At 37.7% G+C, this 126762-nt stretch overlaps 3 protein-coding genes and 1 long non-coding RNA gene across 8 annotated transcripts in view; 1 reads left to right on the forward strand and 3 right to left on the reverse strand.

Moving 5' to 3' along the window:
• chn1 (chimerin 1) overlaps positions 1-17284 on the reverse strand; it is a 56395-nt gene extending 39111 nt beyond the window's left edge. Inside the window, exons 1-6 of the mRNA XM_055215397.2 lie at positions 16859-17284; positions 12176-12214; positions 11959-12014; positions 4936-4967; positions 4423-4536; positions 3373-3661 (exon numbers count right to left, since the gene is read on the reverse strand). Of these exons, the coding sequence (XP_055071372.2) occupies positions 3373-3661; positions 4423-4536; positions 4936-4967; positions 11959-12014; positions 12176-12214; positions 16859-16877 (549 nt within the window). The 5' untranslated portion in view covers positions 16878-17284. The remainder of the gene's footprint in view (positions 1-3372; positions 3662-4422; positions 4537-4935; positions 4968-11958; positions 12015-12175; positions 12215-16858) is intronic.
• An 8419-nt stretch (positions 17285-25703) lies between these two features.
• On the reverse strand, positions 25704-53050 carry atf2 (activating transcription factor 2). Of its 4 annotated transcripts, none has more exons than XM_055215111.2 (12): positions 52962-53049; positions 52215-52284; positions 51547-51643; positions 51324-51442; positions 49338-49463; positions 46427-46605; positions 45567-45681; positions 44213-44299; positions 37770-37937; positions 36226-36432; positions 32326-32431; positions 25704-27586 (listed from the first exon to the last, which is right to left on the reverse strand). In XM_055215111.2, exons 2-12 carry the CDS (start codon positions 52260-52262, stop codon positions 27369-27371), a joined length of 1470 nt encoding a protein of 489 aa, XP_055071086.2. In that variant the 5' UTR covers positions 52263-52284; positions 52962-53049; the 3' UTR covers positions 25704-27368. The 4 variants fall into 4 exon arrangements, with proteins under 4 accessions (XP_055071086.2, XP_055071087.2, XP_055071088.2 ...); XM_055215112.2 differs by lacking the exon at positions 52962-53049 and adding an exon at positions 52854-52919; XM_055215113.2 differs by lacking the exon at positions 32326-32431 and having other exon boundaries at positions 52962-53050.
• Positions 53051-54094: 1044 nt separating this feature from the next.
• Positions 54095-57672, reverse strand: atp5mc3a (ATP synthase membrane subunit c locus 3a). Of its 2 annotated transcripts, none has more exons than XM_055215115.2 (5): positions 57596-57672; positions 57337-57411; positions 56509-56583; positions 56029-56219; positions 54095-54617 (listed from the first exon to the last, which is right to left on the reverse strand). In XM_055215115.2, the coding sequence occupies exons 2-5, from the start codon at positions 57373-57375 to the stop codon at positions 54503-54505; spliced, it is 420 nt and encodes a 139-aa protein (XP_055071090.2). In that variant the 5' UTR covers positions 57376-57411; positions 57596-57672; the 3' UTR covers positions 54095-54502. The 2 variants fall into 2 exon arrangements, with proteins under 2 accessions (XP_055071090.2, XP_055071091.2); XM_055215116.2 differs by having other exon boundaries at positions 57535-57606.
• A 2751-nt stretch (positions 57673-60423) lies between these two features.
• LOC141350184 (uncharacterized) lies at positions 60424-98981 on the forward strand. The gene is made up of 3 exons (XR_012358162.1): positions 60424-60485; positions 97951-98020; positions 98087-98981. It is a non-coding gene; the product is annotated as an uncharacterized lncRNA (long non-coding RNA).
• Positions 98982-126762: the final 27781 nt, after the last annotated feature.

Consider the following 126762-nt stretch of genomic DNA (forward strand, 5'->3'; position numbering starts at 1 on the left):
ATAAAAAACCCTCCTACAGCTCCTGAGGGGTTGCTCTCACTATTCACATGTAAATAAAATGGTTAGAAACCGGTTTTTCTGGTTCTCATTGCAGGACTGTGCGGGGGGAGGGCATTCCGTTTTCATGTGGAGACACTTAACAAACACATTTGAAATACACCAAGTTCCAGATTACAACAAACACCAAAACACATCACGTTTGGGAGCAGTGCATGTAGGCCCTACTTATTTGAGTATAATGGTAGAGTATTGTGTTGGACACTATTACAAATTGTCCTTTTATCCACACAAATAAAACACTGATGTGCATGTCTATAGATCTTAGAGTCATTGCTATCATTTTCACTTTTGTGTTGGGTTAATTCCCTGACCGGACCTCGGTCATTTTCTTGCGCTCGTCTTATAATTTGGCTCAACGCTCAGCGCTCGTGTGGCTTCTTCCTGCGCCGCGCGGACCGATCGGCATGTGACGTCTTAGCAGAGGTGGGACAAAGTCATTGTTATGCAAGTCACAAGTTTGCTCTAAGCAGAGACCTCTTGGTGATGTCAAAGTACCGCGAGAGCGATTCAAAGCGGATTTCTCCACGTGATAACTGGAATCGCTCTCGCGGTACTTTGCTGTCACTCGCCTGTGGGTTTTTGTAGCGCCACACCAGTCTGCTCCCCAGTCACTTTCCACCGCTATAGTAATTTCATATGCCGATCAGATCGCGCAGTTCGGCAGAAAGTCAGACACACCAAATATAGCCTAATATGTATATGCATTTCAACCCGCTAAAGTAGCAAGTGTAGCATGCTAATGGAGCGGCGCGGCCGTGTGAATTTTTTGTGAAATGGGTCAGTTGCTGCTGATTCTTGCCATAGCTCCGTTGCCCAAATGCGCACGCATACGGTGCCATGTCATCATTGTGTACAAACAGTTCAAGGGTCTATTAAGTTTTAAGATAAAGTCAAAATGAAACCGAGATGACCAATAAAATCAAACCAGTCAGACAGAGGTGCAACACAGAGGTCAGATGCGCAGTTAGTGGTAGTGCAAGAAAGATGTAGCCTAAGTAATCAAACGCTGACTATTATATACAGCAGTTTAATGACGAGAAATGTGAAACCGCAGTGACTGTCAAGGTGACAGGACAAGAAACATTACTGCAGCTGAGCACATATGGGTGTCCAGATTTAATGCGCTGCTTTCACTCCCTCCAGTAATTCACTTTCCGTTATTCAGCGTGTTTATTAACAAAATTCAACGCCACCCTTTAATTCTTGAAGATATGTTTTTTTACTGTATAATGATTAGATTCACTGTGTTGTACTGGACTGCTGCTAAGCTTGAACTTGAAAACGATGCATCACGTGCGCGGTACAACGCTTCATCCACCCGTAGTGCGCGTGCACAGAGTTTAAATGTTCATATTTTGGCTTGAACATTTTATTGCATTTAGTCCTAAGGCCTACCTGTTAAAGTCATTAAAGTTAATTAAATAACAAAAGAAGAGAAAGTGTGCAGCAGTGTGCCCAGGATGGTAAAATAATGTATTCCTAATGACCAACAAAAGTTTTCTGCATACTAATATGGTTTGAAATCTATAGGTATTTGATTCTTTGGTTTTCTGATTTATTAAAATTCATATATGTAGAGCAGGGAAATAAGAAGTTTTTTTCCTGGGGTGCATGCCCTAGAAAATACTTATATGGACCTCGGTATTTATAAAATCATGCAACGCGGCGTGTTTGTCTTTATACACATGTTATGAAATTTATTATTTTAAACACACATTACACAAAGTATATATTGTAAGTGTAAATATTCATAAACTCAACACTTCCGAGGCGTTTTTCTAAAAAATAATGTTTAAACTTTATTGGTGGTGGTTGAGAATAATTTCTCTTTCCATATGTAACGCATTTTAGCGCAATATAAATGTATCATGTTTTTATTCTTAATATATAAGAATACTAATATATTTTTTACAACATTTATAACATATATATATAGAGATGCTTAGTACAATAGCTTTGCTTCATAGAAGTTGCTGTAATAAATCATTAAATCAATCACAAAACGTGTTGACAGTGGCAAATAAAATGCTTGTTAATTTAAACAAGGCAGAAAGGTGTATAAAACCGCTTTAATTAACAATATCTGAACTGTGCTCTTTTGCACACTTCTAATTTTCTCATGTCACAATTTATAATTATTCATTAGATTTAATATAAATACGTTTTGAAAAGTGTTGAATGCGAACGTGTAAGATATCTGAAAGGCGACGCAGCGTGTTTGTCTCTACAGCCACATGTTATAAAATTGATCATTTTACACACACATTTCACAAAGTACATATTGTAAGTGTAAATATTAATAAACTCAATATTTCGGAGGTGTTTTTCGTCCCCAAAAGGCACAGTTTCTCTGTCGATATTTTATTAGATGTAGCCTACGTCTTAATAATAACATAAAAATATCTGTTCTGAGAAGAATTCCTCTTTCCATATGTAAAGCATTTTAGCGGAGTATAAATGTATCATATTGTTATTCTTAAAATATAAGAATACTACTATATTTTTTACAACGTTTTAAACTTTAAAACATGTCTTTTTTATACCACATTAATCTCTTAAAAATATTGATACTTTTTGAAAAACTGACAATTATAAATATTATGAACAAACAATGAAACGGTGTCAAAATTCGACAACACAAATAATTAAGATATTCATTGTAAATAGAGTCGCGTTTATTAGGCTCACACTAAATTATCTGTTGCACTTACTATAAATGCGCATTGCACGTACAGTCATCTTAATATTTGTATGCGCTGTTATGCTGGCAAGAAGGCGTTGACATATCACTTTGCTGTTTTCAATGTAAAATATTCAGCAATGCCCTTATTAACTTCTGGAAACAACGGCAATGACAATGTTTTTATGCGCCACCTGGTGGATATTCTTTGAAGCGAAACACATTAAGGGAAAGGGAAAAGCAGCCCCCCCCCGAAAGCACTTGCAGAATGCTGCGGGACTCTGCGAGACGAATTGGCGAATGCCGCGGGAGAAAACGCGCGTTTTTAAAGGCCACATCTGTAACTTTAGTTTGCCTAAAAATGACATGACAATTATCAAAATGTTTCAACAACGCAACAAAGCGACACGCGTTTATATTGAAGATTGTATCCTGCTACGCACTATAAACGACAAGCTAAATGACAAATTCAGATTAAATTCGGAGGAAGTGTGGTGCACAAGACCATGATGGGAATGAGAATTCATATTTCAGACTAGAAATCACATTCATGAGCTAAAGTTAATCTCATTGGTTTATTACATACTGTAGTCTGAGGAAAAGCAGACATACACACACACACACACACTCACCCTCTCCTCCAGGTCCGTCTCTTCACCGGGTACGTCTTTGCCATCGGGCGTATCTATGCTGACGGGCGGAGCTTTCTTTAGTGCTGGCTCACGGTTCAGGGTCGTGTAGCCCACGTGCTCGTAGATGGGGTTGATGGTCATCTTCGATATGTATTCGGCCGCTTTGGTCTCGATGTACAGCGTGATCAGACCGTCTGTAACCAGGTCGTGGATGGACTCGAAACGTTTCTCCCCGACGAAATGCTTCCCATCGTAAAAGAGACGAAAGTTTCGGGTCTGATTCCCAAAGCTGAGAGACAGAAAAAGAAGCAAAACTGCTTCAGACGCAAGCTCAATAACAGACAGCTGTAAGAAGATCCAGGGAGAAAAGAAGAACACACACATACACACAACATCTTGAGATGTGTCACTTTAATGTGCTTGAGCTTTTAGTACTAGAGAAAGAGAGAGTAAAAGATGAAGAGCTCAAATCCTGATCAATACAATGACCGGATACACTTCCTCTAATACGCACACACACAGAGAGAGACTTTATTCTGCACTCCTGATCAATATGGATGCTCTCTTTATGGGTTCAGGTTACAAAGCATCTTTGTGTTAGTGTATATATTATCTTGATATCCCTTATGACTCTCCCTGAATGTAAATTAATATCATGATTTTTTTGATTATGAAACAATTCAATATTTGCATCAAACTGTATGTGTTATAACTTGAGCAGACGTGGTAATGTTGTGAGTAAACTACATGTCAACTGAGCAGAGATGATATTTTATAATGCTGCTGCATCCTGTTTGAGTTTCATTTACGATCCCAGAGAGACACACACACGAGACCAGATGGACGCACATACACACCCAAAATCAGATGCTTTAAACACTGACAAATCTGAAAATGCTTACACACACACACAGATATGCACAAAAGAGTTTATATCAGATGACACACATTGTCTTACAGGTGCACAACACAGGATTATCAGCAGTCACCTGACCACTCCTCTCAGACAAAACACTGCCAGAAACACGTATAAAATATACAGTTATGTACCGTAGAGCTAAGGTGTACGTGCCCGCCTGTCTCTGACTCTCCCGGATCAGATAACTTCCCTCGGCCACGCTGAGCAGCTGGTCTGCATCCTCTCTGGAGATCATGCCGTGATACCTTCACAGGGAACCAATCAGAGACAGAGCATTTCAAACAGGATTCATACCAGTTTGCACGCTTTGAGCTGGCATAATTGAAGTTTTTTTGAAAAATGAGAAATAGAAAAAATGAGACCGCTCTAAATCTTGACCTCGGGTCGGCCGAAGCACTACAGTGCCATACGTCTGAGGGATGATCATCAGGCTATGGCTCTGATCTGGCGTACTTTTATGTATGCAATGTCATGATAACTAAGCTAATCCATTTGTGAACTTGCTTACTGGGGAGGCTAAAAAGCACACATGTATTCTTTACCAGAAAAATTCCAGTTTATAAACATATATTTGATGATTTGGTACAGTGTATTACTAGTATTCAATACACACAAATTGGGATTTAGCTTATGTTTGGACTTACTCTCGTCCATAGTATTTGGGCCGATTTTCCACCTGAGCAGAAAAAAGAAAAATGTCATGTTAAAGAAATAAACTGCCATAAAATACAAACACTTATCTAAGGAAACATGTTTACATTAGCAAAGAGTTGAATGTGATGTTTGTGTATGTGGGTACTGTTATACAAGACTGCTACCACACGTTTTCAACAGCTCACAGTTTTTATAAAGCCTACTACAGTGCTAACGCACCCTTTTCTCACAAGATCAGGACTGTATGTATCATGTTTAATACTGTGAAATATGTTAAGATCCACTCACAAACTAGAGATGAAACAGTATGAACATTTTACATTACAGTTAAAGGAATATTCCATTTTCTTAAAAGAAAAATCCAGATAATTTACTCAGCACCATGTCATCCAAAATGTTGATGTCTTTCTTTGTTCAGTCGAGAAGAAATTATGTTTTTTGAGGAAAACATTGCAGGATTTTTCTCATTATAATGGACTTTAATAGAGCCCAACATTTAATACTTAACTCAACACTTTACTATAAACGATCACTCCCAAACGAGGCATAAGGGTCTTATCTAGCGAAACGATTGTCATTTTTGACAAGAAAAATAACAAATATACACTTTTAAAGCACAACTTCTCGTTTAGATCCAGTCGTGATGCGCCAGCGTGACCCCACGCAATACGTCATGACGTCAAGAGGTCACAGAGGACGAATGCGAAACTCCGCAACAGTGTTTACAAATGTGTTGAAAGAGGACCGTTCCGACGTTGTTGTATGTCAACTGATACTAATTAATGTCTTTGTGTCAGTTTATTGTTTACAATGGTCCGCAAATGTGCGTTTTATATATGTAACACGTGACCTCCCTACGTCACTACGCAATTACATGAGGTCACGCTGGACCGGATCTAGACGAGAAGTTGTGGTTTAAAAGTGTATATTTGTAATTTTTATTGTCAAAAATGACAATCGTTTCACTAGATAAGACCCTTATGCCTCGTTTGGGATCGTTTATAGTCCTTTGAAACTCCGTTGAAAAAAACTGTTAAGTGTTGAGTTAAGTATTAAATGTTGGGCTCTATTAAAGTCCATTAAAATGAGAAAAATCCTGCAATGTTTTCCTCAAAAAACATAATTTCTTCTCGACTGAACAAAGAAAGACATTAACATTTTGGATGACATGGTGGTGAGTAAATTATCTGGATTTTTCTTTTAAGAAAATGGACTATTCCTTTAAATTGACCAAAATCACCATGACTATCAATATTATTATTATGTTTTGTGAACAATTTCTAGAAATGTAAAAAAGTACTGATGCAAACCAAATTTACATTTAATTTTACATGTAAATGTTAATTAAAAAAAATATATGCTGTAATACTAACCGTTGGGACATTTCTATCACGGTTAACCGTTAGTTAATATGTAGTGATAGTGGTGTTTTGGTGGAATTGTCATCAGATTGACCTGGAACTACTTCATAGATGTGTGTTGACTGAAAAATAATGCACCCCCGTATAAAGTTTCTCAACCAATGAGAATGAAGCATTTAACAGTATTGAGATTATTAATAGATTACTAAAAGGACTTTATTTATGCATCTGGCGGTTGCTTTTATTCAAAATGACTTACAGTGGATATTAGCTTTATATTTTATCAGCACTCGGGAATCAAACCCTTAACCTTTGTGCTGCGAACACAATGCTCCACAAACTGAGCTACAGGAACACGCATGTTTAAACTAAACAATTGAAGAAAAAAAACATCAACATCTTTTTTCTAAAAGTCCGTTGGTGACATTTAACCGACGTTTCAACAACAGCAGCAGAGCAAATTCACTGAGGCATTAACATAACAAACACTACAATACCCTCCCATACTGATTAACCTTGAGCGAGAGAGAGAGAGAGAGAGAGAGAGAGAGAGAGAGAGAGAGAGAGAGAGAGAGAGAGAGAGAGAGAAACGGCAAACTGATGTAGATTAAAAAGGCATTCAATTATAAAGCATCTAGCAGCTTTGCATTCACAAAACTCTCTCTCTCTCTCTCTCTCTCTCTCTCTCTCTCTCTCTCTCTCTCTCTCTCTCTTTCTCCTTATGCATTTTCAACAGGGACAAACAAAAGGTCTTGCACAATAGAGAATTCAGATTATCAGAAATAACCAATAACAACTACTGTATAACAACTACTGTATAACCCCTGTAAATAAATCCAGGAAAATAAAACAATGAGGTTTCCAACATAATGAAAGGCACAATCCAGACAATAAGAAGTGTCAGTCGGTAAGTGACAGAGTGCTTCTGGGTAAATAGGATGAAATAACAAACAGCTTCCTGATGAGAACAAAAGTGTGCTGTGTGTGTGTGTGTGTGTGTGTTTGTTTGTGTGTGCTGAGAGTGTGTATGTGTGTGTGTGTGTGGGTTGATATCACTGATCTATATAAATGACTGGATTGTGCAGAGAATGCTTAACGTATCAGCGTGAGGTGAAGCCATAGCAGAGTTTGTGCGGTCATTGGTATGCCAAATCGGCAGAGGGCGTCATTGAGTTCAAAAATTCAAAATCATGATGTAAATTTGCCCGCTTTACAGCATATCAGTCACACAAGATTACATTTTACATGTGTAAGTAAATTTCTGATGTTATTTGCAATGTTTATGTTTTAATCGGGCAGGATAAGTGATTTATAGAAAACGTTAAGGTGAGTGTGTCTGCTGCATTCATAGACTGTAAAAAAGATGGCCGACGCCCGTTCGCTCTCTTCCATTGGTGAAAAGTCAAGCCGTCAGTGTCCCGTTACGGCGCTGACATCTTGGGTCTGCGCAGTAGCGATTTCGGGACCAGTCCTGCGCAGTAGTGAGCAGGAAGTAAAGCCGCAAAATCAAGGCCCTGCCCTCGCAGAATGCGCATTTCACAGCTGTCAATCATGATGTGACACTACCATTTATATATCATTAAATAACTAACTAAAACAAACTTATTTTAAAAACAAACACTTGAATTTACATCAGCATAATAAAAACTACAGTAAATGACAGAAACCAGCTTCAGAAAAAAGATTATTGAAGTGTAATTAAATAGTTAAGTTGGTCTTGAGTCCCGTTGAATAACATGGGGGAGGCGGGGTTTATGACCTATAGAGACAGAGCGCAGTTATGCAAATTTGAAAAACACGCCCACCGGGGGGGAGTTCAGTCCAGCCGTCTCCATTGACTTTGTATTGCGAGAGGCCGCCTCCTTGTCATTTCTGGCTTGTGGCAGGGAACTGAATAATGCCTAGAAGCTGCTGTGTGGCGATGTGTGCAGCTAGCAAGCCAGAGAGCCCAGAAATACATTTTTATAAACTGTCGAGCCGTAAAACCCAGCCTTTGAGGAGAAAAAAGTGGATCGCCGACTACGTTTCCCACTAGTGGACGCAGTTCTACTAATATGAGTACTATGAAAAGTTGCCTGTTTCCACTTTTCTGTCTGTAAACGCTCGTTTTTTGAGCTCGACAGCTTATAAAAACGTCTGTCTGGGTTCTTTTGCTTGTTAGCTGTACATATTGTCACACAGCAGCTTTTAGGCATTATTCAGTTTTTTGTTATAAGCCAGAAACGACAAGGAGGCGGCCCCTCGCAACACAAACTCAATGGAGACAGCTGGACCGCCCCCCCCCCGGTGGGCGTGGCCCCCAGGTTATGACACGCTGCGCTCTGTCTCTATACTGGGACCAGTCATTGGGGTGCAATTGAGATGTTTTGGCTTCACTTTTCAGGGCTTGTGCGGCACGCTTGGCTGCATTCTGTTAATGACAGGTGTAAATAAAGTTTTTTGACATTAAGCTACACGGTCAGTGTTATTTCTCTAAATAAGTTTAAGTAACTTGTAAAGTAAAGAAAAATTATATTCTATTGCTTTTTATAAGCACAGCGGCATCGAAATTGGGTGTTGTTGTTATATTTCCAAATCAAATGTAAGTTTAAACATGTTTCAAAACGCATTTTACCATACAAACAATAACAATGCAATATAACATAATTACAAACCCAGCAAATTATTGCATGCACATACGGTTCAAAGCATGATTATTTATTTAGATTTCAGAATGAGCACGTTTGTCATTAAAGCAACACTATGTCGTTTTATTACCTTTAAATAATGTCTCTAAAATTATTTCAGTGATAGAACAACTTTTAACTAGACAATTTGTACTGTTGCTGCAACCTGAGCAGCCTCCTAGCTGCTACATGCACACTCTGAAAGTGGCGGTGGAGGGTAGAGCACACAGCCCCCCCCCCCCCCCGCCTGCAGAAGAGTGTCTGATACCAGGCACTGTTGTGCTTTTCAACCACACGGGGGAGCTGTAAGTCATTTTTACATGGAAACTACATAGTGTTGCTTTAATAATAAATATGCTGCGGTCTGTCTGCTGATCTGATACTGTAGTGAAGATGAATGTATAATTACTGTTTAAAAGTAAAATGTATAACTTTCAGTAAATAACTATGTACATGCTTAAGACGTTTGTATTGTAATAACGCACAGGGAGACTTTGGATATAAAAGCGGAGATTGGTAAAGTAGTGTTTTATCATTCAAATCTGATAACAGAATAGAATGTTTTGGCATACGGCGCTGCAGTGGCTTCATAATTGTGACTTCATGCGCAATTCAGTCATTTATATAGATCAGTGGTTGGTATATGTGGTTTACGGGGACATGAATAGTGTATAATGACATGTTTATTGTGCTATAAAGTATAAACTTGTTTTACAGGGACACAGGAAGTGGCTTAATAAATATACTAAATGGTAGCTTTTTATAGATTAAAGACTACCAACAGGTTTTTGTGATGTTTGGGACTGAGGTAGGTTAGAGAAATAAAATATACAATTTGTACAGTATAAAATGCATTGCGTCTATGAAATTTTACACCGCAAGTCATTTCAGTGTGTTCCAATCAAAACACTGTGTGCTAGGTGAAAATTATTAATCCTATTATGTTTAACTTTATCAGTAACACTTGAATCCTTTAAAAACGATTGATTGATTACTGATAAGTTAATTATTAACTATAAATCTATTCGTAGATTAAAGGCTCTTAATCTCTCTTCTGTGTTGACATGGATTTACGATTAAACTGAAATTTCCTTACGAAATTTGTGTGTGTGAATATGATGTATTGTTCAGGTCTGAAGACAGCATGGTATTGAGGGGTTTGGGTGATCTGCATGTTCTGAATAAGATGAAAAATATGGGGGCTGTTTAAAGGGGATTATAAAGGGTTAAACCTCTCTATTGAACACAAGGGTGATGGGCTTTACAGGAGCAGATAAGTGGCCAACAGCCCAGAGCATGAAAACAGCCCAGAACGAATCCTTAAGAAGCCCTGGAGATAAACATAAAGAGCAACGTGCATCTGTTTAATGTTAATCCATCATTAATTAAGAAGAGGGTCAAGTCAGATAAGGAGGGGGACGGGGGGGACGCATCTAAGGAAGAAACACCTACTGAACAGCAGGAGACATAACCCAAAGTCAGCAGATCCTTCTTATTACAATTCCCTTCACAGACACGAGCGTCTGCATCTTCATCGTTACTGGAGCACGTGTGTTAATAACAGACATACGGTTTATTCCTTATTATTCATAGAGAACAATGTGTTACTGTTACACAAAGACTGTGTGCTATTATAATGGGGCGCATTGATAAACATTGACATTGTTGTAGACATTGATAGCTAACATGCTATTATGTTATTATATGCTATTTATGTTATGGCTTATAATCCATACGATGACTAAATAATAAATATTGTTTTGCAAACAATCCCACAACAACAAACATATATATTAGAAATAAAATCTTTATTATTATTATTAGAATCAAATCTTAACTATCCTTAAAAAAAGCTTAGTGTTTGGTATAAAAATAAAATATATTAATATACCATATTAATATGGATACACAGTGTACAGTGATCATTAGACTATTCATCAGTTAAGCTACCTTTCAGAAAATGGCAGACAGGGCAACCAGTTTAAATGTTTCGTCCCAGAGGGGGTCATTTTGCCCCCATGCCTAAAAGCAGAGCTGGACCAGAGGCATTTTCCTCCTCCACAAAAATACGACTATCATGAGACTGATGAATAATTCAAAACAGTATCTCACTCCTTAATTACAGCCGCTATCTCTCCGGTTAATCGAGCAGTGTGTAGATTCCCTATTGAGACTCTGAAGACTACTGTCAGTCTAGACCATACTGCAATTAAACATGCATTTGTTATTCAGTGAAGATTATTGACCTAAATAATGATATGGTTCATCTTAACACATTTACTGTATCAACAATATCAACAAACTACAGGAGCTATAACTGAATGACTACCATAGCACATAAATGTGTCAACAAAATGAATGACTGAACTGGAATATCTCAAGACAATGTTTATTACGTATGATAATATAATAGGTTTAATATTTGTTGAAGAGCTAAAGTTCAATGCCACCCTCTGATGAATCAGACTTCTCAAAAATCTTAAACACAGAAAACCTATTAGATATAAAGGTGTGCTTCACATTTGACAATCTTTAAAAAAGACCCTTTTACTGTTAGTACACAATGATGACGTGGGAGCGTATGTGCACGCATTTAGGCAACGGAAGTATGGCAAGAATCAGCAGTGAAGCAACACAGACAGAGAAAGTTATTTTAAAAAAGTTGACTTCATCAACTTTTTCAACACAGCTACCAGATTCGTGTACTATACTGGAGTGGATAGAAGACGTTAACAGATGCCCAAATATAAAGTGGCCAGATACATATATTCATATATTAGTATATTATATTAGTCCAACCAAACGCAACAACCAGACATTTTGATGCTGGGAAACCGTTTTAATAAACTTCTGAGTTGCTAAGACGTTAGAACCAATGGGGAATAAAACCACTTCTGTTGCCAAAATGCTCTTAATCAACATTAGTCTAGTCTTTACTTTATATTATCATTTTAACCCCGACTCTGGCTCTATGATTTCCACTCACCTCAGATATGCAGGTGACTCTGCGTGGATGTGGCGCCTCCTGCTGGAGCTGATACACTATTACAAAAACACAGAGCGATCGGTTCAGAAAGAGTACAAAAAATATGAAGATCTTACATGATGTCCAAGCACATATTTATTGTTGCATATAATAGCAAGTGATATGTTTGCAACTTAAAAATACAGTATAATATCAAATCAAATAAAAATATACTTACAGTAGGACTTCCAAACAGGAGGTCTGTACTCATCATTGTCTGAAAGAAATAAAACACAGAAATATAAGCATGCTATTTTTTTTAAAGGCCATTTGTTTGCTTATGCTTGTAACGCCATTTAAGCATCCATTAAAAACATTTAATAAACAATGTCATCATATTAATATTTGAGCAGCTTATACAAGAGTAGACTTATCAAAGGCATTTATGTTTATTTACTGTTAAAGCAACACTATGTAGTTTTTTTACCTTTAAATAATGTCTCAAAAATTATTTCAGTGATAGAACAACTTTTAACTGGACAAAATGTCCTGTTGCTGCAACCTGAGCAGCCTCCTAGCTGCTACAAGCACACTCTGAAAGTGGCGGTGGAAGGTAGGAAACACAGCCCTGCCCCTCCCCCTGCCTGCAGAAGAGTGTCTGATACCAGGCACTGTTGCGCTTTTCAACCACATGGGGGAGCTGTAAGTCATTTTTACATGGAAACTACACAGTGTTGCTTTAACGTGCAGTTGTATAGAAGGACTAAAAATAAGTATCAAATGACGCTTTTCCATTGTATTGTACCCCACGGTTTGGTTTGTGTCAGGTCGGGTCAGCTCACCTCACTTTGGCGTGGTTAACTTTTCCATCGAGTTTAGAAACACTTCGCAGCGGGAGGAATTATAGGCGTGTTGTTATATTTGCGCTGCCTACTGCTGTGACATCATACAAGTGAGAGTGTCGTTGTACAATCCCATACATTCATTTATTTCTCAGTCCGCCAGAAAATTCAAATTGACCACCACAAATAGATGTTTGCACATTGCGTTTATAACTAACGTTACCTCTGTCTCACATGTCAGTTTCTGTATAACCACCGGGGGAGTCAGTCGATGCGCTCCGCCAAGCATCTTTTAAGTTGCATTTAAGCATATATGCGGACGTGCGCATTGCGAATGTGTCGCCACAAACTGCAAGTCTGGAAAAAACTGTTATGGTGTTCCTGATTCTTAACCTGTGGATGTTTTTTATCACTAAAAGTGAGTTTGGGCACTTACAGCAAAGCACAGATGACAAAAGGTTTACTCGAGACAGCGCAAGCTAGCATGAAGGTAAAGCTAATCTTTTACATTATAGCGATGACGCTGGTAGTGATGTTTCTCTCAGACCAATCAGTGATCTACAGTGTTTTCGCATCACATTTTGGTATCAGCTCGGGTCACTTAGAACCCCGACCGAGGTGGTACTAAAAAAGTATCGGGTACTACGTACTGCACCCAGTGGAAAAGCCCTCAAAAGTAAGCTGACCCGACCCAAACCAAACCGTGTGGTACTATGCAATGGAAAAGCGCCATAAGCCAAAGAAAACAGCATCAGTATAGCTCACATGAACTTTGTGACACTGCCCTCTGCTGAACAACATTGATAATGCAGTAAGGCTCACTGCTGTCACTTTAGAAATTAAACCTTGACCTCCTTAAAACCATTTTTCTTTGTTAACTTCCAAAAAGGACATAATTAATTTGACACTGAAAACATTAGGAAAAAAATAAGCAAATAGGACAGTGGATTATAGCTAATAAAGGGTTGAACATCCATATAAACATCCATCCTCTCGTGCCGCAGGCTGGGAATCACCTGCAACAGGTGTTCACATTAATATGCATTTATCATTTCTGATCATGCATGTATAAATATAGATGCTGCATAAACACAAATACAAGTTTTATAAACTGACCATCTTAACATGATTCTAAGATCCGACAATCAGCATTATTCATCTATGTGCTGAGCAATATCTCAATCTGTCAAAGCCACTAGAGGACTCTAATATAACTCAAGATGATTTAAACCATCAGTGTTTCCCATACATTGGTTTATCTGTGGCGGGCCGCCACAGAATCAACACTGGCCGCCACAAATAGATTTTTCATGATTCCCATTTACATTTTAATTGTACTATTTAAAACGTCTTAATTCATTGTAGCGAGCGCTCAGCGCGCCTCCCTCCTCCCTCTCTCTCTCGTTGCTTGCAGTGTCTCAACAGCGCGTGCCTCCTCCCCTCTCTCACGTGACGTGCGGCGCCAGCGCGCCTCTCTCAAATAACAGTGAAAAGTATTTTAACTCCGCGTACTTTGTTTTGCGCGTAAACGTCAACGGTCACGGATGTTACTGGCAGATAGGACAGCTGATCGAGTTCATCATGAGTGACTTAACAAAAGGTTAGCATTAGTGTTTACCACACATACCCGTTCTGGTGTGAGTCTGCGTCCGAGCTCTCTCCCTACCTATGATGCGGTATGCCCATGCACGTGTTCTGTAGTAACAGCAACCGTGTATTTTGTCATATTTCTGAATTTGCAACAAATTGTCTGCACTATACGGGATATACAACAAAACTACCACTAGTATTTAAAATAAAAAAGCGCTCATAACGCAACAACATTGATGAAAAGAGCAACATCAGTATAGCCTCAATTTAAATGTATGAAGATTTTGTCAGATGAGGGTGCGTTTTTAGCAGCAGTTAAAGAAAGAGCTGATTGGATTAAACAAGGAGTTACTGGGTCATTACTGGGTTGTGTTTAGTCACTATTTTATAGACAACAGGACAAAGTATATGTAAAAATAGCATTCAGTTGTGTTAAAATGTAACAGATATAATGTGACAGATCAAAGAGTAAAACACGACGCAATGACGTCACATATATGCTAATCGGCGTGTGACGTCATCACCGCCACAGTCTCTCAAAATCCTTTGGGAAACACTGATTTAAACCATAGTGACAAATATTCTTTGTTGTTTGGGATTATAGTTTAGAAAAAAATAACGAAACAACATAACAATAACTTTTAACCATAACTAAACAATTTAAACCGTATGGTGAATATGTTGCAGTATATGTAGCATAAACTGATAGTCAGATGCAGATGGCACAGGGTGTTCATTATAGGATTGATGAATGAGAGCAGGAAACCCCTGCTGTAAGCACTTCATGAACAATAGAGCACACGTAGAGGGAGAGGCCCTTCACATCACTACAGTCTTAAAAAACACCCTGGCCCCGCTCCACTTACTGCAGACCCGCTCATCAGCATCACACATTACATTACTAACTCACTCTCACTCTCTGAGGAGCGCTTCCTCTTCCTCTCACAGAAACATACAACAAATAAAAAAAAAACAATCAAATCTTTTGTTTGTTCCTTACAGAAGGTATTTTCATGTTTAGTGCATTTTAAAATGCATTGTTGAAACAAAACAAACCTGATGTACGAGTCTATAAAGACCTCTAGCTGAACAATTTTGTCTCTAAAATATATCCTTGTCTTAGAGTCACACACACATCTCATAAGACATTATCATCCCTGATTCAGTGTTAAATATTCATAGAAAAATGTCTGCTTCCTTATCAACAGATAAAAAGTTTCAGGACACACATATTTCACTCTCACTCTTCACCAAGTGTCTGAGACAGTGTGCTTCCAATTTCCAAATCAATTTATTTAAGCCATTTTAATGTGTATGTATGTATAATATATTTGATGATATGTAAAGCAGTCTGGTTAAATGATCATGGGCACCTCTGATGTTTATAATCCACCAGGAGGAACAATATGCATTATTACACAGCAAAAAATGACTTTCTTACTTAGTATTTTTGTCTTGTTTTCAGTAAAAATATTTTTTGAAATCTTGAATTAAAATGCATTTTTTAGGAGCAAAAAGAATTTGAAAATAAGTCTAAATATCAAATTTAAGTGAATTTGTGTTTAAAACAAGCAAATAAATTTTACCAATGGGGGTAATAAATTTTTTGTTCTTAATTAAGTGTTTAAGAAAAAGTTAAAGATTTTTTTCTTACCCCATTGCCAGATTTTATTTGCTTGTTTTAAGTACAAATTCAGTTAAATGTGATATTTTTGGTATAAACACTTAACTTATCTAAACACTGCATCTCATTTTAAGAATTGTTTAGATATTTACACTGAAAACAAGACAAGAATACTAAGTAAAAAAAGTCGTTTTTTTGCAGTGTATAGCAGTGGTTCTCAAACTGGGGGCTGTGGCCCTCTGGGGGGCCCTGAGATGGGGCCAGGGGGCCCCAGTTAAATTATATTTTATAAATACATTAATTTATCATAAATTCTTTGTAATTAAACTTCAGAAAAATAAACCAACTAACCAACAGCACCACATTGTATTATTGAATATGTTTTGTTTAATTAAAATTTACATTTTTGGAATGTTTTATGTCATACATTTTCTTTTGGGGGCCATAAAGGTATGCACCGTGCACAAGGGGGTGCCGCAAGTTTGAGAACCACTGGTGTATAGTATGACTACAGTCTACAACAACACAAATACTAAGGATACAAAGCTAGAAAATAATAATATAGGTTAATATTTTGTTTCCAGTGCCTTTATAATTTTACAATAATGACTGCATTATTAAGTCAAAGTTATTTCGGACATGTGATATTTATTATGCATCAGATACATTACACACGTGACGCCATGCTCATACACAAAGCACACAATCATGTATGTATCACGTTAACTCACTGATAAAACTATTGTAACATTCAGTAAATAAAAATATAATGTAATGTAAGCGCAGTGTTATAATGTGTTTACAGCCCCGCTGCGTATATATACGTGTCGGTCTATTTAGCAGCAAACAAATGAGATGGACTCACCAAACACAAGGATGGCCATTGCAGTGATCTCACCCGACAAAGACACAAAAGCTACAGACACAATATTCCTCAATTCACGGTTATTCCTCCATGAGGATCGACACCTATTGACGACTTATATGACTGAATTACACGCGTGCTCTGAATGCAACTGGTTTTCATCAACAATGCTGCATAAGCGCGAGGAATGAGCTTCTGTTACGAGCTAAACTTTCATCGCGACCGAGTCCAACGGCAGCAACGTAACGACATGCGCGGGAAATTTCCTCAGCATTCACGCGCGGATCTGAAACGAGTGCAGTTGTGAGTTTATTCAGCACTTTATTTTGCCTGTAGCTCTGATTCACTCCTCATATCCCAGCACTGACGTCGCCATCTTGTGAGACCACATGACCTGATCCACACACGCGCTCGTCAACGGGCCCCGCAGCCTCCTCATGGTTGTTGCTATGGAGACGCAGTCAGTCTGTGATGCTTTACATGTGTACGTATGACATCAGCAGACGATGAATTAGAAACATCATACTTCTGTATTTAAGGTTTAAGTGTAGCCTACACTGTGCCTGTTTATTGTTAAAATAATATATGTATTAAATAAATCACAAATGTTATTGTTTTAATATAGATAATAAAACAAATTTAAATAGCCTACAGATTATTGTAACAAATAAATATCAATTGTAAATGCACATTTTGTCCATCTCATAATTTGTAATAGAAAAACAGAGTAGCCTACTGCAGGTGAACGGCGTGTTAAAAATATTTTAACGCGTGTATTGCTTAAATCAATGCATAGGTTTATTTAAAGGTATAGTTCACCCAAAAATAAAAAATCTGTAATCATTCTCCTTTTCATGTTGTTGTAAACCTGTATGGATTTCTTTTTTCTGATGAACACAAAAGAAGATATTTTGATAAATGATGGTAAACACACAGCTGATTGTAACCATTAACTTCCATAGTAGGAAAAACAAATATGATGTTATTCAATGGTTACAATCAGCTGTGTGCTTATCATCATTTATCAAAATATCTTCCTTATCATTTATCACAATATTTCTATAATATTTGTTTTCCTACTATGGAAGTCAATGGCTACAATCAACTGTGTGCTTACCATCATTTATTAAAATATCTTTTGTGTTTATCAGAAAAAAGAAATTCATACAACATGAGGATGAGAAAATGATGAGAGAAGTTTCTTTTTTGGGTGAACTATCCCTTTAAGTTTAGTTTTGTGCTTTGATGGTGAATCTGTTCCTGTGATTTGTAGTGTTTATTGATATTTTGTCTCATGTATTTGGGAGTGTTGTCTTCATGACATTACCTGATGTCGACTGCCTAGATTTTAGTGCAAAATGAATAAAATCATGCTAAAACACTGCATACAACGTTTTTATGCAACCGCTTAAAAAACACACAATTTTTGGAAAAAGTTTTAAAATTTCTGAATGTGAAGCATAAAATGCACTTGGAAAGAAGATGAGTTATATGTGAGTAAATGGTTTTACTGAGTCTGCCTCAAGTACCACTTTCAATTTTTAAATACCGTAAATGTTTTTGCAAGAAAAGTGTGAAATTTTGCATGTTTTGTTTGTAAGGTTTAGAGAAAATGAGTGAGGAAAATAAGTATTTAAACACCCTGCTATTTTGCAAGTTCTCCCACATAGAAATCATGGAGGGGTCTGAAATCACAATATATGATTTTTTTAATGATTTATTTGTATGATACATCTGCAAATAAGTATTTCAACACCTGTCTATCAGCTAGAATTCTGACCCTCAAAGACCTGTTAGTCTGCCTTTAAAATGTCCACCTCAACTCCATTTATTATCCTAAATTAGATGCACCTGTTTGAGGTCATTAGCTGCATAAAGACACCTGTCCACCCCATACAATCAGTAAGAATCCAACTACTAACATGGCCAAGACCAAAGAGCTGTCCAAAGACACTACAGACAAAACTGTACATCTCCACAAGGCGGAAAAGGGCTACGAGGAAATTGCCAAGCAGTTTGGTGATAAAAGGTCCACTGTTGTAGCAATCATTAGAAAATGGAAGAAGCTAAACATGACTGTCAATCTCCCTCGGACTGGGGCTCCATGCAAGATCTCACCTCGTAGGGTCTCAATGATCCTAAGAAAGGTGAGAAATCAGCCCAGAATTACACGGGAGGAGCTGGTCAATGACCTGAAAAGAGCTGGGACCACCGTTTCCAAGGTTACTGTTTGTAATACACCAAGACATCATGGTTTGAAATCATGCATGGCACGGAAGGTTCCCCTGCTTAAACCAGCACATGTCCAGGCCCGTCTTAAGTTTGCCAATGACAATTTGGATGATCCAGAGGAGTCATGGGAGAAAGTCATGTGGTCAGATGAGACCAAAATAGAACTTTTGGTGATTTCTGGATTTTTTTTTAGATTATATCTGTCACAGTGGACATGCACCTAAGATGACAATTTCAGACCCGTCCATGATTTTTAAGTGGGAGAACTTGCAAAATAGCAGGGTGTTTAAATACTTATTTTCCTGACTGGTTTAAAAACCAACTCTGTGCTAGCAACTCAAACTTTAAAGTGTTCCTATAGCTCAACTGGTAGAGCATTGTGTTAGCTGGGCAAATGTTATGAGATCGATCCACATGGAGCACACATACACTGTCACTGGGCCGCTACCCTTTCAAAAAGTATACCTAAATGGTGCAAAGACCAAAGTACACCTATGGGTGCATACTGCTAGGTTACTGGTAAAAGTAGGCTACATATCTGTACCTAAATGGTAGATATTAGGACTTTTTTAAAAGGTAGGCTACCATCCCAGCGAGAGCATTTGTTCAATTTCTTCTGACAGCATACTGATATAACAATGAATGGTTTAATGGTTTGCAAATCACTTTCCATAAAGTGTCTGCCAAATTCATCAGTGTTAATGTAAAAAACAAACTGTAAATCACTGCACATTTAATTATTTACAGTTTCATGTGCAAAAATACATCAGTGCAGTTTTAGAGAGTGCAGTCATTGTATTTATATTGTAATACCCAAGATAGGTTAAATCACAAACAAAATCTCCAATAGATTTCCCGGATTTGCCCTGGCTTTGTTCTGTTGTCCTGAGCTAACAGGAAGTTCAGACAATAGACACCAGCAGAGGACATGAACCTCTGACAGCACATTTATTCTTCAGCCCTCATTTCCTTCTGTTGAATAGAAAGTAAATATATAACAGACTCTGCTGATGATGACAAGATGAAATCTATGTGTCCTGTATAGAGTCTGAGGCCATGCATGTTATTTTTACATACATGACATCATCTAATCCAAGTCACCTACACTTGTAGCTTGGGCAAATTACTGCGAAATTTGTACACTGTGTCTGTGGCCAATAATTTGTGTGCTGCTCTTAATTCTCTTTTAAAGGTGCAGTGTGTAGATTTTAGCGGCATCTAGCAGTGAGATTGTGAATTGCAACTAACGGCTCAGTCCACCGCTCACCGAAATGTATAGAGAAGCTATGGTAGCTGCCACAGGACAAACATGTTGTTGTGTAAGACAAAATACAGTAGTGACAAAACGCACTCTAAAGAGCAGTTTGTCTGTTTAGGGCAAAATGGTGACTTCCATGTAAAGGGACCCATGGTGTATGTAGATAAAAACAGCTCATTCTTAGGTAAAAAACACATAACACTTCATTGTGTAAGGTCTTACACCACTGATAATATAGTTATGTATATTAAATTGCATTTCTGTCAAGAGATCCTTTAAAATTTTACACACTGCACCTTTAAGTGAAGATATCAAAGCAGAAGAGCATGCTGGATTACACTGAACTATATATGCTCTAGTCTTAAATGGCAACTATTATGCAAAATAACATAAACATGTTGACAATGTGTGAACACAACAACCCTACAATGAAAAAACGAATTCTCCCTTTTTTAATCCTGATTAAACCATTAGACATGCTGTTTAGATTCTTTCGTTAATGTGATGTCACACTGATAAAGCCCCACCCACGACCACGGCTGACTGGTTCATTTTACCCAAAAGCTTTTCTACATGTGTTTGTTAGCCCATCTAATGCAGCTAAATATATTATCGTCTCAGACTGTATTCACATGAATCAGATCTATTGTTAACTGAACGTAGTAGCTCATTTGCTATAATAATAAATGATCTGTTGGGTATTTTGAGCTGAAAGGCACATTTTGGGCACAACTGAGACTTGTATTACATATTGTAAAAATGGGCATAATATGGGCCCTTTAATACCACTGAATTTAAACTGGATGACATTGTTATTGTGGAAATCTTTTTCGGATGGACAAGAAACCTCCTTATGAGGTTCATTTGCTTAAATTATAATCGTATCTACAAGTGCAATAAATGAATGTGAATCGCATTCTAAAGGTTAAGAAAACGTACCCATTATCTCATTGTGCCATAACAGATACGGTTCTTAAAACCACTGCTACTTGAACAGCCCTTCTGCTGAGTTAATCTGTAAAATCTGTAGTTGAATGAACAAATTAACCCAATACATACAAATATAAATAAACAAATGATTTGAAACACATCCTGTATCAGTGACTGGAATACTGACAGATTCATAACAGATGAAAGGTCACTGGTGTCCTCACATATGATTAGTGATCCACAGCAGTTCTCAGTCCAGTCAGGATAAAGATCATGGTTGACCAAACAACATGATGAGTGACCAATAACACACACACAGGTGCAAAGTGAATTTTTTTTTACTATAGTGATAAGAAAAAACAACAACATCTGAGTACTCATTCTTTGAATTAGTTTGAATGATTCACCAAGCATTATCGCTTTTTGGGGTTAAAATTCTCATGGCCTTATAGGATATAAATGATCTGACACATACTTAAATATTTCACCCTGCGTCTGATACCCCCTACTGCCCTACTATTACGTATACAAAAATCAGTGTGAGAAATGAGTTGTATATCCAAAACCTTATTAATAAAGAACAGTCGATAAGTAGTACCTGGATGATCCACTGTTTCTGCTGAGATTTAAATTTTTTTTATAAAATATATAAAGAATAAAATGTGTAAATAAAAGAAAAAAGTATATTTTTGCAATTGAAAATACATTTTAATTTTAATCTTTTTAAACCTTTTATGTGTTCAGGTTTGTAACATTTAGGGGTGGTTTCCCAGACAGGGACTACCTTAGTTTAATTAGGAAATATAACTAGTTTTAACAAATATGCCTTACTAAAAACATAACTTGTGTGCATTTTGAAGCATCACAACAGACACTGATGTATTTTAAGATATGTCAGTGAAAGTTGTTTTCAGTTTTGACAGCTCTTACATTTATTTTATAATCCAGGAAAGCCTGTCCAGGAAATCACCCCTCAAAGTTTTTCTTCCAATGCAACGTGAATATAAATGCTTTAAAATATATTTCAAAATAGAAAAAAGGCCACTTTTTTAATATTTCAAAATATATATCAGCACATGTATGTTTTGGCCATTTTTTGTATATTTTGAAATATACAATTTTGTTAAAATGTTTGTCTAAAATTGGAATGTCTGATAATGTTGTTAAATGGTTTAAAAATTATTTGTATAGTAGATATCTATATGTCACTTGCGAAGGTATTATGTCAGGGGAGACTAAACTAATTGTTGGAGTACCTCAAGGTTCCATATTAGGACCTTTGTTGTTTACAATCTACATAAATGGTATTTGTACAAATATAAATGCAGCTGTACATCTCTATGTGGATGATACTATCATATACAGTATTGCTAAAACTCCATATAGGAGGCATTAAAGAAACTGCAGGATGCCTTCATAACTCTAATAATTTGCTTAAATTAAAATTGGTACTTAATTCCAAAAAGCCAAAATTTATGCTATTCACTCACTCCAGCAATGTACAGGATTTGTCTCATAATATCACACAAGATGATCAGAAAATTGAAAGAGTGTCATGTTATAATTATTTGGGTTTTTTATTGGATGATAAGCTTACATTTAAACCCCATAACTTGGTAAAAAAGCTGAGAGTTAAATTAGGTTTTTATTATAGGAATAAGGCTTGTTTTAATTTGAAAGTAAGAAAGGAACTTGTTGCTTCTACCTTTTTATCTGTTATAGACTATGGAGATATTTTGTATATGCATGCAGCAAAGTCTGTTTTATGTTCACTGGACTCTATTTATCATTCTGCTTTACGTTTTGTTACTAAAGCAGATTATTTCACACATCAATGTAATCTGTATAGGTTGGCCTCTGCTTTCAATTCGTAGACAGCATCATTGGCTTATTTTTATTTATAAGGGAATAATTGGACTGTTGCCTCTTTAGTCTCTTTAGTAGAAAACAACAGATATCATCTTAGATCAAAAAGCAGCATTCTTTTTACTATTCCTGCTGTTAAATCTGAATTTGGCAAAATTGCTTTCCGTTATAATGCCCCCTCAACCTGGAATGCTTTGCAGAAACAGCTGAAACTATGCACTATTATATCACTTAAGGATTTTAAATCATATGTCTGTGAAACCTTCAGCTAGATTTGTGAATGTATATAGATTGTTGCTTTTGTTTTTTATGTCTCTATTATGTCATTTTAAATTGTATTAACTTTTGTCTTTTTTAGATGATGTGAAATGGATGTTATTAGATTTTAAGTGCTACCTTTCTCCTGGTTAAATAAAGTTTGCAAAAAATATTTGAAATTATATTTTGCTGGCAAAAATATATTTTTTCAAAATATACAAAAAAAAATCGCTCTCCATATATTCACCTTGCATTGGAAGAAAAACATTATGCTTATGTTACAAACCTACAGTATAAATAACAGGTTTAAAAAGGTTATGATTAAATAAATTTTATAACTTCCAAATATACTTCATAAATAAGCTTGTATTTAGCATATATTTAAAATATTTTTTTGCAAAGAATACATTTCTTGCTATATGGGTTGTAAAATTAGAAATGTATTTGCTTGCCCTTGCAATACATTTTGAAATATATGTTAATAAAGCTAAATATATATTTTCAATTTAAAAAGAAATATTTAATTAGGCTTTACTTTCTACAAAATGTATTTAACTAATATGTTTAAAACATATTTTGGCCAGAGAAATGCTTTTTTTTTGCTGTATGGGTGTCCGAATTGATTATTATCTACTCACACTGTGTCTGAAAGCTCCTTCAGAGGCAGCATTCCAAGACAGGAAAGCATGAAGGCATGTCCGAATCCAATGTTTGCTTTACTTCCTGACTCCAGAGATACCTTCATTGTCTTGTCCTACAATTCTATGCACGGGAATGCACAGAAAATGTGATTGGTCGAGTTTTTTGTGTACATAAAGTTTTATTTTCATTTTTTAACCCTTTTGATTACATTTCTAGTTTAAAAGTAGTATTGTAGTTTTCAAATATGGGATTATTTATCACAAAGGAGCTCTCCGTTTATATTTCAAACTGAAAATGTTCTCGGACAGGGTTTAATCCAGAACTAGGCATATTAGGACATTTGAGTAGTTTTTAAAAACAAACCTTACAAAGAAGAATGCAGGTGTGCATTTTGAGACAAAACAATGGCACTGATTAAGATATGTCAGTAAAATGTGTTTTTAAATTAAGGCAGCTCAAACATTTAGTCTGGGATTAGAATAAACCCTGTCCGGGAAACCACCCCTAAATCCATTAAAGACCACATTACCCATCTGAAATTTAGACACTGGATGATAGAGTAAATGCATAGTTTAAGTGCAAATGTATGCCATTTGGGACATATAGTCAAAGGTCAGGATTGTCCAGAACAGCAAATACACTCACCTAAAGGATTATTAGGAACACCATACTAATGCTGTGTTTGACCCCCTTTCACCTTCAGAACTGCCTTAATTCTACGTGGCATTGATTCAACAAGGTGCTGAAAGCATTCTTAAGAAATGTTGGTCCATATTGATAGGATAGCATCTTGCAGTTGATGGAGATTTGTGGGATGCACATTCAGGGCACGAAGCTCCCGTTCCACCACATCCTAAAGATGCTCTATTGGGTTGAGATCTGGTGACTGTGGGGGTCATTTTAGGAATTTACCAAAAGATTTGTTGCTTTAACCTCCTAAAACCCGAGCTTTGGTTTGTCTTTTTTCAGATTTCTTATAGATATTTGGTGTTAGAAAGAACCAATAAATATAATAACCACATATTTTTCTTTGAACATGAAGCAGTGTAATTGTCCACGTTTGTTAACAACAGGTTCCACTTACATTATTATTATTATATACGAATTATTATGGTGCAAACAACAAAAAATGTGATGTCCACGTATATGTGGACACACCAGGTCTTACGAGATTAAATTTAGTAAATATGTAACAAACATGTGTAGGGATTGTACATGCATGAAACATGTTATTGTTTAGCACGTTTTGGCAAAACTTCAATGATCCTTGAAAATCCCTTTGTCTTTAGTTAATATTTATTCTATTGATTTGGTCTGTCAGATTTTATTTTTTACTTATACACAAATAAATAATATAAAAGCATACTTTGAGATTAAAACTAAATGACACCTTACAAAGATAAAGCATTCTGGTTATGCTGCTAATCACATATTAATTGAATCTTGCTACAGTCTAAAATTTGTAGTTAAATAAACATTAAATGATATATTTCTAAAAGCAATGCTTAAGTTGTTCACTATTGCTTGTCGAAGGCATTAGTCAATAATGAGAGGACTAAATGTAGACCTGAATATTCCAAGACTCCACCACAAGATGGCAGAGATTACAAAGCAAATGATCATGCAAACATATGAACAGAATAACACTCAGACCTTACATAACTTTAAAGAGCTATTAAAAGATTTATTACAACATTGTAGTCATTTTTATATTTTATACATAGCCTTCACAAGTTACAGCACAATAAATATCACATCCTTTACCTGGACGACTGGACTCAAGAGTTAAGAAAAACCCCTTAGTTGAAAAGCTGCCATGTTTCTGGTTTAAAAGTGTAACCGGTTTCACAGACGAGGTTTAAGACTAAAACACATGTTTGAGAAGTCTGAAATGAAACTAACTTGCACTGACAGATCTTAAAATATCCCAGGGGCATTGATTTGTCTTAAGATACACACCAGTAGGATCTTTACTAAGGCATGTTTAAAAAAAAAAATACTTAAACGTCTTAATTTAACTAAGCCTTATCTGTGAAACCGAGGGGTAAGAGTAACAAAATGTTCAACTGCAGTAATCCTACATAGATATGTTCAAAAAATGTCTCTAAATCTCTCAAGGAATTGCATCATGCAGGTTAACACACAACATATCTCAATACAAATTACCTTTAAAAAAACAAAAAAGACATTTAAAGTATACCTACAAGTGAAAAAATGCAAAGTCTTGTAAAACTACACAGTAGTAAGCCAGGACATTTTAAATATAAAAGTAGATCCAACGTAATGATAATGAAATATTTGTAACCTATTCTGACTAATCACATCTTTAGTTCATAACTTAAAATGAGTCTCCGTGTTTTTATTTTATGGAGCAGATCTAGTTCCTGTTTCACAGATAAAGCCTCATTTCAAAGTTTCTTCATGTTTTCATTTTTCATTTGTTGTTATGATTCTAAGACAAACATAGTACCAGAGATCACATATATAATAATTGAATCAGTAATGGCATTTACAATGCTTCCTTAATTACACTGTAATTAGAAAGACAACAAAGTGTAAGAACTTCATCTTTTCTCTCAAGGTTTGTAAGAGTCGAGACAGCACAAATACAAAGTCGAGCACTTTCTAAGCAAGCAAAAAGGAAATCAAGCATAAAGCTTCTTATCAAAATAATGAATTATCACCTATATTATTATCATAAATATAATTGAAAGCGAAATAACTAAACATAATTTATAAATACATTGACATTTCGATTACAAAATAAAACCTGCAACAAATAAATAAATGGCACACAAAGAAATAAGCATTTGATGGTAAATAATGACAATCACTGTTCAAGGAACAATCACATCCATATTGATGTAAAGACGTTCCCAAAGACTTCAAGCCAAGAATCATCCACACAACAGCATATCACTATTTCAAGATTGATGGTTAGTTTCAGGTCAGCTGTAATAATTCAGTTTGTAAAGCTACTCATAAAAGCAAACACGTGATCAATGATCAATAAAATTAAAAACCTTTCACTCTCCTCATGTGCAAAATATAAATTAAAGTGACCCGTTCATCCATCTTTAAGCGTCTGATAGTGTTTCAGTACATCTCCATCCTTTACTCTGAGCTCTGTGTTTAACTCTATAAATACACCACACACTGAAACACAAGTACAACTGCTTCATGATCTTCCAAGTGCTTTCTTCCACTACTGTACTCACTCTTTATACAAATGCATTGGATTGAAAAGAGCTGGAAAATGTTCCTCTCTCCTTCATTTCACCATGGCTGCAAGGAATCACTGGGACCGATTCTATAGTGGCCTGATCAGCTTCCTGAAGACTGGGTGTCAGAAGCCCCGCCCACATGTGACTCCTCCTCTTCCTCTGTGCTGTGATCTGCGGCAGGCTCTGGATTGGGTCCTGACGCGAGTGCCGTGGACGAGCCGACGCCGTTGGATGTGCTGATGGAGCTGTGCTGGATGGCCTCGTTCTGTGGGCTGCTGGGAACAGACATCTCCCCACAGCTGTCCTCCTTATCAAGCACTGAAATACAGAAGCACAGAAGCGACTGAGACTACCCTAACAAGACAGCACAGACATCAGGAGACACAGCGAGACTGAATCTGGGCTAATTTTAGCACAGGGAACTCCTGAATACACACTTACAATCTTACTTGTAATCCGGGGATAAATTATTTAAGAATAACACTCTCTGCATTTTTAAGATTTTATAAGGAACATGTGCCTTAGGTAGTGTTTGCTTAAGGGCTTATTACAGTTCTGTGTAGGTTCTGTTCCGTAGCATCGACAGTGTAAGCTACGCGTCGTTTTTTATTCGTACTTGTGTGTCGTTGTCTGTGTCGATGTGCAATTACACATGCAGACCACTAGTTGGCAGTATCCTCACGTGCAACCCACACTAGCAGCGCAACAGCCGAAGAAGCAGCAGCTAGGCAAGTAAACCTACAAACGAAGAAGCAGCAGCTTGCGTGAATGTTATTTGAGAAGGCCAGCTGTGATGGAGGTAAATAGACTGCGACTATTCTTTGCTTTTTCATCATCTTTGTTTTTACTGTCGTAAGCAGAAAACTGACATAAGGGGTTCTAGGGGACCAATCACAGTGCTTGTGGTACGCGTAGAACGTCAAGCTACGCAGAGCTACATACAGCCTACGGCGTAAAACCTACGCAGGACCATACATTGCGCTTAATGTGAACGTTTCTTGGGTGTGGTGGGTAATAACTTCAACAACAAATTTTCCACCCTTTAATTTATTTTTAATCAAAATTAAAGTGGACATTTATAAAAAACTTTTTTTAAGTACATGTGGGAAGTTTTAGCTGAAAATACCATATAGATAATTTATTATAGCATGTTAAAATTCCCACTTGGTTTGTTGATGGTGATTTGTTGAAATAGAAACAGTGGATAGTGCAGATTAAGGGGCGGTATTATTATAATAAGATCCCCATCTGACATCACAAGGGGAGCCAAATTTCAATGACCCAATTTTCTAACATGCTTGCATAAAATGGTTTAACAAAACGAAGTTACATGGTTATCCGTTTACACATTTTCTAGATTGATAGAAGCACTGGAGACCTAATAGCATTAAAACATGGAAAGGTCAGATTTTGTCCCCTTTAATACAGTGCCAGGGTATACTTCAATTTTTACGTGGACGTGAGGGTCAGCTTTTCCGTAATTTTCATTATGGAAAAGTATGTGTGTACTGTACGCACATCATTTTTGTATTTTTGTAACAGTGTGTACTTTGTATGCGCAGGTCACGTATACATGCACAGGTGTATGGACCAGGAGAGGTATTGCAAATTGTCATAATGCGAATGCATTATGGGGTGTACACACCAAACACGAATTCAACAATTTGCACGAGTAGATTAAATGTAAAGTTAATGTAAAGACGCTAGGGCTGTCCCCCATTTTAAATATCTGTCTAAAATCGATTCTGAATCTCAAAGCTCTGAATCTTTGTTTTATGCACAGTTTGTGCATGTACTCCGGCATTTAGTCAGTAGGAAGTCCTTATCAATCTAAAATCATTATGAGTCGGAGTCGTTTATAACGTGCATTTAAAAAAGCAACACTCGTCAAATACTATTATTCAAAATATTCTTTATTATCATGAAAATACTTCAAACAATTTGAAGAACAGCACTATAAATATGCCTCTAGATATTTCCTGAAATAGAGTTTGTAATGCTACTTTTTCTGTGGCACAAATGGAGTTTATGCACGAAAGCGCCCTCTGGCTTTTGGATGTGGCGGCATTTCATAGTAATTCATTAAAATTCATTTATTGAGAAAACGAGCAGTTGCACAATTAATTTTCATAGCCCTACAAAACGTGAATAGACACAAACTGACAGTGGCGTGATTGGGCAAAAACACGCACCATTCACCTCAATCGCGTCTTCACGCAAGTAAAAAATAACTCAAACGAAAAATTTGCATGACGAAGTTAAATCCTGGGAGTAATCTAGAGCAGTGCTTCCCAATCCTGGTCCTCGAGGACCCCCCACCAAAAAGATTTAGATGTCTCCTTATTTAACAAACCTGATTTAACTCATCAGCTTGTTAAGGAGACATGTTTACCATTTTAGAAGGAGGCTGATAAGCTTAAATAAGGAGACATCTAAAACTTTCTGGGAGGGGGGCCTCAAGGACCAGGATTGAGAAGCACTGATCTAGAGGAAGAAACACAATGCTGGGCGTTTGGTGTGCACGCAGCATTACAGTGCTTGACCTGCAATGCTGAGGTCACAATCCACATGGACACCACTTTCTGTAGTTTGACGCACAGGTGAATGTCGACACACGTCACGTGCAAAGGTTCAACTTAAACTTCTTTGGGTCTGGCTGAATGTAGCAAGTACGATTAAAGAGTTTCCCAGTCCAACGCTTTGTCTTTTATTAATCCCTGTGCACGCTTTGTAACCTTTAATTAAAGTTACAATGTCATTTTAAACCAACATCATCAGGGTGTATTAGAGGCTGTAGCATGAGGCCAGACTCTCGCACCCCTCCCCACGATCCCCTTCCAATCCTGCCAACTACTGCAGCGACAGATAATTACTGCACCTGATTTTAATGATACACACACAGGAGAGCAGGAGAGATGCGCGGTCCAAATGCCACCAGCTGTTCTGCAGTTGCATTGAATTAATTGGCTCCTGATGAGGAAGGGAACGAAAAAGGCCCGCTCGCGCTCTCCCTCGTACAGAAATGCAGACTAGCGCGATAATTAATGTAGCTAATGAAGCAAGCGCCGCCGAAATGGCACTTGATAATTAATGCGGGGCCATTTGATTGCGTGTGCGGTTCTGATACGTCGCAGACCCTATGAATCGACTGGGCTCCGATCGGGCGATGTGCTACATGTGTATGCCACGAGGTTGTAAATACCCTCGCCTGATCTGCGCGCATAAGGTTGAATTCGGCATAAATCAAAAGCGGGTTTTCTCTTCGCCTCTGTATTCATTTGTCTGTAATTACACTTAATGGTATTAAGCAGAAAAGAGGGTGATGTATTATCATACGGAGCCTTTGGCGCACCTGAGACAGCGCTCTGCTCACCTTCTCTCGAATCATCTCCACTGCAAGCAGATGGGGTTTGTGCAATGCCAAACGGAGACATGGCCCGTCTTGTTTGCAGGGCAGCTCGAGTAATTTTTTCCCAACTGCTACTGGGCCAGTGCTGCTCGATAGATTAAGGCCAGAAATACACATGCAATGCTTGGCCAACACTAAAAGCTGCTGAACACACACCATGTCCTAACAAGCTAAAACAATAAGAGCTGGACAATGTAAATGAGCCACTAGCCCCACCCACCTAGGATGGCTTGAGCGCAAATGGGCGTCAAATTAAATTTTGGGGTGAGCTAATCCTTTAAATCAAGCTCAACGCATTTTCTAAGATTATGTTTCAGGCCTAAACTCAAGAAACAAAACTGGAGCGTTCTGTAAACCAAAGGTGAGCATGAGAAACCTGTACAGACACATCACTTAGACAGCACTTTTTCATCGTATTAAGAACACCTTCTTGACAGGCGATGACCATCTGCCGCTCTCTGTCCCGCGATGAATGTAGCACACACCGCCGTTGTTTACAAACCCGGCAAAGACTGAACGTTGCTCTTCTGTGAGTCTCATTTGCACAGGTGACTAATATATGACCCCTCACGGTGCTCTGTGACATCTGCCGCGTAAACAGGATTGAAGAATGGTTTCGATCATTTCCATACTCTCCCCTACCTCTCCGAGACCCACCAGATGCTTGTAAATGAACCCGCTCTTTGACAAGCCAATCTCACCCGGCCATAATATGCATGAGGCCTGTCAGTCAAGCTGCTTAACAATGCCGTCGCATAATGAACTGCACGGCTGCGGCGGCGCATCCGAGTTGCGAAACGGCGCTTCTGTCAGCCTCCCGGCTATAATACACTCATTTTGAAGGCAATCAAGTCAGTGCCGGATTAAAGAACGATGGCTAGCGTACGCAAAATCGACGGCGTGCCGGAAATCAAAGTTATCTAAAAAATGCAACACAGGCAGCCATTAAGTTTTAGTGTCTGGCGAAGGCCGCGGAAGAGCTTCTGGCAGATGCGTACACGCGCGAGCACGATTGTCCCCACAACCGCTTCTCTGTCCTCGTGACAACAGCTAATTGATATGAAGTGGCTGCATATGGCAGACGAGCCACAGATCTGCACATTTCACAAGGCGTCATTAAAGCATAACGGCAAAAGACGCATGTGTAACAAAAGCAGCCCCCCGTTTCTGAATGCCTCTTTATCACTCATCTTAAAGAGGACAGTGCCACATACAACAGGGATCATTTTGCAAATATATGAGTCCACGGTCGTTCTACAGTAATAATGGGAAGAGATGAATCTGTGTTATTTTACACTCAGGGCTAGTTTATAATCCATTCCTCGCATTTCATCAAATACCCCACAGAACACTCATTAGGAATAACACTCATCTGTTACAGTCAAAAAATAAATTACAAAAAAAAATACTTTTACAACCCATTAAGCATGGCTGGCAGTCCAGAGATTTTAGCTCATTTTTACAGAAAGTCAGACAGTCTTGTCATGCGCGATGTGATGTCTTAAATCCTGATCTCAACTGAACACAGTGCAAATATGATAGTAAGTCTACAAATGCTGCCCTAATGAATACAAATCTCAGGCTGCATATGACTTATTTAATGTGACATTACGAAGTATCTGCCCTGGTTTGGTGGTGTGGTACTCACGATGGTATCCTGATTTCTTCTGTAGGAGTGTCACAGGACAGTCCTTATGAGCCAGCAGAAGCTGTTTCAGCTGAGCAACCTCATTACGCAGAAGAGTCACTTCATTCTGGACACAAGGAGAAGAGAAACAAGCACGTTACCTGTCAGGATACGCAAGGAATCAACAAAAAGATCCATTTGAGCTTTTTTGGGACACAATTATAGCTGCTTAATGGCAGTGTCCCCCGAGAGTGAAATACAGAGAAACCCCCCTCCTCCCATCAGCCAAACACTGTCGCCCATTCTGCCGAGATTTACTCTCGACTGCAGTTAAGACTCCCATGGGGCCGCGCTGTTCTGCATGCGCTAAAGACAGACTGTTTAACAGTGAAGGTGACTTTAACAGGATTTACCGAGAAACGAATGGCAGCGAGAAAAGGCCACAACACCCTGCCGAACATTTAACCGTTTCTTCTTTTCCTAAGAAACATGGCTGACATTTAATCTAGCAGTCTAAAAGCGTGCCAGTTTATCTCATTCCATCTGTTTCATCTTGCCAGTGTTGGCACGGTGGGCAGCAGAGAAGCAGATTTAAACACAGATGCTCCGACACTGCACGCATGTATCAACAAAATCTAAACTGCTCGCTGCCATCGTCCATTATGGCCACAAAGACGACCCCTCTTTTAGTTTTCTGGTAATCTGCTATCTCATTAAAATTCAATGTGTCCATCTAAACACAAGTAATACAGATTGTCAGTATGGACATCTACAGCTTGACTTGACCAAAGGCTACATTTAGATATATATGATTTTTTACATTTTACAGTAAACAGTTTAACTCTATCCCCACCAACATTTTTAATGATTAAATTAATGCCTTTCAGTAAATGTTCTTCTTTAAACATATAAACATATATTAAATGAAAGAACAGACCATCTGCTTTCAAACAAAAAAGTTTCATCTTATCTTCATTTGTCTTTTATCACCTCTCAAATTTAGGTAGGTTTCGTCAAAAACATCAAATTAGAAGCAAAAAGCCAAGATCATTGCATTTTTGTAAAGGACTTTTGTCATAGATTAGATTCAGAATGATGTTCAAAACATACACCGTTTTTACTGTTTTTGGATCAGTGGATGCTTAAGTGTTTTATAAGTTGGATAAGAGCGCCACCTTGTGGATAATTGCGGAAACACGGATTGTCGTAAAAACTCGTCATTGACAGGGAAGCGTTTTTTTCTTAATGGAGCACTGCAATAATAACTTGAATGAGTTACACTGAATTCAGATTCGATGAGTTCGCAACACAGGGAAGAAACTAATTTTGTTGGTGGACCAAAAATAAACTAATAAATTGCTGGCCGTTCAGTGTCTGAAATAATATATAAAACTATTTACTAAGGCTGGGACAACACGTGAACATCATCAACGACGTCGACACAAAAAATACATCAGCGCAAAATATGCGCGTCGATTCGTCAGACTCAAAATGGCAGCGCAGAGAGTTGTAGCAATGCAAGTGGGTCCAGTCCACGCTGGTTTCACACTGCAAGTGTGAGCAGTGCGTAAGCGGTGCATGTTTTTTTCAGCGCTCATGTTAACAAGCATGCACACCGCATGCATGAGCAGCGCGAGCTCGCCGTTCTGCATTGTTTCTGCATCGGTTCTATTTTTACTGCGCTCCTTACACTCAATTAAAGTGACAGTGCTTTGTTTATGGTTTAAAGGCTTGTAGATTGACGCGAAAAAGTGTCATTTTACCATTAAGAGAAAAACTTAAGAGAAAGAGATTTAATAATGTATGTGCTTCTTAAGTCTATAATTGTGTTTATATCTGTCATTACATGGACTAAACAGCACAAAAACAATTTAGATTAAACAAATCAAGTCATAAAAATTACTCTAACCATCAAAAGGCATATTGAAGAAATTTTGCTCATAAATGCATGTAAAATAAAGTAATGTGAACTTGAGATTTTTATACTGTTACTAAACTGCAAAGTATGCGCTGCAAACGCTTTATTGAATGCTACCTCTGACTAAGAATGCATTATTTTGCACTTGTATAGTCTTTTTATTTTGAAATTTTAAGAGCAATAAACATATATTGCAATGTTAAGGAATTCATGTTTTTTTCCCATTCAGATATGTTAATCAACATGTATAAATTGCTATTAGTCAATTAATGGGTAGATAATCAAGAGTCGAATCTAATCGAAGTTGAATCTGACAGATAAAATGAATCGTTAGATTAATCGATGCATTGAAAAATAATCGCTAGATTAATCGTTTAAAAAAATAATCGTTTATCCCAGCTATCATAGAAATATCAGTGGGGCTGTTAATGACGGAGATACGTGATTGCGTTATATCTTTAAAAAATGCTTTATTTTCACTAAAACTATTGTACTCAACAAAAACTGTTTTTTATGGATTTCTTAAAAGAATTGCAATATAATATGGTTAAAATATATAATATAATATATATGTATATTATTAGTGGTGTATAAGGACCTTATGTATTGTATTATCTCCTTATATGGAAGTAGCCATTTCGCGCTGCCATGTTTCTACAGTAGCCCTAAACGAACACACCGATCTAAAGAGCGCGTTTCATCACTACGTTGTCTCAGATAATGACATGTCTGTCCTGTTTGGCCCTGTGTACCGTAGCTTCTCTATGCGTTTTCGAAAAGGAGGGGTGAGCTGTGGACTGAGCCGTTGGTTGCAATTCATAATCTCACCACTAGATGCCGCTAAAACATACACAATGATCCATTAACTTGAGGCAGTTTTTGAATGTTGCAGATAGTTAGGAATTGCCCAGTATGTTTGGATAAACTGTTAACTTTTAAGTTAAATATGATTATTCTAATTCCAATTCCTTTATTCCCTGCACCCAGCTACTGAACTCTTAGTAACATCTAAACTGACATACGGCTTCCTCCCACCCTGCTATTCAATAAAGCAAAGATTGAAATCTATAACATCTGATGAATCTCAATTTTCCCATCTCGTGTTTTCAGAAACATGGCAGATAAAGAAGAGCAGGCCATTAAAGTGTTTAATGTCATCACAGACCGGCTGCATCCATAAAGACAGCACAGGGGGGATGTTTGGCCCGAGTGTTGCCGTGCGCTGGTCGGCAAACCCTGACACCTCATTAAAAAGCCAGTTAAGGATGATGTTAACGTAATTGAGCATCATTAGAGCTCTACGCTCTGATCAGCTGGGCCAACGGGGCAGAGAGGGACAATTACAGCAACCCATCAGTGCTGATAAATGCCCTCGTATTACACATCGCCTCTCGAATGCGCATCCTCTCGGTCTCAAACGTTCTGCTATTCGCCCAACAGCCTTCTTCAGCTTTCCATCTGTTTTATGTTAGTTTACTCGTTCATAATATAACCCACAAATTAATCGGCCTTCCCCCACCCCTCCGCTAAACCGGTGCGCTTTGTCTAAACGGACAAATAAAAAAGACAGCGCGCAAATAAACAGTGGCACATCTCATTAAATTGTCTGGAACGTGCCGCCGCCGAGCCGCACTCTCCGTTATCAGCAGAGACAACGGTTACGTGAACTGTTTCGAACTTGTCAGTGGCGGATCCTAATTGCCTGCTACGAAACGCGTGTTGAGAAAAAGACGGCTTTTCCTGAGAGAGTTCCAGGGCAGCTCACAAACGCTTCGACAGAAGAGACGACACGCATGTGTGCCGATGACATCTGGAGGAAACGTCTTTATTGACAGGGCCATATCGATGTGCGGCACTCAAACAATCACACGGCGGCTGTCATGCAGACACATTTCTTAATTTCTATTAATGACTTCATCGCCGTCTGTGTCTGGCTATCAGACGCACACTCATGTTTGACCACGCAGGTAACTTTTGACTTTAAAGAGCTGCTTTGTGCGTACCTGTAGCTGTCCGTTCACGGTGCTCATGTCTTCAGCTTTCTTCTCCAGACTTTGCACCCAGACCTTCCTCTTTTGCCTGCAGCGAGACGCAGCCGCTCGGTTTCTTTCCAGAAACTTACGTCTTTTCTCGTCTGGATCGTCGCTGGTGGTTCTTCGTCTCCGCCCGCCTGTACTGGTCGTGTGCTGGGCTGCTGGGGCTGGAGACAGCTATACAACAATCAAAAATATGTAAAAAAATATTAAACGCATTAAAATGACAGAAATGGCACCATTACACTTATTATTAAAAAAAAGGTCCAACATTCTGCCAAAATGAACCATTCATAAAACTTTCAGCTGTTTATTTTTAAAAAAAAACATATTTATGATTTTCTAAATTATTATTAAATCTCTTTTACCAAACATTCATCTGTTTTTTCTTTCGCATTTTTTTTCGCAATTGCAACAACCTTAAATAGTGGAAAACAGGACTCATAGCATTAAGGCTTATTTCTACTCCTGCGTTGTTGGTTACGTCAATGTGCAATTACACATGCAGATCACTAGTAGTCAGTCTCCACAGACATGTTACTGGTGTAACCTACAACAGGGCTAGTCAACTGGCGGCGGGCAGGGCCAAATCCGGCCCTGCAATCATGTTTATCCGGCCCGCAGGTAATCTTTGTTCGATTTAAAATCAGAGTGGTTACTTTAAAGACGCCACTGTACATGACAAATGATGGCCAATAAACGGGAAGGAGAGCCGAAAAGGAGCTGCGTACGGTGCCAACCATCTGTGGGAGTGTAAGTTTCAGATCCAATTAAAGCTTTGCATGCAAAAAAAAAAACTTGTGCGACAACATTGCATGTGACATGTCGACCGGAAGTGATGTATTTCAGTGTGTTCCAATCAAAACACTGAAAATTATTAATCCTTTTTTTTGTTTAACTCTATTAGTAACACTTGAATCCTTTAAAAACGATTGATTACTGATAAGTAAATTATTAACTATAAATATATTTTTAGATTAAAGGCTTTTGAAGTGGAATAAGCTTCTCTCCCAAGTTGACACGGATTTACAATTAAACTGAAATTTCATTACGACTGCCACTAGGGGGCGAACTCCGACAGTCGTGTCCGAATGTAGTTTTTGACATAACAGCATGGATTTTAGCAGACCAATCACAATGCTTGCTGTCTGCGTAGAAAAGATGCAATGTTACATTTTTGGACAGGTATAAATCACCCTTTAGTGTCACAAATCAATCACAATTTTATTTATAATGTTGGCTTGAGGTCAGTGTGTCACAAGATAAGTTACCGCAGTTAATTAACAAGTAATTATTTCAAAATTCATTGATCTTATTTAATGAATAAACTTTGCCATAATCTGACATACTGCTTATTCCCACCCTGCTATTCAATAAAGCAAAGATTGAAATCTATAACATCCGATTTCAAGTATCTCAGTATTTAGTATTTAGCACTCTGACCAAATTAGTTTTAAAAAACACATTTTTTAACAAACTAAATTTTACTAAACTAAAATCAACAGGAGACATACAGGAGTTTCTGTAGTGGATGTAGCTGGTTGCTGTAGTGACTTTGGACGGGGCTCTTCGGGTGGAGGCGGGTCTGGGGGCGGAGTTTGGCTGGCTGAGCTGCTCTGGATGTCACCTGCATCACCATTGGTTACCTGAGGGAGCTGCTGACTGAGGGCCGCCTTCAGCTTCTATAGATGAAGATGACAGGAGAGAATCAGATGCCAAAAATCAACATTTAATACACACACACACACACACTTACTTAGAGGAGTTTTATGGGCAAAGTCCACTTTTAAAAAATTCCTATCAGTGAAATCAACATACATTAGTCACAAAAAATCTGTAAATAAACCTATGATAAACTATCATTGTTTTTGTCACATGAGCACCAGTCTCAGAAAGCAAGCCCAATGGACCGTTCAAAAACGGTCTGATGCATAACGCACACACAAACAGAAAAACTGTCTGAAATCTGATTGGTTCGACACATTCTTTTAGGAGCCATGGGACACAAAAACCAAAGTCTTACCAGGTAGCAACAATAAGGCTTGTGATGAAGAATTATTTGCATGATTAAATGTTTCCAAAGCTTGCAAAACCAAATCCTTAAAATATATTCAGCCATTTTATTAAAAAAAAGCACACTTGTATATTCTGCTTTGTCCAATTTTCACCAATAGGGGTGAGCGGGGCACACTTACTGTAATCTGTGCTTTTGGTCTTTCTCTTGTCAGAAAATGACTAAAAGTTTGGATGTGTTTTGGTTAAGATATGGAGCAGAGAGTTTTTTGGAGGCAGTTTTTTCACAAAAATCCAACCAAAATCCAAAGTCACCAAATCCAACTTTATATTATTTTAATCACTGTCTTGTTACCTAAAACATAACAGCATTTTGAAACATGTCAGCAACTCCTAGTAACTTATAGCTGGGATTGAAAACATTTTTTACACAGCGGAGTTAGTTGTCACACAGTGTTACAATGAAACCTCAGGTATACAATGATAATGAAATAAAAACAATGTAAATACTATTCATCAAAATGATAACTGTTAATACAATATCAGAGAAAATAATTGTCATTTCTTGTCTTTATATGAATTAATGCATAATATAAGGATGGTTAGATGCAGGGCCGGGTCTACATTGCCCCCCCCCAGATTTTCCTTCTGCCCCCCCAAAAATGTCCAGCCAACCTTAAAATAACGGAGTGTCTTTAAACAAAAAATGTCTTCCTTAGCCAAGTGCTAGCGTTTATAGCTCCCGCCCAGTCTCATCTGATTAGCTTGCTCAAGCTTTGGAGGCCTTTTCAGCAGTATTTAAGTCACAGAAAAAGCACTACTGTTCTCTATGACGGTAACTAAAAAAAAAACCACATCTTTAAAATATATATCAGAAACAATGCAATTTAGTATTACATAAACGTAATAACCCAACACATATTAATTTAAAACTTTTTTTATAGTAAAACATGCCCAAAATATCCCCTTATCCTTTCTTGGACTCACCTCATTATTTATTCATTCAAATACAACAGCCAATGGCAAGTCTCCAGCAGCTTTTATTGTGTTTGTTTTAGACGTAGTTCTGTTTATTAAAATTAGAATATGCAGTTTGGTTGTGAATGATATAAGATGGTTATACAGTAAATATACAGTATTGTAACAGCTGAGCATCGCGTGCAGTTTTAAAATCAAATTTTAGCGGTTTTGTCATCGTCATTCATCAGCTCATTCAGCTCGCGTTTGAGAAAAACTTCACACGCAAAAATCTACCGATTTTTAAGTTTAGGACCAGCTTTCACTATGCAAGGTCGTCGTAAGGTAAAACGTTGTATTTTATAATGTTGCGTTGTATTATAATATCCAATTTGCTGTGTTATGAACAAAGCTGTGTGATTTATCTTTGGTCTCATCGCAAATCTCCCCTACTTGACCTTTAAGACCGACACCAAAAAAACTATAGTTGGTTAGTTGAACATTAGACACTTCTTGACCAAAAAAAAAAATGCAGTGTTCAACAGACATTATGCTCAAAGTAAAAAAATCTGTCTAGGTGCAGTGCATTTAACAGTTAATCTTCTCTTCAGCACTTTTATAAACCTGCAGGATAACTGCAGTCAAATGAAAAAGAAAAAACATGGTGCTATCTTCCTCTCTCAGGGATCAGGAGGCTAAACTACATTAGAAAGATGTGAGAACTGAAGATTAGAATAATTAACTTCTGCAGAAAACCAGAGGCAAGGATTAAAACAACATATTCATCACAGCTTTAAACAGATGCTTCCCTCAGAGCTCTTCCACAGGAGTAAGAGCTGTCGTAGCTAATTCCCTATTCCCTGGAGACATCCATGATTTTCTCTTGTCAGGGAAATCTGCCTTTCCCTGGCGTACTGTAGCACAGAGACCTCAGCGCTAAGTGCTGTTCTATATGAGAATCCCCTAATAATGACAACACCAGGACTATAGAGCTACATTTATATTCAAAATATATCGTCATATGCATTTTGCCTAAAATTGCTTAACTTCTAGGGAAACCACCTTTTTAATCAAAAAGCCAATGTTGCTAATAAAATTCAAAATGTTTAATACAAAAGTATAATTTAAGTGTGTGAAGTCATTTAAAAGATTTATTTCTAAACATATGTTAGAAATGTATTGCTGAAGCACATTACTAAATTGTGGCGTTACACTATTAAACATTTTTCTTTTGTGCAGGATTATTGGGGCGGGGCTAAAATGAGTGCTCAATGAGGGGCCCCGCCCCTAACACAATGACGAGCATCAATTCAGGTTGTAGGGGTATTCGAAAGTTAAAAGAGACTGCAGCTTTTCCGAGAGTGGGCGTGTTTTCAGAGCCAACAGCGGACACGGCCCCAGCGTTTGAGGGCAGAGAATCCAGACTATATTTTAAAGCTTTTGTTTTTTCAAGATTTTATTTACTTGACGGTTTATTTCGTCTTTCAAAATTGGCTGGGAGGTTAATAACATATTTTTTCTGTGGTGTGACAAACTGATTGTTTCTAAAGTCAGTTTAAAGTCTGGTATTGAAATGTGTTCTCGGTTTTTTTTTTCGATTTCATTCTAATAACTTTAATATTTTTAACAACAAACAGAAATAAAATGCAATAGTAACCTACACATTTGACTAAAACAGAAAAAATTTTACCATTATCATTTGCGTGATGCTTCAACTTAATATAATTAAACAAAAGGATTTCCAAAAAATAATAATTAGTGAAAGCAAACAAATGATCTTTACTCTATACATATTAAATAGCAAAATGCAATCTTATTTTAATTTTAGGGGGGTTTTATATTCACATTCTTCATTCTTCATCAATAGTTATTTTGTATAAATAAATATAATGTAAATTCTTAATATATCTCTTTCGATTGTATTTCTATAGATCATATATCCTCTTAATTTCACCGTTAAACCCTTTGGAGGAAGCAGTTATTAGTTCAAACCCAGTCAACCTTAAAGGAAAACATCACCGCCTCTCAATATTCTACTATGTTCCCACCTCAACCCAAACAAATCAACACATACCAATTTTTTTTTCAATGCGTGCACTTTTAATCTCTGCACAGCGCCCCACGAATGCGCCAGCACCCAGCCCAGCCCCACTCATTCCCACGGCTCCAAACAGGGATGAATTAAGAAGCCACCAAACACTTCCATGTTTTCTCTATTTAAAGACTGTTACATGAGTAGTTACACGAGTAAGTATGGTGGCACAAAATAAAACTTTTGTTTAGAGCCATAAGAATGAACGGGGCCAAGCTAAATGCCAACACACCCAAGAAGCGCCGCACCAAGATTGTGCACGCATTGAAAAAAAAGGCATGCATCAATTAATCCAAGCTGAGGCAAAAACATAGCAAAATCTTGAAAAACGGTGGTGCCCTCCTTCAAGTTAACAAACCCCCCTACAGCAGGTGAGGTGTGCAACCATAGGCACAGTGATGGAGGATGCATTAATTTTTATGGTAAAAGAAGAAAAGAACATTATTTTAACAGCTATTCTAGCCAGACCAATCTATCAGGCAAATTAGTTTATGGAGCAGTACCTTGCCGAACTCACATTTCCACATGACTAGAAGGGAATTTTTCACATGAAACAATTCATAGAGAGTCTGTGAGAGAGAGAGAGAGAGAGAGAGAGAGAGAGAGAGAGAGAGAGAGAGGAATGTGTGCAGGGCCAGTCAGATACATATTTCATATCTGCCATCGCAGTCTCATCAGAACACTAGCCCAACATCTCGAGGGTTTCTTTCAACCATCTGCTCCTTTATTACTTATCTTTATTTTGCAACTAATTAACAGCATAATCTTCTAAATTCAGCAAGTTAATTATCATTATTGTGGTCTTTGCAGCATCATCAGTCCTTGTAAAGTGCCATGTCTGTGTGGCTGGGGAGCGAGCGAGCGCGAGATAAAGAGAGATGGGGGGTGTTTGGTTGATGAGGGTTCATTAGATGTTTTCTGATGAGTTGAGGTTTTGTAAGTGTTTTCTGTAAATGGTGGGTGGATGAATATGGTATACTGTGTATTTTATGTGAGTAAATGTATGTTCATGTGCTCTGGGTGTGTTGGTCCGTGGAGATGGTGTGTTTTTATTGTTGTTTAGAGCCATGCAGAAACAAATGCACACTGATTTGTTCACATGGATATCTAAGCGCCTGACAATTCATGACCGCTTCAATAAAATAAGACTTGGAAATCACATTTTTACTTCAATGAAAGAAAATGTACAGCCTTCAGAAAATGGAATATTATTGATATCTTTAAAGGGGACATTTCACAAGACATTTTCAGATGCAAAATAAATCTTTGGGGTACCCAAAGTATGTATGTGAAGTTTGAGCTCAAAATACCATATAGATAATTGAGTGAGCAAAAATGTGCTGTTTTTGGGTGTGTCCTTTAATATGCAAATGAGCTGATCTCTGCACTAAATGGCAGTGCTGTGGTTGAATAATGCAGATTAAGGGGCGGTGTTATCCCATTTTGACATCACAAGGGGAGCCAAATTTTAATGACATATTTTTTCACATGCTTGCAGAGAATTATTTACCAAAACTAAGTTACTGGGTTGATCTTTTTTTACATTTTCTAGGTTGATAGAAGCACTGGGGACCCAATTATAACACTTAAACATGGAAAAAGTCAGATTTTCATCATATGTCCCCTGTAATATTGCCTGAGTAAGGTCATGTAAAAGATTGAAATCAATGAGTAAAATCACATTTTGATGCTTTAAGGTGTTACAGACAGGGTCACATACAGTATGTTTTTGAATATACTATAAGGTACATTCTGCTTACTTATGAAATGATTTTTTTCTCAGCTATTACTTATGTTTTATAATACTCATCAATTCAGTCACACTTTAAGGCTTAAAACTGTAGAAATTCCTTGTAATAGACCTTCAATAAATAGGTTATAAAAGTTTATCAATTACTTAGATCTTTATATATAGATTATATTGCATATATATTTTGTAACATGTTTATTGCTTATATGTAAAATTTGCACTTTTGCAAGTATTCACAGAGAAGTTTGAAAATAAACCCAAGTGGGGATGTCCCAATCCCACTTTTTCATTTCCGAACCGATACCAGAATTCCTTATATCAGCCGGTACCGATATCTGCCCGATACTACTGTAATTAAATGTGTATACTGCTTTCTGCTAAATCTAGTATAATTTTAAATGTTAAAATAAATCATTTAAAATGATTTACAAGTTACAGGAAACATAAGTAAATATTAATCATGGCAGTGTTTAGGAGAACATACAATAGGTACGTTTGATCAATTAAGTATGCTAAATATTTCTTTCTTAATTGCGTAAAACAGTCATAGTTAAAAAGGTTTAGTGTGCAGATGGTTATTTTGGGAATTATGCGTTTGACCGGACTTTTTATGCACATTCTGGGTGCAGAATTGGCCCAGAAGCCCCGATACCGATCCAGCATATCGGATCGGGACATCCCTAAACCCAAGCATGGCAGTTCAAGCATTTTTGTTTCGCTCACTAATTAAGTGTCAATAAAATATAGAACAGCGCTAATGTTCAACAAAGTTGACATTGATTCAGTAATAGTTTTGTGCACCATCGGTTCAAACATTCATAGTATAATATTACTTAATATTTAACCTAAAATTGTCTGTGAACATACGAATGGGTGAGTTTAAATTTTATACTTATCTATGTCCTGACTCCAACCCCATAATACTAATTTAACAACAATCCCTCTCACACACGGTTCAGACTGATGCCCTCTAGTGCTCTTATAATCAAACTACAATTTGCAAGCTGGCAAGGATCTATTATGTGCCAATGTTGTGTACTGTATATCCTCCAGTCCCTCGGGGCTCAAGCAAAATCTGCTTACACCGAAACATACTTGAGGTTTCATGAGGATTCATATGTAAATTAGAGAGTGGAAGAAATTACCATCTTGGCTTCTGATTGGACAGGCTGTGGAGAGGAGGGGCCGGGGATTCCAGGGACACTAGGCACTACGGTGACTGGTCTGACCAGCTGAAAACACACAAAAACACAGAAGCAAAGAGCTTGTAAATGATCATCTGAACTCCTAATAGCAATAAAAACTTTTCTTTTCTGGTTGAGCTACAGGACAGCCACATTCTGTTTTAATATGCCATGAACTAGTGATATAGTGAAAAATATTCATATATTCACATATAGATGCTTTTCAAAAGCACACCAAAGTTCTTTAAAAAAATACCATGTCCATGCTTAAAAAAAGTAGTTAATATCATGGTACTTTATTATAAGCAGAAGATTTATTTCTCTCTCCTCCTGCTGAAAGCCTAGTGATGTTAATATGTACTCCTCCTCAGCGACTATCAGTCACTATAGAAACAATCGTGTAATGTAAGCTGATATTGGGGATGCTGTGGTGAGATAATTTTCCACCAGTTAATCAGCATGTGACAAAGTGGGAGGGGCTTATAAATACATATGCAACAGTGCCCATTTTACTTAAACTTTTGAATTAGAGGCAATGCAGCGCTTATGTATATTGCTTTTAATCGCTTATGAATCAGCATGCAATGCGAGAGCAACATTTGTGTATTTAGTATCTCATTGTTAGCTTAGCAACATCATTAATGCAAAAGTAGACTGGATTTACGTTTTAGTTACGACATTGCCTGATGTTAGGGTTGCCAACTGTCCCGTATTTTGAGCCTAATTTATTTGTCCCAGACAGGACGTCCCACATCCAATTTTTTGATTGCTTCGCTGATCTAACTAGTGACTGATACAACAGACTTGTTTGACTACATGTGGCCCCACAAGAGATAACATCAAAATCCCGCGAGAGTGATTAGAAAATGTTCTCGTGGTACTTTGATGTCATCCACCAGTCAGTTCTTGCGGTGCCACAAGCAGCAACAGCAGCGCTGCTGATCACGACACTTGAGAATAATCTTTGATACCTTTCATCCAATCACAGAACGCTTCAAGCACAATCAGTATACGTTTAAGAGGGGGAAATAATACAATTTCATGTTTGCTTTTTATTGTGCATGTATAAGATCTGCATTACAAAGCTTGGTCTCAATCCTGAAGAGATTGCAGAGTGAGAAAGTTGGCAACCCTACTTGATGTCTACATAGTACGTCATAAAAAAGAGCTAAAATAATTACGTTTTCAATGGAATAATAAAAAAAAAACGAAAACACTGTTCATTTATAGTCATTATTAATTCAATGATAACATTCATATGTCATAATACAGGATCTTTATGAATGCATGTAAAAGAGAGGAGTGTGACACTTACAGGAATGGCAGTAGGTATATGGACACTGGAGCTGGCGATGGTTGCCGGGATGGCGACTGGCATGGTTTGACCATTTGGCAGCTGCAGAAGAACCGGAAATGTACCTGACACCGGACTAAAGACAAAGACAGAAACACGCAAATATTATTCAGACCAAATGTAATAATGACATACAGCAAATACATGATATGATGTAAAACCTCAATTTGACACACAATAAGCAAGTACAAAAACACAACACAGCATCATGCTTTAAAGTCAACATGAAATGACATTTGCAACTCCCTATTTAAAGATAACTTGCCTTAAACTTTAACACTATATACTAGAAGAGCTGCATTACCTACAAAAAAGTCTATTATTTGGCCTGTTTGGAGATTGGTTAAATTAACCAATAGCTTGCAAAGCCACCAACCAAAAAAGAAAACCGTTTCAGAGGAAAAGCAAGTTGATGTATTTCGATGAAAGTATTATGACATTTCTTTTAAATCATGCATACAGATGAGTTATAAACTAGACTTAAAGTGTTTGTTAAGATCAATCTGAATTTCATGTTGACTTTAAGTATTTAAAAATAATAATAATAATAATAATGAAAAATGCCTTGAAGAACTAAATTTTGGTGCATAAAACAAAGCAAAAAGCTCAAATGAAAACCACTAAAGTACTTTAATGGTGGAGCACTTCAAAATTCTACAATGTAAAGGTAAACACACATGAATCACAAGTAACTGAAACCGAATCAAAAGGTCTCCCAATTAAATGAGTGTCGCAAGCGAAAATGCTGAACGAGGCACGTAAGAGAAAATGATGGTAAACTGAGATAGAAGCAGAATAAGCAACGTTTAGAAGTTACTTACACTATCGGCCTACTAGAGGACGGGACCTGGGTTATAACAGAGCTAGATGTCGGAGATGGAAGGGCTTGCTGAATAACAACGCCAGCATCAGAGCTGGCCAGAAGTACACTGGGGACTTGAAGTGAAGCAGGACGGACTATAGTGGATGGAGGAAGAAAGGTCGGCTGCAAAGAAACCTCCTGAAAACACCACACGAGAGCCAAGCTGCATCAACCGCTCACACTTCTGACTGCTTCAAGTCCTCATCTTAGTCAACTCTTTCTTACTGTGTTAGATCTACAATAAAGAGCCTTCACACCTAAACATAGAGTGCCTGTATGTTCACATAAAAGGCATGTATAGCTTTACAGCTGCTTCGGCACCACTTCAAAACATTAAAGGAGATGTTCATCCAAAAATTTTTGAATTTTGGTTCATTCACACTGCCAATGATTTTCCGGAATCTGTGCGTGCTTTCACACAGATGCCGTAAAGATTCGGTTGAGACACGTGACGTGTTTAAAGTCCTGCACTTGGTAGTTTTTTTTCTCTGCAGCGCCTGAAGTTTATTATTTATTTCTGATTTCACTCTCAATATACCACTCGCATGCATTTTTGTTTATGATAAGATTATAAAAGAGTGCTTGATGTGCTGTTCTAATATGTTGGTGAATGATTTCAGCGCTGATCTCTGCTTCAGTCCAGTTTGCAGATATTTCTCATCGTGAATGTTAATGTGCATTTAAAAACCCCCATTTTAAAGAGCTGAATGATATATCTTGTTGCGGTAACACACGTGCATTTTTGTTTATTATAAGCTTATATGAGCACATGACGCACTACTCTTTTATGGTACGTTCACACGGGGCGTCAGCGTTAACGCTTCCCATTCACTTTTAATTTTATGCTGAATTGAATTATGGATCCGTCGGCGCCGCGTCAGTGCCGTTGTTCGCGGCAGAAGTTGAACATTTCAGCCAATCAGATCGCCTTATGCAAATAACCTAGGCAGAGCCAGCCAATTACGTTTTAGAAGAACGGAGCATGTGTAGCGTCCACTGTGATTGGCTGTTGGCCACGCTTCAGACAAGCCTTCCGTTAAGCGTGAACACTTACGCCCCGTGTGAATGCGCCGTTAAGCTGCTGAATGATGCAGCTTTAGCGTTGATGGTAACAAGCTACCCGATTTCTGCTTCAAGTCCAGTTCGTGAATGTTAATCTGCATGTAAACTGCATTTTAAAAAACTAAACCACTACATGCCCTTGCGGCATTGTTTCTGTGTCTTATTCACACTGAGGGCTTTCCGGGAATGTTACGGCAATGTTACTAGGTCCTCTTTCCGGGAGCGATCCCAGAACATTTACGGGACGTGTTTACGTACACACAGAAGCCTGTCTGCCAATTTTACAGGGATTTTCTGGGACAAAAGTGTAAATGGGGTTTTTGTTTCTTCCACAACTGCTGAGAGCGCAGGTGTCATGCAGCTTACTCCTGGGTCCTAAAGTACACCCCATTACAATATACGCAGACAGATGACTTGTTGATCTGTCCTGTGTTTATATGAAAATCTGATTTACTCACTTATTTGAACTAGATGAACATTTATCTCATGCCCCCAAATGTGTCATGATTAATGTTACTTATTTGACGTTACATGTAAAATCAGATTTAAATTTGGTTTGCATCAGAACTTTTTTACATTTCTAGAAATTGTTTACAAAACCACAATAATATTGATAACCGCTGTGATTTTGGTCACTATAACCGTGATGAAAATTTTTCATACCGTTTCAACTCTATACGCACCCTCATACCATCCCAGGTGTAGATGACTTTCTTAGGCTCAACACAAAGAAAGTTTTAAAATCGGAGACCATCCAATGACATTACCAACGAGAGCTGTCAAATTTTTTAAAATAACTATTTTTGGGGAAACTATTCCTTTAAGGCATGCTTCTCTGTTCCAAAACCTAAGAAACTCCCCACATCTGACTAAGGGCATCACAGTCATGCTGGCAATGTGTCCATACACAATAGGTGGCAAATTGTAGCTGCATTTTAAGATATTTGGCCCAAAATCGAATGCAGAACATGTCCTTCATAGAAAAGGCAGACACCAGCAAAATACAAATTTCTGTGTAAAGTAGACACTTAAGAAAAATATTTATTAAAATATGTTTTATTCAGTGCTGAAGTACTAAAACTTTTGTGTGGTACACGTGAAAGTGACCATTAATAGAGATCCTTTTCATAAAGACAGTTTATGTTCGTCTAACAAAGAATAGCAGTCTATGTAGATTTTGGAACATAGTTATGAGCTTGTTAATTCATGACATAAGGATACTGTTTCCAGGTCCGAGCCTCCACTAATTTCAATAGATGATATTATTTAAACAGCCGTTTATGAGTACTATTAATTCATATCACAAATTTAAGCCAAAATTTTTGTACAAGTCATGTACACATTTTTGTACAAATCAATTTTTGTACATATGTTTTTTTTGTACAAGTGTACACTGCAGTCCCCAGGCTCACAAATTACAGACAGCAATATATTAGTATTTGGTAAAAAAAATCCATGTCTGGTTATCTCGGATTTTGTTATGAACATAAAAATTAGGATCGGGTATTTTGATAGTTTTGCATTATAATATGAGTGTATGTTAGCATGATTGTTTTGTTATTTACCCATGGCATTTGAGATCGGTTAGACCCTGAAAGTGATACGTCATGACTTAATATGACTTAATAGCTAAAATCATAATTCTATATAAGCCTACGATCCACCATTGTGAATTTACAGTGTAATTACTGTAATGGAGGTTGATTTAAATGAAGATTCCTTTCTAAATCACAAAATTCAGAGATATATACATTAGATCTTACTTTCAAAGCACATATATAGCGGTTTGGGGAAGACCCATGTCTTACCTTGTCATCAGTGGTAGTAGACTCAGGGTGGGGGAGTGGACTGACTCTGTGAGACTCAATAGATGGGTGCTCCTCTATTTTGTTTCGGACAACAGGAGTCACTAGAGGAGACAAATCCAGGGGCAGCTGCAATAACCACACAAATTACAATTTGATAATACACTCATAATCTGGCATTCATAGTTATCTGTAAAGGAATTTCAGAGAATACACAATAGCAGATAATGTAGTATGAGATTTTGATTTGATCTATTCAAGTTTAAAGTCGCAATGAAATTGAAATGAAAAACTATATGTATATTTTTTTAATATTGTGGTATTATTAACAAATGACTTATCTGTGAGCTTCATTATTTTAAAAAAATGTGTGTGTGCTCATAATCTTTAATCAAAAATGCAAATCTCCTCCCCTCCTCAAAACGATCTCTCTTCACTTCCGGTCATATGGTATGGCAGGTGGGCGGGGTCTGGGAGAAGATTGCAGCGATTAGCAACTGGCAACACAACCCAACCTCAAACGATCCAATCAGATCTCGATGGACAAATTCAAATCCAGCCCTGCCTTATTTCATTTCAGAAGCCGTTTCATTCGGATATACGTCACCATGGGGAAAATAAGGCAATCGCTACTTCCGTTTCATGGCGACTTTAAACAAATCATTTTTTGATTGTTTAAAAAACCCCCAGTAATAATCGAATAATAATTGCAAAAACTGATCATTTTAACTAGTACAACTTGTATGTTTAATTAATCACTTTATTGTCTAGTTGCCACCGGGTCGCAAGAACGTCCTGAAATTTTTTTTTAATAGCTACGTTATAGCTTAATCGGGTATTTTGTACTTAAAAAGCCGACTTGAAATAACATAAATCATTTCCACTTTTGTACAGAGCTTCACTTTCTCTTTTTCGTGGTCTCTCTATATCTCTACCAGCGCAGCGGCAATCACATTGCTGTCAGAGTTTGAGCATACAGTACTTCTAAAACACAATCAAAGTATTGCAGAGGTATGAATTAATGAATCATTTGCAAATGTACATCACAAATCATGTAAATACGCGGAGACGTTCAACTGTGTGACATCGCAAATGACTGAAAAGTAATCATTTTATTCTTCTGTAAAACAACTTCAGAATTATCCAGCGATTGTGGCACCATGATCAAAATAAACTGCAGTAATAATATTTTAACGGCTACACTTTTAACGTAGGTTTAAAAGGAAACTGTGTCAATCATCATTATGGTAAACGGGAGTCTCCGTGCCTCCGCGCCCAGCCGCAATTCTTCTGGCATATCTCCTCCTTCACTGCATTTTTCTTCCGTTCTGTTACTTGAACTTGGGGCTCGAGCCCGACCAAGATTCGAGCTGCCTTCGAGAACAGCAAGCCAAGTTCGTTTACCGTTAATTATTAAGACTAAATGGGCAGGCAAACTGAAACAATGAAAGTAAAAAACTATCCGTCAAAATATGGTTTTACATGTCTATATGAAATATACTATAAATAAAGCAATTATTCATTTTCCCAATGCATGGTTGTTTGATCTTTCTTCCGTTTAAAACGTTATACATTTTGCAAAGGAGGATTTTCAGCACTTTGTTTGAACAGCAACTCAGCACCCCCCCCCAGACCTCAACCCCCGGTCCGCGAATATTTTTTAAAGCTGAAACCGGTCCGCGGTGTAAAAAAGGTTGGGGACCCCTGGTCTAATGCCATCATCAAAAAAAAAAATCCTAACATCCTGCCAAAATATTTAGTTTGTAATTATTTACTTATGTGGCAAGCAGACGTGATATAAGGGCAATAACGTGAATCTAGCAAGGTTGATATCGCATAATAAACCCTGTTTTGTAATAAGAAACCACTGGATGTACAGTATCCCTTACTTGACACACAGTAAATAGGGCTGTTTTTGATTTCATGCCGTCTTTAGACAACTTTGTCATACAATGCCTATAAAACACAAAATGTTCTTGAGCCATTTACCTTTTTAATGTCATCCTCCGTGGCCTTTTTAAAGTCGTGCTCAAACGGGCTGGTGAGCTCATTAAACAGCCCGACCTCCTCACAGTTCTTGAGAAAGCGGGTCGGCGTTGGTGTCTGGTCTGTAATGGCACAGCAGCTCATAAGGCAGTAAAATCATAAAATAAAATAGTTCACACACCGTTGTTTGATCTATTGCTGTGCACCAGTGACTTCTCAGGCTTACCAGCAATGATGACACTGTCATTGCGTGCTGGACCAAACCTCAGGGTCATCTCATGTTTGTGTTTATGCACCGCCAGGTGGTCTTCATTTGTGAATCTCTGTTACAGGCAGACAACCAATGTGTAAATCAGTACAACAAAGGCAACAAAAGACCAGACATGCAGTGTTTATTTTGAAGGCTGAAGTGTTTTAAAGGTGACATAGAATGGTTGAACGGAGTATTTATCCTTGTTCTGTGATGTGACATGTAGACAAAAATGTTTTTGTTTGGGTCTGTAATGTCTTAGAAGCTTCATAAAAACCTCTCTCAGATAGCTCTACCAGGGTGGGGGATTTTAAACAAGTGGTTTTGCACCTATTTGGCTCCCCCTACTGGCTTAACTTGCAATCTCATTACTGATTGGCTGACTTTGCTGCCACTCAAAAAATGTAGCCAATTATTTTAAAGTGGATGGGCAGTTAGATGCCTGTGATGTCATAAGCATCAGTTTTTCAGATTGGGCTGTTTTCTGGCTGACATTTCTAAAAGAGGAATTTCTATGAGACTGATATGTTTAGCATGTTTAGCACTTTTTGTATGTTTGTGAATGTGGGTTGACTACCATTATTCAACAAAGACAAGGTAAAAATGTTTTTTCATTCTCTGTCCCCTTTAAGTGTTTCACGTGCCTGTCCACAGCCAGGAGCAGTGCAGAGAAATGGTTTATCATCGCTCATATTCACAGCTTCAATCTGCCACCTGATAACAACAACAAAAACAAGTTAAACACAACAATCGTTGATAACCTGAGTGATAACAACATAAAGGCACAATGCTGCCATAAAACACAATTGTGTAATGTTATCATCTACCACCATGTGCACCACGAGTGTTAGCTTGCCCTATTGTTGCCAACTCTGAATAAGTTGTGCATCAGATCAAACTGCCAAAGCAGAGGGATGTGTAAATGAAAGATTTTGAACAGTTAATCTCATGAGTTTAATGCTCAGACTGCTGTTCACAACCTATTATCACATTCTGCTCTAAATGCCATGCAGTAAAATAGTATTTATATTTCCATAAGGCTAACGTTAGATGAGATAAGACTACATTTCTTTAATTTACACAAACATTCCCCGTGGCAATGACACTGTATCAACACTGAACATCTTGTTTACATCTGTCTCAGTAAGGCTAATCGCTGCTAGCGCCGTTAGCCTCTCTTTCTATTCACCTGAACGGGACCGTGGCTAGCTCTTAGCATGATAGTTACCCGTCGCCAAGTTATTAACAAAGAAACACTGCCGTGTTTGTATTGTATCGCAAACCTTTGTTTGAATTTGATTTGTTGTATATGCTACCTCCTTCGCCAGGCAGAGGCTCAAAAAGACGAGTCTGTTTGTTTATAAATATTGTGTATTGATGTAGTTACTTACCCGCGGGCTGAACCTTTCAGAGCCAGAGCTCACTTAATTCAGCTGTCGCGAGAACTGTAAACTCCGCTGTAGCCCTGGGAGACAAAGCCAAACTCTCGCGAGAATTCAGTGACCAGGCAGAGCCAAGCCCTTTAAAACATGATCTCGCGAGAGTTATGCGTTCTTTTGACCCATTAGGCTTGTTTGAGATGCAGCTTGCCTTGCCTGAAATTCAGACGAGAGCAGACGGCTGCAGTGAGGGGAGGAGTGAAAAAAGAGCTTTTAAGTCAGACACTTCACCAATCTCGCAGTCCAGTCGACTACAAACGTCAGCAGAGGCAGAGATCACGTTCGCGTATTTTATCGCGGATTAAATAGATGCAACTTAAATACCAATAAATTCATTTACATAAAGATGTTTATAAGGAGAATCAACGAAGGTGAACTGTTCGTTACTGGAAAAGGTTACTTAGTAAATGTTGGGATGAATAAATCTAAGTATAGTGGTAATACAAATGCGTTTCTGTTGTGTGAAATAAACAGCTCACAGTACAAATAAATCAACACCAATACAGAAGTTTACAGGAATTCATAAAAAATTATAAATGTCATAGTAAAGAACAATTGAATTAATATAAAAACTACTACAGGAATTGGAGTTTTTCGAATTAACAAGTCATCAGCTGACATAACCTGGCCAATGAGCATTAAGCTGTGTCGTCAGCAAGTCTTTTCCCATCGTGCTTTTCGTCAACGCAGTCGGTGGAGAGCAACTGCGCTCGGCTGTAGAATCCGACGAGCCCGCCTCTCCATCGCGAGAGTTATTTTGCACACGTCAGCGTGACATCAAAGCAAGTCGGACGTAAGTCGGACACTTTTCTAACCGACATGCATCTTGCGCGGATCATCGGTGATCGATTCTGCGCAGAATTTGCTCATCTCAAACAAGCCTATTCAGAACGAAAACCTAGTTATGCAGGTTCTCGCGAGAAAAGGAAAGACTACACACTTAAATTAACCCCAAGTTTCTATAGTTTTTAAACTTTAAATCATTCGTTTTGATTATGTAGTATAAATGTATTAAGCATGGCACTACACATACAAGTGAAGATTTCAGACAGTGTGGAAAAAATAAAACAGTCACTACAGTAAACTGTGATTTAAATTTTCTTTAATGCAATTTACAAAAGCAATTTATCAATTGCTATAAATTTACAGTCATACTATGGACCAGCAGTTCAAGTCCTGAAACATCTGAGTGGACCCATGTAGTCTACACACATACAACACTAAACCTTCCCAATTCGGATGTCCAGAAAGTGCTATAGGTCTTTAGATCCAGGCTAAATTTCAGGTCGATTCCATTAGCGCCAACGGAGCTGTTGCCTTTGTTATACAGTGGGCATAAACATGATTTAAGGTTTAAATAGTTAAACAATTTTTAATTGTTTTCACAGAGTGGACTTCATATTTAGACATTTTTCTCTGCAGACATTTTGGTTGCAACAGCAAAATAAGTATGTCAAAACTGTACTAAATGCATTTAAACAACTAGCAGATTTTTACATAGCGAACAGGATCAAGAAAGCAACCATCAAACAGAAAAGTCCCATAGCTTCAGACAGAGCAAAACCCAGGATAGCATAGGAGAAGAGCTGCTGCTTCAGAGAGGGGTTCCTGCAAGAATCAAACAAAACCATCATGAAACCAGATCCAAAACTCATATACAGGACACTTGTTAATATTTTACATTTATGCATTTGGCAGACGGTTTATCCAGCAATTTAAAGTTATGCAATTTATCAGTATGTGTAATCCCTGGGATTGAACCCATAGCCATGCTGAGCTACTTTTTTCATGATTTAGCAATAAAAAACCTTGAGGTTGTGTTAAAAAATTAATGAAAACATTCTTCTTTCAAACAAAATTAAAACAGTTCTAGAATAATCACTAAAATGTGGAGGCACATACTTATGACAAATCAGAGTAGACTACTGTTTACATTCTTGTGTCAAAAAAAAATCGGTGTGCACTTACTTTTCAAACTGAACCATGTTAGAGTACGTTTAACCCCCCAAAGTACGGTTCATTTGGGTAGTGCGACTGCTCCACTTCGGCACGCCAATTCAATTCAATTCAATTTGATTTATATAGCGCTTTTCACAATTGTTAATTGTTTCAAAGCAGCTTTACATTAATAGATGTAGGAAAAGCATAGAAAAGCGAATGTAGTAATAATGTAACATAAACAGTAAAGTAGTAAGTTAAGCCAAAAGGTGGCGGACTCTCCAGAGGATGAAAAAAAACCCCTAGGAGAAAAACCCTCCTGGCTAGTCCAGTGGGAAAACTCCTAGGAGGGAGAAAACCCTTGAGAGATACATATATATTTATATCTGTAAATACTATCGGGGTATGTGAACGGGTAAGCGAATTAAACTGGTTCCGCCGGTGGTCACTGGTCAGGCATCAGCTGGGCATCTCGTTGAAGGACGGTCAGTAGATCAGAGGTGTGATGACCTCCACAGCTGCAGGAACTGGGTATTTGTCTCACACTATCCAAACCAAACTGCGCCCAGGCACGTTTGACCCCCAAAGCCTGGTTCGTTTGACTAGTGTGATCGCACTGCACCATGCACAGGCGGTGTTTGGTTAATCGCACCCTGGCTGCCTTGCAGAGGTGGGCTTGAGCGTGTTTCACTTGGGATCAGGTGCAAAACGCGCAGTGTGATCGGAAATCGCGCAAAAAAAGGAGAGACGTCAAACTTTTATTTTAGGGTGAACTATCCCTTTAACAAGCAGATTGTGCTGACTCTGCTGAGCGAGTTTGCATATCTTCTGACCATTCTTCAGAAAAATTACATTATAATGACGTACAGTAAGCATACCTGGGTTCAGATCAAAAAGTATAGTATGAGTGCAGATCAATGGGGGAGTGGGCAATCGCACTCGGGTACAATTCAGTATTCAGTAAGTAAAGTGTGAGTGCGCCCCTAGTGTAAATACATAACAACAAAACCTTTCTGGTGACACATTTCAGACTTCTAGCTGTGTAATATAGTGGTAACATGGGCTGATCTAGAAGACTCACCTGGCATATCCGATAATAAGGCTTCCAAACACTGTTCCAATTCCAGCACCGGATCCAGCCACTCCCACAGTAGCAGCTCCCGCTCCGATGAACTTAGCAGCAGTGTCAATGTCACGGCTGACAGCACTGGTCTGAAAGTTTCTGAGGACCACCTGAGTGAAGGGCGACTGAGGAAGGACAGCACCACTGACCTCAGATTTAAATGAGAATCAGTGACCTGCAGATGACCCACTACTGACCTTAACACTTGCACATGATCTCTACGTCAATCTGACAAGTCATGACATTTGACCAGAAAGATAAATTCATTACTGCACTCGCAATGCTTTACTATCTTTATGAACATCAAGAGTTTAATCGACATGGATTTGACTCGGTTATGGTTAATTTTCATATTTCTCTTATTTTGTCTACAATACAACCTTCAATCCACAATGTGTTGAAGGATTAAAGGAAGTTTTAGGCTGGTTTGACAGTCACCTCAGCTTTGACCTCTGGTCTGGAGAGTACAGCAGCAGATACTGGCCTGTAAAGGGCCCGGGAGCCTGCACGCACCTAAAAACACAAAACACACAGTTAGTAAGGAGTTACACAACATATTAATAAAAACAAAGTAGTGATGTAAATGTACAATTCAGATTTTGCACAATGCCCGTAAAATAAGTACCAAGACATATTTCTTGTCTTTATATATGACAGCTACATTAAAACCTTTCACCATAATGGCAAGGTCAATAAATGCATACCTGCAAAGACAGACACCAATACAAATTTGGCCAAGATGGCAAAAGGTGGTGTAACCTAGTGGTTATACGACTAGGATAGTAACTAAGGTCATAAGCTTGGCTTGCATATTTTAATTTATGAATTATACCTACTGTGCCCTTGATAAAGGCAGACAACCTTAACAACTGGTTAGCCCATGGGATAAACACTCATTTAAATGCCCTAAAAACACCAACAGACAGCTGACTAGGATGGAGAGTAATGTACTTGTACAGCACGCAACTACTTAGTGGCCACCTTTATGTATTACAATATCACTCCACCACCACATCAAGCAGCTGAGATTAACTAGTACAGCCTTAGCCTTAACCTTAACTTAAGCATAACACACACTCAAGAGCCTTAAAACTTGCACGAAAGGTCGCAGGTCAACTGTAAATGCACGTGATATTTAAGGCGAACCCTTTCCAGAAATGAATGAATTAGAAGTTACAGACGTCAAGTTCATCATACAGGCCCCACATGACCGCTTTCACTAACGTAGAAAGTAAACAACAGGATTACACTATTAAGGGCACTCACCAGTGCAGGTGTGGAGACGAACTTTGCGCAGGTGAACATTTTGAGGTTTGAGTGATTTTAAGCGGCCCGGAATTTCTGCAAAGAGAGAATAGGAGGTGAAAAGAAATTACATGAAGACCTTCAGAAATACGACTGACGTACAGTATTAATTAATCTTTTAACATTGTATCGAACAAAAACTACACTCTGTGCTCTTACAGACAGCGGATGAACCTGGATTTATGTGTTGATTGTAAACTACCGACCCTGTTTTACTCACCAATTGCAGAGGTCGAACACCGATGAACTGCGCATGCGCAAACCAGAGGCTGCGTATATCCCGGATGTCAGCGTGACGTCACAGCAAGGTTATTTCAATCGAACTTTATTTGATAATGCACACAAACAATTTTCTCAAAAAATGCAAATCAACGTTACTAATACTATTTTTATATTTTTATTTTAGAAGAATACATACATTAAGGGGAAAGAAAAAAATCTAAAACTGTTAATAGGATATATATATATAGGAATGCATACATAATGCAAATATAATGAAAACCACTCTAAAACCCATAAAGATGTGTAACTATTCAAAGAAAAAAATTAAAGAATTGACATTAAATGGATATTACCATACACATTACATAAAAGCGATGCTCTTCCAAAGGGCTCTTTCAGCTACTGGGTAAAGTTGTACAACATCACATGCAGTTTTTGTTCGGTTGAATGTGATGAATGGCCATAGGTACTGTGGGGTGCGTGGAGCCCTCGTTCAGCTATGAGGGCTGTGCCATGAGTCCTGATGCTATCTTCATCTCCAACACACTTACTGAATACATTAATACAGGCCAAAGACCTCTCTGACACATGCCAAAAACACACCTGTCAAGGGTCCAGATCACACCTAAACCATTTACTGTGATTAGACTATATAGGCTACTGTACACACCCAGTTAATGATTGTATTGTCTCTATAATGTTACACTGTAATGTTTTACTAATTTGAAATTACAGGGCTTTCTGAAATCTGTCTAATGTATATTAAAGAACATTTACATATTTTATATTTATAAAGATAATAAAAGAATCAGGTTCAATTAAAGCTTAACTCAACCAACAGCATTTGTGCCATTTTACATAAACATGTTTTTCTTTCATTGTTAATGTAAGACACTTACAGTATAATAAAATTGGTCACAAAAAAGTAAAGTTATAAGCATTACATTACCGGCATAAAAAAGTAATTTTTGTGGTAATCAAAAGTATGCCATCATCGATCAAGCTTAACTTAATGAACCTGGAATATTTAAAAATTAAAGCAATAAGCACAGATGTGTTATGGCTGTAATGTAGGACAGTGCCACAGGTAACCATAAAAGCACAAAGCTGTTATGGTTACTTTTGGCATTGTTCTGTTGTGCAGACATAACAGCACAATTAAAAGTGCATTTTTGGTTTTATGTAACAATTCTATGTACAAAATAAGTGAATAAGAATAATAATAAAAAACCACATGGAACTAATTTCTGATGCCATGATTGCTAGTTTATAAGTCTGGTGTTGAATTAAAATTCCGATGTTTTTAAATCTGAGATTCTTTAATTCTTTGAATTCAAATGTCAGAATCGATTCCTCTTAACTTAACTTAAGGACCTAACATGAGAGTTACATGAGTAATGTCTGTTTTAAATGTGCAAGTGTTAGCAATTTGTTGTACACTACAACAATTGCAAGTCATCCCCATTTATGAGAGAGCCAGGGCACACATATAATGATAAAATACCTTGAATGTACTGTTAGTTGCTTTGGATAAAAGCATTTGCCAAATGCAAAAATGATATTGAAACTTCAATCCGCGTAAAGAAAATAAGTCTGAAAGTATCTTTGGTAATTTTTTATTTTCTATATTGTGTTTGTATATTTTAATCAGAAAAGGCAATAGAAAGGTGCAGCTTTAAATGATACACATTTATTAAATTTCGTTTTATTTTTGGTTGGCTTTCAATTTAGTTGAGAGAGTTTATGGTCCATATATATGTCTTTATTTTACTCACAGTTCACCTGTGATCAACAATGGTTTATTGGTTATGAATACATTTTTGACAGTTTAAAATGATCACTATATTTGACACTATTAAAAACAGTATATCTAGATCAATAAAATATTATTATCTTGACACTTAAACTATCAAGCATAATAGTGTAAATGTTCATATTCTAACTCGGATAAATTAAAAACGAATTAATACAATTATAGTGTAGTTTGCTGGAATTAGAGTTAAAGTCGATTCTGAAAATTCTGGAATAGAATAGTACTACTTGTAAAAAAAAATGCAATCAAGCCCTGTTACTATTTCGAAAATGTTAAGTTTATGTCTGATTTATACTATGGAAAAAGCTGTTGTTTTCACTGAGATAAACAAAAGCACCAACAAACAAAGCTGCACTTTCTTCTGTATTAAGCATTGTTATTAACTATCTCACAAGTTAGTCGCTTATTAGCTGAGTTCACAAGTCAAGTCAACTTTATCTATATATAGCTTTATACTATACTATATGTTTCAAAGCAGCGTCACAGTAAAATTAATTTATTATGGATTCACATTGGTTTGAGCTTTGTAAGTTTTATAGTACAAAGGGTGAAGTATAAACACTGGACACTTTATGCTTTCAATCAATGGTCACAATTTTTAGGTCAAGAATTTCAGGGATGAGTGCAAATAAAACGACAAACCCTCTAGTAAAACAAAAACGACAGTGCAGCTTGTGAGCTGTATGTTTGAGAGAGAGTTTATTTTAATGGTGATAACTTATCTATGACAGTTGGACTCAAGTATGGTCTTAACAGTTATGGCAGAGTAATACAGAACAGCAAAGTGCTCCAACCCTGGTCCTATATCAGCACTCTCAATCAGATTCAAGGACCGGAGCAAACACTCCTATTTTAAATTTGAAAATAGGATACTCTACATTACAACATTTTAGATGTCTCCATATATAAAACACCTGATTCTGTTCATCAGCTAGTGTGTTAATTAAGGACATTCTGGAAGGAGCCTGATAAGTGGATTCAGGTGTTTCATATAAGAACACATCTAAAACATTCTGGGAGGTGGAACCCAGGACTGGAGTTGAGAACCACTGCTCTATTTGATATTCTCATAAAGGTAATATTTCTTTATAATACTGCTATATTAAAATTAAGAAAAAACGACATGCTAATAGCAGCATTGTAGATATTTAATATGATTATGTGTATGAAGCTGCAGAGTGATCACTGCAAATGGCAGTGCAATTATTATAATGTCTTGAGAGTAGTATTGCACAATAAAATCTTCAAAGATAGATGTGCCCTGTGTTCCCTGTCCACCAGAGGGGGTCAGTGAGCCTAATGGACCTCATGTACCCTGCTGGTCCCTAAGTGAGCACACCAGCCAATGAACACTTTAAAACTCCTATCTTAAAATCTCTATAGAATATAATATAAATCATGTGCACTGCAATATTTCTAAATGCATAATATTAAATATTATATAAAATGAGTAGTTCACCCAAAAATGGTCTCCATTGACTTGACCATCATTTTTTCCTACTATGAAAAGTCAAAGGGCCCCATTTTTAGGGTGGACTACTCCTTTAAATCAATTAATATCTATCTACCTACCTACCTACCTACATACTTCCAACTAAACACTGGACGTCGGATAGACGTGCAGATCATGTCTATATTGGGTCCGTCGGTCCATGAATACTTCTGGACATCTATTCGACGTCCAAACTAGGTCCACTATTTGGACGTCCAACCATGACCCTACTTGGACGTCATATTTACGGTCAACATTTGACGTTGAAATGGGTAAGTTATTTGGACATCATTTGGACATCATTTGGACGTCTATGACAGGCCTATATGTATATATTACATGATAAGGCCTATATGTGTTTATTTACAAATATCAACATTGTTGTATCAACATGATTAATACATATGAATAGCCTTTATTATTTATACAGTATTTTTTCTGTTTTCCTGAATTACATACAAATTCATCTAAATTTACAATTTAAAAAAATTGTAATTAGTTTGTTATATTAAAAGTATATGACCATACTAACAATTTAACATAAAAAATACAAATTTATAAATTTATTAAGTGTAGGGTCACTTAAGACTGATCTAATATTGGTGGCTTTATCTTGCAATGCAAATAACTTTACTTTCATTTTTTTGTGTGATAAATTAACTAGCAATGATTTAAACCCTCTTTCTGGACTCATAAATTCATTCTGTGACACTTACTATTGCATACAACATAAGTATTTTAGTATATAATGCACATTATTCAGTAAACATAAGTTAATATTCCATCCCGAAGAAGGATCTTCTTCATGTTTATGGACATATTTCATTTTATTTTCATCATGTGTCATGTATTCAATGTTTAATTTACATATAAGCATTAAATGAATGCGCCCACATTACCACACAACAATGTGCAGAAAAGTTTTTATGAGGTCGTCTGTCAGACAGATTATTCACCTGGGAACAATATGGACGTTATATTCCCATACTTGCAGTTGGTACCACTTTCACTATTCATTTATTCTCTGTTTACCCTCTTTATCACTTTATTCGTCTTATTTTTTAGATTTTTACGATCACCTCAGCACCGCTCCACCTCATTCTTATGCTTGACTGTCTTTACTACTCTTCCCTTCCCCCTTCAGTGAGTCGAACATCTTGAGTGGATGTATTTGCATGCGGCCCTCATCACACACACACACACACACACACACACACACACACACACATACACACACACACACACACACACACACACACACACACACACACACACACACACACACACACACACACACACACACACACACACACACACACACACGCAGGCGGCTGATAAAAGGCACTGACCCCCTTAACCTTTCTGAATCACAATTTGTGCCAGCACCACATCCTGTCAGGCATGTAAGCACCTATGGAGCTCTGGTTGGTTGTGTGTGTCTCTGTGTGTGTGTGTTGTGCAGTTGTTGGAGGCTCATGCAGGTTCTGGTCAACACCTCTGACAAGCTGTGAGAGGCATTCAGTACACTGACAGCACCAGCAACAGAGAGAAACACACACATGCTCATGTGCGTGCTACATTAATACATGCAGACAGGCACAGCACATGCAGATTGGCCAACACACACATTCAGAATCACAAATACCTTTTATAGCACTCAATTCTTTTCAGCTAAGACTGTGCAGCTGTTGGACATTGTTTTAGCAATCCTAATAAATTCCCATCTTTTTAAAATTCTGTTTTACTTGGAAAAATTTCACATAACAGAAGTTTAAAAAAAGGTGTGGCCAGCAATTCAATTCATGTTGACTTTATAATGAAAATGTCCAACTATAGCAGATTTGAGGAACAATTAAAACCTCTAATATTATAAATGACATTCATGCTATAAGTGAGATCCTCCTGTTTATACTTTTTGACCATTAGACCTTTCCTCATTTTTAAAGGTCACGTTCTTTCTGTTCTCATTTTTTAAACTCTAGTTAGTGTGTAATGTTGCTTTAATAGCATAAATAATACCTGTAAAATGATAAAGCTCAAAGTTAACCGCAAGGCGATATATTTCTAATTCGCCTTTTAAAGGGGACATATCATGAAAATCCAACTTTTTCCATGTTTAAGTGCTATAATTGGGTCCCCAGTGCTTCTATCAATCTAAACATGTAAAAAAGATCAACCAAGTAACTTAGTTTTGGTAAACCGTTCTCTGCAATCATGTGAAAAAATAGGTCATTGATATTTGGCTCCCCTGTGATGTCAGAAGGGGATAATACCGCCCCTTAATCTGCACTATTCAACCACAGCATTGCCGTTTAGTGCAGCTCATTTGCATTTTAAAGGACACACCCAAAAATTTTTGCTCACACCTACAAAGTGGGAATTTTAACATGTTAAAATAAATTATCTATAGGGTATTTTGAGGTATAACTTTACATATGTACTCTGGGGACACCAAAGATTTATTTCACATCTTAAAAAAGTCTTGTGAACTGTCCCCTTTAAAGCCTACAGTGAACGGCCGGTTTGGACTACAGTCCTATACTTCCTGCTTTAATGACGTCACTAAAACAGTTTTCTGACTAAACTCCGCCCACAGGAATACATCAGTCACCAGCTAAGCTAACGGCAAGCTAAGCTGCTATCGAATCACAACACGCTAAACAAACTACACAATCAGAACTCATTACGTGTTTCTTCTGAAGGAGGGACTTCATATAACAAGGAAGACATCAGCCTGTTTTGAGGACAATGAAAACAGCGCTAAACAGATAAGTAAATTGTGTGAAAAATACCACGTTTTTTACACATGAAACATAAACACATGTTATATTGCGCACAATCAAAGCTTCAAAAACAGAAAGAACGGGAGCTTTAATAGGCACTGCCTATTTACACTAAGTGAAAACAGCATATTTTCTTAGCGATGTTATTTATACTCGGACAAAGTAACTAAAAAAGATAAAAATATATAACTTTTCTATTTAGACTAAGTGACAATATCAACATTTTCTTAGCAATATGCTATAGAGTAGACAGTAGATAAAAATAAGTTTTATTTAATAAATAAAATGATGAAATTTGCAATAAGTGTAAATAGCAATTAGATGCTATCTATATTTGCAGATAATATTTGCACCTCAGTATATGTGTATAAGTGTAAATGATTATATTTATTAAAATTATTAAATGGATAGGCCTACTGCATTATTGGAATAATAAAAAACCTCCTCACACCAACCCATATCCCTATGAATATACTTTTATTCTTAATAAACACTCGTCAGGCACTTTATTTCCATTTTTTAAACATTTTCTTCATTTTTATTAAAAATAAATATCTTATCAATGTGATATTTGACAGGTAAAGGAAGAAGAGTGAGGTCGGCGAAAGGCAGATTCAAACAGTGACATCGCGTCAAAAGCCATTTCCACGAGCCATACGCTCTACTGCCTGCAACCACTAAAACATTGATCCTAGCATCCAACTATTAATAGCATTTGCCAACAAGGCCCGCTATTTACACTCCATTTTTTGGAAGGGGACATTTCACAAGGCTTTTTAAGATGTGAAATAAATCTTACATATGTACATATGTGACGTTCTAGCTCAAAATACCAAATAGATAATTTATTATGACATGTTAAAATTGACATTTTTGAGCTGATCTAATCACTAAATGGCAGTGCAGTGGTTGGATAGTGCAGATTATTATCCCCTTCTGACATCACGAGGGGAGCTAAATTTCAATAACATATTTTTCACATGCTTGCAGAGAATGGTTTACCAAGACTAAATTACTGGGTTGATCTTTTTCAGGGACCCAATTATAGCACTCAAACATGGAAAAAGTCTATTTTTCATGATATGTCCTCTTTAAATAATTTGTTTACAATTTAATTGTTTTACACTATCATAGTAAACTATTGACAAATAGCAATAATACTAAATAACATAAAAAATGCATGTAAAAATGCATCTACCATTTTGTGTGCTCTCTAGAAAGCATTATATTTATTTAAATATTAAAACACTAGCAAGGACACACAGACAGCACTCCTAACCACCACAGAACTACACATTTTCTCACACTCTATTCATTTTTGTTCGTCTATAATGCGATCCATTATAAATGGTAGTAATCTACCTTGATTTCACCTTAGTGACAACAACACTCTATAGACAAGCTACAGTGTCTTAACTGACTCTACAAAACTCTTAGTAACTGAGAGAAACAGCAAGAGAAGAGGCCAAGCAAGAAAGACAGGTCTGTTTTCCCATATAGACATGAAAGATTCCCCTAGGAGCGATGAAATGTGTTTCTGACTGGAAACTAGAAATACTCAGGCATAATAATACGAATATCACAGAGCGAATCATCAAGCCAATCGATGTGCAGAATTCATTAAAGCGTGAACTCGTCCGGGTGAAAAGAGAAAATGACCTGGAGAGGAAGAGAGATGTTGTCAAATGGCCAGCGTGCACGTGTGTGTGTGTGTGTGTGTGTGTTCTCTAATAAGTGTTATTGGAATCAAATGAGCTGCAAGGTGAGGAGAAAAATAACTCTGCACACTGCTGTCAACATTTCTCTCTTTATCTGACTAGCATTAAAGGAATAGTACGCACAAAATCATCATCAAACGTACGGTTGTTTCATTTAAATCTGAATCTGAATGTATGGGGCTTTGGTAGGCCTACTATATGCAAAATAGCATTGTTGAAAATCTTCTTTTATATTCCATACAAGTTTGCATCGACACGAGGGTGTGCAAATGATGACAGAATGTTCATCATTGTGTGAACTATTACTTTAAATGTGGTCCTTTGTGCATATTTCTGCATATGTCTGCACAGCTCTTTACGTCTGGGTGGGAGCGCCGGCTGACGGGGGCAGCCGAGCGATGATTGGTTTACAGATGTGCACTTCCCTTCTGGTCTCCAAGGTGAGCTGGATTTACGATGCAGGAGTTTGATGGGAGAATTCCTCACTGTTTAATTTCAGCCACTGCTGGGTGATTTAACAAAAAAAAAACTCAGATAATGGAACACATATGACCTCTCCGGTGCTAAGCGAAGGGCAGATGATCACATTAACACAATACTCCCTTCTCACACACTCATAGTGATGGTTTTTCTGAAGACATCTGGAGAGAGGAGATCCTATTGTGCACAAATGTGAATTAGCACACGGTTGAGATGCAAATGTATTTGTGTTTTTTTAACGTCGGCATCGTCAAAGACCACAGATCGCTCCACTCGCTTTGCGCTGAACTCTTGGTTGTGAGACTAGGTGTCATTAACATGCCAGTCTCAGTAATAACCTGTCGAGCTTCTCTGATTTCTAATGGCCTGACCTAATGTCAGCGAGGGGGGGGGGGTGTATGGAAGTCCTGTGCTGTGGAATGTCAGCAGCAGATGCCAAACTCAGCAAGTTCCGGAATGCTCAATTAGTCGCTTTTATAGGCCCCATTAATAAGCATTAATTTTCTCTCCCCAGATATGAATGCAGGCAGTCTGCTCACGGCTGTTTAGCAGAGACACTGCTTCTCACAGAGACGTCCTTTAAATCCTTCAATACCTCAAATAGTTCAGAGGCCACCACAGGTCTGTGAAAATGAAGGAGCTGTTATGAAAAGGATGTTGGCTGCTGTAGTTTTGTGGTGGGGTGCTGATGGTGGTCTTACGGTTAACGCTCAGGGTGGGAACACAAATATTGATGTGATCTCAGCGGTGGTAAACCGTGAACATGAAAGCACATTTAAGCGCTGATTTAAAGTTAGATTTGACTTTAGAATGGAAAAAAAATGTAAATGTCGATTACTGTATTTTGCACCTATAATCTAAAACGCACGGCGTGACATTCGTTTTTTATGGTTCATATAGGTACAGTATAATGTATATTAGATTGAGATTTGAAATATGATTACAATGCACGTTAACTTGAAAAATATCTCTAGAGAAACTTTTATTTATTCTTGTAAATTCTGTAAAGCTTTGCGATAACAGAGCAAACGCTTGTGATTGACTCCCAGGGAACTGGAAATGCACTGTACAGTTTACCCAAAAATAAAAAAAATGCGGTCATCATTTACTCGCCATCAGTTTTTTACAAACCTGTATTAATTTCTTTGTTCTGCTAAATGCAAAGAAAGATATTTGTAAATAAGCAGGAAACTGGAGCACCATTGACTTCCATAGTAGGAATGAAAATACTATGGAAGTGAATGGTGCTCAAAAACGGTTTGGTTACAAACATTATACAGGTTTTTAACAACATGAGGGTAAGTATGATGAGAAATTTTCATTTTTCGGTAAACTATCCCTTTAAATGCACTGTAAGTAAGGCTGTCAAAAGATTAATCACGATTAATCACATACAAAATAAAAGTTTGTGTTTGCATAATATGTGTGTGTGTGTGTGTGTGTTCTGTGTATACATTATGTATATATAAATACACACATACATGTATGAATTTAAGAAAAAAAATGTAGGTATATTTTTTATTTATAATAGGGCTGTCAAAAGATTAATCGCGATTAATTGCATACAAAATAAAAGTTTGTATTATATATATATATATATATATATATATATATATATATGCACTGTGTGTTATTATTTTGTATATATAAATACACACACATGCATGTATATATTTAAGAAACTTTTACATGTGTATGATCAAAAATATATACATACATGACATTTTTCTTAAATGTATACATGTATGTGTGTATTTATACATACAAAATAATTACACACAATAAACACACAAATATATAATGCAAAAACAAACTTTTATTTTGTATGCAATTAATCACAATTAATCTTTTGACAGCCCTAATTTACAATATAAAATCTCTCTCTCTCTCTCTCTTTCTCTAGTCAATATTTGAAGTGGATCAAAACCTTCAAATGTACTGTATATATATATATAAAAAAATATATTAAATACAAACATTAATGTTGTGTATTTATATGTATAAAATAATTACACACAGTGCACATACAAATATTATGCAAAAAACTTTTAGTTTTGTATGCGATTAATCACAATTAATCTTTTTACTGCACTAGCTAAGTCATTTTGAAAGAAAGCATCTGCCAAAGCAGAAATGTAACTGTATACTAAGCAGTCTAAGATCTGCCAATTTGCCTCACAAGCAAAGAAGTGTTTGTATCCCAAAAATTTGTCATAGATAATATGATACAATGTGCATACATTTTAAAACCCTATAGTGCAAACTGGGGGTCACGTTAAAAGTCACTATGTCAGATCTGGCCCCTTACATCACATGTTTAATTCCATCTAGTTTTATGCGTTTCTCACTATTTTTAACTCCGACTCCCTTCATGTTAATGCAAACAGAATGGAGATACGGGTGGTCCAGAAAACATCAGTTCAGCGTCACCTCTTTTTAATCTGTCAGCCCCCGCGGCGGCAGCGACCTCTCGTGACCTCTGAGTGTGAACATGCAGGACCACACTACGTTGTTGATGGAAAGAAAGCTCACCTGCCATTGGCCACCAGCCAAGAAATCACTCGCTCTGTGATCTGCTACCCGGACTGAACGTACACACACGTATACACACATACGCTAGGTGTGGTCTTACTGATTCAAAACAAATGTGGGTTTTCTGGAGTTTGTCAGTTGCACTTCACGGGCCTTTTTAAAGCTTTTATGTCTAACCTTAGGACAGATTTATGTAACAAACAATTAGAAGCACGAAACCTACATATGGTATATAAACCTACAAAACTGAGTATACACATACACACACATATGAATATAATTTAGGAAGAAAAAGGATAAAGTAATGATTAAGTAATTGCTGTGTGCATGTATGAAACCATTACACATCTTGACTTTTCCTTGTAGTGCTGAAATGAAAAACAGCAAGGTGCAGCAGAGATGCTTTAAGCGCGAATAATGAATAAATGAATGCAATCTCTGTGTTGGAACGAGGTGATTTTTACAATGAAATCTGCATTAGGAATAATGTCTATAATTCACGGAAATGGTTTATAATTAATTAGGTGGTAAATAAGAAGCGTCCACTCCGGCAAAACCTGCGGCGCAAATAATATTAAACACCAATCAAAGTCCATTTCTATCATCATAATTCCTGATCGTCAGCAACACCTTTCCGCACGTAGCGTTTAGCCCGGTAACAAATCTCAGATTTTATTGACTGTCTCAATTTGTTGCCTTTCATATTTCATATTTATGGCTCTCCCCGACACAATCCTGTTTTTTAAATAGGTAACCGTGCCATTTCTGATATGTAGCATAATTTATTAGACGTGGATGTACGAGAGTGCCGGTCTGAGACGGCGTCTAATTGATGGCGGCGGGCGAGACTGAGGCTGTGCAAAAAACCATACGCCTCCTGTACCCATTCTGCATTAAAGCATACAAACCTGGGCCGCGCTCCCCCTCGCATAAGGTGAACCATTAATCCAGGTTTAATTTTCTGAAACAAAAAATGGAGGCTGTAATTAGCTTCCTATAAAAGTGGCGGTCAGATTGGCTCAGTATTTTTAGAGCGTGGAGCTGCACTATAGACATGCTTTATGTCGGCCGGGAGGGCCGTAAGTTATGGTGCGTCAGGACTCTATGTATTCTAATTGAATGGAGACTGCTTAATGGCTGTGGAAATGCAGCTGCCTGATGCTACGTTCCCCAGAGAGCGCTAACACTCCACACCTCCAATAAACCTGCAAATGGGCCGATATCACAGAAAAACAATAATAAAAACGGGATTGCGCTATCCGGGCAAGGCAGATTCAACCCTGAGTTAACACCTTTGAGGAAAGCGATAGAAATGTGCCGCAGTCTGATTATGGACAGTAATGCTAGTGCTTAGCTTAGCAGTCCCAGTTAGACAACACGTTCGCACAATGAGGTTAAAATTAGGGACAAATATGTGTTATAATAAAACTTATACACTTTAAAAAGAAAAGGGTGCTAAATACTAAACGCTTGTAGTCATAGTGGAACCATTTTTAGGACTATATAGCACCTCTGTAGAACCATATATATAAATAGTAGACAAGGAGGCAGTGGCGGCTGGTGACTTCTTTTTCGAGGACGCTCGATGCGAAGTTCGTCACAACATGTATGTAGCCCGTCATATGTGGTTCCTTTTTTCAAAATATGTGTTCTGCGCATCGAGAGATCCTGTGAGCATCACGTGTCTTGTCAAAATAAGTTTAGTTTAGTGTTAAGGGAGTGTCTTGCGTGTATTTTGTGAATGTCAGCATCTCTTTTATTAGAAACGGTTTTGAGGCGTGTGGAGCAGGCACTTGTTTTGTCAAAACACTTGATGCACATGGTTTACATGACGCAACAAACACATATTTTGAAAACGCAAGCAACACATATGACACTCCGAACACTTATTTTGAATTTGCGCCTCCTCGGATGAGCAGTCACAAGCCACAATATTTTAAAACAATATTTTTGCACAGCATATAAACAACTTGAAAATGTTTATAAATTAATAGGTTGCTGTTTTATGCGTTAATGAAAAAGCGATTAATCAAACAGAAATAATATAAAGAAAGCTACCAAACAACACTAAAACAGTTAAAGTGCACCTATTTCATTGCTAAAAACAACGTTATTTTGTGTATTTGGTATAATACAATGTGTCTGCCTGGTTTAGGGTAAAAAAAAACACATAACGTACCACATAACGTACATTTTTGTAGCTACATATCCCTGCGTTCCTCAAACGCTTTGATTTTGTACAAAACTCATCGATTTGAAAAGCTCTGTGTCTCTGATTGGCCAGATAGTCTGTCTGTTGTGATTGGCCTGAATACCTCTTTACCATGTTTAAAAGATTCAGTCACAATGCAATGCTAACAGGAGTTAACTTACAGGCTATGAGTCTGAAGCGGGAGGAATTATGATAATGTCGTTCTTGTCTACATCACCAATCCCAGGAAGTACCTACAACCCGTGTGTTTGTTGTAGTCCAAGAATAGAGATTTACATTGGAGACGATAACTTGTGTCATCGTTTACTGTGGGGTTTGTACCTTTTGCATATAGTTAACATGTACTAATACACACCAAAGAAAATCGTGAATTGGACCATAGTTGCTCTTTAATGACTCACTTTTGCTATATACTGATATTTCTGACTTTACAGTACAATAAATCTCTTATCTCTTATTTTTCATCTGCATGTTGTTGTTTATGATAAACTCATTGAAGGTATGGCACACTTTAACCAAATTCTTTCATTTACACCAAAAACTTAAACATCACTGATTGGCCATTATATTCATCCATTCAACAGGCACGACTGTGATTGGTTGTAATTCCCAAAAATAATGGGTATAAAGTAATCTGATGCAATGTTAACAGATCTAAATCTAATGCTGTCATCGACGCTTGTCTTTATTTTCACATTGCATTTTGATCATGACAGTCATAATACAGTTTTGGTTTAATCATAATACCGTTTTGGTCATGTTTGCCCCCTTGTCTTGAATTTGGGGGGCTTCATCTTGGTTATTCACAAGTTATTCTGCTTTTAAATCTTGTCGCGTCAGTCAGATTCTCCACTGCAGACCAGGCTTGTGCACAATTCAGAATTTCAGAATTGGCCTCCATTCAATTCATGAATTTGACTTGAATTGACTCCGCCCTACAGGAAGTTGAATTTGAATTGGAATTGGAATGACAGGAAGTGGAATTAAATTCATGGCAATTCAAAGAAATTCCACAGTCACACAACAGAAAGAATCTCACATACATTCATTGTTAGGAAAGTTACTTTGGAAAATTGTTTGCCAACCATTTTAAATACTTGGTAAAATTAAAGCATTCTGAGAAATGAAGTCATGTTACATTGTGTTCCATAAAATTACAATTGCAAAAAATCTAACTTAATTATTTGTTATGTGACTAGAGTTTTTAAAATTAATTGCTGGGGAAAAACATTTCCTGTTAATATAATCTGTACAAACGAATATATTATAGAATATGTAAGGCAAACATATATGACATATACTGAAAGCTTCATTTTTAACACTTCACTTACTGTATAATATGTATAAGAATTTCTTTGAATTTCTATTGAATTGCAATTCTGCTTCCTTTAATTCAAATTCGAATTGTAATTCTAGATCCTGTTTTTGACAGTCATTCTCAATTCAATTCTGAATTCTGCACAAGCCTGCTGCAGACAGAGGCCGCTCGCCTCAAGAGTCGTGAGTGACGTTGCTTTCAGCCAATAAAAAAGGAAAAATACTGACATTTTCTGATTGGTTACAATCGTATACCGCCCTTCTTTAAACCCTTAACATAGCCCGCTCAGATTGGTTTTAACCAATGTATAAATTGTAGTAAAATTAAATATGAATGATATTTTTGACTAAATTCTGATTAGGTGGGCAAGACAAATGTTTGGGTCGGCTTAGCCCACCCCTGCCTGTGCCTAGAGCCGGCCCTAGAGCCGATTGAAGACCAATATACTGGTGCTTTCCTTATAAATGTTTCCACTAAATAAAATAAATTTTAAACAACCACTATCGTAGTAATAAAATGTTTTTCAAACAGGGACCATTGTAGTAGCGTATTGTTTTAACGGTAATACCATGAGTTTCTACACATGGGAGTTTATATACTTATTAAGAACAGACACGCTCAACTCCCAAATAGTTTATCGGTACGAGTAATAAAGAAGTTATCAAGATAAAAATGAAAAAACGCACTCTCAAAATATAATTTCACCGATTTATTTATACCATGTCCACACAGATGCGTTTCTTGCGGTTTTTTATTTTTAAGTTTATATCATAGACTGTAAAAAAAGATGGACGTAGTGTCCATGACGTCATCCGTTTCTGAAGATTGTTTTTGAAGCTTAAAGTAGGCGGTGCCTGCCGTCACCATCTTGGCTGCGCGTCACCGCCCATCACTCGCGAATATCCAAAAATGGGTAAAGAGGCAGGACGTGGGTGAAGCTGAGGTGACTGGTTGCTGAAACCACACCCACCTAGCTTGACTCTAGTAACGGCAGTGGCTGTTCACACGTCACTCAAGTGGCCACGCCCTTAAATATGCAGAACTTTAAGGCTTAATGTCACCGGGTGACTATTGTAGGGCGGAACCAAAAGTGGCGGAGAAAGGTTCCGCCTGAAGATGGTTTCCGCCTGGACCCGATTTTAAAACACCATTTTACTTCCTGGTCTCCCTGACAACGTAAATTATGAGTGAACGAGTAACAGGTGCGGCGAATCAATGTGGCAACCCATGATTGGAGGAGGGAGTGAAGACTAGACACATAAATAGGTCTAGAGAAACACAAAGGAGCAGAGCTGTTTTCGGGGGTGAGCTCCCTTCACGCCTAGGGCGGCCCAAACCACACGCTCCGTCCTTGGAGGAGCCGAAGGGCGCCGTTGATCTGCGGACCGCTTAAAACGAAAGGAAAGAGTGCGGCAGCCGAAAGAGGTGAAAAGGAAGGAGCTGTGGAAATTAAAGGAGCACCACACTGAAAAGTGCTTTGTTTCTGCTGTGCAGACCCGTGTGTGTTTGGTCCACATTGATCCCTTGGGGAAGAAAACGGAAGCCTGTTTGCGGTCTCAATAGAAGGAAAAGAGGTTGAAGGTGACTGGGTGAAGGGAACACTGGCGATCTACTTTTGACTGGGCTGAGTACAAGAATATTATAAATATTGACTTATGGATGTATTGACATGTGAAAATGTTTACTCACCAGAGCTGGCGCCTCTGAAAGTCGATGACGACGGAGGAGCTGTGATAGGAAGAGAAGGCCGGTAGTGTTAACAACGAAGTGTGAGTAGCAGTTGATGTATTGATACGAAATATTCGGAAGGAAGAGTTACCTGGCGTGTGTTGTGAGTGTTGAACAGATACAGCCCCACTGTGGAAGGAAACGTGGGTGAGCCGTGGATTAACAGTGGAGCACAAGCGGGAAAATCAGCTGGTAAAGCATCCCCATCACATGTGAGTAACTGAATCCATCATACTGAGTAATTTTTAGCGGGTATATTTACCTAACCTATGCTGTGAGTTTGACCTTCAGAGTTCTGGCCCCACTGATGAGAGAAGCGTGGGTGAGCCGAGAGTGTAACTAGGAGTAAATAGAGTTCTGTCGTCTATATCTAAGTGCCACTTCCCTCTGTGACAAGAACAACGCCTAACCAGCCACACGAGGGGTCTGGGTCGAGCTGGCCAAGTCCTTAATTCACGTGAAGTGTGTGCAGAGTGCTGTGGGTGAGTTGTGGCTTTCATTGTGTGTGTACACTAAAACTTGCTGTGTGATGCTGTGCTCGTAGTGACCGAAGCCGCCCCTAGCCCAGTACAAATCGTGAGGAGGTACCAGCACGTTGAGGCCTGAACAACACGAGCAAAGGCAACTAAAGTAGGATCTCCTGTGTGCTAGCGAGAGCCCGCGCCGATCCCGAGAGAAGGCAGTGGTGAAGCATAGCTGTATATCAGAGTGAGTAGCGATTGATGTGCACCGTATGGACCAAGGGTCATTGTTATGAATATATCTGCATAGAAGAACCATCTGTGTGCGGAGCCTCATCGAGAGTTCGCCCCAGCTCAGGACCCCTGGAACCAAAAAGGAGGGGGAGCCAGGGAAGCGTTCGGCTCCGCGCAGCCTGACCCGACGTCCCCATGACACCCAAGGGGCCCAGGTAGACTGTGAAGTATCCTTGTTGCCTAGAGGCCGGTTGGGTGAAGGTACACTGTGTACAACTGTCGCCGTGGAAGTCCACTGCCCAGAGGAGCGTTGGGTGAGCTAAGCCTTGTGAATAACTTACCTTTGTGGTGTATAACGTACTTCTGTTCCCAGCACGATCCTGAAGAGAACGAAAAGCCCCAGTCTTGTGAGTAACTTACCTTTGTGGTGTATAACATACTTCTTTTCCCAGCACAATCCTGATCCTACATTACCTCTGCTTTCAGCATTACCCTGAAGAGGAACGAAGAGAGCCAGTCTTGTGAATAACTTGCCTCTGCGGTGTATACATTACCTCTGCTTTCAGCATTACCCCGAAGAGGAACGAAGAGAGCCAGTCTTGTGAATAACTTACCTTTGTGGTGTATAACCTACCTTTGCTTACAGCATTACCCCGAAGAGGAACGAAAAGTCCCAGTCTTGTGAATAACTTACCTTGTGGTGTATAACCTACCTTTGCTTACAGCATTACCCCGAAGAGGAACGAAAAGTCCCAGTCTTGTGAATAACTTACCTTGTGGTGTATAACCTACCTTTGCTTACAGCATTACCCCGAAGAGGAACGAAAAGTCCCAGTCTTGTGAATAACTTGCCTTGTGGTGTAGAACCTACCTTTGCTTACAGTATTACCCCGAGGAGGAACGAAAAGTCCTAGTCTTGTGAATAACTTACCTCAGTGGTGTATACAGTACCTCTGCTTTCAGCATTACCCTGAAGAGGAACGGAAAGTCCCAGTCTTGTGGATAACTTACCTTTGTTTCCAGTACGACCCTGAGGAGAAAACGACAAGTCCCAGTCCTGGGTAATACTTACCTTTGTGTCCTTTAACTTACCTCTGCTTTCAGTACGATCCCGAGAGGAAGTACACTGCCCCAGCTTTGCGAAAGAACTCACCTCCATGGATTGTAGAAGACCCCCCTTACTGCCTCGTCCTTGCAGGCCGGGAAGGGGTCCAGCGGAGTCCACCATAGAGAACCTAAGGGGCGAGAAAGAGGCGAGAGTATTAGGCACCGATCGGACCTAGAAGGATTGGGTGAACCCCCCCTCGACCCCTGCAGTCGTCAGAGGCAGGTAGTGGAAATTACTGGACCAAACCACTAATCGTGTTGTCCTTGTTTTGCCTCCAGGAGAAGCGGAGGGCGCCACGGATTAAAGGAAGCCCTGGAAAGGAGGCCTACTCCCCGCTCCACATTAAGTCCAGTCCTGGGGGCAAGAAGAAAGAGCTGTTTTAATTTACCCTCTCCATTTCCCCTTATCTTTTAAATATTTAATAAAGTTGGATTTTAATTATAGTATACTCTGTCTGTCTGGTCATTGGGGTGGCTTTGGGACCTCCTCGAGGTGGAAACTAGGAAGGGGCGTGACCCTTTAGCTATCTCGGGTCCGCTCTGACCTGTGACATTAATATAATTTAAACAGATGAGTTACAAAAAATTCACCCCTCTCACAGTTCTCATGAAGGTCAAAATTAGCTATACAGACCAAAAACACTTTTTGTACCAGGCTGTAAACAAATTATTTTCTACTGTAAAGCTGGGCATTTTAACATGGAGGTCTATGGGAATTAACTCCCTTTTGGAGCCAGCCACTAGTGACCAGTCGATGAATTGCAGTTTAAATCACTTCCATATTGCCTTCATCAGAGAGATCAGAAGGTTGCCCCTCGGTTTATATACTTAAAAATTATCACATGAAGCCGTTCCTGCAAATACTTTATGTCATGGAAGTATTACAAAATATTTAATATGCATGATGCAAAGCTTTAATAATTACAATATTAGAGTTTTGGCTTACAGATTTAATAGTAATCATAAGATGTTTAAAATGAATTTGAGACACAATGCTTACTAAATCAAAGTACTTTCTATTAAGCCGTGCTGTCTAAGCTCCTATACCAGTTTATGTTTTATTCTTTCATTATTTTCTGACTTTAACCCTTTCACTGCTTTAGTGACTTTACACTGCAGAAATGGTTTGCCATAACCTCATTTTCAGTGTAATCTCAGACATGGCACAGCAGTCCCTTAAAAGAATGTAATTTTAGTCAAGCATAAACGCATTCTCATTCCCCCAACTGAATTTATTCCTTAAATTGTATTCACCCTTATTAAACTTCTGCATGTGTTTTTGTGCGTTTGTGTGTGTATGCATGTGCACCAGAGTGAGTCTGTGTGTGTGTGTGTGTGTGTAAAAGCACCATGCTGAGAATGAAGCAGATGGTAACAAACATCTCTCGAGTGAGAACGAAACTCTTCTCCATTGATACCACTGAAGAGGGAATCGAGGGATTTCTCTTTTTTGCGCTGTAAATCTCTTCTGTTCGACCGCTGTATTTGGTTTTAGTTCAGACGGACAGCCGTCGTGTGGAAAGCGTTTATGACAGTTTTTATTCTCCGTCCTCTGACAGTCTCCGTGATAAGCAAAGCTAACATACTCTAATTCTTCTAGATAGAATGACATTTTTTCAATTTGGACTGAGAAACCGCTTCCATGATGAACGGCTGAGCGCCTCATTTCCTTACACCATTTCTTCTTAACCTCTCCTGACAGTTTAGATATTGCCTACCTGGTAATTTGCTCGACAATAATTGTTAGGGAGAGATTTCCCTGTACCTTTCACCGGCATTCTCACCTCCCTCTGTAGGTGACAAAATGCAATTACAGAAACGCGGATCCCCCGCGTGACTGCGGTCGCCCGGCCAATACCGGTCCCGCCGCCATTAATGGAAAACCTGCATCTGGAAGACGCCACAAATAAAACTTTAATTAAGAGATCCGAAGGCGTTTCATTGATTAACGGTGATTAAAGTGTGCGGATGGAGCGTGCATCTCGCTTTCGTCCCCCTCGGATTTGCCTAATTGTCGGCGGTCCGTTTATTGATAAGACCGCTGGATGAATGCAGATGTGAGCGCGTGCTGATGGAGAGATCATGTTGCGCGTAGCACCGGGCTACAGCGGGACCAGCTGTTGTCGCTCGCTCCCGCTGGGACGGCGCGTTTCACCGCCACCCCCGGGCGCGCACACTGCTGCGCATGCCACGGTTAATGCGCACACTAACATTTCCACAACCTCCCTTAACAACGGCGTGAGTTTTACAACCCATGGTGGAGCTCACGGGCTCTTACGCTTAAAACGTTCATCATCGGTCTAATTGCTGCAACTCTACTAATTTGGGTTGTAATCCTTCAGCAATTATATGTTATGCTCAATATCAGCTTTGTTCATTAATTAACAGGAATATTAACCTTTGCGTAGCACCCGTTTGGGATTTGGCTCTGTAATGTTTGGTGGTGAAATGAGAAGAAAACAAGTAATTTAGTCATAATCAGTGGCGCTGAGGTGCTGAGCTGCTGCGCGGCCTCTCGGCAGGTTGATGATACGAATAACTGACGTGGACCGGCCAGAGCTAAATTAGAATTCATAGCGGTCTGACATCTCGTTACTGTGGCCTCCGCAGGAGAACGGCAGACGGGGGGAGGGCAAAATGATGCCTCTACAAGGCTACCAAACACGGGGGTGGAGCAGGAAGAGAGAGAGAGATGGGGAAGGAGAGAGAGACAGAGAGGTGCTATGTCAATGACAAAGCTGTAATTAGAACACGGCCCAATCAAATCTTTGAATCAAGGACATGCGACCTTTGACCCCTGGCTGCATCAGGTCAAAGGATGCTGGAGGTATGGATGTCTATTGATTGTGGCCTCTTCCATAACATTATTGTGTTTAGAGGAGAGGAGGTCTGCTGGTGTATTATGATGAGAGAGGCAAAATCACGTGGGCTAAAATTATATTCTTTGATGATTTACTGACCCAGTTGGAAAAATAATGGTTTAATGCGTGTTCGATTTTGACTGATGTGTTTTCAAAACAGGTTTTGGTCTGCCCCAAATAAAGACACATTTTTATACAGATGTTTCTTTACTTTATCTCCATGACGTGTGCATTGGTGTGAACTATTAAAGTAAAAATTCTAATTAGCGGTGCTTGGTCAGCCAAGCATCCGTACATTTTTTCAGAGCCTCTATTCATTAAACGTCGCACATAACACGCCCCACACCGAACATGATGCCTCAAATCATGTGTCACGTTAAGGAGAAGTGATAATACTTTGATAAGCAAAAAGATTTTCCTACTGATTGATAGACAAGTTAAAAATAATTTCCCAAAATTGCAGCACCTGTTGAATTAGTAATTTAAATTCAAATGTAGCATTCTGTAGGGTGTGGTAAATTCAAATTATGCTTCCAGTGGGTGTGGTCAATTTGAATTAAACTTCTTGTGGGGTGTGGTCAATTTAAATTATGCTTCTAGTGGGTGTGGTCAATTTAAATTGAACGTCTAGTGGGTGTGGTCAATTTAAATTAAACTTCTTGTGGGGTGTGGTCAATTTAAATTAAACTTCTTGTGGGGTGTGGTCAATTTAAATTAAACTTCTTGTGGGGTGTGGTCAATTTAAATTAAACTTCTTGTGGGGTGTGGTCAATTTAAATTAAATTACTTGTGGGTGTGGTCAATTTAAATTAAACTTCTTGTGGGGTGTGGTCAATTCAAATTATGCTTCTAGTGGGTGTGGTCGATTTAAATTCAGCATCATGTGGGGTCTGGTCAATTTAAATTAAACTTCTTGTGGGGTGTGGTCAATTCAAATTCAGCATCATGTGGGGTCTGGTCAATTTAAATTAAACTTCTTGTAGGGTGTGGTCAATTCAAATTCAGCATCACGTGGGGTGTGGTCAATTTAAATGTAACTTCTTGTGGGGTGTGGTCGATTTAAATTCATCATCATTTGGGGTGTGGCCAATTTAAATTAAACTCCTTGTGGGGTGTGGTCAATTCAAATTCAGCATCACGTGGGGTGTGGTCAATTTAAGTTCCACTTCTTGTGGGGTGTGGTCAATTCAAATTCAGCATCACGTAGGGTGTGGCCAATTTAAATGTAACTTCTTGTGGGGTGTGGTCAATTTAAATTCAGCATCATGTGGGGTCTGGTCAATTTAAATTAAAGGGCGTGTTGCAGGTTAACCACCACTGTCGATTAATGGGTACATAAATCACTCAAGATATGTGTATAATTTTTAAAATGTCTCAAAAATAGTCTTAAAGACCACTTTTTTTTACGTTTTTTGTATTAACTTTTTTTTTACGCAATTCTGCGATGACGTCACGTTGGGGAGAAGTGGAGAAAGCCTCAGCCAGAGCCATAGAGAAAGATGAGACATTTATTGCCGTTTAATACTTACGTATATAATTTGGAAATCATATATACATCGTAGGAAATATATAATGTGGTATACTGCAAAGTTACCATGCTAATTATTATTTATGATATATGTGGGGATAAATAAAACTTCGCAAATCTGCTGATTTGATCCATTCATGTCCTGACCACCAGGCTAGAGATTTTTAAACATCCTTAATCCACACTTACTAGTCTATCAAATAATATCTCAAATATATTGTTTTGTGAAATAAAAGGATGCTTTGCTATATTGTTTATGCGATTATAACGAATCACACGATCATTTTATGCAGCAGCAGTCAGCAGCTGCAGCACACTCGGATCCGACCGCATACATACTGTAATAAACAGGCGTTCGGCGGGTTTTTACATCACGACAGGCTATGACATTTGAGGGGGAACCGCTCATTGATCACCGTCTTTTTATAAATCCTGTACATGTTTGGACCTGCCGAACAGGTTGAGCACTTTTATATACTTTGTTGAGCAGAGAGGCTGCACAGTTTAACCAGCGGACTGCGGGAACCGGCCGCACATCACGCCGCCAGACGGTGTTGCTAATATAACTCGAAATGTATAAATATTATCAGATCGGCCCGGGAAAGTCCCGACTCTACCAATTGCCATTCCGCTACTGGCTGTAAGAAAGTGAGTGCGTTTGGGTCGCTGGTCCCCGCGAACAGATGTGACGTGCTTCACTCACCTTCCAGGATTAGAGACATGCTGCCAAAACCGTTTGTGCTGAAGATCGCATAAAGTTACACCCATTTCAGGCAGGATCATGGACCCCCTCAAGCCAGCATGCACGAGTATGTTAATTGTTTGTTTACTTTCTACACGAAGATATGCTAACGTTATGCTATCTGGCTGTCTGCCTATCTCTCTATACTAGCATATCCATCTGTCTGTCTATCTGTCTATCTGTCTATCTGTCTGTCTGTCTATCTGTCTATCCATCTGTCTATCCATCTGTCTATCCATCTATCTATCTATCTATCTATCTATCTATCTATCTATCTATCTATCTATCTATCTATCTATCTATCTATCTATCTATCTATGTATTTATCTATAATCTGCGCTATCAGAACTGTACTTTACTCGTCTTTCTCTAGTCATTCTCAATGGTCTCAAGGGGGCTTTGGTAAATTCTCTCCCCAGCGTGACGTCATACAGTGCGTTGTGGAGAAAAGGAGAATCATTGCAAACTGCTGTACTTTTTCATACTTTTTCGGGTTTTGTGATACCCAACAACATAAAATACAATGGATAACAGTTTAAATGTTTATTATCAACAAGCAAATTGCACAAATTCGTTGAAAAATTTAACCTGCAACACGCCCTTTAAACTTCTTGTGGGGTGTGGTCAATTCAAATTCAGCATCACATGGGGTGTGGTCAATTTAAATTTAACTTCTTGTGGGGTCTGGTCAATTTAAATTAAGCATCATTTGGGGTGTGGTCAATTTAAATTAAACTCCTTGTGGGGTGTGGGCAATTCAAATTCAGCATCACGTGGGGTGTGGTCAATTTAAGTTCCACTTCTTGTGGGGTGTGGTCAATTCAAATTCAGCATCACGTGGGGTGTGGTCAATTTAAATTTAACTTCTTGTGGGGTGTGGTCGATTTAAATTAAGCATCATTTGAGGTATAGTCAATTTAAATTAAACTTTCTTTGGGGTTTGGTCAATTCAAATTCAGCAATCCCAATTTTTACATTTTGAATTTGCCCAAACCTGTCATACATGCCAAAATGCCAAGCTGCAGGATTACAAAAAATAATCTAAGATAGAAAGAAAACCAGCACAACACAAAAACATAAATATGTATTTATAGTGACATTCATAGTTCCCAAATTTTGCCCTAAAACATCAGCTTTATTCTTTCAAATACCTCTCATATATTTCCTCAGAAGTATCTTCATTTGTGTTCTGAGGATAAAGGACGGTCATACAGGTCTGGAACGACATGAGGGGGAGTAATTCATGACAAAAAAATTCATTCTGGAGTGAACAAACCCTTTAAGGGTCTGAATATCCAGAAGAGAAGCCACTGGCCCCTAACCCACTTTATCTTTCTTTATACCCCTGTACCCACCTCACCACCCTTTCAGATGTATTTATTTCCCACACAGGTGGTCCAATCAGCGGTTACTTAGCAACATCAATTAAATGTATGTGTTTGTTTATTGATGAGTAGTGTGTGATGTGTTCAGGATAGACAGACAGATGTTTTGCAGTACTGCAGGGCTGCTGCAGTCTGTTTTCATTTCAAAACAAAGATCCCTTAAAATCACTCACATCCAGCTTCAATTATGTGCTGTTAATTCCTCACTAAATGCAGAGCTGATCTCAGATCTCAGTTTACACCAATATTGACTGATGTCTTTGTTTATGATGAACATGTGGACCTATTTTAACATCAACAGTAAGTTGTGTTTATCAAAGCTTTTTTTTTAATGATACTTTAAATCACTATATTTTATCCAGTGTAACATACCACAATAGCCATGTCTTATTTTGTGTATTTGGTATAATACAATGTGTCCGCATGGTTTAAAGTTCAAAAAACACATTATTTTCCACATACCGTACATTATTTTTGCTTCTCTATGCCCTGCCTTTCTCAAACGCTCTGATTTGTTACAAAGCTCATTGTTCTGAAAAGCGCAGTGTCCTCCGATTGGCCAGCTAACCCGAACGTTATGATTAGCCTGAATACTTCTGACTTCAGCCGAAAATGTGACGCTCCTTACCATGTTTTGAAGATTAGCTCACAACGCAATACTGACAGGAGTTAACATTGTCTTTACTACCTCATCAATACAAGCCAAATCTCATTAAAAAAATGCAGACGACCAAGTTGATCGATCAACTCTGCCAGCACGGCTTGAGCAGGACGTAACAGATTGGTAAAGTTAGGATACTAAAACATTAAAACCATTTCTGCGTTTGTGATCGTAGACAAACTGCACAAAACTTGTGTTTGAATCATGGTTTAGTCAGTTGTAAAGTCTTTAAATATGAAAACATAGACTACTTACAGGCCGTGAGTCAAAAGCGTGAGGAATTATAATAATGACCGTCATGTCCACGTCAACCGGCCCAGGAAGTGAACTGTTGCCTACAATCCATGTGTTTGTTGTAGTCCAATAAAAGAGATTGTTGGAAACGATAACTTGCATCATCATTTACTTTGGGATTTGTACCTTTTGCACATCGTTAACATTAACTAATACACGCAAGGAAATGTAAAATCGTGAATCGGATAATTGGGGCGTTTAAATACAGTTGGTTAGAATTGAAGAGCTCAGATGCAAAAGCCGCCTCCAATGTAATGATTAAAGTGACATTTGTAAAAATGCAAAAGCATTTTTGAAATGTAAAGCATTTCAATAACTGACTAATAACCTTTTCATTGCCATTAAAGTGCAATTACTGAACCTAAACATAAAAATGCTAATTTACAAGAAAACATGTCAGACGCACTTAGGCTGGATTTACACTGCAAATCTTAATGCCCAATTCCGTTTTGTTGCCTGTATCCAATTTTTTTGACGACCGGCTTACATCATCTTTTAAAAGCAATATCTGCATTTACACTAAACACTTGGCAAAACAATTCAAGGTAGATATACCAACCCCAAGCAGCTTCAATACAGAAAAAGTAAAATGTTGTGAAATGCAATGTACACAAACAAAAATGAAGATTATAGAGCTTTATTTCTGTAACAAGACATAAAACTTCAACATTACTCCACTAAGTAAAGCCATCATCCTCCATTGCGCTGCTAAGAAGAGTCATGTGATCATGGGTGACGTCCACCTTAGTTAACGTCATTTGCCAGCGTTGCATTTTCAATAACACATGACATGTCTTGACATGTGAATATCAGATCTGTCCGCTTACATTGCGGACGCGAATACATGTATCCGATTCATATCCGATTTATTTGCACAATTGAATGAGGCCTGAAACCGATCGGAGAATATTAGAATCTTTGCGCTATTTTCCTGCTTATATGTCCGTGGGTCATATACGATTTGTGCCACTTAATTGAGTCATTTCAAACAGGAGTGTAAATACGGACTTAGAGGGTTTTGCATCTGAACTCTTTAATTGAAGTGTCTTGTTTTTGCAATCACAGTTTCTCTTTGTGTCAGACTGAGCTGCTTGTTTTAAGAACTTGACTTGGGAGGGCATGACCCTACACATCCATTCCCGATTCAAGATCAGCAGGTTTTATGAGTCGGTACCATCCCAGAACCTGCCTGTCTGTGCAAATGACATGATGTGAAGCAATCTCTCACCACAGTGTCCATTGCTACCTTCACAAGATCTTCTGCAGACTACTGAGGACACCTGCTGCACTTCTGAGACAGAAGAGAGAGAAAGGTACAATCCAAGAATAAGGTAGAAACAGAAAGAATTACAAAGAAAAAGAGAGAGAGAGATATTAGGTTAAAAATAGTTAGCGTCTGGCACGATATGATTGAGTTTCCAGGTCTCTGAGAATTCACTCTAATTATTCAACGCTATCCCTCTGTCATCCTGGCCTCTGCATTCCTGCTCTGGCAAATCCGAGTCATTCCCACTATTATACATAATTCGGCTGCTTAATTGGCACGGATCGGACGGAAAGCGGGCTGTGGAAAATCCTCAGAGACTCGCGAGGGCCACATCTGAGTGGCTCCATCAGCACGGCAGTCCCCGAGGTGAGACAAGTCAGCAAATATTTCATCTGCCGGACTACCAAAGTGCTCCACCTCTGGAACCCGATTCACTCTTCCACTGAGCGTGCACGCTGACAGTATTATTTATAGCCAGAGAAGCGAGATGACGGATGTTAATGCCAGTAAGATTATGCAGTTGCTGCCGTAACGATATGTTGGACTTGAGCGGAGAGGTTAACTAAACTAGTCATTTAAGTTATAAGTGGGCCACTGGCATGAACGAAAGCAGCTTTCAGTCGAAGCGGCGATGTACGAGGGCCGCAAAAAAAATGAGACAAACTGTTTGTGTAACGCATTAAAATAGATTCTAATGGCGGTCCCTAAAGACGCGTACGTCTTATCTCAGATCTGGGGCTGTGCAAAGGTGCCAGAGAGCGAGTTTATTGCTAACCTTGGGCTCGCGAAAAGAATCATTAAACAAAGGAAAAAATGTAACCTTGTAACCAGAAATTGAGTCTGCTATATTTTTACAGACCTGAGCTCTTAGACATATTTTACCTAAAAACAGGATACAGCGCCATAGCGGACGGCAAGATTTTTTTTTCCGTGAAGATAAGTCATCGTGTGCTTCATGATGTCATGATTATATTTCGTTCTGCCGTAGAGGTCAGGCGATATCACGGTTCATGCCGTGCCAATACAGATTGAGTCTGCGATAAGAATCCATTTTTGACCTCTTACCTCTGAAAACGGGCTTTGGCGTCCCAAGACATCAAATGTACTGCAGTGTCACAGGCCACTAGTGCAGAAATGTTTCAGAGGAAGAACTGTTAGAGATTCAGACGTAGTGGATTGGACTTAGAGCATCATTTTGTGGTACCTACATGTCTTACAGCTTTCCTGTAGAATATTGAAGTGATCAGGCATGACATTATAATGATTAAACTAAATTGTTAAAAATTTAGAAATGACAGTATTAATGGCAGCTGTTTGCCACACTGTTAGATTTTTTATTGTATATATGCGGTAACTCACTGGCAACGTGTAACTGTAACTGTGTTACTGTAACTGCCCCATTACAGTACCATAACTGAACATCTTTTTTACAGTATGATGCCTTTACCGCAGTTCCATTATACAGTATAATACCCTTACTGTTACCTAGTTTTAATAAATATATTGCCTTGAAGGGGAATCAAACCCGGGTCTCTCGTGTCATAGGTACGTAACACTACCACAGTGCTACAGAGTCACTTGATAAAAGTTACTCGCTACACTCCCCAAGTAGCCTCTTCTGTCACTCTCCCGACACTCCGAGGAGCGAAATCTTTTGAAGTCTTGAGGTCAAATTCAAATCTGACGGTCAAGCATTTATCCATAATCCCTTTCCTGTTTCTATCTACAATTCTCAATAAATTATTTACACTGCTGAAAAACAATTCGCATTTTGAAATTTGCTTCACTGCTAAAAGCATAACAAATAAAATGTATTTCATTTCATAGATATATTTTATTTTTCCATTTTATATGCTTTTATAACACTGTTTTATTCAACTACAGTAGCACTACTGCTGTTGTTTTACAGCAGTCTATCGTAAATTCAAAACATACAGTAAATTACTGTAAATTAAATGTTAATACCCATAATGCAATGCATATTACAGCTATGAACTGGAAAAGAAAATGATGGTATTTTACTGGGCATTTTGTGGTTAGTAACACTAGAAATTACAGTTAAGTCTAACAGTGCAGTAAGTTACTGTAGATTTATATTTATCTAATTCATTGGCAACAGTTTGTTCAAAGAAAAATGAACCTAAAACATTACCATGCTTTTGTCTTTACCGAATAAAATGATAAAAAACAGCCTCATGCAAAGCATTCTGGGAACCAAAATCTGAAAAAAATCTGGTTCCCAGAATGCTTTGCATGAGGCTGTTTTTTATCATTTTATTATATAAAGACAAAAGCTTGGTAATGTTTTATGTTCATTTTTCTTTGAACAAACTGTTGCTAATAAAGTAGATAAATATAAATCTACAGTAAGTTACTGGCAAACAGCTGCATAACTACAGCAATTTCTTTTACAGTGTAGGGGGCATTGAAGGGACAGTTCACCCAAAAATTAAAAATGTGTCATTTTCTCACTCTCATGTTGTTACAAAGTTGTATAATTTTTTTTCTGATGAACACGAAGAAAGATATTTTGAGGAATGTTTGTAACCAAACCAAACATGAGCCTCATTTACTTCCACAGAAAAAATAATACTATGGAAGTGAATGGGACTCATGAAAAGTTTGGTTAAAAACATTACTCAAAATATCTTCCTTTGTGTTAATCAAAACAATGAAATGGATACAGGTTTGTAACAACATGAGAGTGAGTAAATGATGACAGAATTATATAAAATTGGTATCTGTATTATCGGCTAATAGTCAATAATCGCTATCGGTCAATAAAAGCAATTTTCCCTTTTCCGGCTATAGGCCAGCTGTTTTAAACAGCTGATAGTCATGGCTGATATATCCTGTCAATCAAAAGAGAACAGGAAATTGAAAAGAATTTGAGCATTTAATCTTCAGAATTTAGTTAATATTTAAGTTAATATAACCACCAAACTATCGGTATGATATCAGTCTGAATAACTGGCTATCAGTAACAGTGGAAAAATGTAGTATCAGTGCATCACTAGCTCAACATGTGCGTTGCTGATCTGAACCTAATTAAACCATCAGATCAAGAGGAATTATATACTTAAGGAACTTACTATATTGCACAAAACATCTCACACAAACACACATATGATATGAGGTCATGTACACTTTACATCAGTTGCTGTATATACCTCACAGTAGGCTACACATTATTAAACACACATCTCATTATGAGGGGTGTAAATACATCAATCAAATAACAATGAAAGTTCGAAACAGCATTTTGCTAACTGTTGTGTAATGACTATGCAGCTTTATGGCTTTAAATTAATTTGAAGACTACATAGAATATTTGTAGGCTACTTAAAAATTCATGTCACACCACACAACCATTCAAACTACACTTATGAGAATTGCAGACCAGTTACAGGACTTTAAATGTGCACTTTACTTACACATTCTTATAAATGTTATCTAAAAAGCCTGATGTTCATAAACATAAGGTTAATGGACACATTAAATGTCATCCACTCCTTTCACAACCTTTTCTCACCACACAGTCAACATGAGAGAGGGACACTGGACAATTAATTTGTAAAGAATGACAGCTTTACAGCTCACAAGAGGATCTGAATGAGAACATGAGAAACTGGAGAGAGATAAAAGTGAATGAATGGGACAGTGAAGATGAAGAGAGGATCTTGTGAATGAAAGCATTTGTTTCCTTGTGCCGTAATTCAGATCTGTAACAATACAAAAACCTCGCAGCTTCCGTTGCTTATTCACGTCAGAACGGGAAATGCCTGAGACAATATGCCAAATGATGGTGTTTATGCCCGTCTTCCTGCGGTTAAACCCGTCTTGGGTGAGCGTGCGTGTCTGTGAATTTCACAGTGTTTGAGAAAAAACAGGATTTACAAACTGACAATGCTTCCTGTCTCACTACTTGAGTCCTTAACGTCTGAGAATTTCTCATACAGGAAAATTACAGCTATTATGACTCGACTGGACATTACAGGGGAACTTTTGGAGGATTGATGTGCTTAATTATTATGTAGTGTCCATATTGCCACTTTCCAAGTTTTACACCAAACATTATACATAAAGTACAGGCTAAAGGTGCCAGTTTTACAGTTTACCCAATTGCTTAGACACAATCATTTCACGAACAACAAACCAAGTTCTTAAATCTAAAAAAAACCCCACAAAACAACAACAGCGCAAGGACCATTCCACAGAATTGGTGCCATTTCTGTCCCCATGACATTATGGGGTGGTTTCCCAGACAGGGATTATCTTAAGCCAGGGTTAGGCCTTAGTTTAATAAGGAAATATAACTAGTTTTTACAAACATGTCTTACTAAAAACAATACTTGGGTGAATTTTGAGGCACTGATGTATTTTAAGATATGTCAGTGCAATTTGTTTTCGGTTTGGATAGCTCTTACATTTATTTTAGTCTAGGACTAGTCTAATCCCTGTTTGGGAAACCACCCATAGAAATGCAAGAAAACTAACTCTAAAATACATTTTATTATCAACCAAAGTGTCCTACATGTTAATCTAATACCACATTTAAACTATCCCATAATAAAAACTACAAAGAAAACTGAAAAACTGCATTTTTATCCGTCCCTGCTCTCTTTCTCTATACTTTACCTTTACATATTTACATTTACATTTAGGCATTTAGCAGACGCTTAGGAAACAATTAAAGCGATCTGGCAATAGTACAAAAGGTGCTTATAACAAGATACAAGTTTTCACTATTTTCTAAACAATACCTGTTTGACAGAAAAGAAAGAGTTAGTATTGAAGATACAATGCATGCCCGTGTGACAGACTCTTCACAGTTTGGTTTAGGGATAACTAGGATAAGTCACTGGCCGGCGCATTTTTTTGGAGGTCGATGCACTGAATACCTTACAAGAACCAGAGTCACGCCCCCGACCTTAACTCTACAAATCAATACCCACCGAGCGTCATAAAATTCTTCAGATACATTTTTTTTTATGTTTTGCATTTTTGTGTAAATCCATATCCCATCTTTTCTCTATATATTCTTTGCCATTAAAAAAGTCATAATATTTTAGATAAAATGCATATTTAGTCATGTCCTCTAAAAATCTAGGAATTTTCCACAAGTCATATTTTTTTAAGTGGAAGTGACATCAACTGGATCTTCTGAAGGCCTTGAGAAGATCAAAAGTCACTTTTCTCATTTTCTTTTCTGTATATTTTATGTTATTGGTGCTATAACTGTGAATGTCAATCTTAATATTCAGTCTGTTATGTCTTTGACAAGTTTATTTTGAAATAAACATTTTAGTAAATCACAAGAATTTGCTGTGTCTTCACACTATCAGCAAATATTTAATGCAGCTATATTTCATATATTTGCTAAATCTATGCTAAAAACTCAATCCTGTTACTTTCAGTCCTGTTACCAAAATCCTCAAAATGTTAAAAAAATAACCTAGTTACCTGAGATTGACCAATACTCATTTTCAGTGGCGGCCGGTGCGAAGTTCGTCACAAGTATGTAGCCCATCATTTGTGTGGTTCGTAATTTCAAAATATGTGTTCTACGTGTCGAGTGAACCTATGTGAATCATGTGTCTTGTCAAAATAAGTGGCACTTACTTTGACAAAACACGTGATGCACATGGTTCACATGACCCAACAAACACATATTTTGAAAACACCAGCAGCATAGAAGAGTAGTCACGAGCCGCCACTACTCATTTTGAAAAGTAAAATATGTGTGCTATTAGAGTTACAACATGCAAATGGCACCCATTTGGTGAAATGGCCCACAAACAGCTAACTTCTAAATTTCAGTTTAAACGTTGCACACTTAGACAACACAAGACATTACCATTTGTTACAGACTAAAGGATTTGTTTTAAACATTGCTATCAAAAGCTCTAGAAAGGGAAATCACAGACTGATCACTTTTTCAGTGACACCCTGGTGAAAATGGAAAGTACTGTACAGTACAGAACTGTAATAAATACTTCTTACCTAAGTGAATACAAGAATACTACACTGTAAAAAAAATGCAGCATGAAGTTTAAACAACCCCAGGCAGAAGACGACTCTGGGCCGGATCCGCACTAAAGTCATCTGCTGTCTGGGACTTAATTATAAAAGTTAATTCAACCTACATTTTCAAGTTCTGGCTTGTCATAAGTTGACATAACTTATAAAAACAAGTTAAAATTGTTTAATTTAATTTGTTTAATATATGTTGATATGATATGATTTTTACAGTGTTCTGTACACTCACCTAAAGGGTTATTAGGAACACCTGTTCAATTTCTCATTAATGCAATTATCTAATCAACCAATCACATGGCAGTTGCTTCAATGCATTTAGGGGTGTGGTCCTGGTCAAGACAATCTCCTGAACTCCAAACTGAATGTCAGAATGGGAAAGAAAGATGATTTAAGAAATTTTGAGTGTGGCATGATTGTTGGTGCCAGACAGGTCGGTCTGAGTATTTCACAATCTGCTCAGTTACTGTGATTTTCACGCACAGCCATTTATAGGGTTTACAAATAATGGTTTGAAAAAGGAAAACATCCAGTATGCGTCAGTCGTGTTGCCGAAAATGTCTTGTTGATGCTAGAGGTCAGAGGAGAATGAGCCGACTGATTCGAACTGATAGAAGAGCAACTTTGACTGAAATAACCATTCGTTACAACCGAGGTATGCAGCAAAGCATTTGTGAAGCCACAACACACACAACCTTGAGGCGGATGGGCTACAACACCAGAAGACCCCACCGGACCCACTCATCTCCACTACAAATAGGACAAAGTGGCTACAATTTGCACAAGCTCACAAAATTGGACAGTTGAAGACTGGAAAAATGTTGCCTGGTCTGATGAGTCTCAATTTCTGTTGAGACATTCAGATGGTAGAGTCAGAATTTGGCGTAAACAGAATGAGAACATGGATCCATCATGCCTTGTTACCACTGTGCAGGCTGCTGGTGATGGTGTGGGGGATGTTTTCTTGGCACACTTTAGGCCCCTATAGTGCCAATTGGGCATCGTTTAAATGCCACGGCCTAGCTGAGCATTGTTTCTGACCATGTCCATCCCTTTATGACCACCATGTACCCATTCTCTGATGGCTACTTCCAGCAGGATAATGCACCATGTCACAAAGCTCGAATCATTTCAAATTGGTTTCTTGAACATGACAATGAGTTCACTGAACTAAAATGGCCCCCATAGTCACCAGATCTCAACCCAATAAAGCATCTTTGGGATGTGGTGAAACGGGAGCTTCGTGCCCTAGATGTGCATCCCACAAATCTCCATCAACTGCAAGATGCTATCCTATCAATATGAGCCAACATTTCTAAAGAATGCTTTCAGCACCTTGTTGAATCAATGACACACAGAATTAAAGCAGTTCTGAAGGCGAAAGGGGGTCAAACACAGTATTAGTATGGTGTTCCTAATAATCCTTTAGGTGAGTGTATTTGCTGTTCTGGACAAACCTGACCTTTGAAATGTCACACTGATAAAACATTTAAGGAATAGTCCATCTACAGTAACCCTTTCAAAAATAAATACAGGTCAGTGACAACATCAGTATTCATCTCAGCCCATAATGTCTCATTGACATCACACAATATGATTACTCTTCAAAACACTATGGGTAAAAATGTCCTTATATGTCACAGACACATCACCACAGGTGTCCACCATAGCCTCTTGGAGGATTTACGGTTTGTAAAGGCACGGGTTTGCAGTCAGATTCCTCAACGGTATTCTTAATGACAACATTTTGGACCTGCTTTGGTGTCGCTGGCTCCACTTTCTGTTGAATAGTGTAGTTGTTCTAGTGGTTATAATGTTTAGAAATCTGCCCCTTTGGTTTGGTGCCCCCTGTCTGCTGTGTCAGCTGCTGTCTCTCTTTAAAACTCCAACAACATTTAAAGTGTGGCACCGAATCACCACGTGTTCATATATCACTGATCAGTTGATGTGATTCAGAGACATCTGCAAATGACCTCACTATTATTTTAACTAGTTTGTCTTATTCATTCTATACCTATCTAGTCTTTATTACCTAAATACACCTCTTGTCTTCCTATGTCTCCTCTCACCTCCCCCCTTCATGAGCTTTTTCTTTCACCTTTGCAGCATTCAAAAAATAATTGCATAGTTATCCTCAAATTAATGCCTAACTGTTTTACAACACACTGAGAGAAAAGGCCAAACCAATTACTATTCTGTGTTCACCTTACAGAAGAGAATATTATGCTAATAACCCTGCTCTCTCTCTCTCTCTCTCTCTCTCTCTCTCTCTCTCTCTCTCTCTGTATTTCTCGCTTTGTCTGGCAGAAGTAAATGCATGATTTTATTTAATTATTTTTGTAGATATTTCACTTGTTATCTTTGGTGTTGACATTCAAATTATTTCAGAAAATATGGGTCAAGCATTATTTTTAAGCTAAGCGTATGATGTTTGACTGGAGTAACAGTTGTAGTGTGTGTTATACACGTGTCAGTTTTTGCCAGCAGGTGTGTGTCTGTGTGTTGTGCAGAGAAGGGACTTCACACTTTCACACACACCTGTGGACACATATCTGAAAGCACAAAGTGTTTATTAAACTGAGACCAGATAAACCGTGAGAGCTTTCAACAATCTCCTGCCATTTAAATCAACATTAAAGACACACTATGCAGTTATTTTACCTTAATATAACAGCTTCAAAGTTATTTCGGTGGTAAACAAAGTCATAGTAGGGCGAATCATCCTCCTGTTGAAGCTCGTGGAGCTTCCAAAACCAGCAATGCAAGCTTGAGAGAACCGCCCCTGACAAATCTCGCGAGAATCACGACTTGCTTTACGGCAACAACGTCACACACGTTAGGCTTGTTTGACGTCGTGTGGCGCTGCAAGAACCGACCACCGGATGACGTCAAAGTACCGCGAGAATGATCTGAGACGGCACTTTGACGTCATCCGGCTGTCGGTTCTTGCAGCGCCGCATGAAGTCGATCAAGCCTATAGCCACAACTGCCCGCGCGAATTTGAGACGTGAGGCTAAACGATTTAAAAGTAAAAAAAAGGCGCGTTCGGAAGTGAGAAGGAAAAGAGAATCTGACCGTGTTAGGAGCCGAACAAGAGTCCCACTCAGTCAGGTTTTTACTCGTTGGCGTGAGCTAAAAGACAGCACTGGATGGGATGCTGATCTGGCGATCTTGTTGGTGGACTAGTAAGTAAATCTCTCATTTGTAAACTTGTTTGCGATCTATGTTGTATGTTGTTGCGCTTGCTTGAAGTACGGTGCATCTTTTTGTGTCATTTTATGTATTGGTTTTTCATTTTTTTCTGTGTTTTTATCATTGTTGCTTGGGTTTGGGCAGTGCTTTAAGTGGCCCAAAAGAGGTGCCGGTACTCTATTTTTTATTTATTTATTTATTTTTGCTGACTCGACTCCGATATTGAAGGGTTTTATATTCAGCAGTCAACAGACGACCTTGTAAAAAAAAGTTGTGGATTTGCTTGAGCTAGAAATAGCTACTGAACATAAATAAAATGTGCAAAAGGTAGATATGTGAGTAAAATTTTCAGCATGGTTAAACTTAAATGCTAAAACTAGTTTTTCAGATAGAAAGAGCTTGAAAAAAACTTTAAAATGACACCAATACCATGTCTATGGGTTCAAGAATAACAAAATACTGGCCATTTGAAACTAGAAAGTCATCACTTTATTTTGTCCCATTGTTTTCCATTTTGCAGGTGGTAAACTACTGTGCACGTCGTTCAAATTCATTGAAATTTCATTCACTTGTAGTTCAGCAATGAAACTAAATGTATATTACAATTTCAAGAATGTTTTTACTCTGCACATCGCCTGAGGAAATCCGAAGTTGCGTCGAGGGGAACCAAACTGACAGCCGCGACAGCTGAGATTGTCACATACCTACAAAAGGGTATTGGATAAAGCTTGCGTCTGACCTGCAGCTATCATTCTGGTTTGGTGGGATGTCAGCCAGCGAGTCCTCTGATTCTGACCTTGTTCTTTTACTACTCAGAGTCTAAAACAATGAGGGCATATTAAGTGTTCATTTGTATTTTCATTTTAACCGAGCAGCTATGGTTGCTCGTTTCATACACTCTCCAGAGCACGTTGACACTGACTGACAGCAGCGAAAGCGACGCTGACGCATGCGCTTTTAACTTGTAAACGCAAGGGTGTATGGGTAATGTAGTCTCTGCTCTCGGTGGGACGAATTAGGAAGTGTGCATTGTGAAGGGCGCTCTGGAGAGGTGAAGCTCAAGAGCTATATTTGGAAGTGTATATGTATGGGGATATAATGCATCTGTGAATTTGTATATTTTACACAATAAACCCCAAAAATTATTTAACTGTGATGTTCTCGTATGTAACTTTCCTCTTATCCATCTAAATAGACTGTTCAGAAAATCACTTGAGACTTAAACACATTAAATCTGACAAATGTATTCACATGTAGCTGATGAACCTGAATTTCACTGCAAACAACAGATAACAAGGAAATCATGTGACATATCCATGTCAATTTCTCTGACAGCAACATTAAGTCTTCAGATACAGTATAATAAAAACCACTATACTGCGGTATATGTGAAATTGAGAGGGATAAAATAGCATCAGTCTTTTCTTTCCCAAAGTTTTGTGTTTTCAAGAAAAAGAAATGCTAATGTAGCTCATAAACAATGAATAATTCATGCGAGTAAACATTTTTATGCTATCTGAAGAGCTTATGCATAATTTATATGATAATTTTGCTATATTTCGGCATTTTTAGGCCTCATACTGACCCATTTTATCCGCATTTCTTGACATTTTTCTGTTCATAATTCATCCGGCATACGCTGACATTTTCTGTTATTTCGCCAACTGTATCCTCCTTACACGGTGACTTCAGTTAGAAGTGTAATTCTGCAGTCTAATCATACTCCATGTTCTCCATAATTGGACAGCAGGATGAATAAATATGAATTCAGCTTGTTCATGCTCATTGAAAGTACTGTGGGTTTAAAAGCAATGAGCCAATCACATCGTGCACAGCGCACATAGAGTTTAAGGTGCATTATGCATCATTATCAGCAAACGTGGCTGCGCGGACCGCTTTAATTTACTGCGCAAATACATTTAACACAGACATATTTGTGCATTAGTTCATGCTTGTCCGAGAATTTCGCTGCTGTGTTTGTGTTAAATGACTACAGATGGTAACAGATTCCTACTGTCTTTAATCGTCCCTCTTTCCCCCCCAAACGTACAAGCAATAGTTGTCATTTCACCATCTAAGTTCACTATATAGTCCACTTCTAGCCAAAACAAAATTGAATTTGGTTACGTCGTTTTTGTAAACAGTGATTACAGTGAACCGTGTTTGCTTCCATTTATTTATTTGGGTTAAACGTCTATTACATTTTCACCAACAGTGCAAATTTTGCCTTCTTTTAGCCTAGACCCCTGGGCTGTGTTTGGATGCCTGTTAGACGTCTTTAAATGCAAAATTGCTCGCTGGGTTCTCGTTCATTGCTGAAGTCTAACACTGTAAAAAATTGCTGTAGTTATGCAGCTGTTTGCCAACAGTTTGTTTAAGAAAAATTAAAATTAAACATTAATTTGTCTTTACATAATAAAATAATAAAAAACAGCATCATGCAAAGCATTCTGGGAACCAGAAATCCCCATCAACCTTTTTCTGTTTTTTTTGTCAGATTTTGTTTCCCAGAAATGCTTTCATAATGCTATACTTTTTATAGTTTTTCCCTGTAAAGATGAAGTCTTATTAACGTTTAATGTTCATTTATCTTTGAACAAACTGTTGCCATTAAATAACATATATTTAAATCTACAGCAAGTTACTTGCAAACTGCTGCTAGTAATACTGTAATTTCTACAGACATTTTTTTTACAGTAGAAAATTTATTTTGTGGTTGAAAATAGTTAAAAGGGCTTTGGTACATATTGTTGAATAAGGACAAAAAGGTCCGAAACAGTCCCCAAAGAGTCCACAAAAACCAACGCAATGAGAATTCGTACACTTTAAAAAGATTCCGTAGAAATTACCGTATTACTGTCAGCTGGTTGCCAGTAACTAACTGTAAATTTAAATGTATGTTATTTACTGGCAACAGTTTGTTCGAAGTTAAATGAAAATTAAACATTAGCCAGTCTTTATCTTTACAGAATAAAATAACAAAAAATAACAGCCTCAAGCAAATCAAAGCAAAGTATTCTGGGAAACAAAATCTGAAGGAAAAAAACTGAAAAATGTTGATGAGGATTTTTGGTTCCCAGAATGCTTTGCATGAGGTGTTATTTTATAGTTTTATTCTGTGAAGAATAAAACTATAATTCTGTTTAATGTTCATTTAAAGGCACACAAGGCAAGTCTGAGTATTATTTCTCTACTAGCTCCCCCTAGTGTCTGGGAGTAAATGCGTTCTATATCTGAGACTATACGAGACTGAAGGACACCGGGTCGGATACAGCGAACTTGCAAGTGGGGTATTCTTCCTACAGACGGTAGGGGCGGGCGAGAGAGGGTCTTCATTTGTCATGTAATGAGTCATTTAACCATATACCGACTTACGAAGATGATTTATTAACATAAAAATGCTGCCTTGTGTCCCTTTAACTTTGAGCAAACTGTTGCCAGTAAATAACATCAATTTAATTTTACAGTAAGTTACTGGCAACCAGCTGCAGTAATACTGTCATTTCTACGGAATCTTTTTACAGAGTACATATTTTACGAGTTGACTAATTCATATTAATTCGTACAACCACATTTGTAAGTTTTGGTACGATTTGCCTTGACCCTGCTGTTGGGGTTAAGTGCGGGGTTAGGGGTTCGGTTTCATTGTTGTTTTGTACATGAGAATCGTATGATTTTGCACCATTTTTGTATGAATTGTTACGAATTAGCCAACTTATAAAATATGTACATTTTCTCGTGAGATCAGGCTGACCAAAGTTATTGTAGATGTGCAATGGAAAACATTATACAGCATTATTGCTGTAAATACATTAACTATTATAAATCAGTCAAGTCCTATATAAACAAGAAGCATGTGTTAATTTTTTACACATTGTGTGTGTCATGCCATTTAAGGCGTTTTTTCATGTGTAAATAAATAAAAGGGACAACACAAGTTGTGTTAAAAACAGTGACGGGAGTAACGCGTTACAATTAATTGTGTTACTGTAAATCCACTACTTTTAGCGGTAATGAACCTGTAACAAAGTATTTTTTTTTAAATCAAGTAATGCAGTTACAATTACTGAAATTTAAATTAGTTATTTACTCACGTTACTCTATATTGTGATAAATGAACACTTGCAGACAACACATTAAATGTGTTGTCCTTATACTAACACACCTTCTGAACTCATTTAAATTACAGTAATTGTGCTGCGTTACTTGATTAAAAAAAATACTTTGTTACATGCTTGTTACTGCTAAAAGTAGTGAAATTACAGTAACGGAATTACTTTGTAACCCGTTACTCCCGTCACTGTTTTTACACAACTTGTGTTGTCCCTTTTATTTATTTAAACATGAAATAATGCCTTAAATGGCACGACACACATAATGTGTAAAAAATTAACACATCATTTTTTGCAGTGTGGTTTTGTACACTGTAAAAGCCTCCAGTCGTTTTTTAAAGCATAATTTTGGTCAATAATGTTTCAGCTATTAAAACTCTTTCTCTCTCTCTGCCAGTCATAGAGTTGGATGGCACTTTACTCCCATAGTCTCCAGCTGTCCAGAGGGGTGCGCCAAGTCACAGTAGGTAAGCTCGCCTTATCATGTACCAGCACTCAATCTCACTCCAACACCCTCTTTATTTCTTACTCAGATCTCAGCGTGTAGATGCTGCCCTCTGCCCTGTCGATCGCCTCTCGCCTGCTAACCTGATGATGATATGATCCAGAAGATTCCAGCAGTCACAGACACTGTGTTTATATTACAAGCATGCAAGACATACTGTACTGTAGCATAACACAAGATTTTACCATATTGCTGCTCTCAATCAGTGTGTTCATGATGAAGGTGGGGCATGTGTGTATACAACCTTTTAGATGTTTCCTCTGTGAGAACAAATTCAGTAAAATGAGAGAAACTACACTTTACCATATTCACCTTGTACAGTATAGCAAAGTCATGATCAAATCCATGGAAATGCACACAGTGATAAAGTCACTTTAGTTAAATCTACCAAATCATAAATGCCAAAATGGCTTTAATTTATGAAAAAACAACAACTCTTAGAAATATCACCTCTTAGTTTGATAAAATAGTTTTCTTCCTTGTATGTTCGAGTCCAGTGAAGCCGTTAATATACTAAAGTAAATATAATATCATAATAAGTGTTTGAAATGTTTCATTTGAAGCATGTATGCTACTGTGCTTTGTGTTTAAGCACGTTCCCTTGTGACACAACTGCTGTTCTGCTCGATTTTCCTCTCTGAAGAGGCTGAGAGCCACTAATGTGATTATTAATGATGATACAAGAGTGAAATTAATAACTGCTTAAGTCATTATGCCGAGGAGAGCACCCATCATATTATTCACTTACATGTCAAAAGCCTTTCATCACACAAACACATGCCTTTCAGTACTGTCATCTGAAATGTTTGCCTCCCAGTGCATTTGCTTTGTATGTATGAATACTGTAGTTCTGCTGTATTCAATTGTGATTTTTATCATCGTTTACTTTTGTCAAATTTTTAACTGTTCTGTTTGTATGTGTAAGGTGCTGTAACAACAGGGTTTTTGAGATGTATAAATAAATAAATGAATAAATAAATAAATAAATAATTAATTAAATAAATAAATAAATAAATATATTTATACTTTCATTTTTTTCTATAAACAGAAGAATGTTTAATTTGACTATATAAATGTCTGGGGTAAAAGTGCAATTGTGATTTTTTTGGTGTATTGATTTATATTCATATTTTTAACTTTAAAAACTATGCTTATTTTGTGGTGACCATGGTTTTACCACAGTAACCATGTTTTAACTGTAGTAAAACCACTGTTCATTTTCATAAGGGAACATTAACGTTTACAGTATAAACATTAAGTTTATATGCTGTTTCCGATGGTAAATATATACATTGTAAAAAATTTCTGTAAATTATAGTAATTCCTGAGAGCTGTTTGTCAGTAACTTACTGTAGATTTTTTTTTATAAAATTAAATGAAAATTAAACATTAACAAGTCTTTATCTTTACAGAATAAAACTATAAAATATTAGCTTCACGCAAAGCATTCTGGGAACCAGAAATCCTCATCAACCTTTTCCTGTTTTTTTACTTCATATTTTGGTTCCCATAATGCTTTGCATGAGGCTTTTATTTTATAGTTTTATTCTGTAAAGATAAAAACTTGTTAATGTTTAATGTTCATTTATCTTTGAACAAACTGTTGCCAGTAAATTTAAATCTACAGTAAGTTACTGGGAAACAGCTAACAGTAATACTGTCATTTCTACAGAAAGTTTTTACAGTGATATGAAATCATACATTAATAGATAGACCGTTTAACAATAATAGAAAAAAATGTTTTAATAACATGGGATATTTATGATGACATTGTGTCAACATTGTTGTCACAAACAAATAGATCATTAAATTACAAAGTCGTTAAAAATATATTTCTACATCTAGTATAGTTAAGAGATAAAACCCATGCATTTTCACCCAGTTTTTTCTCTCCACAAACTGTACTTACGTGTTCCAGAAATAAATTGCTCCGGCTCTCTATTGATTGTAGTACCTCTGTTATCCCACAGGGGGCTCTAGTGTACCATAGAATCCAGCCATAGAGAAAACACACGCGGCCTTTCAAACTCTTTTACCACTGCTGTCAGTGGTGCATTACTATGTGCCTCCAATCACATCAAAACTACCAAAATAAAATAACACTACTACACGGTTAGAGTATTTGAATGGTATGTGTTTAATACCAGTGGTACACTAAATTTAATATTACAGGTATCTTATGTTTATGGACACGGTAACAGTGTTGACTAAAAGTGTGTGTTTTGAGTGACAGTTTATGAGCGTTTGAATGCATTTACTTTTTCTCTGTGCGTGCGTGTGTTTACTTAAGCATTTATGAGCATGCATGTTGTGTGAGCGTGCACGTGCGCGCTTGTCTCAGGCTGAAGATGAGTAGGCCAGAGAAGCATCTGAATTTTAATGATGTTGAAGATGATATTGTGTGTCCTTCAGCCTGTTATACTGACACAAGCTCTCCATAAATCATCATATAAGCCCATCGTAAAATCAATAGCAAACTGCAACCTCAGCGCCAACGCACTCTACGCCTCTCGCACACCTAACGCTTTAAACTTTCGCCCTAATACCGTTCGACCTATAGGTTAAGATCAGAAGGCGTTTAATTTGTATTGCGATGCAGACTTTCTAATCCGTAATGAAATGTCTATTAGCTGGGCTTTGCTGGGAACATTGGTGATCAGCTCGCGAAACAACCGCTGCAGTTACGCTTGCGTCTTTGTCTCGGAAGCCGCTTTAGACGCTCGATAAATGTTAATCCAGCCGAACGTTTGTACAGGACTCATGCGAGCTTTTCTTCACAGATGCGGCTTTGATCACGCTGCTCTGTGTGACTCTTACAAAAAGTCTGGACACACGACTGCCTGTCCTCATAGCATCTACACTGGATAAACACCTACATCAGTAAAGACTTTGTAGAGATTATAATGGAGACCTGATCTAAATCTCCATTCATGATATCTCTGTGTGAAATCTAGCCTGATGAAACAGGCCTATGTTTTCAGTATGATACAATTACAACATGCAAACGATAAGCCGACCTGAAATAACTTAAGTGCGCTTACGCATTTATGGGCTGGCATCAGTTTACGATCTACTTTTCAGACGAATAAACAAGGAAACAAACAAAAATGATAACTGCAGGAATGTTGTTACGGTGATCCCTCAAAATATAGCATGTAAAAGACCCTGACTGGATCCACACACTCATTCAGGAGCCTGACGGTCTCTTTGCACAGCCCGTGAGCCGTAAACAGCTTATGAAAGTCAAATGGAAATGTGGCATAATCTGACAAGTGGAGTCTGTGCTTCAAAAACAGCACTAACAATCCACACACACACACACACACGCACGCACGCACACACGCGCACACACACACACACACACACACGGGTACAAACATAGGCTCATGCACAGAGATCAAAACTGTTAGTTGTGTCACAGGATGTGTGTAATCTGACTTTTTGTACAGGTGCTTCAGTCAAAAACACATAAACACACTGAAATGCAGGATCCTCTGGAACCGGAAAATTTATTGTGTATTTAAATGGCTTTTATCTCTAGTTTCAATGTACAAACGCTGGGAGAGAGACACAAAAAGAGAGAGAGTTGGCTTTTAATTGAACTGTTTGCTTCATCATGTGAGTACAGCTGTATCATAAACACAGTTTAACACCCTGCTGAGATACTGAAGACTCAACAGTCTTACCATACTCACTATAATTACAGCACAGAATCTCATCCCAGCATCCACCACAACACAGCGACATACCTGAACACAAACACACTTTTTTGCACATAAGTTAATCTGGTTAGTACTATTAAACTGTTGCATTTATAGACATCACATACATATATTTATATTTTTTCATATCTACATTCCCACCCTATACTTTTTTCATAGTCTATATTACTACTGCTGCAGCATAGTTTTTATTATTATCCTTCTTACATTGTATATGTATGTGTGTATAGTTTGTGTATGTACAGTCCTGGCGTTCATTGTGGACAGCCAAGTAAGAATTTTATTGCTAAGGGAAACCTGCTTTCCTCACTGGGTAGCCTATATGACAATAAACACTTTGAATGCTCGGTTTAGTGCCCAAATCTATTAATTCACTTAGAAATCATAAAAACTGCACCTCATCCAGGCAATATTTTATATATACATGTTAAAACAAATAAACATGTGTGTGAAATGATTAAAAAAATAAACAAAGTAAAGTAAGAGTTATATGCAGTGGTCGGATTGTAAAAAAAAATCAAGGGGTATGGTGTGGTATTGTGTTTTCCTTCGAGAGGGGGGGGGGGGGGGGTTGGAGTTGTCCTGCAGCTTACGAACATTTGTATTATTAAATTATAAGATGTATTAAATGACTTTTTATAAAAGCATAATGAATGACATTTTTATGTGATCCTATCATTGAAATCCAGGCTAGTCTCATAATCTAAGGATGAGATTACGAGCATCAACGTTTGATTTCAGTCATTGATCTCAATGTTTGACATGGCAGTTATCAAAGTTTATTATATTTTATATATATGTATATATATATATATATAAATGTGCAGTCATGTTTAGGTAAGTATTGTTAAATGTTTAGGTAAGTATTGTTAAATGTGCAGTCATGTTTAGGTAAGTATTGTTTTTGTGTTATAGATGTGGTTGCACTTATTTATGTAAAGACAGCAGACGACTGGGTCAGATTTGCACCGGATCTGCAATGGGGATGCTGATTTTGGCGCGGATCCAGTCCGGAGTCGTCTGCTGTCTGGGATTGCATTTGCATAACCAATCCAGTGAGTTTGGGATAGAAAAGATGTGACAGGATTAAAGGAATTAAATTTCATTTGGCACAGCAATAGCCATTTTCAGAGACAGTGGCGCATATTTTTAAATATTATTATTGTTTAAAAATTGATGTAATAATGTGTCTAATAAATGTTAGTCAGTGTTGATGTGAAAAGGGCACCTTGAAACAAGAAATGATATCACAGAAACCCTGGTAGACCCTCATGACTGTGTGTCCTGTGTGTCAGTGAATCTGTTAAAAATATGAGAAAACTGGGTCTTGTATATCATGTTTAAAGGGTATAATCCCCAGAAAACATGTACAAATATTACCATAATTTTTTCATAATTGTGGAAGGAAAATTTATTTTCACATTTCACTAAATCAAAAACTTTGTTAAAAATGGTTTGTTGAAATAATCTTTGACTTATTTACCCAAACACAATTATTTTTTAAATGTACAGAAGCATTGAACTTGAAAGTTAGCTTGAGCATAAATATTCAGTTACATGTGCTCACACTCATCGTACATGGACTGTGCTTTTCTTTTTCTTCACTAGCAGATCTTGCTGCTCTCTTACACACTTAAATGAATGTGTGACGGCAGGGACATTGGTATGGTGTCATCAGTAGGGTTGTAGCTATTCTCATGTGACATGACTGCTGTGTGTGTGTGTGTGTGTGTGTGTGTGTGTGTGTGTGTGTGTGTGTGTGTGTGTGTGTGTGTGTGTGTGTGTGTGTGTGTGTAACATTGTCTGGAAAGGGCACAGCATCTGTAGGGCAGATCACAGACCCGTCAGCTCTATACAGTCAGCAGGTGAGATGTTTGACATAACTCATCACCATATTTGAATCTTACTGATTTAATTTTGTATTATTGAGAGAGAGAGAGAGAGAGAGAGAGAGAGAGAGAGAGAGAGAGAGAGAGAGAGAGAGAGAGAGAGCCTGTACTGTATATGAGACTGCCAGGGCATCCCACAAGGCTGTGTGATGGGTGCCTGCATGTTCTGACTGTCAGTGTGTGGGGTCACACAACACTTGACCTCTGCATTGTTACAAAGCCCCACACATCATCCATCTGCTGAGTATCACAAAAAAACTCATGCTTCAAACAAACATGCTTCTCTTTTGTGTTATTTCTTTCATTTCCTCACTATGCAATATAAATTTGCCTTTAAAATGTATTTCATTCAGTGTAAGAAAAAGAGTGCGGACTGATGAGAGGTACTGTATAAAACCAACACAGACATGTTGGTAAACGGTCAACTATACAGTTTAGCTAAATTATACGAATAGTTTTGACTTAATCAAGTGTTTAAGAAAGTTGTGTAATAATACATCATTATATGATTTTTTTTTATTAGTTAACCACAGGAATGCTCCTCTCTGCCGATACCGCTGAGAAAAAACCCAACTAGAAATACCAGAGTGTCTTCTTATGATGAGGCCGGCACACACTTACCTACGAAAAAACCTTAAGAGAAAATATCTATCACGAGGAAAGAATTACATCGACCTAAGCAGAGAGAGAGAGAGGGAGTGAGAGAGGAGGATTTTCAGCATGGGCCGGCTACATAACCTTCAGGAGGATTCAATTTTTCATTAGAGAGGTGTCAGGCGCTGGGCTTTAATACTCTCATCCTGGCTGTGAGGAGAGACCTGCACATAATGAATCCAGCCCAAACATTCACTCCCAGACATTCAGATCAACAGTGTACACATCTTCACCACAACATCACAACACAGACACTTTAAACCTGTTCCATCTCATTTGTCAGATTGTTTAATAACTAAATTAAATGTTTAACTAATATGAACTATTTGCATTTATGTTAATATGAATCCAAAGTGACTTACAGTGCATTACAAGCTTTTTTATCATTTTGTTTGTTTCCTGGGTTCAAACACATGACCGTTTGCATTGCTAACGCAATGCTCTATCACTGAGCACAAATGTAGTATACTTTCAGAAAAATCTACAAAACTACATCTTTTCTGTCACTGGGCTGGAACTCTCAAAGTTTATTTTTGTGACTTTATGCGTATATAATACATTGAAATGTTGTACTTTTTGCGGTACAATATTAGACCCTAAGGACCTATTAGGACCAATTTTGTCCCAGTTAAATTAATGGGGTACAAAACAGTTAACTGTACCTTTAAAGGAACACAATAGGTCCTTAAAGGAATAGTCTACTCATTTTCAATATCAAACCATGTTACCACCCGAACCAAGAAGAGTTGATGCATCCCTCCACCATCTGTGTGCGCGCACGCAAGCGCCGGAGCGCGCCGCGACACTTCGATAGCATTTAGCTTAGCCCCATTCATTCAATGCTACCATTTAGAGATAAAGTTAGAAGTGACCAAACACATCAACGTTTTTCCTATTTAAGACGAGCAGTTACACGAGCAAGTTTGGTAGTACAAAATAAAACGTAGCGATTTTCTAAGCGGATTTAAAAGAGGAACTATATTTTATGGCGTAATAGCACTTTTGGGAGCACTTCGACTCGGCGCAGTAACACCCTCCCTCTCCCATTATGAGAGTGAGAAGGGGAGCGGACTTTTCAGGCGAGTCCAAGTACTCCCAAAAGTGCCACCACGCCACAAAACACAGTTCCTCTTTTAAATCCGCTTAGAAAAGCGCTACATTTTATAACAGCTAAGGGGCGTTGTTAGGCACGACGCGAAGCGTGTATTATAAAATGCACTGGTAACCCACTGCTTTGCGGGGCTTATTGCTTTATTATACACATTATGGACCATTTCAAAAGATGTAAACAATGCTGGTCCAGAAGATTTCAGTTTTTTAACACTAAATAAATATTGGGATAAATACAACCAAAAGAACACATAGAACTGAATCAAAAAGTTAAACAAAAATCTTAAAGATAATGATATATGTAAAATAAAATAAAAAATTGAAACAGAAAGTGTTTCTGGACCAGTGTTGTTTGCATTTTTTTTAAATGGTCTATACACAGGTACATATTTTCTGTATTCTATATCCTACAAAATCATAACAGACTTAAAACACAGACAAAGAGACTTACAACATACAAGTGTTTGTTTTAGAGACTATACAATACAAGGCACTGTAAACTTTTACTGTCTGTTTCATTACTGTTTAAGTTAAATGAATATTTGAAATAATAAGTCAATCATCAGTTGTTTATAGTCATCAGTTTTTTATTTGTTGTCTCTTACCAGAGCTCAGAGTTTCAATAACATGCAATTGAAATACAATAAGTGTGCAATGGTTTCTTGGTGAAAGTAGACGTAAAACTAACAGCTGTCCTAACCATTAAATCTCATACAATCTGTTAAGCGCTGTGAATGAGCAGTACTCCAGCACTTACACAACACTAAACAGCTGTGGCATAAGAGTCACTTTATTTTATGACCAGATGCAAACGACTTCAGCAGTTGCCGGTAAATGGAAATGAAGAAATGCATGTGTATATATCATTTCAAGACGTGCACTTATTCTTAAAGCCGGCTGTTTGAGGTATAATATTTTAAAAGATGTTATAAATGACTGTTTATTTTCAGGTGCTAATCGTTTACCAAAACTTCTGGTTATTTCTCACGTCTCTCCAATGTTCTGAAGACAATAATTGTAACCAAACATACGTTTAACTCTCACATTTTCTGCTTTTCGGTCTGTATAATTATGAAATAATAAAATAAATGTAAAAAATATAGAGTAACGTTTTAAAAGAGGTTATATCAGACATTTTGATTTCATTTATTCCCTTGAGGTCCACTTATAAACTTTAGTTCAAGTTTTTATAATATCTCAACTCAACCTTTATTTATAGAGCACTTTAAAACAACCAAAGTTGACCAAAGTGCTTCACAAGGAATAAAATCAATACATAGAAAGAGAATATAAAATCGATAAGACAGAGTTAAACAAAAATGTCGAAAAATAACCAAATAAATGAGACAGAATTGAATAAAATGTCAAGAAGCATTATAAAATAGATACAACAGAATTAAACAACAATTTCAGCATCAGGTGTCAAACGCCAAAGAAAAAGATGCGTTTTAAGATATAATTTAAATAAAGACAATGAAGGAGTATGTCTAATGGGCAAAGGCAGATCGTTCCATGTCTTATAATATAGTTTCTCATAACCATACCCTTTATCAAGTCCATATAGTTTTAAAGGAGCATTTCACCCGTAGAAACATTAATCTTTATTCAAAGTGCGTCATATTTGTAGTCGAAATGTAACATACATTTCGAATTTGGTGCCTATTTGACCAAGAAAAGGGGTGTTTGTAGTCTCACCCCCTCAACAAAGATATTGGACTTCCTGCTTTCAATGATGTAAAAATCATCATTTTACATCATTGAAAGAAGGAAGTGCAACACTGAAATCTGTATTTCTCCTGTCTCAGCGGAAACTGAGGAATTGATGCACGACCATTCAAAAACATGACTGGGGTTCTAACCATACAAAGCTTAATGCAAATGGGTGAAGTGTCCCTTTAAAGTGCACCATCTTTAACATCCTGAAATTTGCATTACATTTAAACTTCATCAGCACATGTTAAATGAACTGGGAACAGCCGAATAAATAAGATCTTAGAAAAGTACTGGTCAAAATATGTACCCCAGCTGTCACCAGGGCAGTACCCTTTAAAAAGATTTGGTATCACTATATACCTTTGAGATAATAATATGTATCTTTTAGGTGCTAATATCCACACTTTAAAGGACAAGTTTGGTATTTTAACATTAAAGCCCTGTTTTCAGATTGTTTATGATGAAATAGAACGGTTTTGACTGAAATTTGGACATATGCGGCTGCCCCGAGAATTTTCGGGTGTTTGTGTTTCACCTCACACCTCTACAATGGGTTTAATGGTGCACTGGAACAATCCTTCCTAAAATGCATTAAACTTTCGTTTACAAAGACGTGAGACTCACCGAGTGGTCAGGGGTGTTCACTGATATGCTCACACCAAAATCGCTGCAAAATACGCTTTCCAACAGGTTTTATTGTAGTTTTTGCCAACTCCATTGACTTGTATTAGATGTGCTGTGAGGTACGCTATTACTCCGCGCCGGGAACTTTCTTTGTATTCTTGCAATAGGGCTTATTCGCAAACACCGGACGTCGCTAGCCGCGGCCATCTTGTTGACATGACATCTGTCCTGCCCCTAGCCGCACGTAGATTTGAGTCGAGGGGAGCAGTAGCCTAATGGCTTAATCTCGTCTGTATTAAGAGAAGATGAGCTTGATTATTGTGGAACAATATCAAATAGACCCAATAGCCTTATTGCCAGCCGTAACTTATCCGGATATTTATAACTATATCGTTCATACAGTATCCGCATTCATCATACAAGCACTGAAGGGCCTTTCACATTATAACGATAACTATAACGATAACTATATTAGCGTCCACATCACCAAACAATACGGTTATGCTAATTCGCTCACGGCACTAGCGCAAATCACTTGCCTTTAATATTGCTTGTAATAAAAACTTTTGCAGATGTCCTCAACACGCTGCGTTTCGAGTAACTCTAAACAGTGAATCTAATAGTTTGTTTAATCTCTTACCTTTTGGCATAACAGTTAGTTAAGTAAGGGATAATGTAGAGGCAGCCGGTAGTTATTGGGAAATAAGCCCCGACAGTGTGATCAGGACCCGACGCGAAGCGGAGGGTCTTGTATCACACTGAAGGGGCTTATTTCCCAATAACTACCGGCTGCCTCTACATTATCCCGCTTATTACACGGCTACTTGCCACATAAGAAAAAAAACTGGACATGAATATGAATTTGAAACGTTTTATTGGCATATTTGTTTTAAATTAACATTTTTATCCTTCCGCGAAACTTTGCACAGATGCATAAAATGATCGTAATACCTTATTAAGATCCTCTGCTTCATACTTGTCTGTCTCCATTTTTTCTCTTTTAGCCAGTCTTTGAGAAGTTTTAATGCCCATTCTGTATTTTTTTGTGTGATGGCTTCGTAGCTGTCAAGTTCAGTCTCAGTAAGCTGTCTGTCTCTTGTCGTGGTTGTCGAGTGTTTGTCACAAGATGGCGCCAAACAGACAGTAATCTTTATTGATCTTTATTGGCGCGGAGCGATTTTACTCGTGCAAGTAGTACCGGCTATGCGTTATTACTTTGGAGCGGTTATTATTTGAAAAGAACGAACCTGCAAATGTCTCAACTGACCAATCAGAATCAAGCATTCCAGAGAGCCGTGTAATAATGTAATCTAATGTTATAGAGATCAGCAATGAGCTTCACTGTCATTTTAAGTGGTCGTGCACTTGAAGTTCAAATAGATTGTAATGCTATCAATGGTTTATCCTTCATCAGGTGGGAAAATCGCTCAGAAAGTGATTCCAATGATGTCGTTCATTGTATCTGTATCGTTATAGTTTTGGTGTGAGCTCCGCTATTCTGTTTAATATAAAACGATTTTCAAAACTCCTTAATTCCCTACCTAGTATCAATGCCAGACCTATTATTATGTTCATATAGTTATTAATACTAATTTAGTAACTGTCTCAATGTGGCAGCTTATTTGAAAGAGCAGTTTCAGCCACTGCTTACAGCTAACCATATGTGATCAAATTATGGGGACAGACTTTGCTGTGAGGCATATATCCCTAACGTTACCTGGGGTAAAATGATGGGGACAGACTTTGCTGTTGGGAGTCTCTCCTTCGCTGGTTCAACTCCTCTGTCTCCTTTCATGTTTTCTGACAGTCGGTATCGCATAAAAACTAATTCCGGGGTTCTTTTTGCTGTTGTTAGAACATCCGTGTATTACACCACACACCATCGCACGGTTTTAAAAAAATTACACCGATAATACCATGCATAATACCCACGCTGCCTCGCTTGTCAATTGACAGACTTACAGTTTTATGTCAACAATATGGCCGCCGCGAACATTGATGACGTAGATCGAATAAGCCCTATTGGCAAAGGTGGATTATCACCACCAACTGGGCTGGAGTGTCTATTATTCAAGCTCTCAACGGAAGAATATACGGGTGTGAGGCGTTTGGAAAAATAGGTCCACAAGTTAACAACGAATGCTAAAACAGCTGTTGGAAAACATCTTTTGCAACGATTTTTGTGTGAGCATATCAGTGAACACCCCTGACCACTCGCTGAGTTTCACGTCTTTGTAAACGAAAGTTTATTGCATTTTAGAAAGGATTGTTCCAGTGCACCTATAAACCCATTGTAGAGGTGTGAGGTGAAACACAAACACCCCAAAATTCTCGGGGCAGCCGCATATGTCCAAATTTCAGTCAAAACTGTTCTATTTCACCATAAAGAATCTGAAAACAGGGCTTTACGTGTAAAATACCAAACTTGTCCTTTAAGTAAATATTTTCATGTCGTTTGTCCAAATGTGTGCATCTACATTACATTTTTTATCATGTGCACTGTAAAAAAAATTATAATGTGCCTTAGTAGATTAAAAAATGTAAACTCTCTTAAAAAATTAAACTCTTGTTTTTTTAACCAAAAATGATCTAAAATAACATAAAAATGTAGTAATCTGAGAAATTCTAAATGAACACATGAACAAATCAACTTAACTTTATCATGTATAATCCACTTAAATTTGTAAAAGGAAATTAACTTTAATAATTTGGGAGTTGAAACTACATGAATGGTTTTGGTTGACATAACTAACTACGCAGTGGACTTGCAGTTCCCAGCATGCTTTGCATGCGACTACATTTGGAGAGTAAAATTTAAAACTAAATGTTGGCTGCGTCCGAAAACTCTAAATTGCTGCCTTCTGAGGCAGCTTTCCAAGGCAGGAAGGCATCAAGGCATGTCGGAATTCAATGTTAGGTTTACTTCCTTTCTCCTGAGATACCTATGCGTGGGCGTACAAGAATGTGATTGGTCGAGCCTGGTCGAGTTCGAAAAAATAAAATGGAGGCCAAGGAAGCGACTGGAGCACAAATTTAGTGTAAATGAAGGTAGAATTTCACTTTTTACACCTCTCAAATGCATTTCTAGCGAGAAATTGATATTGTAGTTTTCAAATATGTGAGTAGTTATCACAAAGGTGCTCTCTGTTTATATTTCAAACACGCTGCCTTTGAAGTGTGTCCGAAAGTCCTTTTCTGAGCTGCCTTCATGCCCCCGAAGCCATTTCCTCATGAGGCAGCGAGGCAACGAGTCACTGCCTTGAGTTTTCGGACGCAGCCGATATTTTATGTGTTTTCAACTAAAAGGAAAGACTTGTTAGTGTTTAATGTTCATTTATCTTTGAGATTTAGAAGAGTTTCTGTTTCTTCTTCGAGTTTTAGTTATCATCATTCAGAAGAGTGCTGTTTTTGTTTAGACTGTGACACAATGAAATCATGATGTGAATGATGTGAATTTACTCAAAAATTTGATAACTTCTTTATTACTCGCACCCATAAACAATTTGGGATTAAGCGCACCTGTTCTCAATTCACTTAATGAGCAATAACTGTGCTAATGCCATTACTGAGACCAGTCTCTTCTTACTTGCTCATCATTATGTGCTATATAATAATAAATATGTAAAGAAAAGAGGTCCTTTTACATGATTAAATCAGGAAGATTCGTTTAAAGAAGTATTGCTGGAAAAAAATTAATAATAACTTGCTGAAACATTTTAAGATTGGACTCCCACTTAAAGAGTTTCTTGCGTAAGTGATTTCATCTGTGATTGTAAATAAAGACTGAGCACAAATAGAAAAGACTAGGCATGATCAGTTGTTATGATCACATGATCATAATGTATGTGAAAATCATTAAGTGTGTCGCCAGCTTAAGGCCTTTGAATGTACTTATAAATATTATGTATAACTTGCAGACACTTTTATCCAGATGGCTAACAGTAAATTGAAGCAATACATTTTATCAGTATGTGTGTTCCCTGCATCGAAACCCATGACTTAAAGTTTAATAAGAAAATGCTCAACCAATTAGGCTACGTGAACACTAATAATAATAATCTGTTTGATTTCAAAAAGTTAAAGATGTAGAAAGATTTTGCAGCCTACTGTAAGTCATTTTTATACTGAGGAGAAGTTTTAACTTCTGAATGTTATAGGCAGCGTTCAGCCGTACTGTTGCTCTGGACTGCGTACATCACATAAAGCTACGCGATTCACGCTGCGCCAAGTACACCTAGCAGGTTTGTTTCATCCCAACGTTCAAATGACTGCCGTTAGCCGCGTTTCCTTTTCCTGTTTGATGCGTCCCATAATGCAGCGCTGTTAATGATCCTCATTAGCGTCTGAGTCAGCAGCGTTAGGCTAATGAGCGTCGGCTCTCATGATCTGTGCGTTTGAAAGTGATCTTCAGCAATAAAAACATGTCAGCCCTGGAAAATTGCAAATTGGCAAATGTGCTGAGTGAGCGAGAATGTGTGTGTGGTTTTTGTGCTGACTGCGTGCAGGGCCTGCGTTGATGGATGCTGGCTTGACACAGCCTCAGTGTTTGGGCTCTGGGAATAATGAGTTTCACTGTCCCCTACGCCCAATATGCACAGACACCGAGAGGAGGAGAGGAACACTGTGGCTTTAATTAAGGGGCGGACACACACACACACACACACACACACACACTGACCCAACATGATGGTACTTCTTATTTCTGTCAGTAGCGAGTGAAGTTGTATTCAGGTAGGGGCCGGTCCTCCAGGACTCTAATAAGGCAACTGTAATGTCAGGTTGGGTTAGATGTTTCGTGGTTTTTACTCACTATAGACAGAAGGAGTCTCATTCACACACAGGCCATGCTAATTCATTATAAGAATGTGACCGTTTTGCCAATTTGCTTTGGGAAATGCCCACGTATATTAGGACTGCATCCAGAATATCTTTATTTACTATCTCTAGTACACTGTACAAAAAATATGCAGCACGAAGTTAAAACAACTTAGTTTTGCAAGTCAATTCAACATACTATTTTAAGTTTTGGCTTAAAAAAGTTGACATTAAACAAGTTAAAATTGTTTTGCTAAATAAAACCCTTATGTCTCGGTTGGGATCGTTTAGAGCTGTGTTGAAACTGTTGAACTGTTGAGGTTCAATAAAGTCTATTAAATTAAGGAAATCCTGGAATGTTTTCCTTAAAAAACTTAATTTCTTCTCGACTGAACAAAGAAAGACATCAACATTTTGAAAGACATGGGGTGATTAAATTATCAGGATTTTTTTAGATATGAAAGTGGAGCCATTAAGGTACAGACATGTATACATTTGTACCTTTGAGGTACTATATGCACTCTTTGATACCAATATGTACCTTGGAGGTAGGGCTATGAACTCTTTAGGGGCAAAGCTGTACTTTCTAAAAAAAAAAAGGATACTACCCCAGTGACAGTATAGGGACATTTTTTGAGCATTTTTTTCTGACAGCGTATTTTCCCCAAATGTATTTGTTAAAGTTAGCTCTAAAATGTAGTAGGTTGTAAGTGGGGTAGTCTCAGTGGAAGGTCTGGACTCCATAACATCTTTCATTGGCCAAGGACAGCCCAACAGACAGTTAAAGTACAGGAGGTTTTGATTTCAGGTGGGCCATTACAGAATGTGACACACCAGCCTAGTCTCACTGTTAATATGTTTTATTAATACGTAACTTTCGAAAACACAAAACATACTTTTTTGTATGTTTAAATCAATGTTCGAATTGAGGGGGGGGGGTCTGGGGTGGTCCCGGAACTCCTATAAGAATTGAGCTCCCTGGTTTTTATTAAAATACTACATGAATTTTAAATTCTCCTGCTGTAAAGCGATACTGTCCATTATTTGTCCCATTCAAGTTCAAGATCAAGTTCAATTTTATTAAAGGTGACATAGAATGATTGAACGGAGTATTTATTCTTGTTCTGTGATGTGACATGTAGACAAAAAATTTTTTGTTTGGGTCTGTAATGCCTTAGAAGCTTCCTAAAAACCTCTCTAAGAAAGCTCTAGGGTGGGGGATTTTAAACAAGTGGTTTTGCACCTATTTGGCTCCCCCTACTGGCTTAACTTGCAATCTCATTACTGATTGGCTGACGTTGCTGCCACTCAAAAAATGTAGCCAATTATTTTAAAGTGGAGGGGCAGTTAGATGCCTGTGATGTCATTAGCATCAGTTTTACAGATTGGGCAGTTTTCTGGCTGACATTTCTAAAAGAGGAATTTCTATGAGACTGAGATGTTTAGTATGTCTAGCACTTTTTGTATGTTCGTGAATGCGGGTAGACTACCATTATTCAACAAAGACGAGGTAAAAATGTTTATTCATTCTCTGTCCCCTTTAAGGGAAATTAGATTGCAGCCAGGTATAAAAAACACACAACAATTAATAAGTGATTGAACCATACTACACTACAAAAGGATAAGGACCAGTAAAATATACGAGATCACTACATAGAAAGATGAAAAGAAGTGACAGTCCAGAAGTCTGATTTGTAGCAACAGAATTACAGAAGCATGTTGTCAATTCATAATTTCACCAAATTCAGCATGTTAATTGCAGTTCATATACTGTAAAAGATAGTAACGATTCGTCCCATTTTACGTAGCCCCTAAGGGGACATGAAGTAAAAATTAAATAAAGTTTAGTTTCGCGTGCGCACGTAAAACTATTGCATGCTCACGTGAAACTTTTGTGCGTGTGGTACAACCACACTTTATGTAAAAATACATATCCTGTAGAATTCAACCAATCAGATAACGACTTTAAAACTCCTGAAGTCTTTTCAATTTTGTGTGCTTTATGCATCTGTCGTGGTTCTGATGTCTGGGATGCTCAGTGAGATGACTGTCTTTCCTAATGATAACCTATTCCAGGATGACACCTCAACTCTGGGACAAATTCTTTTTGTTCATGGAAAACAGCGACAAAATAGCCAATGAGATGAACATCAGTTCACCGATGAACTTCTGCAGGACTGAAGAACCTTCCTCGTCGGTTATTAGCCTCGTTTCAATGAACTACTTACATCAGTCATATCTTTTTTTCTCTCCTTAACCTCTCCGCCTCTTTTTTATTTAGTTCTTTGTTCTTCTTTCATCCCATCTATGTCTACACACTGATCAGATTTCCACTGAGCTAATGCGGAGGAAGATAGCGAGCATAATAAGAGAGAGAGAGAGAGAGAGACAGGGTAGAGAGACACTGACTGGCAGAAATGGATAATTAGGACAGAAAGTTTCTCTGCAGTTAGCGACACAGAGCAAAAGGAACAAGGACATTAAGTTCCATTGTAAAGTTTTTTCCCCTAATTGCTCTTGGTCTTTTTAAACAGCGCTTACATTAAAGTTCCCGACACCTCGCTTTAAGTGCACACCAACCTCCGGCCTTCCCGGACTGCGTAAATGTCACAATAAGCTGGATAAACTGCATATACAATGCTGTGTTGTAGTCTAATACGGAGTATTATTTAAATTAGTTATCATAATGAGCGCGTCCTCTCTCGTGGAGTTTTAAAAAAACAGTATTAGTTCAACACATGAAAGGTCAGTCGTACTAATGCATAGTGCTGGGCTTAAAAAATACTGAAATTCATAATTAGCCATTTCACAGGCACTTTAAATCACAGCACACTTCTTACACTGACAATTTCTCTGCAGTAACCTCAGGGTTAAGGTGCCTTGCTCAAGGACAAAATGATGAGAGCTCATAGTTCACTCTTAACAGGGCTAAAACAAGCTACACGCCATGATCTTCTGCCACACCTCCCCAACATGAATTCAGATCGAATAAATGCAGCACTTAAACATGGAGAAAGTCAGATTTTCATGAGATGTCCCCTTTATTGACTAAAGTAATATATAGATATAGGATTGTTAGATGTGTTGGCTTCATGCCATGTTCTGTGATTTAGGGTGTTATGACACAATGTCATTTTTGGTTCATACTGTATGTTCCTTTAAAAGCCACTAAGGTTGTGTCAGAGGAGAAAAACGCAATTGAATCGTTAATTGAACAGACGTTAATGAGTTTTCAGCAGAGTTAAATCATTGTCCTATTGCCTATTATGGCTTTAAGACTCTGAATCATTACATTGTTTCAGCTAATACCCGATATTGAATGAACAGTCATTTTCCCGAGGTCAAATTCGAAATCTATCCCTGTTTATCTGTTTACAAATGACAGGCACTTTCCTGCCAGCTTTGACTTGAACCAATTTAATTATGGCTCATTAAGGTGCTGAGCGCTTAGCACAAACCCATCGACAAGCGAGAAGGACACGCTAATTAAAGGCCATTTAAATGTTTATCCCAAAGCTGTAATAGAGAGACACTTATCATTTCAATGCTGGAGAGAGGACCTCTCTCTCTCTCTCTATAGGGATATGTGTGAGAAATCCCTGTGGATTTTCTAATGCAGTAGGAGGACATGCTTGTCAGGATCACAGATAATGGCACTTAATATTCTAAGTTCATGAGGTTTTGGGTAATGATGAAGTTTAAGAAGAGAAACAAAATATCATGTTTGGAAATGTGCATAACAGTTTGTATTTGATAAAGAGCAAAAGTAGTGTCCAACTTTTCTTTTTGATATCCTGTTAACAGTGAGATTGTGTTTTATTATCAGGTTATGTAACGTGTGTTGCTTTAATGAAAGCGAGGGAGAGGTAAATCCATTTGCAAAAGGTGTTTATTGTAAAATCCCATAAAGGGCCAGCAACCAAATCCAAAACAGGGTAAATCCAGTAATCGTAATCCAAAGACAAGCGAGAGGTCAAGGCAGGCAGAGTCACAATCATAAATCCAAACAAACGGGCAAAAGATCAGGGCAGGCGGCAAACAGGCAGTAAATCCAAAATACAGGCAGAAGTCAAAAACACAGGCAGATCCAGGTAACAGAAACAGATAAACAGATAACAGGCAGATACAGACACAATGGGGCGATGTAATAATCAGCATTGAACTGGAGTACAGGAAGTGGCTTTATACAAACAGACAGGAAGTGTGAAGTGAAACATGGCAGGATGTATTTCAAAATAAAAGCCAGAACAGAACAGGATGTCAAAATAAAAGTCCAAAATACAAAAATACACAGAATACAACCAGAACACATAACAAAACCATTACAGAACCCCCCCTCTAAAGGGCGACTCCCGGAGCCCAACAAACAAAACATAAAGTCCAATAGAGGGTGGGCGGGCGGGCCAGGACCTCTTGGTAAAGGCAGGACAGTTCAGGAGAGGTCCTGGGTCATGTGGCCAGGATGGTCCAGGATCGTGGGGCCAGCATGGTCCCGGATCATGGGGCAGATGTGGGCCTGGGTCATGGGGCAGGTGTGGGCCTGGGTCATGGGGCAGGCTGGGACCTGGGTCATGGGGCAGGCTGGGACCTGGGTCATGGGGCAGGCTTGGACCTGGGTCATGGGGCAGGCTTGGAGTTATATCATAGGGCAGGAATAGACCTGGCACACAAAGAGAGGAAGGGTCCGAGCACACTTCGGCCTCCGCCTTGGTGTCCCCTGCCTCCTCTCTGTGTCCGGGTACTACCCCCCCCAAAACAATACTTGGGACAGCTCCCACTGTCCCTGGTGGCGATGTCTCAGATGGTGACTCAGGACGGACAGGCAAATCCGATGAGTCAGGCGGATCAGATGAGTCAAGTAGATCAGATGAATCGGGCAGATCAGATGAGTCAGGCAGATCAGATGAGTCGAGCAGATCAGATGAGTCGAGCAGATCAGATGAGTCGGGCAGATTACATGAGCCGAGCAGATCGGATGAGTCGGGCAGATCGGATGAGTCGGGCAGATCGGATGAGTCGGGCAGATCGGATGAGTCGGGCAGATCAGATGAGTCGGGCAGATCAGATGAGTCGGGCAGATCAGATGAGTCGGGCAGATCAGATGAATCATAGGAGTCGAGTGAATCAGAGCCGTCGGATGAATCAGATGAGTTGGATGAGTTGGATGAATCGGATGAATCAAATGGGTCGGATGAATCAGATGGGTCGGATGAATCAGATGGGTCAGATGAATCAGATGGGTCGGATGAATCGGATGAGTCGGATGAATCGGATGAGTCGGATGAATCAGGTGAGTCGGGTGAATCAGGTGAGTCGGATGAATCAGGCAGATCAAATGAGTCCAGGGGTTCGGGTTCAGGGCCTTGAGAAACACAGGAGACAAACGAGCAGCAGGCAGACCAAACGCACCACAGGGCTATGGCAAATTCAAAAATAACAGAGTCAATGAGATATACCTCTGTGGTGGTAGATTCAGGCATGACGGCCATCTTAATGGCAGGTGCAGGGTGAACTACCGCCCTCATAGGTGCAGGTGTGGTGGTGACAATGGCTCTCTGAAACACAGGTGCTGGAATGGTGGTAGCTCTCTCATAGACAGGTGCAGGTGCAGAGACAGGCAGGAGAGCAGCCATTTTGGGAACATGCAGGATGGCGGCCATTTTGTGATCAGTCATGGGGGCGGCCATTTCAGGAACAGACATGGTGGCAGCCATTTTAGAAACAGGCATGGCATTAGCTATTGCTGGTGAGATGGGTGCTGTGGGAGTATGGAGCTCTTCATTCATGGCTCCCACAGTGAAGGAAGACCCACTCCATATCAGCGCTAAGTCAATGTACTTTTCTAACTTCCAATGAATAGTATTCACTGGCATCAGGCGGGACACATCATCATCCAAACCACAACGAAATAAGTCCATGAGAGCCACATCATTATAATCTACTAAATAGTATAAGTCCAAAAAATCCTGAACATAATTCTCAATGGGGCGGTTGCCCTGACGAAGACGTAACAGACTTACCGCGGGGTTCATAATGCTGGTGGGAAATACAATCCTTTGCTGGATTCCGGGTAGGCTGATTATTCTGTAATGCGTGTTGCTTTAATGAAAGCGAGTGAGAGGTAAATCCATTTGCAAAAGGTGTTTATTGTAAAATCCCAAGAAGGGCCAGCAACCAAATCCAAAACAGGGTAAATCCAGTAATCGTAATCCAAAGACAAGCGAGAGGTCGAGGCAGGCAGAGTCACAATCATAAATCCAAACAAACGGGCGAAAGATCAGGGCAGGCGGCAAACAGGCAGTAAATCCAAAATACAGGCAGAAGTCAAAAACACAGGCAGATCCAGGTAACAGAAACAGATAAACAGATAACAGGCAGATACAGACACAATGGGGCGATGTAATAATCAGCAGAGAACTGGTGTACAGGAAGTGACTTAAATACAAACAGACAGGAAGTGTGAAGTGAAACATGGCAGGATGTATTTCAAAATAAAAGCCAGAACAGAACAGGATGTCAAAATAAAAGTCCAAAATACAAAAATACACAGAATACAACCAGAACACATAACAAAACCATTACAGGTTAAAGCTGTATTGTAATGATTATGCTGTGAATATTTGGATCTTTTGGTTCAGATAAGTAGCATAGATCTGTGCTATCATCACACAGGTCATTCGAAATCATTGGTAGATACACAAGGCTGTTTCCATATGATGTTGTATCTCTAAATAAAAATTCTGTTATCATTCACTCACCCTTACTAAACCGATCTCCGGGTCTGGTGGAGACTTTGCTGCTGTACCATGGGTTCAACAGGCACAATGATATTACCCAGTGCCCGAGAATAGTCCCCAGCTTTTGAAAGTTACCAAGGGGACTATTTTCAGGCAGTGTGTAATATCATTGTGCCTGCTGCACCCATTGTATGGCAGTAAAGTTCTTGATTATAATGCCAGAATGAGAGTATAGTTCCTTGCCTAGAAAATCTTTTAATTTTCTGTCGGTTTTAGTACACGATGTAACCACAAAAGAGTCAAGTTTTAAATAGGAAAAATATTGAAACTCTTATTTTTGAGGGCGATGCCAATGGTCCAACCAGATTCAATGGACTACGCTAAGCTATGCTAAAAGTGGTAGCATCAGACCTGGAGATCAACTGAACGGACTCCAAAACGCTAAAAATCTAATTTTTAATTCTAGGGGAGCTGGAAAATGAGTATATTTTAAAAAAGTGGAGTTTCCCTTTAAATATTTAAAAGAAGAATTCACTGAGAATTCACATTGAGAAGCTGAGCGTTTCACACAAAGTTGAATTTTTTTTAACTCTTGCTGCTCAACATTGAGTGTAGAAAAAATACTGAGTGCCAACTTTCAGCGTGGACGAAAGTTTGAAAAGCGCTGCACTTCTCTTAGAAACAATTGAAAACATACACACCAGCGTAAACGCCTTGGCGTGCACACCCCCTTACTATGGGTACACACAAGACGCATTCGAGGCGTCAAATTCACGTCTACTCGCTTCATTCGTGTACTCGCTTCATTCGCGCGTGAAATTAGTCATCGAGACGCGGAAATTCGCGTCATGGGAGGGGCTTCTGCGACTCCGCTCGCTTCCTGTAATCACGTCACTACTAGAGCAAGCTCCTGATTGGTTAGCGGGCCGCGTTTTTGTACCAAAGTTCAAATTTTTCAACTTGTGCGTTCCCAGCGGCAACGCTCAATTCACATGAACTAGATGCGCGAAAGAGGCGGAATCATGTCTACCGCACTAAACACCTCATTCACGCTACGAGACCTTTACCACAGCTGGTGTGAACGCAGCATTAGACAGGGCATAAATGCCACCTGGGTGTCGAAAATGTGGATGGGTCCCCCAGAAAACAAAACATTTACGAAATGGAGTTTAAATTATATGGACTCAGAATGACCCAAGTGGAGGAAGCCGCAGTGTGAAAGTCAAGGTTGTAGCTGAAACACGAAACGGAGTTCAATTTATTATGGCATTCATCAAATGGACAACGCTCTGACAAGTGAACAGACATTGATGCGCTAAATTAGAGAAAAAGTGAGTGTGTCCAATTTTATTGGTGTTAAAAAGTGTGGGTCTTTAAAATATAAAAAAGAACATATGTTGATATAACTTCAAATCACATAATCTTTTACAGTGTATACAGCAGGGGTGGGCAACTCCTGGTCCTGAGGGCCGGTGTCCCTGCACAGTTTAGCTCCAACCCTAATCAAACACAGCTGAAAAATCTAACTGAAGTCTTCAGGACTGTTTAAAAATGACATTCAGGTGTGTTCGATTAAGGTTGAAGCTAAACTCTGCAGGACTGTGGCCCTCGATGCCCATCCCTGGTATACAGTATTATTTTACATTTTATTACTTAATTCAATTTCTGTACTACTACTTAAACCACAGTCAAAACTGAAAAAACATGAAAAGCACTGTTTATTTTATTCAAATTCAGGGAAATTTCTCCATTTACATATAAATATTTATGTGAGATTAAATGCGATAAATCGGCACATCATGTATTATATTATATTATATTATATTTAAAATATGTGAAATTATTATTGTTTAAATTAAATATTCAAATTCAGGGAAATTTCTCCATTTAAATATAAATATTTATGTGAGATTAAATGCGATTAATCGGCACATCATGTATTATATTATATTATATTATATTATATTTAAAATATGTGAAATTATTATTGTTTCAATTAAATATTTTATTGAAATTCAGGGAAATTTCTCCATTTAAATATAAATATTTATGTGAGATTAAATGTGATTAATCGGCACATCATGTATTATATTATATTATATTATATTATATTATATTATATTATATTATATTATATTATATTATATTATATTATATTATATTATATTATATTTAATATATGTGAAATTATTATTGTTTAAATTAAATATTTTATTGAAATTCAGGGAAATTTCTATATATGTGAGATTAAATGCGATTAATTGGCACATCATGTATTATATTATATTATATTATATTATATTATATTATATTATATTATATTATATTATATTATATTATATTATATTTAAAATATGTGAAATTATTATTGTTTAAATTAAATATTTTATTCAAATTCAGGGAAATTTCTCCATTTACATATAAATATTTATGTGAGATTAAATGCGATTAATCGGCACATCATGTATTATATTATATTATATTATATGATATTATATGATATTATATGATATTATATGATATTATATGATATTATATTATATTATATTATATTATATTATATTATATTTAATATATGTGAAATTATTATTGTTTAAATTAAATATTTTATTGAAATTCAGGGAAATTTCTATTTATGTGAGATTAAATGCGATTAATTGGCACATCATGTATTATATTATATTATATTATATTATATTATATTATATTATATTATATTTAAAATATGTGAAATTATTATTGTTTAAATTAAATATTTTATTCAAATTCAGGGAAATTTCTCCATTTACATATAAATATTTATGTGAGATTAAATGCGATTAATCGGCACATCATGTATTATATTATATCATATTATATTATATTATATTATATTATATTATATTACATTATATTGTATTATATTATATTATATTATATTTTATTATATTTAAAATATGTGAAATTATTATTGTTTAAATTAAATATTTTATTCAAATTCAGGGAAATTTCTCCATTTACATATAAATATTTATGTGAGATTAAATGCGATTAATCGGCACATCATGTATTATATTATATTATATTATATTATATTATATTATATTATATTATATTATATTATATTATATTATATTATATTATATTTAAAATATGTAAAAATATTATTGTTTGATTTAAATAAAACATACATTAAAGCTCCAAACCACTATTAAAAATCCTCAGACAGGAGTAATGCATTTTTGTTTGTCACTGATGTCAGGACAGTAATATAACCTTTGCTTACCCGACACTTTCCTCCCAGCCCCACAAACACAATAAACAAGCCCGACATCTCTATTTCATATTAGCCAAACTGAAATCAATGTGGCACATTTGTCTTTATTACTGAAATAAATAGCTTTTTCATTATGCTGTGATCTCTCTCTCTGCTTCTGTTGCCATTACTTAAAGGCTCTCCTTGGGCCTGAGAGGCCTCTATTCCAATGTCATTCATTTGCCAGAGGCAGTAACAAGACTCTTAACAGTTTAGAGACAGTCTGTAAGCAGCCATTTCCTCTCGTGAAGGAAGGACAGATTGAGGAGAGGGGACCAAGAAAGAAAAGAGGAGGAGATAGAGGAGCTAAATGAGGAGAAGAGGAGAGACCCTGGTGAAAACTCAAGATGTATATATGCATTTTCTGTGGCTCAACCTGTCTCTGTTGCTCTTTAAGTGTCTTGGCCCGTGTGTGTGTGTGTGTGTGTGTGTGTGTGTGTGTGTGTGTGTGTGTGTGTGTGTGTGTGTGTTTGATTCATGGGTCTGACAGATGCTGGGTGCAGCTGGCTCTGTCCTTGATAAGCCTTGCAGCCCGGACAGCGCTGTCATTCACCATTGCCCAAATTATCTCTGTATTGACTGCACAACCCTCTGTGACAGCAACGTAATGGCTAATTACCCAGGATGCTTTGGGTACTTTCAAACCCTACAGAAACAGAGAGAAAGAGCAATGGAGAGAGAGAGAGAGTCCCTCATTCTCTGAGGCGAAAATAAATCCCAAATGTTAGGATGGGAGAAATAATACAAAACATTATTTGACATTAAACTGGCCGTTATACAAATTTTTACCAGTCCACCGGAAAACAGAGTCATGTTCTTAATGTACCAGAGTCAGGGTTACAAAAACAACTATTGTATGTGCACAAGAATGAAAAAAAGTTTAACTCAGAGAGTACTGATCTCTGACCTCTTAAATACACCAGATTGCACTCCTTACAGACCAAATAAAACTAAACAATTGAATAGAAAGAAAGTTTACTAAAGCACAGATATTCTGTGAGAAAGAGAGAGAGAGGAAGAGGAAGAGGGAGAAGGTGAGGGAATAGTGGGAACTAAATCCCTCTCTGACTGTTATGGAAGATGATGAGATCCCGAGAGGATGGACAGAGCACAGAGAGAGAGAAAAAGAGGCAGAGAGCGAAGGAGCCCTTTACACAAAAGAGCAGCCATTCACTACACTGTGTCCTGATCTGTTATTAGCAGCACACCAAAACCAAACAAACCCAGTAGCACACACATGAGCTTGCCTAGCTATCACATACCTCCCATTTCATTTTGATATCCTGAAATAAAACTAATTTACTACAGTCTGTGATAAAACATTTGTGTGAGAAGTCTGATGAATATTGAACAGTCAATTGGTCTATACCGTAATGCTGATTGTTGTGTAGTAATAAATCATATGAAATATTTGGAAATAAAAATATTTTATAGTGTATTCAAAAATCTAATTTTCTTTTAAGGAAGAATAAAAAAGAAGGTTTATCTTCTATTTTAATTTTTTAACTAATTACACAGAAATCAACATGCAAAGCAACGATGACACAAGCATTATGGTAAATGCATTGAAGTTATTTCTCTATTGTGTTTCACATGAATCTTATTCACTGTAAATCCCAATTTGCTTTTATTTTAGTACAATAAAATCCCTGGAAAAATGTAGTTGCTGACACACCAACTGCGTATGTAGATGGTAAAAGTGTAAAAATATTATATTAATATACAGATATAAATACAACATACAGTTATATAAATACTTGTATAAGGTTTTGGTATACTGTAAAAACAATTAGGGTTATTTTCAATCAAGGGTTGGGTAAAAATTGGACAAAACACATTGATGGGTTAAAACAACCCAAGCATTGGATAAATATTAACCCATCTCTGTGTTCTGTCCAATATTTTCCCAACCCTAGGTTGAAAATAACCCAGTATTTTTTAGAGTGAGTTCTTGCTACAATGTAATTATACATTTAAGCACTATGTTATATTAGTTAACAATATATACACTTTTAAAATGATAGGGTTAGGGTTAAGGTTAGCATATGGTTTAGGGCTAATTGCATGTTTTTTTTTTGCATTTAATTTATTACATAGTAATAACATATTGTAATACAGTAATAATGTACCATATGTAAAAAAAACTGTAAAATAAAGTGTCATCATTCTAAATAAATTATACTTAGATTAACATAACTAAACTAAACACTATTTTTTGAAATAATGTAAAATATATTCGATTTTTTTATATATTCTGAAAAAAAACTTTGTCATGAGAATTCTCATCCACTCTTAATTTGAATTAGTTGATTACTAGAAAATTGCATGGAAACCAATTGCATAAAATCCTTTTAGTTTTCACACAGGGTGAAACTAAACAGGTTAAGTTTTATTAACATAGAACCTTTAAGGGGTATAGCAGACATTAAAGAGTTTAAAGAGTTCACCCCAAAAATGATAATTTTATCTTATACCACGGGTCTGTTGAATGCTGCATTCTGATTGGCTGAGAAATGTTCTATGGGTGTTGATTATTTTTCTGTAAACCGCACACCTATCTTTTCAAATGTCTTAAAAATAGTCCGCTTTGCGTCGTGCCGCATTGCCACCTTGGTGTGCATTATTTTCTTATAATTCAATGGCCCGTCGTCAATTATTCCTTACATAAATCACTTATTTACTTACTTGTGTGTCGTGCTAAACAACCAAGTTCTTTGATTGTCTTCAAAACACATTTTTTTTATATTTTTGATGAAAACCCAGAGGCTTGTGTCTGTCCCATTGACAGTTAGTTTCACAATTTTTTTCCACGGAAAAGAATGAAAGTCGTCGCCAAAAAGGTCCATGTGCCATCAGTTGTTCAATAGTAAAATTATGAAGTGATGAGAACGCTTTTGTGCGCAAAGAAAACAAAACAAACAATTTTATTCAACAATTTGTTTTCCTCCAAGTCGTTCACGAGCAGATGTTTTTTTCACTTTTTTATTAAAGCCATTATGCAAACATTGTAAACAATACTTAAACAGCCCATATAAATGCACAAATTACATGCAAGAGTATTCTGTGTCTGTATGCTGGCAACTATGGCAGCAGGTGACATCAGCAGCATGCGTTGTAGTCTGACGCCCACTGAAGGACCAAGAAGGAGAAGAAATTGTTGAATAAAATCTTTCGTTTTGTTTTCTTTGTGCACAAAAGTGTTATCGTTGCTTCATAATATTATTATTGAACTACACATGTACGTTTTTGGGGATGTTTTTCATTCTTTTCTGGGCTAGATTATGAAAATCAAACTGCAGTCTATGGGACAGTTACAAGCCTCTGGGTTTTCATCAAAAATATCTAAAAATGTGATCTGTAGACAATCGAAGCACTTGGCGGTTTCCCGGAGAGGGATTAGATTAGTCTTAGATTAAATTAAAAGTAAGAGCTGTCCAAACTGAAAACAATTGCACTGGTATATCTTAAAATGCCTTTGCTTTGCCTCAAAAAGCACACAAGTAATGTGTCCTGGCTGAAGTTAATCCCTGTTCGGGAAACCACCCCTTGGTTGTTTAGAATGACACAATGGTAAATGATTTATGATAAAATTATTATTTTGGTGTGAAAGACCTTACTAAAAAGCATTAGTTCCCAATATGAATTTTTTTGAGGATATGTTTTATAAAATAACTATTAAGTTATTTTATAAAAAAATATATTTTTTTAAATAAAAATAGTACATTTAACTTAAAATTAAGTTTACTGAACAAGATATTTTAAGTTGATTTAATTAGTAATAGCAATTGCTCTGTCCAACATCTCACCTCCATTAATTTACACAAAATACTAAGTGATGTTTACTTCATTGTTTAAGTAAAGACAATATCTGTATTAACAGTGTAGTGTATTATGGTCACTGATGGTGTGTTTTTGTGTACATGTGCACAAAGATACTGTCATATTACAGAAAAGAGAGCAGTGAGATAAAGAGGGGGGGGGGGGGTGAACTCTGTCTGCAGGGACACTTGTCTCTGTTGAGTCCTGTCACAAAAACAACTCCTCCGATGTGTCATGATAGCACTAATTACTGAGAGTCAGTGAAAGATTTGACAAGGACGACCACAACACACACACGCACACACACACACACACACACACATACA

This window comes from Misgurnus anguillicaudatus, chromosome 17, assembly GCF_027580225.2.
Source record: "Misgurnus anguillicaudatus chromosome 17, ASM2758022v2, whole genome shotgun sequence".
In the NCBI taxonomy this organism is placed as follows: Eukaryota; Metazoa; Chordata; class Actinopteri; order Cypriniformes; family Cobitidae; genus Misgurnus; species Misgurnus anguillicaudatus.

Coding starts and splice junctions, on each gene's coding strand:
- atf2 (XM_055215111.2), bottom strand. CDS start 52,262: ATGAGCGATGATAAACCATTTCTCTGCACTGCTCCTGGCTGTGGACAG. Junction 51,443..51,546: donor TGACAGTGTCATCATTGCTG/GTAAGCCTGAGA, acceptor GTGCCATTACAG/ACCAGACACCAACGCCGACC. Junction 32,432..36,225: donor CCGTGAACGGACAGCTACAG/GTACGCACAAAG, acceptor CCTTGTGTCCAG/AATGAAGTGACTCTTCTGCG.
- atp5mc3a (XM_055215115.2), bottom strand. CDS start 57,375: ATGTTCACCTGCGCAAAGTTCGTCTCCACACCTGCACTG. Junction 56,220..56,508: donor GACCAGAGGTCAAAGCTGAG/GTGACTGTCAAA, acceptor TTTAAATCTGAG/GTCAGTGGTGCTGTCCTTCC. Junction 54,618..56,028: donor CTTATTATCGGATATGCCAG/GTGAGTCTTCTA, acceptor TGATTCTTGCAG/GAACCCCTCTCTGAAGCAGC.